Here is a 112401-nt window from a genome sequence, read left to right on the forward strand (position 1 = left end):
ACCACCTAAACAAAGGGCGAAAACTTTTCCCTTGGCTGGGCGGAGGGGCAGTTTCCTCTTAATGTAAGGCACCTCCCCTCCCTTCTTCCAGCTAAGGCATATGGCACATTCCAGGAGATGCTATCTGTTGAGGCTCTCGGGGTCCTGACGGAATCCTGTCGGCGTGCGTGAGCGCTTTTTGGTGCCTGACTCAGAAGGTGCTGCTGCGCCTTTAAAGGCCAACGCAGCCCATCCCATCGCTTGCCTTTAGGTGGCTGTTGCTGTCTCCATTGAGCGGAGCCTCTCGCTCCTTGCTCGCCACGGCGCCTGCGCTCCCAGGAAAAGAAATAAATAACCCAAAGCGGCTGAGCGGAGCTTCTCTCCTGCGTCTGGAGCCTCGCAGATCTTTTGTCTGAAGCCGAAAGAGCAGCGGCTGCTCTGCGGATCCTCTCCCTGCCAGCGAGCCAGAAGGAGCCTTGGGTGGACTTTCCCCTTCCTTTCCCAAGAAGGACCACAAGAGGGATTCAGCCGCCCTCTCGGAGGATTCCAAAAAAGGGGGCATCCCCGGCGCGCATCTGGGCAGCTGTTTGTACAAACAAGCAACAACAAAAACTGGTTGGAGGAGGAGGAGGAGGGGGGCAGAGAGCGGGGGAAAACAGCAGCGCTTAAGGTGGACTTGGTCTTAAGGTGGATTGCTTGGTCTTTTTTTAAGGTGGACTTTCTTTTAAGGTGGATTTGACGTCAAGGTTGGAGCGACTCTGTTTCGGATATGCGCGTCTTGCATCAGCCTGACTTTTAAGGTTGGGATGGTTGGGGATGGGTCGATGTTTGTAACAAGGCGGTCCAACGACAGGACGATCTCTTTATATTGTTAGGCTTATTCACGAGGTTATAATTTGAGGTCTCGGCTATTTTCTTTTATTTTTTAAAAAAACATTGTTAAATTCTCCCAATTTCCTGGCAAAAAAATGAGGAAAACTTGGTAGCCGGGACTCGAACGCTTTCCTCTCCCGTCCCTTCGTAACAATGAGTAAATCCCGGCTTTTTTTCAGAAACAGACAGTCGATGGCAGGAGAAGAGGTGGAAGTCCAGAGCCAAAAATTTAGTTGCCGAGAGTTGGACAGGAGAGAAGTGTTACTTTTTCAAGTTTCTAGCTCCTCTTGATTATTCTTGAAAGAGGGCGGGGGTGTCTTTTCAAGAGTTGCTATTATTAGTGTGTGCGATTTCCCCCCCCCCCCTTTAACAAAGAGGGATTTGGGAGGCCTTCGATTCCCCCCCCCTTTCCCCTCTTTTCAGCTATATATATTATTGTTATTATTACCAAGCTCCATCTTGCATTCACGCTGGAGAGTCACCCGAAAAAAGGCATGGAAACGATTGGGAAATTTGAGTTCAGCAGGAAAGATTTGATCGGGCATGGGGCTTTTGCCGTCGTTTTCAAAGGGAGACACAAAGAGGTAACTCGATCTTTTCTTTCTTCCCAAACTTATTTTTGATGGCTTTGTGTTGGGAGATGATGGCAGTTAATGGCGCTCTCTCTCTTTGGTGTTGTGCATTAAAATGTTTTATTTCTCTTTGTAATACGACCTGTACATTCCATTCCCTGCAATATTAGACTAAGCTCCCAATAGAGTTACTTTTGGAAGTGCATTGGATCTGGATCGCCTTGCCTTTGTAGTCCTGTTGGCTTCATTGGGTCCAGGCACTCTGTAATAATCAATAGGACTTTTGGGCAAGAGAATAAGGTCAGGATGAGGCCAATTCTAAACTAGTCTGCTGAGCAGGAAGACCTCTCTCCCCCCCCCCCTTGACTTCAAGGGATGCGCTTCCAAGAAAATGAGGCTGGAGATTTGTGTCATATTGTGTTTTGGGTTTTTGTTGTTGCAACTCTGCTGCAATGTTTGCTTTTCGAGGAAGCTGATCAGTTTAGGTTTGACGCAATTTATTCTCGGTGTGCCAAAAGAAATCGGAGACTTTGGATATGCAAAATGAAAACGGGCCTTATCTCGGTGGCTTGGCAACCCTGTCTATCTGAAGCAGCCACAAGCTAACAAACATATTGCGGTGCTAGAGGGACTATAAATACTCAGCGGTGTTGTTCTGCAGCCTTGTGTTTAAGCTACGCTAGCCTGGTAGTCACAGGCGACAAGAAACTGCTGAACAGGCTGATTCAGGAAGGCAGCCCATTCCTGTGCAGGCTTCAGAGGAGAACCTCATCTCTCCTCTGCTAGCCCGCAGCAAGCTTGGAAGACCTTTAGTAAGAATTCATTTACCTGGCTGTTGTACTGTCTTTGAGAACAAGAAGGTGAAAGTTCCTATAAAGCTGCAGTGGCTTCTCTAGGAGGGCTTTCCAAACTGTGGTCCATGGACCACCAGTGGCCCATGAGCTTCATTCATCTTGATTTTTTAATTGTATTTTTATTGCTGCTTTTATTTCTCATATTGTATTTTCATGTAAGAAATAAAAGAAGCAATGAACATACAACTAAAAATCATACAGCATCTGGCATAGCACATTACCATTGCCACAACAGGCAGAAAAATCATTCAGTAGTCTGCCAAGACGCTCAGCAATTTTCAAATAGTTGGGAGGGGGAGAGAAAGTTTGGGAGCCCCTGGTTTAAAGCAGGATTGTCTGGGTTCTTTATCCCTAAAGATTAGTCCCTGTCTCCAGCGTGTCCTTGCATTGTTTAAATATGTCTCCTTCGTCACTTAATGATTAAATGAAAGACGCAAACAATCAATTTTTTAAAAGCAGCATTCTTAAATCCGAGAAGGTCCTACAATCCATATATTTGCATTGCTTGAATTAAGAGGATAAGGGGAACATAAAGATCTATATGAAAGGTCCCCCGTCGTCGTCCCCCCCCCCCCCCAGCAAATGTGAATTCAATAGAGGGCAAGTCTGAACATGTGCTGTATGGTTTGGGATACTGAACCAGGACTTTCTAACTAACTTTCTTGTGTTTGGAAGCATTTAGATCCAATAGAGAAGTGTGTGTGTGTTTGAGTATGTTAAGATAAAATGCATTTTTCCCCATTTGAATTCTGCATCTACATCTTTATTAACTTTCAGAAACCTGAAGTGGAGGTAGCAATAAAATGCATTAACAAGAAAAACTTGGCAAAATCCCAAACTCTCTTGGGGAAGGAAATCAAAATACTCAAGGTAAAAAACAACAACAACCCACCCCATTTAATTTATTACATTGCTGACATTAACATTAACATGCTTCCCTGGGCTCCTGCTGGGAGGAAGGGCAGGATACAAATCTAATAACAAATAAATAAAATAAAATAAACATTTCAGTGTTTAGGGATTGTTTGTGATTTTATAAATGCTCATCTTTCTCTTTCCTTCTAGGAACTGAAGCATGAAAATATTGTTGCCTTGTATGATTTCCAGGTATTTACAACTATGTTGGAAGGATTGAATTGAGGGGATTGGGAGGGAGGAATTAGGATGTGCCTAGAGCTTTGGGTGATTTGGAGTCTTTGCAGATAGAAGAAAAGTCTGTCTGCTTTGTGAAAGCTATTTGAGCACAAGGCTCAGTCAGAGCCTTAACTGCTGGGCAGAAGGCTTCAATTATAGGCCACAGTCCCACAGATGTGGCCCTGCAGGTGCTTGCCATAAAACAAAGGAGGTGGATGAAAGTAGTTCTTTTTTAAAAAAAATGCTTATATTGAAATTGAGTGGACGGCGTCACTCCAACAGATTTTTTTTTTCAGCCAGATGGCATTTTGTTAGGCTGCTTGTTTTTCACCCTGTTCCCTTTGGCATGTGCTTAATTATATAGTATTTGGAATTTATATACAAGCAAAAGTTAGAAAGACTTGGTTGAGACTTAGCTTTTATACCCATCTTTTGGTCCATTTGACCTTGTATCTGTTAGTCTCCAATGTTCTATTTATATACATTTTAAGTTGACTTACTTTATGTGCGTTGCTTTTCGTGATTATTGTTTTCCTTTTGTGCTTTTCCCATATCAAGAAAACTTCCTTATTCTATAAAATGTCTAGGAATATTTGTCAGTTTCCCCCTGAAATTGCCTAGCCTCTCTGTCTGAGAATTCTCTGCTGTTCTAGAGAGGTTTTCCTGTGTGTTTATCTGAAAATAGCACAACAGCACAAGGTTGTGGCACACCAAGGTGAATCCTCCAGTGTGCACCCATGATTAAATCCTATTTTGAATGAGATCACTGTGCCAGTTTCCACCTTGGAGTCCTCTCCTTGTTTAGGATTGCCAGCCTTTTGTTTTGAGGAGAAGGAGTTGCTGCAAGGATCCTCTTGTTCTCCCTGTGGCTTGTCTGAGCTTTGCTATCCTGTCTGGTGTCATGTGGCCTCCAGATCTCCTTGTTTGTTGACATTTCTCCTGTGCTTTGGGATTGGCTGAGCCGGAGCTTTGCATCATCAGTGCAACTAAATCCCTGTGTATATTTGGCTGGTGCAGACTGTTTTGCAATGCTTTCTGGGAGATGTAGTCTCCAGTTCCCTGTCTTTTGTTTGCTTTTGGTTCATTGCTGCTTGGGCACAAGAACTCTTTTTCCCAGCTTGCCTCTGCTTTCTCAAAACTATGGGCTGGACGTTGCAGGGTAGGGGGAGGTTAATTTAGGTCAAATAACCAGGAAGCAAATAGGTTTTGCCCAAAGCCGATAAACTCGGGGGGGGGGATGTCATTCTTTTCTAATAATTGCCCTATGGAAATGTGGTGTGTAAGATTTACAGGAGGCCTTTTCTCCTGTAAAATCAAAGGATAAACATAACTATTCTTGTTCTTCTGAAAACCTTGCATTGCTTTGCTTTTTTTGATGTGGCAAGGGAATACTGTGTGTGCAGATCCCAGAGCCCAGTTCTTATTTATAAAGTCACAGATCAGCTACTTTTTCTTCTGCTTAGTGTTGATGAAATTTCTGTGCACGTGGCCACTGAGGGCAGCTCCAGCACTCTGCTATCGAAACCTTTCTTTCCCTCTCAGTCAATTTTTCTTGATGACGGTCAGTGACCAGCATAGAAAACATTCAGAAATAGCATAAAACATATTATCCAGATACATAAAATAGAATAAGACAGAACAAAATGGAATAAGATAGGATGCATTTTGTTAAAAACACAAACTCCAAAAAGGAATATTATAAGATAGCTACAATTAATTCTTGATGGATTTTACATGCTGCAGCACAGAATTTAGCTACGCTGAGAAAAGTAGCTGCATTTTGATCAGAGAAAAGTAGAGAGACATAAAATGCATCCAATCATCCTGGCTGTTTCAACAGGAGAGGTTCAATGTAAATGTTGTGTAAATCTAAATAATAACGACAATACAGAAGAATGCAAGTCATTGATAACGACCGCTCCAGAGTCATAGGGAGATTTGTTTTCAAAATAAGGGATTTTTCTTTCCCTCTGAAATGTTTCATTACAATGTTGGCAGGTAGCCCTGAAGAGAGAGAGATGTCTGCTTCAGATGTTAACTTTGAAAGAATAAGGCTGAAATCTAATATTTACACTTTGGAGTAAGTCCCCATGAGAATAATGCTACCACATGGATTATGCTGATTGTGTAGCGCAGGTGTGAGGAACCTTTTGTCCTCCAGATGTTGCTGAACAACAATTGCCATCATCCGTGGCCGTTGGCCTTGCTTGCCCGGGCTGACGGGCGTTGTAGTTCAGCAACATCTGGAGGGTCAAGGTTCCCCACACCTGGAGTAGATAGGAGCTCAGGAAGCTGCCTTATACAGTTCTAATTATCAGGTCCATCTAGCTCAGTAATGTCTACACTGGCTGGCAGCAGCTCTCCAGGGGTTTCAGGCAGGAGCCTCTCCCAGCTGGAGATGCCAGGTTTTATGAATTATGATTTGTCTACACCAGATATGGGATGCTACCAGATATGGGATGCTACCAGATATGGGATGCTGTCAGATCAGCTTCCAGGTGACAACCTGGCTGGTTCCTTGGTGCCTCCAGCATCTAATGCAAGCCTTGATTGAAGCTTACACTTTCCCCGAGTTACCAGACCTGTGTCTCTGGATTGGCTGGCAGATTGTTAGTATGTTCCTGACACATTGGTTCTTTCATACCGACAGCTAATCTCTGAATCAAGAAAATGAGCATGTCAGGGAGGATTCTAGCCAAGGTTTTTTCTCTCTCTCTCTGACACGCTAGTTTTCTAGATTTGGGGATATTTTTTATATCTAATTAGTATGAAGGAGCCTTCCATTATGGGAACTCATACCTGTTGTGGCACAGCCCAGACACACGTTTACATTGGCAGGAACTAGGCATAAGTCTGTTGCCTTGGTTCAAGGGCCTTAGAGATGGAGAGCAGCCACAGTATTTATATCCAATCCACCATAGCTAGTATTTTTCCATACTCGCTTTGCTGTTTTACTAGACTAACAAGGGCTACCTACCTTTCTTGTTGTGCATCTATGCACATGAAGGTCAAACCACACAGCACTTTTGCTCTGGTGTGGGTCTTCAACATCATGAGGTTCTTGTTTGTCAGTGACAGAGGACCTTTTGGGTAGCACTTAGTTTGATTCCTTGGGAGTCCCAGTTTAAGGGGCCTCACGTAGCAGGTCTAGTATTTGTGTCTCAGTGCAGTTTGGTAATTTAAGACTCGGGTCTTACTCCACACCCACTTACAAAGTGATGAGTATTACTTCAAAATGTGAGAAGCAACTTTACTGTGTGTTGTTCCTCACTGAGGGTAGTGGGGAATGTTTTTCATCTCGAGGGCTGGATTCTCTTAGGGGCAACTTTCAGCGAGTCCCATGCCAGTGGTAGGCAAGGCCAGAGACAAAAAGTATGTGGGACCAGAGGGAAAAATACATAAAACAATGGATGCAACTCTTAATATAAATTAGCACATGCAAAGTTTATGCAAATCTGTATCCTCCTTTGCCTTTTTTGGGGGGGACAATGTACAAGTGACTGTTCTATTGCTAAGCCAGCCCTGCTACAATTGGCCCCTTCTGGCACATTCTTGCTGAGTGGGACCCTGGGCTTCCGCCCCGCACATGGTGCTGCTGTTGTCACCTGCCCAACTTCTGCAGCAGGGTTGTGGCCCTCCAGATGTTGTTTGGGCCCCAACCCTCACCATCCCTAGCCAGTGTGGGCCAATGGTGGTGGGTGATGGGAGCTGTAGTCCCATCTGGAGGGTTGCAGGGTAGCCAAACCTGTTCTAGAGATTTGTGCGGCCAGAGGCACTGGCCAGCCATCTGCTGGGTAGGCTCTGGGTCAGATTTAGTGTAAGGCCACTCTCCTATAACTAGCTTGTAACCTGTGAGCACTCCCACAAGCCTACATCAGTTGTGTTTCAGCAGTCAATCAGGGGCTTGAGAAACATTATGTTGTTGTTGCTTGAGTAGGACTGCCAAAGGGGGTGGACATCATCACTTGGCTTCCTACAGCAACCTAGCTAGTTGCCTGCACGTAGCTTTGCAACGTGCGCCTTCACCAGAATTGCCTGATAACCAGTTGTGTAGTTGCAAATGGAGAAGTGCAGGGCCCATTCATGGTAGTCACACCGTGCCCCCTCACAACTACACCCCCTTTTCCATTTTCCCTTGTCTCCCTTGCTCTCTGTGTTGTCTGAGTCCACACCCCACTATAACGCATGTCCCTAGGAGCCAATGAGCATGGAAGGGGAAGCTGGGTTGAGAAGAGTCTTCTCAGTGGCTGACTAACTTCCTTTCATTCTGACTGGCTCCATTCAGCACAAAAAGACAAGGACTCTTCTCTGTGGTTAATATACCCCGTGTTCATGATGATTGGCTTGTACACCGGGGCCTGACTGGGACACTGCTCCCAAAAAAGTAAGGAGTCTTATGACCCACTGTGACCCCAGACAGCTATACTCCTGTTTATAGCTGCTGCCTGCAGTTCCCCCATGAGGACTAAACGATTTGAGGGAGTCCCAAAGCGAAATACCAGTTGTGAGGTTGTTATTCCTTTCCTCCAGCCAGATTTAACAGGGTGTGAAATGTGTCACTGGGTCGCATTCAGTATTATAAAGCATCTGTTTGGGGGTTGTCTGCATTACAAAATGTCAGTCAGTTAACGGTTATTGACGTCCTTGTTGCAGGGGATCCTGGGAACTCTTGTTCTATATCTAAGGGAGGTAGTGGAATTTATCCCTTTTGGATTTATGTATTTTATTTATAATAATTCTTACCTGCTCTTTACCATAAAGTCGCAGGATGGGTTATAACAACGGAATATATAATTGTAAAAGCGGATTAAACCATAACAGTGATAAAACAAGGAAAACCATTTCAAATGGAGTAGAACAACTGGTAGTTCCTGTGATGTGTTTGTCCTCCAGGTGTCTGCTTTTGGAACTTTTTTTGTTTTTCTTGTGTTTTTGTTGCTTTTTTATATTGGAATTTTGTGTGTGCGTTTAAAAAAAGACAACTGCAATCCTATGCATGTCTACTTGGAAATAAGTTTCATAACGTTCAGTGAGGTTTAATCCCACTTGTGGTGAGCCTTACTCTTGGGTGTGTGTAGGATTGCAGCCTTAACCTGTCTTATTTTGGACGTTACCCAGAGAACTGTTGTTGTTGGGCAAATGAGAAATAAAATTCCTAGTTACGCTACGGTCTGCAGAAGTTCATCTTGTGGTGATTTGTGGTGGCCTTCTTTGTGGTGGCCCCTAGCCTATGAACTAAGGCTCTCTAGTGAGAGATGGCAGGCATCTACTCTGGGGAGCTTCCAGCAGCTGTGAAAAACATACCTTAAATTTTCCCTGGCTTCTGATACCAGTGGAATGACTCCTTTGTTCTTATTGAATTCGTTTATCACATTTTGAATTGTTTTGTATTGAATGATTTTACACTGCCTTTGAAATATTACAAGAGGTGGTATATAAATAACTAGATTTGAGATTCTGAGCACCAGCGAACAGCTAAAATTCCCAGGATGTTTTGTGTGTGTGTGTTGGCCCTGTTATTTTAAATCAAACATGAAACAACTTTAAACCGTAGTTCAGGGATGTGAACCTTGTGCCCTGCCAGATGTTGCTGGACTGCAACTCCCCTGACAATTGGCCATGGTGTCTGGGGCTGATGGGAGTTGCAAGACCAACGTCTGGAGGGCCGCAGGTTCCCCATCACTGCCACTGGGGATGGTAGAAATACCCCTCCCCCACTTATCTCATGTTCTTGCATACAACCATTATAGTAATTCAGCTAGATTGGCAAAGCTCATACTTCCTGCTTCTTTATGTTCTTTTAAAGTGGCAAGCTCACTGTTTACCTTTTTCTCTGTTCAAATGCAAAACAAAAAGCCTTGCAAGCCTTATTGTTTTGCTGTCAAAGTTGCGTGACTTAAGGCCATACTCTCTTCTATTAATCCAGAGATCCTTTTTCAATATGGTCTGGTGGGGTTGTTTTTGAAAGAGTGATTGTGGCCTGAACTCTTCCATGTCCCCTCTGGAAAGCTGATGTCACCTTAAATGTACTTAAATGTATTCAAGGTGTTATAGATTATTCTTCTCTGCTGCAGCAGATGTAACAGAGTTATTGCTCGGAAGCTGTAAATATAGATCCATTTTTCTGGAGGGTTGCTGCTGTTACTCATTTTGCAGTTCCTTCTGTCTCTCCTCCTCTTTCCGGTGGCCAATGCTTTCTGTAACTCTCCCTGCCACACCACACACCCAAGGAAATGGTTGATGTAACCTCAGTGATTGCAGCCTGGGGTTTCATTCAGGCTTCAGGCTTGTTGGATCTATATTGTTCCTTTGCTAGAACCCCAGGATCTAGTCAAAGCCAGGAGATGTGGAGGATAAGGCTATCCATGACTGCTAGCCACAATAGCTGTGTTCTGCCTCCACTGTTGGAAGTAGTATGTCTCTGAATAGTAGTTGCTAGTGATCAGAAGTGGAGAGAGTGCTTGGGTCCTTCTTGGGGGCTTCCTAAAGGCATCTAGATGGCCAGTGTGAGAACAGGATGCTGGACTTGGAAGGGCATTTGGCCTGATCCAGCAGGGCTCATCTTACATTCAGGTGGTCCACAGCTCATCTGAGGATTTGTGGTTGAAGATGGGAGATGGCACATCCATTGCATTAAATATTCATATTGATTTTAATTTTATTTCAGTTGCTTTTATTTACTTCTTTGTACTTTATTGAATTGCAGTTTGAATTCTATGGCTTCTAAGAAGCAAACAATGCAATAAAGATACCATTTAAAAAAAATCATACAGCATCTAGGATAGCAAATTACAATTGCTACAACATAGGAAAAAATAATTTAAGTGGTCCGCCAAGACCCTTGGCAATTTTTAAGTGGTCCATGGGAGGGGTGTTGGGAACCACTGATCTATGGCAAATCAGTCAGATTCTCTCTCTAGGTTTTGATGTACCTTTTGCCCTCCTGTGCTGTAGACTGTATACAGTCACTACTTGTCTTGCATTTATTTTCTGAGAGGGTTTTTTTGGTGGTGGTGTTAAACAAAAAACCTAAGACCTGGCATAATGCTAGGTTAGTGAGGTAAGGACACTTTGGAAGAAGCGATGCCCAACTTGCCATCCTGTTGATAAGTTGCGATTTTATGCTGCAAGATGTCACTTCCTCCTTCATCCCTAGGAACCAATCAAAAAATGGTTTTGTGTTCATTCTTCTATTACGTGGTGCTTCCTCTCTGTCTTATATAAGCTAGAGATTTGATCAATCCTAGATCAGTATAATTTACCAGGGATGAGGGAGTTTATGGCCCTGTGTTGGACTGCAACTCTCATTAGCCTCAGCCAGAATGGCCAATTGCCAGAGATGATGGGAGTTAAAAACCTAAGAAGAGCCCTGCTAGATCAGGCCAGTGCTTCATCTAGTCAAGCATCCTGTTCTCACAGTGGCCAACCAGATGCCCATTATGAGAAGCCCGCAAGCAGGATCTGAGGGCGACAGCACTCTTCCCTCCTGCCATTTCCAGCAACTGATATTCAGAAGCGTGCTGCCTTTGAGCTGGAGTCCAGCAACATATGGAGGGCCACAGCTCCTCCCAGCTGTGGTCTGACTGGAAGTGGCTCTTGCTTCCAGAGGGGAGTCTTAGCTGGAGAAGTGAGGGATTGAACCTGGCACCTTTTGCATGCCAAGCGATAGCCACTCCCCAGTCCACCTGTCAACATTAATGGTTTATACAGCAGAACTAGACCTGCTGAGAAAGGTATGGCCACAGAGGCCTGGTCTTATGCAGACCCTTCATCAGTACCCTCCAGTTTATTGCCTATCCTGAATCTGGGCTGCTTTTCCCTGAGGTCCCATTTGTTTTATTGGAGCCAACCCTACCATTAGGTTGAATGAGGCAGCCAACCCTGGCAGTTGATATTAAGTGTCATTTATTTATTTATTTATTTAATTTTATTTATTTCATTTTTAAACCGCCCATAGCGAATAGCTCTCTTTCGACGAGCCTTTTAAGTGGAGAGCCTAGTCTGCGTCTGTGTTGGAATTGCTTTTTTAAGATGCTTTGAAAGCTTTTAAAAAATATATTTTTAAACACATTTTAATATATTTTAATGTCTGTTTTTTATAATGTTTTAAAGTGGTTTTAGTGTTTTTGCTTGCCACCCTGGGCTTCTGCTGGGAGGAAGGGCCGGATATAAATTTAATAATAATAATAATAATAAAAACATGTTAGTTTCTGCATGTTTAAAAAACTGCTAGGGAGGGGCAGAGGTGCTTTTGGAATTTTCTGCATTGGGTGTGAAATTACTTGATTGACTTTGGGTACTATGGATGCAATCTAACTGGGGGTTGGGGGGGAGAGGGGAAGGGGTGTCATTTGCTTTGACCAGCCCCATTCAGTATCGGCTGTCCAGGATGCCCATATTATGTATATAAATATAATTTAATACTTTGCAAACCTCTCTGCAAATGTACCCACCTGATCAGCAACAGCCAACTGTCCTTGCATGCCAAAGGCATTAATCCAGCTTTGTATGTATTTAAGCACTAGCTTAGTAGCCATAGGTGGCAAGGAATTGCATGTAGGTGAGTGTGTCCAGTGTAGAAACAAAGTAGGCTGCTGTAGAAAGGCAGTTACTGTCAGATTAGTAAATTGTGTGTGTGTGTGTGTGTTTAGAAGACTACATTGATCTGAACACCATCTTCACATGTTCATGATGATTGGTTGGGTCCTCATTTATAAAGACTCCTTAGAGCAGGGATGGGGAACCTGTGGCCTGCCAGATGTTATGCGATTCCAACTCCCATCATCCCTGGGCATTGGCCATACTGGTTGGGGCTGATGGGAGTTGTAGGCCAACATCATCTGGAGGGCCACAGGTTCCCCACTGCTGTTGTAGAGGGATGAATGACTTGGCAGAAGGAAGCTGTGTTTGATAGAAGAGAAGATTGTAAGAGTTTACAAAATCTAGACAGTGTTGAAACCAACATGGTATGAGCCAACTCACTGCCTACCGCAAATGAAAGCAAACATCTTTTCCGTTGCCAGAGATTGTTTCAGTCTTGAAATCAGAGAGCAATGTTATGGCAGATTTCAGAGGAGCTCTTCCAAGGGGTTGGATCCCTAATGTCCTGCCTGTTGCTGCACCACACACCGTAGGAACATAGGAAGCTGCCTTATACCGACTCAGAGCATTGGTGCATCTAGCTCAGTACTGTCTACACCAGGGCTGTGGAGTCTGCACGTCAAACCTTCGACTCCAACTCCTCTATTTTTCTACTGTCTGACTCCTTCATAAATGGCAAATGTATATTAATTTATTAATATTAATAAATTAAAATTAATATTAAAATATTGATTTTATTTTGAAGTCGGAGTCGGTACATTTCTACCGACTCCGACTCCACCCAAAATTGCTTCGGACTCCACAGCCCTGGTCTACACTGACTGGTGGCAGCTCTTTAGGTTTCAGACAGGTTTCTCTCCTAGATCTACTTGGAGATGCCAGGGATTGAGCCTGAGACCTTCTGCATGCAAAGCAGATGCTGTACTACTGAGCTGCAACCCCTTCTCCATCCTATAACTTCCCTATCTGCCTGGTTCCCTTACCTACAAGGCCCTCTTCCCATGAAGCTTTTCAGCTGTTGGCATTTGTATTGCCTAGCGCCCATGTCTCTCTCCCCTTTCCCCATCATAAGCATTTGTCTCTTCTCGTCCTTGAAGCCCTTTGATAGTTTCTCTCTCATCTTAAGTTGACCTTTCCCTTTCCTCACAGTAGCAGCTCTGCTTGTCAACATTCCGTAATTGACGCCTTCCCTGGTGATACTTCACTGGAGTATGCAAATAGTCCCATGACATCAGAGCTGGTCAGCAAATGACTCCAGGATGGCTTGCTGACAACTATCCATTTTTTAAAAAATCATCAAGATGTTTTCCTTGAGAAACATCTTTAATGCGGACAGAAAAAATAATCATAGGTAGCCTACTTGGTCTACTAGGGGGGGAAAAGTGAAAAAGCTACTGGAGGGTAATACCATTGTTAGGATCAACCAAAATATTGCAAGGTCATGAGCAATGTGAATGCTTATTATTCTACTGAGTATTCTACTGAGCCTTTTGGATTTTATGCCAGTAATATTTCAGAAAAACAGAAAACTCCCTTCTGTGGAGTCAGAATATTGCTCCATCTAGCTCAGTATTGTCGACACTGACTGGCAGCAGCTCTCCAGGATTCAGGCAGGGAGTCTCTCCCAGCTCTACTTCGAGATGCCGGGGACTGAACCTGGGAACTGCATGCAAAGCAGGTGCTCTGAGCAACAGCCTTTTCAAGCTGTGTTAAGGGTATAGGGCTTGAGAGCCAGCCTGCCTCCCGGCTTGTTTCCTCTTAACAGCCTTCATCATGAACTAGAATGGTCCTCCAAAAGCTTTGGGAACAAATGATGTCCCAATTGCTTTGTGGTTACATATTACTGAGTAGTGCTAATGGGGCCAGCATTGTGCAGAAGACCTAGTGAGATCGTCCCTGATGAGGGTGGAATTGGGTATTTTTAGAAATGATTTTTGAAGCTTGTTCTGAATAGGTTTGTGCTGCAAACTAGCATTAAGGATGGGGTGGAAAAGGAAAAAAATGGAAATGGACTGCCTTCAAGTCGATCCTGACTTATGGTGACCCTATGAACAGGGATTTCATGGTAAGCAGTATTCAGAGGGGGTTTACCATTGCCTCCCTCTGAGGCTCGTCCTCCCCAGCTGGCTAGGGCCTGCTCAGCTTGCCACAGCTGCACAAGCCAGCCCCTTCCTTGTCTACAACTGCCAGCTGGGGGGCAACTGGGCTCCTTGAGACTATGCAGCTTGCCCACGGCTGCACAGGTGGCAGGGCACGTAACCCCTGAGCCACTCCCTGTGGGGGTGATCTTTAGCTGGCCCTTGACACCCAGGAGACACGAGCAGGGATTTGAACTTGCTGACTGGACTCACAGCCAGGCTCTCCTCCCCACTGTGCTATACCAGCTACATGGGGTGGGAAAGAGACATGCCCTGTGGAGGTTTAAGGGAAGGGCTGCAGCTCAGTGGTAGAGCATTTGCTTTACATGCAGAAGGGTCCAGGCTTATGCCCTGATATCCCCAGCTTGTCTCTATGTTGTAGCTTGCGTAAGGTTTCTTTTGTGATGCCCCAGTTATGGGAAGGGCTGTAACTCCATAGCAGAGTATCCACTTTGTACGCACCTGGTTCCATCTCTGGCATCTCCAGGTAGAGCTGGGAGAGATCCCAGTCTGGATCCCTGGAGAGCCACAGAAAGTACTGCACTAGATCCTGAAAGAGTTCAGACTTGTGGTTTATGGAACTAGTCTGGAAAGCTCATACTGCTTTCTGCAAGGTGGTCGCGGTTTTGATAAACTCCTATGAGTAACTGGCTGCATTCACGTGCAACTCGTCAAACCATGGCTTAGTGCAAATGTCCTGGCTCTCAGAGAATAGAAATCGCAGTTGCTTTGCTCCGCCTTCGTCTTTGTAGTTCATTGCAGCACAGCAGCTTGGCCAAGGTTGACTTACTATCGTCCGAATCTGGGATTGTGGCTGAACTCTTGTCCTCCTTAACCATAATGTGTAGTCAGGTAGGACTGAGTTAGAAGGACCAAGGAGGAACAAAGTGGGTGCAAGTTCCTCTCTGGGAACTAGCATGTTCTGTGTGATCTTGATAATCCAGGTGTGGGGAATTTTTGGCGTCCCAGATGTTGCTGAACTACAACTCCCATCATCCCATGGCCATGCTTGTGGGGCTGGTGGGAGTTGTAGTACAGCAACATCTGAAAGGTCGAAGGTTCCCCACACAGGCAGTCTTTTGTATTTTTGCTTACCGTGACATAGGGATGAAGGAGGAAATTAAATTCAGTTTGCATTTAAGGGAAAGCCTACCTAATTCACACTTTCTGAAACAATGTGCAAATCTAAATATAACCGTCCTTTGAAATTTGCGTGTCTCTGAATTTTTCAATATAGTTCTCTAGTCAAATCAAGTCATATACACAAAAATGCATATATTGTGGTAAAGTGTGCATAGAAATGTACATGCTGATAAAAATAATACACAAAATGCATTATATTGGGAGGGGAATGCTTTGAAAAAATGTGTATTTTGAGAGATTTGCATTAAAATGTTAATGAATTTTAAAGTTAAGGACTTTAAAAACAACACAACACCCACAAACTGATGTGGAAGTGTGGAGAACTGAACTGAAGACAAGAAAAATGAGAAACTGAAATTGAAACGGGCAGATTCTCCCATCCCTATTTATGAACCAGGCCATGAAGTTTTATTTGATGCAATCTGTGGCCTAGTTTACACATGAGGTGGCAGAATGGATGTCACCACTGAAAACTGCGGGCAGGTACTTTTTAAAATGTTCCCGTCTGTAATAGCAGAGAACCTAGTAATAATATTAACAATAAAACAAATAACCACCCCCTAGCAAATCAGAGAAGATGGCTTGAGCCCAGCCTATACCCTGTGTGCTGGTTTTCTACTTGTGGGGAAGTGGTGGTTTGTGTTGTTACAGAGGAGAGCACTGTGCATGGATACACGTGTGCACACACACACACACAGTGTCAGGGTGCTTGAAGTGTCGGACTGGGAGTTGGGAGAGTCATTCCCTCACAAGGTTGTTGTAAGGATAAAATGTTGAGTGTGTGTGAGGGAGAAAAGCTGTGTATTGCCATTTTGAACTCTTTGGATGAAGCAAAGGGCTTAAGCGTAATTCATGAAATGAATGAATCCATTTTTTTATTAAAAAAAATAGCACCAGCTCGGCAGTCTGAAGTTGAACGTATAATTTTACCTCCTCCAATTTTGCTTTTTCTTTTTGAATATTTTAAAAAATATGTTGAAAACGCATGACAAAACCAGTTCCTTGAGCATTTGAATGCCTGCTAAAGTCTCCTTAAGTGAGCACATACTCGTAAATCTAAATTATCCTGTGAGGGCAACGTGTGGTGATGATTTGGAAGGGTGTGGCCATTTTGTCATTTTTTAAAAACGGGTGATGTTCTTACTCAGTGTTGGTGACTTGGCACCATTGCCCTCTTGGGCCTCATATTTCTCTGCTCATCACCTGTTTGCACATTGGAAGGCATGATGGAATGGGCTATTCACCATTCTCCAGCGTCCTCCTGGAACCGAGGGCAGCATTACTCAGAGCTCTTTGGAAGGTGACTTAATGGATATTTCCCAAGAGTAATTGGAGACTGGCATGTGGCTATGTGTGTGGTTTTTTTTAATGCAACGGTGAATCTCTAGTTACTCTCCTGGTGTTATTCACATGGCTGTTTTCTCAAGCTCTGTCAACAGCCCCATTATGAAAATATCTGTTTTTAGAAACTTATGACTGGCTTCTCGTCTCTCTGTGCCCAAAGCTGGTCTGCTTGGGTTTTTGAGGGATGAGATTTGCCCAAGGTATAAGGTTTCAGGCCTGGGGATTGACAAAGAAGAGGAAAAGAGAGGTAGGCTCAGCTTTGTAGAGAGGGCCATGAACTTATGTTCAGTCAGTCTCTCATATCTATGACCATATCCGCACCATTCACTTAAAGCACTGTGATACCATTTTATAAACAGCCATGGCTTTCCCCAAGGCATCCTGGGAACTGTAGTTTAAGTGTGCCCAGAGTTCTTAGACACCTATTCCCCCTCCCGAGCTACAGTTCCCAGAGTTCCTTGGGAAGAGGGATTGATTATTAAATCCTTCTGGGAATTCTAGCTCTGCTAAATCACAGGTGGGGATTATCTGGCCCTCCGGGCGTTGTTTGACTTCAGCTCCCATCACCTTCAGATAGCATGGCTAATGGTCTAGAACAGCCTTTCCCAACTAGTGGGCCACCAGATGTTGTTGGACCACAATTCCCATCTTTTCTGAGCATTGGCAATGCTGGCTGAGGCTGATGGGAGTTGTGGTCCAACAACATCTGGTGGGACACTAATTGGGAAAGGCTGGTCTAGAACAATAGTTCCCGAACATTTTCAGCTTCAGGTAGCGTGGCTAATGGTCTAGGACAGTGGTTTCCAAACATTTTTGCCCACAGACCACTTGAAAATTGCTGAAGATCTTGGCTGACCACTTAATGACTTTTTTTTGGCCCGGTGTAGCAATCATAATGCACTGTCCTAGAGGCTATATGATTTTTAATTGTATTTTTATTCCTTTTCATATGTTATAAGTTGTATTTTATTGTATTATAACTTGAATGCCATAGAATTATATAGAATCCCATGGAATTCAAATTGTCATACAGGAAACACAATATGTAAGAAGAGAGGCAATAAAAATACAATTAAAAATCAATATGGATGTTTAATGCGATGGATTGTGCTGCCTCCCATCTTCAACCACAAATCCACAGACACACCATGGCCCGCCTGAATGAAGTTTGTGGACTACTGGTGGTCCGCGGACCACAGTTCGGGAACCCCTGGTCTAGGATGATGGAAGCTTTAGTCCTATAACTTGCGGAGTGCCATGGGTTCCCCAGCCTTGCACTAAACTGTGGTTTAACCTGGGAGGAGGTGCAAACCTCAGTCTTAGGAGCTGAATTGCAGTTCTCCGGGTCTTTTTATTAGGCCCACGGGACTCTCCTTATACCAGTGGTTCCCAAACTTTTTTTCCCCACGGACCACTTGAAAATGACTGATGATTTTGGTGGACCACTTAATGATTCTTCTTCCTTTTTGTGGCAATTGTAATGCACTGTGCTAGATGCTGTATGGTTTTAAATTGTATTTTTTGTTGCTGCTTTTATTTCTTATGTTGTATTTTACTGTATTACAGTTTGAATGCTATGGAATGCAAATTATAAGAAAGAAAAGAAGCAATGAAAATACAATTAAAAACCAATATGAATATTTAATGCGGTGCCGAGGACCACCTGAATAATGCTTGCAGACCACTGGTGGGCCACGGGCCTACAGCTTGAGAACCCCTGCTCTAAGCTGTTCGTCCTCCCCAAGCCATGCTTCTTATTGGGCCTGTTTCATGAATGTTTTTGTCTGGCTGAGATGTGTCCTTGAACTGTGAATGCTGCTTGGTTGCTTGGATGGATATACCATAGATATATATGTAGTTCTGTGTGTATAGAAACGTCTTGTTTTTGCATGGCTAGAATGTAGCCTATGTACCGTCATATTCATTGGTCTGACCCCGCTGATCACTCGCATGTGGCCCCCTGGAAAGTTTCCCGCAAAGCACCATGGCCCTTGGACTGAAGAAAGGTTCCCCACTCCAGGTATTTTTCATTTTTCAAACGCAGGCTTTGATCAGGGAACTGGAAACAAAGCCCTATGAGGAGAGACTGAAAGAACTGGGCATGTTTAGCCTGGAGAAGAGAAGCCTGAGGGGAGATATGATAGCACTTTTCAAGTACTTTAAAGGGTGGCACAGAAAGGAGGGCCGGGATCTCTTCTCCATCGTCCCAGAGTGCAGGACACGGAATAATGGGCTCAAGTTGCAGGAAGCCAGATTTCGACTGAACATCAGGAAAAACTCCCTAACTGTTAGAGCCATACGACAATGGAACCAATGACCTAGAGAGGTAGTGGGCTTTCCGACACTGGAGGCCTTCAAGAGGCAGCTGGACAGGCATCTGTCGGGAATGCTTTGATTTGGATTCCTGCATTGAGCAGGGGGTTGGACTCGATGGCCTTGTAGGCCCCTTCCAACTCTACTATTCTATGATTCTATCTTTGCTTCTCATCTAGCTATCCCGATCTTGGCTAGATCCCTCTGTGAGGAGTGTGTCAGCTAGATTAGTGGGAATCTTTTGGACAACTCCATGCAAATAACTAGGTATTCTATAACTTGGAATATTGGGTTTTCTTCAGTATGGTGTATATCGGGGGTTCTCAAACTGTGGTCCGTGAGCCTCATTCAGGTGGTCCATAGTATGTCTGTGGATTTGTGGTTGAAGATGGGAAGTGGCTCATCCGTCGCATTAAAAACTTGATTATTGATTTTTAACTATATTTTATTGCTGCTTCTGTTTCTTATATCTTGCATCTTGCTGTATTGCAATGTGAATTCCAGTTATTATATTGCAGTTTGAATTCCAATTATTGTTGGATTACAATTTGAATTCCATTATAATACAATAAAATACAAGATAAGTAGTAAAAGCAATAAAAATATAATTAAAAAGCATACAGCATCTAGCACTACAATTGCTACAACAGGCAGAAAAATCATTTAACGGTCCATCAAGACCTTCAGCAATTTTCAAGTGGTCCATGAGGGGGAAAAAACCTGGTACGTGTGGTGCCCTTGTAACTTATTTCACTTGGTGTAAAACTGATCCATGGAATTCAGAATGTCTAGTGAGTCTAATGTGGGTCTTTCTGCACAGGCAAGGTCATTCCATCACCGTTCTAAAAATATTTTTCTTTCGTTGCCTCTCACAAGATTACTCTTGACCTTCCAGAATTTTGTAAAGAACCCTCCCCGCCCCATTTAGAATTTGCATTTTTGCGGAAGGTTAAATATTCCTGGGTTTTTTTGCATTCTATTAGAACGATTTATGATTTAAAAAATAGCTGCAGCCGTTTGTTTGTATTTCCCTGTGGTTCCCAAGCAAACACTCTTTGCAGAAGTGCTAGATGAAACCAAAGCGTGCGCACAAAGGCAAGCGCCTCTTACTTGGAACCGTTTCTGTTTCCCTAGATTGAGCAGCAGGCGAGTTAGTATTAGGACAGCAGGCAGAATTAGGTCATCAGACCTGGCAATCTACTAATCGACCAGATGCTGAATATCACTCACGCGTAGCTAGTGAGGGACACTGAATTTAAAGCCTCCAGGGATCTAATTAGCAACTCATCTTGTAAGTCCCAAGAAAGGAAAACCTTTGCAAATCCACATTGGTCTTTCTGTGTAAGGATGGGATGCTAATGTGATGGGGAAGGAGCCCTCACTGTTTAAGTTACAGGTGTTGAGGAGCAATGTCATAGATTTTTGTGAGAGGGAAAAAATATGGCCTAGGAAATTAATTGCTTTATGTGGTGGAAGGTTTATTTCCAACAAAACCTGTGTGTACAACACCTGCTTGCACAGCAAAACTTGTTGAGTGTGCTATAGGTTTTTATATCTGGTTTTCTTTGTTAAATAAAATCTTTATAAATAAAGGAAGCTGTCATGCCATTTTGGTCTATATCCGTCTAGCCCAGTATTGTTCGCTCTGACCACCAGCAGCTTTCCAAGGCTGCAGGCAAAGATCTGTTTTATTACCTACCTGAGACTCCCCCCTGCACCAATATGATTAATTGAATATGCTTCAGATGGTACTAGAAAGGCTTTCACAGGAGCCTGCACAATTAAGAACCCAGCATGGCATCCATCACCCACCATTTATGATATATACTTTATTTGGTTTATAGTATTAGGACAGGGGTAGTGTCAGGTCCTGGCCAGGGGAGTCCTCATCAGAGGAGTCTTCATCAGAGGAAGGCAAAGAGGATCTGGTCTTGGATCCAGCCCTGGCTCAGACTCCATCTAAGGGTGAGGGGCCAGGATCCTCTGCCGAGGCTCAGCATGACCTATTTGCACCCAGGGTATGTTTGGCCTCTGATACTGAGGCTAAACAGGCCCTGAGCCCAAGGAAGCGGCGTCGCCTCTGATGCCAGGTGGAGACCTGGTCCACCTGGAGCTGTGCCTGGCTACATGCCCAGACTCTTTGGAAATAAAGGTCTGGCTGTAGGTGATCAATGGGTGTGGTGTAAGCCCATGCATCACTGGAATTTTGATTTATTTTCCTTGGAGTCTTATTCAATGGTTAGCCCGGGGCCATTCTATAGCCTTGTACATAGGTGTGAAAACGCCATGGTCCCTGTTTGGCTTGCGTACATTTTAAAAATCCTTTTTGTGTGGGTGGATGAATGTCTGAACGAGCTGAAAGGAATCAGGATGGCAACAATCATGTTGTTATAGGGAGCCCAGACAGGAAATGTAGCTGTGTTGTTAAGGGAAAAGAAACAAGTTGGACCACTTTTTAAAATTGCAGTCATAGCTCAGCAGCAGAGCACCTGCTTTGCATGCAGGTTGGTTGTCATAGATTCAATCCCAAGCAAACGAACTAGGTAGCAAGCGATGGGAAAGAGCTCGGTCTAAGATCCTGGAGAGTCACTGACAATCGGAGGAGGCGGTACTGGACTAAAAGGGAAATAGTCTGTCCTGATAATAAAGCAGTTTCCTATGATCTCATAAGAGCCCTGCTGGATCTGGCCAAAGGTCCATCTAGTCAGGGATCCTGTTCTGTAGCAGCCAACGAGATGCTTGTGGGAAGCCTACAAGCAGGGACTAATGGCAAACAGGGCTCATCCCACCTGTGATTCCCAGGAAGTGGCATACAGGGGATGCATCCTGCCTCCCAACGGTGGAGGGGAAAGAACAGCCTCTGTCGCTAGTAGCCATGGATAGCCTTCTCCTCCATGTATGTGTCTAACCCTCTTTTAAAGCCATCCAAGTTGGTGGCCATTGCTGCCTCTTTGTGGGAGCGAATTCTATGGTTTAAATATGTACTGTGTGAAGAAATGCTTTTCTTTTGTCAGGTATGAATCTTCCAAGGTTCAATTTCAATGTATGTCCCCAAGTTCTAGTGTTATGGGAGAGGGAGGAATTTTTTTCTCTATCCATTTTCGCTGCACCTTGCATAATTTTATACACTTCTACATCTCCTGGGAAAGAAGTCTCACTTTGGCATTCATAATTTCATGTTTTGCTGCTGTCCATTGGGGATTTGTTTCTTATCAGAAATGACGACCGACTCTGTCCCTGGCGTGTAAAGCTTTGGAAATTATGAATAGTCGGCAAGGATTAGGAAATGAGCTTGTGTGCATCAGGCTTGTCATTAGGCCAGACTTGCAAGTGGCCATTCAGCTGCAGTAAGAATTGCCTCCAGACAAGTAGATGGAGACGCTTTTGCAACCAGGAAGAGAATTGTGTGCTTAGTTTTTAAGTTATTGCTGCTTATTTAGATATGTATAAACTGCACTTTCATATAAAATATCACAAAATGGTATACAGACTAAAAACAAAGTATTGCAATAAAAACATCAAACCTTTCAGTAACAGCTGGCTGCACAAAAGGCCTGTCTGAATAATATTGTTTTTAGAAGACATCTATTTTTAAAAAAGAGGACACTTTCCAAACCTCTACTGGCTAGGAGTTGCACTCGGCAGGGCCAGCTACACTAAAGGCTCAGCCCCCGGTAAAGACCAGCCGAACCTCAGGGGCATGTGGGACCACCACCAGTGCCCCATCAGAAGACTTCAGCAATCAAGGTTGACCATAAAGAACCAGGGGCTCTTTAAGGTACTTTGGGCTCAAGTTATTTATGGCTTTGTGAATTAACACAAAGACCTTGAAGACTGCCTGGTAGCAAATTGGTAACCAGTACAGCTCTCAGCTTGTTACCAGTGCCCTACTCCTGTGAACAGTCTGGCCGCTGCAAGTAGGTTATGAAAAATGTGTTTCAACTAAGGATCCTCTTGTAGCTCCATGGTTCAACAATCGATACTGGCTCTAGGTTCAATCCCTGGCATCTCCAGGTAGGGCTGGGAGTGGCTCCTTGCTTGAAACCCCGGTGAGCTGCTGTCAGTCAGTGTAGACAGTATTGAACTAGATGGACCAGGAGTCTGATTCGGTATAAGGCAGCTTCCTGTGCTCTCCTTCGCTGTGAAGTTAAAAACATTCCTGTTTACACAGGCATTTGAAGGCTGGAAGAGCCTGTTCTTGGCAGTCTTGAAATTATTAGTTGTGAGGGTGTGTGGCTGTTTTTATTGCTTGAGATACGTATTTATTTCAAATTGTATTGTTTTACTACGCGGTTGTTTGTTTGGGGGAAGGAGCTGCCGCTCAGAGACAGAGCATCTGCTTTGCATGTAGAAAGTCCCAAGTTCAATCCCCAGTGTTTCCAGGTTAGAGTTGGGAAGGACTCCAGAATTTCAGGTGGGAGAGCTGCTGTCAGTGTAGACAATACTGAGCTAGATGGACTGAAGGTCAATGTATGTATATGGTAGTTTCCTATGTTCCAAATCTGGGCTCCTTTGTGTGGAGGGGAGGGATAGATATTTAATAAAGACTCCAAGGGCTGGCTGATCTCTTTATCCCAGCTCAATCATGGAGATGATCTGGAGAAGTCCTGTCAGTTTCACCACCACCTCTAGTGCTACAGAAGGAGTCTGACATTTAGTGTTGCTGATTCCATGCTTTGAAATGCTCTTCCAGGTACTCTTGCTGGTAACTTTCAAAAGTTTCATGAAGACCTTTGGATCCTGACGGGCCTCTTCAGTTTAATTTTTTAAAGCTTATCCAGGCATTTTAATGATTATTTTGTACTGGTTTTATTTATATTTTGTGTTCTGTTGTGCATTGCCTTGATATTTCACGCGAGATGACGGTATATAAATACTATTATAAAATAAAGAAATATTGGTCTATTTGAAAACATGATAGTAGCTTTTATAGGACCATCCTGAAAGGTGGTGCCTGAATATCACCTTCCAACTTTAAAAAAAACAAAAACTATTTGAACAATGTGTCCAACCAAGTTGTCCTGATGTATTTTTTATTTGGAACGTGAGCCAGATTGTTCTCATCATATGCAGAAGTTCAACAAAGGCTGTCTTGAAATATCTTGTGGGGGGGGGATGTATCTCTAATTTAACAAAAGATCCCCCCCCCAATACACACAATATTCATTTTGGCCTAGTAACATTAACAGCTGTAAGAACTGCAAACTTTTAGCCTCAGGGTCTGGTTGGAACATATAACGGTGGGAAGAGGGGGTTGTGGGTTCCCATTTGAGTGCATGCTGACAAGCTGTTGATCTCCTATATAGTTGCAATTAATCCTCATCCCCAGTGCATGAAGCGGGGAGTTTTTGTAGGATTGTGTTGCTTGTCTGATTGTGTACTCTAGGTAGGCCAAACTTTGCTGATATTTTTCAGCAGCTACAGACCTTTTTAGAAGTTCACTTGTATCTTCATTATAAGCTTCAGTTTGCATCATATACCAGACTGATTGCCAAAGTTGCCCCCCAAAGGATCATGGGAACTGTGGCTTTGTGAGGGTGCTAACCATCCCTTGGTTATTGTTGCTTGTTTGTGTTTTGCAAAGTTCTCTCTCTTCCCGCAAAAAAGGCGGAAAAAAAGAACCAAGGTTCATGCAAAAAAGAGTAAGGTTCAGCACAGCTGTAGTAGTGATGGGTATCATATGAGCGATGTCAAAACATGCTTGTTATGTTTGTCTAGATACGTACAATCATCTCGTCAGAAACTGAGGAATCGGTGCTGTGCATTTACAGCAGAAACTGTGCACAGCACCGACTGGCTTAGAAACCAGTGACACCACTAACTGGCTTCTGTTGGAAGTGGGGCAAGAGCAACTCGTGTTTTGTTCTTTTGTTCATGTTCCAGAAGGGAGATAGAGCTAGGGTTCTCCAGATGGCTAGGCTTGGCTACCTTTACCTGTGATGCTTTGATTGACTTCCTTCCATCATTAGACTGATATGCTTAGGGAAGCTTATCTGCCGCTCCTCCTTTGGTTGTCTTTCCTCTCTTCTCTTCTTCGACTGTCCAAGAGAGAGGAGACAACTTTGTCTTTGCTTTTTCCCTCCTGAGTGTTGTGCCTCCAACTTAGTTAGTTAGAACGAGGTATGCTTTCCTATCTACTATGTATTTCTATAAATAAAGTAGCTTTTCTTATTTTACTAAGTCTTAAGTCTCAGTGATCTCAATACAGGGTAAAAGCCTGCTACTTAGGTAAATACACACACTGGCACACATGCAGCTCAGACCGTTGACAATCTCTGCTAATATCTATACAAATTTACACAACAGCTTCTTCCCTCCTCTCCAAAGCAGTTTTACAGTTTTAAATCATTTATTCTGCTTCTTTTTGGTTATGTTAAAATGGAAAAAGGCAGACCTCTCTCTTCCCTCCCTGCCCACCCCATGCTTGAGTCGTATTGGCTAAGGCAGGCTGCTGAATGTTTGTTTGATGTGCTAGCAATATGTTTACCAAATTTGTTGGAAAGGTTATGGGTGAGAAGGGTAAACAAAGATCCATTTGTCAGGGGGGGGGGAAAGAGTCCTGATCTGCATGTATGTTTTGGATACATCCCTGGCACTCTTCCCTTTGAAACACCAGCTCTGAGACTTGAGTTGGCTAGCAAACCATTTATTCAGGTGACTGCTTTATTAGCCTTTCTTTTTACCCCATGCCTCCAATGTTTGCTAGAAGAATAAGAGTAAATCTGTTCTAATTCTGTGCAGCTAACACTCTGGATCATTCATTTTCAATATGTAACTAAGATTTGTCTGACCCACCCATTGTTTTACACTTTAGCCCAGTGTAAGGTTCCCTCTCCACAGCCAAATTGATATGTGACTCCCCTCACTGGTGCTGCAGTGTTTGTCAACGTTCCATAACCCATCCTTCCCCCTCAGCACCTGGAATGCTTGTGGACAATCTATGACATTACAACAGCTTGGCTAGTGAAGGGTAGTGGGGTGATGGATAACAAGTAGCCATTCTTTCCCTTTCCATCCCCTGGTTCTTTTTATCTTTAATAGTCCATAAAAGAGCTGTATTAATCTTTATGGAGCATTCACTTCTCAGATATGACTTGGCTACATAAGGGAGGATATAAGAAGTCATAAAATGGACAGTATCCCATTCCCAGATCTGTGCCAGAATTTATTGAGTGCAAAGCAGTGGACTTCCTCATTTGCAGAGAACAGAGCTGCATGCTGTGATGGTGTGGCCTTTAGTCAGTTCCTATGGAATAGGGATGGAAGGATCTGTCAATTTTGGTTCTCCCTCTTTCTCATTCTTCCAATCTTAAATTCAATTGTCCACATTTCTCTGCAGGAATTTGTGATTTTTTTAAAAAAAAAAACCTCATGAAAATTCTTCAGCATTGTAGTCTGAATTTCTCCTAACACATTTTTATATGCGGTTTTGACTAATGTACTAATTTGTGCAAGCAGTTTTACCTACTGTATTGCATTTCTGCAAGTTATTTTTACTAATAACATCATGTTTATGCACTTTTTCCCTAACACATTTCTGTAAACATTATTTGGCTGGAGAACTAAATCGCAAAAATTTGAGAAATGTGGATTTTTGAAGAATGGCTGTGTTTTGATTCTCATATTCTTTTGGAAAATGCAAATTTAATAGATTCGGCATTGAATGTGAACTGAATCAAATTTCTCCCCCATCTCTAGAGTAGAACGTGATATTTAACAATAAGATTCAGAAGCTGCAGCTGGTGCAAAATGTGGCGGTGCGATCGTTCACAGGGGCAGGGTGTTGCCAACATGTTACCCCGCTGCTGAAAGAATTGCACTGGCTGCCCCTTAGCTACTGGGCCACGTTCAAGATTCTAGTTTTGGTGTACAAAGCCCTATGCAGCTTGGGACAGGATACCTGAAAGATTGTCTGCGCTCTGCAGCTGAGGGCCTCCTGCAGATACCATCTTATCAGGAGGTCCATTCCTCACAACATAGGAAGCAGATCTTTAGTGTTGTGCCAACCAGCCATTGGAATTCCCTCCCCTTAAATATTAGATAGGAACCATCTCTGTTATCTTTTCGATACCTACTGAAGACCTTCCTCTTTCAACAAGCCTTTTAAGTAGAGACCTTATCCCAGTCTGTGTCAGTGCTGGAACTGCTCTTGAAGATGTTTTAAAGTTATTTTTTAAATCTGTTTTTAAATCTGTTTTGTTTTAATATGTTGTTGAAGATACTTTATTTTAATACTTTTTCAACGATGTTCTGTTTTAATAGGTTTCAAAGTCTTTTGTTTCTAACATGTTTTAAAGTGCTTTCAGTGTTTTTGTTTGCTGCCTTGTGCTCCTTCTGGGAGGAAAGGCAGGATATAAGTTAAATAAATAAATGAGAAACACCATTCCTATTCCATGATTAAGGCAGCAACGTTCATAAACACTGAGTAGCCATATGCAGCTACCTACAGTTAGTTATGGCGCAGTGTGATGCATTTATGCTGAAATGCATTGAATAGTGAACGTCGCAGCTTCTTGCAGTTCTGTTATTTCGTTTATTTCCATATTTCTTTGTCTTAGCATTTTCTATCCTGTTTCTTCTGCCCAAATGCACCCAAAGTAGCTCTTTAAAAAAGTATAAATGAAACACAATAACAATCAACAAAAGAAATAATTGTAAGAAAACATGTACCTCACAAAAATCATGAGAGGGAACAAAGTTCAGTATGGGGTACATTATTTCTCTCCCCCCCCAACTACCCTGTGAAGTAGGTTAAGCTGAGAGATGGTGATTGGCACATTCTTATCTTCTGTAAGGATGGAGAACTGTGGCCCTCCAGATGATGTTGGTCTCCAAGTCCCATCATCTCTGACCGTTGGACATGCTGACTGGGGCTGATAAGAGATGGCATTTGGCAACATCTGGAGGGCCATGGTTTCTCCATCTCTGGCTAATACCACAGGGCCAGCCCTGTATATGATGGTCTTATTAAAATTCATGTTCGCAGGTTTTATTTTAAATCAATTGGTAAAGGTCCTTTTTATAGATACGTATTTATAAATTGTAACTGTATTCTCCTCCTGCCCCCTGCAAAAATCTGGAGGTTTTGAAATGCAAATGCCACATTTCTATGTTCTAGTCCCAATTATTTGGTCTCTCTCCAACCCCGCCCCTCATTTCTTTGGTCTCCAGTCCTCCATTTCCTTCCCTGGCGTACATGTTACTTTTACGGGAACCTAAAAGTTACGAATCCTCAGAGGGCTGCATTAACCTGGAAACAGCCAAGCCTTTTAATACTGTGCTTGAGCCCAGATCTTTGTTAAATGCATAGCTAATCGTACCCAAGAGGAATATGAATGGGGCCAAAATGGTTCAGGTCTATTGAAAGGAAAAGGCATGCAGACTTCAACAGCTTGGTAAACTCTTCATTAAATGTTTGGCACTACACTGTAGCCTAAGCCCTTGACAAATCAGATCCCCCTCCCTAAAAGTATCTATGCGAGGCAGGAGTCGCCATTTGGCACCCGTTGGGCATCTTGTATGGTTCCCAAGAAAGGTCTCTCTAAGTATCTCCTCAAAAATTGGCAATTTGCTCTTCCTGCTCGGTTGCACTGGCTCAGCCTCTCCTATGCTGAAGCAGTTATGGCCATGGCTCCAGAGCAGCCATTTTGTGATATGCTTTGCCCCCATGGCAGCCATTTTATGACTAGGGCCCATGGCGCGCACACATAAATAAATGTTGCCACTGGCCCAAAAATGTTGGCGACCCCTAATGTGAGGTATGCAATGGCAAATTTTATTTCCTTCACCTCTAAATAAGTATGATTCGGAAGTGCAGGAGGTCTAACATCGAAATGCAGAAAATGTAGCATTTTTGGTGGATGTCTCTTTCCCCCTTCCCCCTCTTCAGTTAAACAACACATATTTTGTTGACCGAATTCAAAGTAACTGTTTCTCTCCCACCCTACCCCTTTTTTCCCTTTTCTTTTTAGGAAATGGCCAACTCTGTGTACTTGGTTATGGAGGTGAGTAATTCTGAAATATTATCAAAGGATAACATTAGGATGTTGTTATGGTTACCTTTCCATGCTTAACCTTCAAGCAGCTCATTCAAGGTTCCCCCCCATGTTTCCTCACGACAACCCTGTGAGGTAGGTTCCGCTGAGAGATGGCAACTATCCTGGGATCCCATGGGAAGCTTCGTGGGTGAATGGGGATCTTGAACCCACCTCTCTTTCTTCCAGTAAAACACTCTAACTCAGGGATCAAGAACTTATGGCCCTCCAAATGTTTCTGGATTCGAACTCCCTAACTGAGGGTTAGTAAATGTTTAGTAAACGGCTGGTGAGAGTCAAGAGACATCTGGAGGACCACAGGTTCCCTATCCTTCTTCAAGGAACTGTTGACAGAATTTATTATGGCCCTTAATTTCTTGGGATATCCGGGATATCTTAAGGGCTGCCGGATCCTTTATATCCATGCCTTATCACTGAGATTCTCTGTCGATGGTCCCCCATGGCTCAGATAAACAGCACATAACAACTAGAAGCCATGCCTTCAGTGTCGTGGGTCCAAGCCTGTGGAGCTTCCTTCCAACTGACGGCTAGTAAATAATCCATATCTTTAAGTGTAAAACTGGGCCTCCAGTTTTAATCCAGAAAAAAGATTGTAAGGCTATTGCCTCTTAAGCGACTGTTTTTAAAAAGCTCCTTGAGAAGGGAAGAGTGGGCAGCCAACCTATTGCCTGAGTTACTGTCTTGATTTTCTCTGCTGTTGTTGGAGGCTTCTGCTATTTTGGTCTTGAGGGTCAATAAATGACCCGTGAACATCCTCTTAAAAGGAGGAAGGAAGAGGATCTGTTCATATTAGCTAGCCTGTGTTGATAAAATGGAACTCAGGAGAATGCCTTGGCAATCGAGGAGGCTTCTTGCTGTAGGTTTCTCTGCCATGTTGAGGGACTCCAGCCTTGCTATCTTGTCTTGCTCCAAAAAGCTCAGGATGGCATACACGGAGGCTATCCTGTTTATTACCTCACAGGGCTGTTGTGCAGATATCTCCATGCTGGAAAGATGATCACCTGTTGAACGTCTACCTGACCAGCTCTGTTAAAGGCATAGGAGCCTTTAAAAAGTGGTCAATGTAATTCCAGGATTTAAGCAGGAGCACCTTTTTAGACAAGTCAAAAGGTTTTCAGTGGGGAGCAATAGATTTTGTTTTTAAAAAGTGTTAAAAATAAGATTAATAAATAGGCCTTCCTTTTGTTCACTCGGGAGCACATTGATGTGGATGGGAGGTGGGCAGCAGGTAGTTCCACCCACCCCCATGTGTTCAGTGGATGAGGGAAGGGCACTTACAGAAAACCTTACAGCGAAGGTGGGGGACCTTTTAAAAAGCTCCTTGAGAAGTCTTGGCCATACTGCCTGGGGCTCATGGGAATTTGAGTCTAGCAACACCTGGAGAGTGCTGTTTGACTACCTCTAATGTGTCCTGCGTTTCAAGAACTAATACTCATAATTTGAACATGTGAAGAAGAAAAAGTATGCCATAGCCTATCTCCACCCCCTGTAAAATAAGATACTTTTTTTTTAGTTTTTAAATGGCTCAAGTCCTGTGATTCACCACTTAATCAAGCAGGGAGGAAATGACCAGCTATCTGTTTTAACACTTTATTTGCATTGGTGAAATGTAACTTTGCTCCCTTCTTAACCTGATGGGGAAAAACTTGCCTTGCTTACTGATTTCTCTTTTCTCTCCCCTCCTTCTCCTAGTACTGCAATGGTGGTGACCTGGCAGATTACTTGCACAGTAAGTATCATCATGGATCTCTTCTTTTTTACAAAACATAAATAGTGTGCTGAAATGTTTGCAACTCTAATATAGCGTCTTAGAATGTGTAACTTCCCACTTTTTTTGTTGTTGCAAAACTTGTGGTCTGCCTTTTGCTGGTGTCCCTGTTTTGGGGAAGCTTTGATCAGCTTACAGCTTCTCCAGAAGTCTCTGGCTGAGGGAATTCGGGAACGCTGTTATAACATTCCAGGATTGGCTCAGGCTTTGCTCCGCCCCTGGTAAGGAGGTGTGGCAAATCTGACCCCTCTTACTACTTTGCCCGTTGTATTGAGAAGGGCCATGCAACTGAGCTGACTCGAGCAGTAGGTTCAATACTGGCGACAATGCCCAGTGCACAGAACGCTCCAGAGGTATATTTTTGTGGCTTTCATTTGGAGGCCAATGTTGTTTGAAGTGCTTGGGCTGGACCAATTCTCATTGCAGGTAGCATTGTGCATGGCTTGTATAATGGTATGCTCCTATGTACATTTTTTAAAAAATAAGTAAACAAATCCCTGCACATAAAAAAAAAACTAGTGTGAGAAAGGGTTTCACCTTGCATGTTAGCTTTCTTAGTACAGGGATTTTATTTATTTTATTTCCTGGTGTGGAGGAGCAATTGAGTCAAGGGTCTGAATAACAATAGAAGTGCACAGGCCCAGCACCAGAGGTCAGCATCATTGGGCACCTGCTTACAGCCCTGGGGCTTGCAGGGGCCTGTTTCCAGATTTGTTCATCCCACCTTTAGGGGCCCAGCCTTGCAGTGCCAATGCCATGCGGGGAGAAGGGGTCGTGTCCAGGCATGTTTAACCTGATGGCCGCCCACTACAAATCAGAGCAGAGTGGAGTCCCTGCTCCCAGCCACTCACAGGGCAAACGTATCTCAGAGAGAGTGAATGACTGGTGGTGCAACATAGGAAGCTGCCTTAAATCGAGTCAGACCCTTGGTCCTAGCTCAGTATTGTCTACACTGACTGGCAGAGGCTTTCTAGGATTTCAGGCAAGGTTCTCTCCCAGCTCCACCTGGAGATGCCAGGGTTTCAAAAGGGGACCTTCTGTATGCAGAGCAAATGCTCTGCCAGTGAGCCGTGGCTCTCCCTTACAAGAGAAGGCCCCTTGCTGAGGTCCACCAAAGTGTAACACTGACCCTAAAAGGTCCTGAAGAACCAGAGTCTATTGGTTGTTTCCATTTTGAGGGTAATGACTGGTTTGCAATCTGCCACCCCTGAGCCGACCCCTTTGGAAATGACTTCCTCACTGATGATTTTCAGCATGTTTTCTCAAAAGCCTGAGCCCTTTTCAAAGCCTGATTTGATGAGGTATGTAATCTAGGTCAGTAATGACTGATTTTGTTTGGGCTACTTTTCTGGGAGTGGTTTTCTGTTTATAAGGCCGTAGCAATTAAGTTGATTTTTTAAAAGTTTGTTTGCTGATTTGGTTTGTTGTTTTTAAACACCACCAATGATTTGCCTAAGGCAAGGTTTGACAAGGCTCGTTGAATTGAAGTAATCAGGACGTGTTTGTCTGCTCAGCAAATGACATCTTGCCTTTTATCTCATGTTTTTAATCTTGAAAAAACTAAACTCAATTATAGTCAGTCTCTCTCTCTCTCTGATCCTACCAGTCCATTTTAGAGGGAGGAGATGGGGCTCTAGGGGTTTTCTTCCTCCTTGCAACAACAATTTCCCATTCTAACCCCCTTTTATTTTCTTAAAGAAGACCTATAGTTCTTGCTAAAAGTGACAGCAAGTTTAAATATACCCCACTGGTCTCCCATGCAGACACCAATCACATCCATACCTGCTGTATGTCCTGCTGTTGGGCCCTAAAATGCCACCCTGGGCTCCTACTGGGAGGAAGGGCAGGATATAAATTTAATACAGTAAATAAATTAAAATGTTGGAGGAATTCAAGAGGCTAGGCAGCCATTAGCCTGGGACACCATGCCTTTCCTACACAGGAACATAGGAAGCTGCCTTTTAGCAGTCAGATCATTGGCCCATCTAGCTCAGGAAGGATTGTCTAGATAGACTGACAGTGGCTCTCCAGGGTTACAGGCAGAAATCTCTCCCAACCCTACTTGGAGATGCTGGGGATTGAACCTGGGACCTTCTGCATGCCAAGCAGATGCTCTAACACTGAGCTACAACCCTTCCCCCTTTGTTGAACAGGGCAGTTGGTCTAGAACAGCCTTTCCCAACCGGTGTGCCTCCAGATGTTGTTGGACCACAACTCCCATCAGCCTCAGCCATTGGCAATGGTGGCTGAGGCTGATGGGAGTTGTGGTCCAACAACTTCTGGAGGCACACTGGTTGGGAAAGGCTGGTCTAGATTGTCTACAAGGCTCCCTTCAGGGCCCCATCTGCACTTTACATTTATTCCACTATCATTCCACTTTAAACAGTCATGGCTTCCCCCAAGGAATCCTGGGAACTGTAGCTTGTTATGGGTGCTGAGGGTTGTTAGGAGACTGCTCTTCCCCTCACAGAGTTCTCTGGGATTGATTGTTAAACCCCTCCATGAATTAGACTCTTATTGTCCTTTCTGATCTCCAACAGCTCTCAACATCTTTAAGAAGCTACAGTTCCCAGGATGCTTTTTTTTGGGGGGGGGGAGCCATGACTGTTTAAGGTGGTATCATAGTGCAGATGAGGCCCGCCTCTATGATATCAGGGATATTTTTCCTATGAAACACCTTAAAAAGAAAACGCAAGCCATCCTAGTTACTCCCAAAAGACAAATATACCCATCTCTAGTTGTTTTGGTTGCACTTCTCATCCCAGTAATTTTTCTTGTGGCAGTAAAATAATTTTTAGAAACAGATCTGCAAATGCTTGCAAAGTTTTAGATCTCCAAACAGGGTCCTGTATTTTTGGATTTTAAGCTGGCTGCTCTTCTGAATATGCAGTGAATTTAGAAGGTATGCATCTTCTCTCCGCCCCACTGCTGCCAAATTTCCTTCCTTTTCAGAAAACATCAGTCTTGCATGCTAATTTAAAAGATTAAAGCTGTCTCTTCATGTTTAATCATCTCGTTCTCAGAACAGGATTTGGCCAACGTTTAAACAAACAGCTTAATCTATCTTTAATCTAGGTTGTCCTTCTTGTTAATTTTGTGTGAAGTTAATTCATGGGAAAAGATGACCACCCCTGGTTCATCAGATGCTGGTCAAAATTATTTCATGCCGGACTGTTGGAACGGAAGAAATAAAAAGTTAAAATTCACATTTTCCTCCTGGTGCTAGTGTTTTAATGTTTGATGAATAGTTAGCTTCGATCTGAATGCAAAGTAAGCAGCGACCGCTTATTTGGCTTTTAGCAGATGGAATGCAGAACTTTGCATACCATGTGCTTTTTAAAATAATATTTTAAAAAAAAGAAAAACAGTGAATTCTGCTCCAAAGTATCTCAAACTCTGCAAAAAAAAAAAAATTCATAGAGGGGTTTAACAGCCAATCCCTCTTCCAGGGTACTCTGAGGAGACTAGAGCTCTGTGTGAGGAATAGGGATCTCCTAGCAACTCTCAGTACCCTTAACAAACTAAACTTTCCAGGATTCTTTGGCGGAAGCCTTGACTGTTTAAAGTGTCATGATACTGTTTTAAATATACAGAGCAGATGCGGCTTGAATATTTAAATCCAAAAGGCAGTGGCTAGATGCTGTATCAGGGATGCTGTAGTGGTGAATTTACTGCTTCAAGCAAGAAGTTAGGCTAGATGATCTCCAAGGTACCTTGCTACTCTATGATTCTATGATGTTCTCTCTAGTGTGTGCACATCTAAACACATGCTTGTGAACACTAAGCAACAGCCTGTGGACACCACCGCACGCTGTACCTGCTGATGTATAATTTTACCCTTGTGGCATATTGTAGGCCTTGCCTCTGAATATGTCTTTTAATCCATAAACCAAGTATTTTGGCCTTTTTGAAATTGGGACTATTGCAGAGTACATGACTACAGCAGAGATAAAGTGAGGGAGGGACTTTGGGCAGGAGCCCTTGGTATGAGAATTGGGGTCTTGCATACGCATTCCTATTTTCACCTGAGAAAGTTGGAGGAAAGGTAATTTCTTACTGCCACTCAGTAGTGCAGTTAGTTATTCTGTCCTGTTTTACCTTGCCACTCTGGCACACTTTTCACATCTAGTCCCACATTTTGTACTAAGAATGTTCAAATTCAGTGACCTGGATAACTTAACGCGAATTTGCCAACGTTATTCAGTTTTTGCTTGCCATGGGCAGGGGACAAAGAGTGCCTCCCTCTAACTGTTGGAATTCTTATTCACCTTCTTCTTTGGTTTCTGACCAGTGGAATTTCCATTGTATCTTTCGAGTTTATCTTCGCATCCATGAGGGCTAGAGGTTTACTTAAAAAGGGGGGGGATTGAAAGCTGTGGTTTTTAAGAAGTTTGCTGCTTTGTCCAGACTCCAGAACCATATTTCGTGTTTTCTGCACCCAGCCCTGAATATTGGTAGCAAAGGGCACATTGAAACCTCACCTCCTTCTGCATGATTTTTTTTAAAAAAGAAGTGACTAACAGAGGCATACTGAGTGGTTCTTACTTGCTTAGCCTGATGCACTTTTGACTGCCCTTTCATTTTCTTCATTAGAAGGTGGCTAGTCTTTAATGGAGTTGTGTTTCCCAGAGAAGAGGCCAGACAACCTAAATAACTCGTTCAGTCTTGAAAACTTTTTAACCTTTTTTTTGGCTGAATATAAAACGCCATTCTTAACTATAGAGACTTTTTAAAGATTAGCTAAACTAACATGCCTGGCATTTAAAACAAATGCTAATTATGTTCCCTGAGGCTGAGTGTGGTAAAATTAGGTGGTTAAAAAGGATGGTGTCGCTTTACAATACCAGCAGGAGATGGTCCTTTTTTTTTTTTTTAATGTTCCCGTATTTTAATGCCTGCAATTTGAAAGCTAGCAGATAAGGAATAATTTATGGCATGGTAGGAGCTCTTTTTATGGTAGAATATTCAGAGTCTGAAGTGGTACAGCCCCAAAGTCTACCTGCCCTCCTCCAGATCCTCCCTCTGAGGGAGGCTTGGAGGGTAGTGACAAGGGACAGGACCTTTTCAGTTGTGGCTCCCTGTCTGTGGAATGGGGTCACCAGCAAGGCCCACCTGGTGCCTTTGACATATTGTTGGTGCTTTTTGTCCCCAGACTTGTAATAGTCTAAGATGAAGTTGTTTTGTTGCTAGTGTAACACGTGTCTGTTACAGGGATTGTTTTTGTTCCATTTCTGAAGTATGTTTTTATGTTTGTTTTAAATGTGCTGTAAATTGCTTGGAGATCTTTGGGTAACAACAGTAATGACATCTTATTCTGTATAAAGAGTAGGATCAGCTGGGAGTAATAGGAACATTGGTACTTGCGTATAAGAAACAGATCATATATGCTCCTTGACTTAGGCCTCATCTGCACTATACATTTAAAGCAGTATTATACCACTTTAAACAGGCATGTCATTCCCAATCCTGGGAACTGTAACATGTTAAGGGTGCCGAGAGTTGTTAGGAGACCCCTGTTACCCTCACAGAGCTACAGTCCCCAGAGTTCCCTGGGAAGAAGTATTGACTTGTAAACCAATCTAGGAATTTTTTGCAGAGTTTGAAACACTGGAGCAGAATTAACAGTTCTCTGGGAAGAAGAATTGATTGTTAAACCACTTTGGGAGTTATAAGATCCTTTGGGGGAAGCCATGCCTATTAAAAGTGGTATAATACTGCTTTAAATGTATAGAGCCTTAGATGTGTCATTACAAGGCAGGAAGAATAGGAAGGGGATGGAAAATTCCAGGCCGCACTGAAACTCGCTAGTAGTTCTTCTCCTAGCTTCATAGCTTTCTGCCCATATTCTTTTATCTCCACCTGTTTTGAACTTTTTTATCTGAATCAGTGAGGACTAGACACTTTATTTTTTCAACAGCATCAGCGTAGTGCAGTGAAGGCCAGTATTTGGGGCAAGTGTGCTACGAGACAAGGTCCTCAGTTTCAGCACAGTGGATGGGTTTTGAATTGCTATGCCCCCAGCTAGGCTTCTGTTTACTTCGCTGCCCAGATTTTGAAGATGAGCTCAGCTGTCTCTTCACATGGCGGAAGAGGAGATGGGTTTACTTCTTGCCAAAAAGTAGTTATGGCGTTAGTCAGCATGCCTTGCCGTGGAATGTGCAGGCTGGCAAATCCTCGCAAGCAGCCCCGAGTGTTGGCATTGGCTCCTTTTGCCATCTCTAAACAGGTGAAGCATTGGTGGTGTGCTGCTGACTAAGGTAACTTTTAGATGATCTTGGCTCCCTCCCTTTTCCCCTTCTTTCTTTAAATTCTTTCTTTAAATTCTATATATAGTAGGGCCCCGCTTTATGGCGCTTCGCTTTACAGCGATTCGCTAATACAGCGGTCTCAATTAGACACAATTAGACTAAAGCCCCACTCATACGGCGCTTCTTCCGCTTTTACGGCAGTTTTCGGGCATCGCGCACCATTCTATTCAATGGGTTCCACTTTACAGCGGTTTTCGCTTTACAGCGGGGGTCCGGAACGTAACCCGCCGTATGTGTGGGGCCCTACTGTATAAACATTGTGAATTCCAAGCTGCGCATTAATCAGTGAGGGCTTGGTCATGTTTTTTTGAGCCAGTGGGAAGTCTTTGTGTGTGATATAAGCACAGCATTTAGTTACCACTGAAGTGGGATATCCATGCCGGGATTGTGCCCCTTGAAAACATAGTGACCCATCTAGCCTAGTGTTCCAGATACCTATGGGAAGCCGATAAGCAGGACTTGAGTGCAACACACTCTCTCCACTTGCAATTCCCAGCAATGGGCCTTTGGAGGCGTCCTGCCTCCGATAGTGGAGGTGGAACATAGCCCTAGTGGCCAGTAGCCATGATGAACCCTGTGGCCCTCCAGATGTTTATGGGACTCCAACTCCCAACAGCCCCTGCCAGCATGGCCAGTTTTCAGGGTTGATAGGAGTTTAGTCTAGCAACATCTGGAGGGCCACTGTTTCCTCCCATTCTAAATTATTGTACTGTGATACTGTGTGTGATGCTTATTTTTGACATTAGCGGGTTTTTGAGGGACTTGCCCCCCCCAAAAAGCTCCATGGGAATATTTTAAAAAGAAATAAAATCAAATCCTTTCAGGCGCGCATAGCCGGCAAGAGGGAACGAAACAGGGACATCAGGGTTTGGCCTACCATTAGGCTGAGTGAGGTGGCTCCCTCAGGGGTCGCACCTTGCCTGCTGTGAAAATAAGGCAAATAGTTGGCTAATTTGTTAGATTGTTTTTGACTATGTATAAGAAAGATTTGGATTTTCCACCTGAGGGGTCTCGTGTCAGAGGAAGCGACTGCTGTTTCCCCCTGCATTTTTTGTGTAAGTGCATGAGAGAGCCTGACCTCACTTAGCTGCACTGAGGTAAATGTGTCAAAAACATGACTTGTCCTCACACACCTGTGTGGTAACTCTTCAGGCATTTTGAAATAGGTCACGTCTCTCAACGCATGGCTAGGCCAGTCACATTCAGTTGCCTGAGGGTGTTGGAAAATTGAAGCCTGTTCACTTTTTGTCTATTGGCTTCAACTTGCGGCTTGTACATTACAGCTTCCGACCAACTGAAATGAGTTCATAGTTGATTCATCAACGGCATTTGGGCAATTTTAAATGTTAATTATAGAGGCAGTGTGGTGAGGTGGCAGGAGTGTTGGGTTATGACTAGGAGATCCGGTTCACATATGTGAAGCTTGGGCCAATCTCTTATCTCTCAGCTGAAGCTGCCTCGTAGGGTTGTTGTGGAGATAGAATGGGGGAAGTGGTATTTGCTGTCCTGAACTCAGAGGGGTGTGTATGTGTGTCAATCACATGAAAGCCTGTGTATGAGCACCTGCTCACACATAGGCTTAGTTGGTTGTCTTACTCATTATTTAATGATTTTATTAGATTTCTTCCCCAACCTTCCCCAAAAGGTCCTAGGGCAGGTTATTTTTAGGTTCAGATGGTCCATGTCAGCACGTGGATGTTTAGGGGCCAACAGCATGGCACCGCTCCATGCTAATCATGTGATGCAGACTTCATGCAATTCACATGTGAAGGGGACTTCAGTCCAAACTGGTTCTACCATGGGCGAGCCTTAGTGTTCAAACTAGATGTGGGGAACCTTTGGCCTCCAGATGTTGCTCAACTACAGCTCCCATCATCCTTAGCAAGCATGGCCACTAGCCAGGGATGATTGGAGTTATAGTTCAGAAGCATTGGTGAGCCAATGTGGTGTAGTGCTTAGAGTGTTGGACTGGGACCTGGGAGACCAGGGTTCAAATCCCTGCTCAGCCACGAAGCTCACAGGGTGACGCTGGGCCAGTCACTGTCTCTCAGCTTAACCTACCCCACAGGGTTGTTGTGAGGATAAAATCAGGAGTGAGAGAATCATGTTTGCACATCACCTTGAGCTTCTTGGAGAAAAGGTGGGATATAAATGTAATAATAAATAAAAACCTGGAAGGCCGAAAGTTCCCCATATCTGGCTTAAATAAATGCAGGATCAACCACTTCATTTGGTCCCACTCTGTAGGGAAGGTGTTAGGGAAGAATCACACAAATTTTCATTGTACAGATATGGTGCAATTTACGGGGAGTTGGAGTAGGCCTAGTGAAACCTGGGTTCAAATCCCTGCTTACCCATGAACCTCACTGGTGACATTTGGCCAGTCATCTCTCAGCCCAACTTACCGTACAGGATTATTGTGAAGATAAAATGACATAGCATACATCCTATCTTAAAAAATAAAAGTGTAATAAAACAGCAGTGGAGGTGGGGAGTAACATCCAAAGGGCTCTGTAGTTGCAAGAGACTGTCAGCCTTAATATTTTTTCTTTCACTGTGCCAGAACAAAAAAATAACAGCACACACACCCCTTCTAGAGTTGCATTGTTGTTTTGGAGGGCTTTGTTACTTTGTTGTAATGTAATGACTTTTGTAAATTGCCGAGAGGCGAGGGAAGGGATGTTTTAATTAGATAAATTGGACCCCACCCCCAATCCATGTTGACCGTCGCACCATATATGCATTCTGTTGTTATAGCACTAAACAATTATGGATGATCGCAATATTATCTCTTATGATAGATGGATATCAATTACTGTAATGACTGGTTTTGCAGCTAATCATCTCTCTCCCTTCTGCATTTTCCTCTCTCCAGGTATGAGGACCCTTAGTGAAGATACAATCCGACTCTTTCTCCAGCAAATTGCTGGTGCCATGAAGGTGTTACATAGTAAAGGGATAATCCACCGGGATCTGAAACCTCAAAATATTCTTCTTTCTTTCGCGGGTGGCAAAAAATCAAACCCCAATAACATTCGTATAAAGATCGGTAAGCCTGGGAGCTGTCCATTGATTTTTTTTAAGAAAGAATTAGGCTTTAAAAAAAGTTTATTTACTAAAAATGGTATCCATTGATTTTTAAATCAAGTTTGATTATGTTTGAAACATTTCTATGCAGTCCTTGTTGGTAAATATGAGGGCAGTTCACAGCAATACAAATACATTTGTCGTAAAAAATAACACATTAAAATACAAAAAAACCCCAGTTTGATGCATCCACCTTTTTAAGCATATTGATTTGGTTAAATGAGTTTGTGTATGTTAAAATAATCAATACTGGTTTTTATTTAGGGAACTTTGAAAGAAATGAGTCAGTTTGGACAATTGCATCTTGTGTATTATTGCATCTTATTTTTATTTTATAAAAATTATATGTTGCTTGATTGTAATAAAGCCTCAAAGTAGTTTACCAAAAGAATTAATAAACTGAGAAATGCCTAAGCTGTTTTCTTGCGGATGCAGTGCCTTACCTCCTCCTGCTTGGTGTGCTGTGTTCAAATATGAAGTCTTCCATTAACCATAGTTTCCTGTTACATCCAAAACAGGAAACCAATGGTTCCAGAATCTGAATAAGTCAGGCTATTTAACCCTAGTTCGAAACTTTTGTTAGATTCTGACTTGTTCCAAACCTGATAACCACAGTTTCCCAGTTTGGATGGAACAGGAAACTATGATTAACTGAAGACTTCTTTATTTAATTTTGCTTTGTGAGCCACCCAGAGAACCTATCTTATGGGGCAGTTATATAAGTGCAGCAAATAACAAATAAATTGCTTCTCCATATCTCGGCTTATTCATCAAAATATGGTTTGCCAATTGCACCCAGTGTGTGATAGCATACTATTTATTAAACAAGAGCCACATATGGCTTAGAAAAACCAAACACAAATGTTCACTTCAGCCTGAAGCCCATTAATTATATTTGGCTTCCACTGTTTAAACAACAGAAAGCTTCACTTGCTTGATCTATCTGGACTGTCACAGTGGAACTTTATGAGTGTTTACAAAGGAATCAAGTCCAACTGTATTCAGCTTGCTCCCTAGTAAGAGTTTTCTAGGATTGCAGCAGCTTCCTGTTTGAAAAATGTTGTAGGTTTTGAGGTGATACAGTAACTCTTGCCTGTGCTCAACAGTGACTGTTATGACGCATTCAAGTGCTCCTTTCTCGTCATCAAGCGATGAGCACATATGTGTATTTGTGAACTCTCCTCTATTTCTTTTTGGCTTGTTTTGCTTCTGTGTGTAGCTGATTTTGGATTTGCACGCTATCTGCAGAACAATATGATGGCAGCGACACTCTGTGGCTCCCCGATGTACATGGTAAGTACATTATGGTTATCTGCTTATTTTGTCCTCAGTAGAGCTATTCTTCTTTATCGCTGCAAAACCTGGGATGCTAAAACAATGATATAAAAGTAATAATCCATTCCATTCATAAAGCTTCCAGAATTGCAAGTAAGGCTGTCTGTTCCGATTGCATCCCCATCTCTTTTTCTGCTGTATGTGGTTGTCTGCTATTGGCCTAGCTTCCTCTCCGTCCTGTCATGTGGCTCTGAATGCCTGGAGGAAAAATATATTTTTCTATCAGCCACAATGATCAAGGGGCTGCAGCAACTCCCCTTTAAGGAAAGTAAGAAGGGTCTTAATAGAGGTGTATAAAAGTATGCATGGTGTGGGAAAAGTGGGGAGAGAAGTTTTTCTTTCTCTCTTGCAACATCAGAAACCAGCTTTACCTGAAGATGCTCGGAATCAAACAGAGGGTTTTGTGCATGTAAAGCGTGCCCTCTGCGCCTGAGCAGTCTGCCCTCCCCTCCACAGTCTGCTGGCTGGAGCTTGTTTACGTTGTACTGTAGAACTTAATGGGAGCCATTGAGAATCTAACCTGCTCTCCCCTGCATTGCCCTGCTCCTGCATTTGCATAGCACCGCTTAGAATTTCTTTGTCTTGCTTGAGTGTGATGGATCAATAAACATTGATCACTTATATATATGTTTATTGTATGAATTCTACACCCTCTGGGCAACAGCAATTATTTCGACGTGCCGTACAGCATCTAAAATTACCATGGCACTCTTAAAATAGCTTGGGGAGTGTGCATCGAAATTATTGATTTTGTGGCACACAGTTCTATGGAACTTTCCCCCACTCTCAGCCCCCTTGTTTCTGTATAGGGGATGTGTTCAGGGGGGCCTTGGCATGGTGCTGACAATGGGCCCTGACCCCTCCCCCCAAATCAGAGCAGGGCCTACTTCTTGCCACCCTCCACTGGGTCCCCAGACACTTTATTGGTGGACAGGTGCCAAAATGCAATGCCCCAACCCATAAATCTGATATCTTCCAGATGATATATCTATGGAATAAATATGTTTCATAAATCTATGGGCCGGGGTCTTACATTGGGTAACTTAAAACAGGGGGTGGCCACTGCAGATGGGAGCTGAACTTGGTTCCTGTTCAAAAGTGGCACTGCTGTCCACTGCTGAAAAGCATCTGGGGGGGCCAGTAGGGAGGGTGGTGAATGGTGGTGCAGCTGGGTCATGTCAGTGAGGGTTCAGAGCTTCTGGGGCCCTCAGCCAGTGCCTGACTGCTGTCTCTGGGCCTGAAGGCTATACTAGTTGAGTGTGGATCGATGTATTGATTTTAGAATCCTATTTGCAAAGGATGTATCTTCTCCCTAACTTACTATGGAAATAGATGTGATGTGGCTACAAACTAATCTTGATTGGTTGTCACTGTTACGTGTACATGTTCTGTTCTGTTGCTTTGGCCCATTATGGGCCAGAGTAAACTAATTCAGGGCTTAGTTTAGTGTGGGCGCAGCTCCAGGGCCTGAACTCCAAGATAAGGCTTGGCTCTGAAAATATGAATTGGGCTAGGACTGTGTTTAATTGCCTAGTCCTGGCTGTTTGTCATCATGGAACTCAAGGTGGCATGCACAGATCTCAGATGTCTGTTTGGGACTCTGCCCTGGCCCTTTAGGAAATTGCCCATGTCAGACTGAGGTGTTTCATAGGTTGCCTGATTTCCCTCAGGGTATTTTGTTTACTTTCTTCTCCCCCACACCCACAGTATTGAGAAATTTTAAAAGCTAAATTTTTCCCCTTTCTAACAGAAGTGGATGAAATTTGCAGGCCATAATGCTCCCTCCAGAACAGAGAGAGCCTACCACATTACAAGCAAACGGGTTTCTTCTTTTAAGTTGATTTTGGGTGGGAAGACTTAAAGGCAATTCGTTTTCTGTCTAAACGCATTCCTTCTGATTGCAAGCTAGACCTGCCCCCCCTTCCCCCACATCCTAGCATTTTCCTTGGATAAGCCTAGATCTAGTTTTGCTTCTTAGTAGATGTTTGTCTGCAGCATTTTTAAAAATGTCCGAATAGTCAAGACACCACAAAGTGCTTCAGAGGTCCCTGCTTCAACTGGTGCAGCCTTGTACAGTCCCACTTCTCGGGCAAGCTCCAGATCCCTCTTGAGGCACCCTGCTTTGCTTTGGGATTTGTCTTAATCTTAAACAGCAGTCCAGGGGAACTGCTGATAAAACCTCTTTCAATGGTTGCTTTGGCTTGAAAGCAATCTTGAGATGCCTGCCTTCTTGCCGCCTTCATTCCCAGAAGGTGTTCTGTTTTGAGAAAAAGAAACAGACATATAGCATCTCTTTGGTAATGCAGTCAAAGTGCTAGCTAGGAGATGACAATCTTCCTCCAGTTTTATCTCCTATTATATAATTCTGTTCTCTAATGGAAAGAGGAGGAAGGAGAGAGACTGTCTGATTTAAACTGGATGAAAAATGGAGAAAAAAATACATTTCTGTATGGCCCTGAGATTTGCTACCAAGGTTATAATGGAAAAGGCAGCTTATATATGGGTGTTCTACAATTCTGTCCCACTTGGAGAGACCGGAAGCCTACCGTAGGGCCTTCTGTCATGTTGCATAGTAGTGAATCTGGTCTTGTTACTGAAAGTGCACTTGACAGGGAGCCACATTCAACCCCAGCTTCCCAGTTAGCAGGGCATAGTTCACATGTTGATATTTGTTATTTGGCAACTGTAACATCAAATGGTGTTTTTCATGTGTGAATAGCCCATTGTGAATAGATTCTTCATGTAACCTCATATCTGATGTCACGGCCTAATCATTGCTTGGCTGTTTGGACCGTGCCCTGGCCTCAAACGCTCCCTGCTTCCTTTGCACACTTCCTGGCTGTCACAATAACCATATTTGATATCTGCATCTGAATTGAGCAATCAAACAGCGGTTTCCAATTCTGATTTGGTTTGCGGTGGGCATACCTTGCCTGATTTGGACATAATGACAAGCTGTGGTTTATGGGGATCTTGGAAGTGAGGCAGGGTAAAGGGGCCTACAAGGGGAAGAGACCGCATGACTCCAAAGAATGGCACCATATCATGGCTTGAGTGTGACACGTGAACCTGGCCCATGCTTTCTGATGAATCCAGTCCACACATCAAGCATGGAAATCATTAGGTGTTTAGCAATGAACGTGCCGATAGGCCAAATAATGTGCATGTGCATGGTGTGGGTGAATCCAGCCTCTTTGTGTACGATAAGCACATTTTCAAAACTTCCAAGTTGTCCCCATGTCGAGCAGCTAGAGACTTGTATCTATGTGAACAGAATGCTAACTTCCCCCCCCAACTATCCTATATATGCTTAGCTTGTTTATCTGTTGGTGTGATCCTTAGCCCTGGGGAGAGGTGAATTCTTGTCCCAGTTTACGCAGGCTTAAGGAGAGGTTCCTTAAGCCTGCTGTACTGTCAAGGCCTTATTTTCAAAAGATAGCCTTTGATGGCATCTAATTCTCTGTCTGCCTCTCTCTTTGTTGTTGTGGCTTGAGTTAGGTTGCCTACTGAGGGTTTGCTAAGATTGCAAAAACCAGCAGGGGGAGGAAGTCCTGGCAAAGGACCAGGCTTAGGTGTGGAGCAATTGCTGTTTTTGTGAAGTTAGCAAAACATGCAATAACAAGTTGTGTGCCTCTGGAGCAACCCAAATATAGAAAAATGACAAAGTCAGCTCTTGAACCCAAGTCCTGGTGACTCTGCCCCCCCCGCTCCTTAGACAGGCTGGTGGTTTTTAGTGTGTGTTGCACATGGATGAGGGCCAGTAAACTGACTCCGAACCTTAACAAGACGGAGGCACTGTGGGTTGGTGGTTCCTGAGTTTGGATAATTGGTCAGTTGCCTGCTTTGGTTGGGGTCGTACTCCCTCTGAATGAGCAGGTCCGTAGTTTGCGGGTGCTCCTGGATCCATCTGTGTTGCTAGATGCCCAGGTGACTTCAGTGGCTTGGAGTGCCTTTTATCAGCTTTGGCTGGTAAGACAGCTGCGGCTGTTTCTGGACTGGGATAGCTTGACCAAGGTTGTCCATCCACTGGGTACCTCCAGGTTGGATTGCTGTAAATGCACTCTATGTGGGGCTGCCCTTGAGGTTGGTCCAGAAGCTGCAGCTGGTGCAAAATGCAGTGGCACGACTGCTCACTGGGGCAGGGTATTGCCAACATGTTACCTCACTGCTGAAAGAATTGCACTGGCTGGCTATTAGCTACTGGGCTAAGTTCAAGGTTCTGATTTTGGTGTACAAAACCCTATACAGCTTAGGACCAGGATACCTGAAAGACCGCCTTACCCCTTATATACCCAGTCAATCACTATGCTGTGCAGGTGCAGGTGCACTATGCTGCATATCCTGCAGATACCATCTTATCAGGAGGTCTGTTCTGCACAACATAGGAAGTGGACCTTTATTGTAATGGCACCTACCCTTTGGAATTCCCTCCCTTAGACAGGCACCATCTCTGTTACCTTTTCGGTGCCTACTGAAGACCTTCTTTCAACAAGCCTTTTCAGTAGAGACCTTATCCTAGTTAGTGTCTATGTTGGAATTGCTTTTGAAGATCTTTTTTAACCTTTTTTTAAAAGATGTTTTTAAAGCTTTTCTGAAAAAAAATATATGTTTTTAAGGATGTTGTTTCTTTACTGTTTCTTTACAAACATATTTTAAAGTCTGTTTTTATGATGTTTTAGAGTGTTTTTAGTGCTTTTGTTCGCTGCCCTGGGCTCCTACTGGGAGGAAGGGCGGGATATAAATAAACATGGCCCTTAGAAAGGCTCATAATCTCCCCTTGTTCCTCTTGCCCCGCCTCCTCCTGCTTTCACTAGTAAGAGACCATAGCTCCATGGTATAGCTCCTGCTTCTCATGTAGAAGACCACAGGTTCAGTCCCTAATGTCTCCAGTTTTGTTTCTCAGGTAGGGACTCCTGTCTGAAACCCTGGAGAGTTCCTGCCAGTCAGAGCAGATGATAATGGGCTACGTTAGGTGGACACACAGTCTCTCTCACCTGGCTTATTGTGGGGATCAAATTGATGTGCACTTCCCGGAGCTTCTTGGAGGAAGGGTGGAATAAAAATGTAAGAAAATGAATTGAGTAAAATCTCCCCTCCCGCTGCTTGTGGCTTTTGCGCCCCACCTCTTCTCTCCCCCCCCCACCTTTCTCACAGCTGAGCTTCATTGCAGTTTGGTTAAAGGAGAAAAAGAGCATAGATAATCCATGGGAGGGGGAGAATATTTACTCCCCTCTCACTTCTGTGCCCCTTTTGTTCTAACTGTTGGGCCCCAATCCCCCTCCTTTTACATGTGCTTGGGACAAATCCAGGTTTAAGCAAACAGGTCTGTTGCCTTCATGTCTCAAGCAGGGAGCTGACTGCAGCTTTCCCACTGCCAAGGCCTGGGGCGATTGCTGGTCTGTGGGGACCCTTTTCGCCCATACCTGGAAGCCTTCCTAATATTTTGTGTTATAATTGGTTAGATACTTGGGGAGCTTGTGCTAGGCCGACATTCAGACAGCGAGGTATGGAGTCACCTCTCTAGGCTTGATTCTTTTGTTGACCTGGGTGGCAGCTGGTAAAGGTTGCTGCGTTTGTGTGTGTGCATGTATTAATTTTAGTTTTTAGGAGAGAGGTTTGCTTTATTCTGGTGATCCATTTGTGTGGATGCTGTAAAGCATGGGTAGCCAACCTGTGCCCCCTGCATGTTGTTAGACTGCAACTCTTAGCTCTAGTTAGCATGTCCAATGGTCAGGGATGATGGGAGTTGTAGTCAAGCAACATCTGGAAGGTGTCGTGTCGGCTGTTGCTGCAATTAAGGGTATAGAGAGCTATAGATGTGGCTACAAATATGTTTGTATAATATATATTTATACAGAAACATACATTCATGAAAAGGGGAATGATTCTCTTTTTCAGCAGGTCAAGAGGTAAGGTGTGAGTTCTTTTGAGGGCTTTTTTTGTGTTTGTGGCTTGTTGTTCATCTCATTAAGACAGAATGATACCTGAATTAAGCAGATTAGAGTTATGAAACGGCCTTCTCCATGCTTGCATTACGTCGTTTTAAGCTGGGAATGAAATGTGTAATCTCTTTTGTGGAATCCTGGCCTGTACTATTTATTGAAAAGGCCAATTGGAGAGGGAGACTCTGAAGGGGGCTCAGTTTCTTTCACAGTTGCCAAGAAAGAGGAACAGAGACACACACACAGTTCAGAAGCTGAGGTATAAAAACAAAATGTAATGTTCTCTTTCCCCTGCCGCAGGCCCCAGAAGTCATTATGTCCCAACACTATGATGCCAAAGCTGACCTATGGAGTATTGGCACCATCATTTACCAGTGTCTGACAGGAAAAGCGCCCTTCCAGGTGAGTTAACTTTGTGGGTAGTGACAACTTCATGGGCTCCTATTATGGTTCCTGAAGTGGCCACCTGCCTCTCCTTGGAGGTTGTTTTCACTAAATGAAAGAACTCCAGCCTCCATATTTGTACCACACAAGGAAAATGTTGAGTTTGGCCTTCAGAGGGCTCAAGCCATATGTTACAGATGTCACAAGCATTGGTGGAAGGTAACACTGCTTTTCTTCCGCTGCTGTGCTTGGAGAGAAATGTGTGTGCACTTGTGAAATAAATATGAGAAGATCGGTGGCAGGTGGGTGTTACTGCAAGTGTCCTCAAAATTTGCAGCTCTCTGGGCAGGCCAATGGCCTGAGGGGAAACTTCTGTTGTTGGGGATTAGCAATTATATGGGGCAGGTAATGGTACAGGGCTTCTTGCCAAGGTAGAAAGCGAGACCTCCCACAAGGACTGTTGTGGGGCACTCTTTTTTAGTAATTTTAAAACGGCTGTTACCTCACTAGCCAGTGTTCTGAGGGCACAATCTGTCTTCGTCCAGTTTTTGAAGAAACTCTTTTAAAAGCTTGCTTCTTTTCCATTTAAAATACTTTCACCTTTCCTTTTGATGGTGTAGTGGCTTGCATCAGCATTTAAAAATGCAAAACATAAACAGACCAACCCTAAAATGAACACCTGCTCCTCCTTTCCTCTCTGCCCCCAACTCCTCCTCCCTCAGATGTAGCAGGAGTGGAATAAAAAAGCAGGCAAAGAAAGCAGGGGAAAACATTCCAAACTACCTCCCACCAAAAGGTTGCATAAGCCAATGAGATTTGGTGCTACCACAGATAAGGCCTTTCTGTGGGTAGCCACCCACCTGTTGCCTTTGATGTGGGCAGATTCCTGCAAGAGGAGGCAGCCCTTCAGGTCACTTTGCTGTGGGCATTTGAGGGTTTTACAGGTCCACACAGCACCGCTTGGAAACCAACTAGAAGCATTGAGTAATGAATATCTTCTAAGTAGTTGAGTAATTTGTTCAGTGCACAGGGCCAGCCCTACCCTTGGGCAGAATGAGGCAGCTGCCTTAGGCAGCTAATTTTGAATGTCAAGAAAGAGCAACAAATTGTTAGTTTTTTAATAAACAAATAAATAATATTATTGCTGCCAGGGAAGGGGAGAGGCATTGTGGGTTTTCTGCCTCAGGTGCCAAAATAACTTCACTGTCTTTAGATACTAGGCACTCCGACTATGCCATTTGCTGTTCTAACTCATGTAGCAAAAGGTCTTGGGCTAGCCCAGGCAGTACAGCAATTGTTAGTACCTAACAATCTGGCCACTGTGTCCGGAACGAGAAATTTATTTATTTGTTAGATTTATATCCCGTCCCTCCAGTAGCAGCTCAGGGCAGCAATATTGGAATGCCTTTCAAGGGCAATGCTCGTTGCCCTAATCCAACTGTTAAACTTTACGCTGGCATTCTGTAGCTGACTGTACCAGCTTTCATCATTGGGTGGGATGGAGTTAACAGAAGTGTTGTCCCTTCTGCTGTGGGAGCCTAACAATGCAGACCCTTGCTTATGCTATGCCTACGCTATGCATCCGTATGCACTCACCTGCTCACCATTGGCGAGGACAGTTTTTTTGAACCTGGCAAGATCAATCTCAGAGAGTGAGAGAATTGCTGTGCTCTTGAGCACAGGAACTCTCCCTGACAGCGTCCTGAGCACTTGGAAAGCATCAAGACTACTTGCTAAGTTTCTGAGCCTCTCCACAAGAGGGGTGAGCTATTTCTCCCCCCACCTTCTAGTTTCCCTGCTTGGGAGGAGGGCGCAAAGACATCTTACTCCCCATCACTCTGGGCTTTTTAGCATGGCGTGATGATATGGGGGTGGGTGGGTAAGAACCACAGATTTTGGCTGGCTCCCAAAGGCAACTAAAATTGGTGGAGCTCTGCAAGTTGCAGGTTCAGCAGCAAACCAGTGATACCAACGGATACATTCTCATTCTCCCACCCCCCCACCCCCACACAACAACTTGCCTAGGAAGGATAAAACTGCTTTATAAGCTTGCTGGAGAACTTAGCAGGACAGTGGCTATATTCTAACAAGTAGTATGAATTTTAAAGCATCCTCCCCCTCTGAAGGATTTCCCCCAGTGCTGCTTTTTGTTGTCGACTAAGCTTGATCAGTGGTTGCAAACAAGACGTGGTTTTCCAGTCTCTTTCTCCATGTGTCCTTAATACCAGGTTTTACAAAGCCTCCTGGAGTGCACATCTTCCAGTGTGGTGGAAGTTTTGACAGTGCTGGCTCCTACTCTTGCTGTTTATTTTCCCCTGTGGATTGTTCTTTATATCTTGGTTGTGAAAGAGGTCACCTGGGGCAGGATGAGGGGGAGAGGAGGAAGTAGAATTTTGTGTAGAAGGGTTTCTTCAGATGTTTTTGTTCATTACGGAGTTAAATGAGGCGCAAGGGCCTGGAGCATTCTGGAGATAGCAGAAGTTCTTCAAAGGTCTTCCTATACATTAAAAAAAAAAACACTAGTACAGTGAGTTTTATGCAACTGTTGGAGACATTTTGACTTGTGTAACAGCAGTTCTCTTCCAGCCTTGGAAAAACCAACAGTGGAATTTTGTGTTTTCACTTATGGATCTTATCTAATAATAATTAGATGTCTGGAACTCTCTGTTCTCATTTTAATGATTTGAGAGAACCAGATTAACTGGGCTGATGTTTTGGAGGCCACCAGGTGTTGGCGCGCCTTCCAGCCAGCCGCACTCCTCCCACTATATGGATCAGGTGGTACCTGCTACCCCATGAATTCATCTTTTTGAGGTCTCTCCTTTCCTAGACCATTGGCTGCCTTCCCTCCCTCCCTTTTTTCCGTTCTAAGGTGAGATGTAAATCCAGGGGCTTCCTGGTTCATCCTCATAGCTCGCAGCAACTCTGTATGTGTAATCCTTTTTGAGCTCTTGGAAAAGTTCCATGTCTTTACTGTTGTTATTACAGGACCAGTTCTTCAACTCTCAAACCATTTTATGTTTATGCATTGCTGAGGTGATGATTCTTTTTTTTCTATTTTTTTTTTTGCCAAGGGGTTGAGAGTCCATCAGCTTGTGTAAACAGTCAGTGTCTGGAGATGTGCAAATGGAGGCAGAGTGCTGATTAGACAAAACAAAGACTAAGGAGGAGACCAAGGTGCAGAGATAGCTACCGTTGGGCAGCTCTAAATTCTACACAAAAGCACAGTGATGGTGAAGTAAAGAAAAAAGTTGCAAAGTGGATAGGTTTGCATATTCCCAAATTTGCTCAGTTTGCATAATGCCCTTTAGCTGTCAAGGGCTGGCATGGTTTTATTGTATTGCTTACTTTTTATGCAAAACATGCTTCCACAGAAATATTTTTTTAATAAAAAACTAACAGACGCTGCATTATATTGAGGAAAAGAGGGTATCTGGACTATATGTATTGTTCCAAAATAATACAGTAATATGTTTGAGAGCCTCTCTTAGTTGAAAAATGGAGTATAAACATGTTGGCTATAAACTTTTGCCTGTTTCTGTATAAAGTTATTTTGTCTGTTGCACCCTTCCTGTAATGCATCAGCTTTGACTTTGTTAAGTAAATATGTTCTGTTTCTCCTGTTTGGATCTTATCCAGGAGCTTGTCCATTTTGGCAATCTCTAGTAGTTTAATTAGCCACTCTTTGATTCTAGGAATAATTGCTGCTTTCCACTGTGGGGTCAGGACAATCTTGGCAGCTAGTAAAAGGTGTGAAAAGTAATCCATTAGCACACTGAAAATGGTTGTCTAAATAGTTCATCAAGAGAGTCAGTGGACTATGGTAGCAAAATAAAACTTCCAGGTTCAGATATGGTGCACCTTCCACTACCAGATGTTGGGGGACAAACCAATAGAGGGATTAATGTCTTTTGTGGAGTACTTTTAGGTCAGGCTTTCTAGAAGTACTGCTTAGCTGATATTTGTGTGAAATGGGAGGCTGCACTAGATGGACATATAACCCTCAGTCAGGACTTTTCTTAAATTCTTAGCATCGAATGAGAGTTTCTGCAAAAACCCTGTTCAGAACTCTTCCCACCCGACCTTAAGGATCTACATGGAAAGAAATTTAGCTTCTGCCCCCCCCCACACCCCCTGTAGTGGGATATAGATTCCTTGCTCTCAAATGGTTCTCCTTGCATATGAGCTGACAGGAGGCTTCCCATTGCCTTGTGGTAGTGTCTGGCAGGTGCAATGTGTGTGTACAAGGATCCAGTTATCAACAGGCAGGGGTGGGGGTGGCAGCAGCATGGCCTTTGCAAAAATATTGCCAGAGTGTGCCTGGCTTTTTGAAACCCTGTCGTGTAAGTTGGGAGGAGTGAGTTGCAGCTGTCTTTCTCTGTTCATGCATATCAAACCTGCCGGGAGTATTTTTCCATCTGAAAGGATGTGAGCTGAAGGTTGGTCTTTGTCTTTTCATAATCCCACCTTGAAGCCCAAATCTTTCATTTAAGTAGAATGAATGTGCACCTGCCTGTCTCTCTCCCCCTCCCCCCATCCCACCAAGGCCCAATCAGCTGTGACTTTAAGTACAGGATGCATTTGCACAAACAGTAACCAACAGTTGAATTAAAGTACCTCACTGCTTTTTTTTGCTTCAAGAGCGGAAAGTCCAAGAAGGCTATGTAGAAACGATTACGGTTGAGACTGCATACCATAGTGACCTGTTTGATCCCCCCCCATGTGTGTACCCTGCTCATGGAAGGCTCAGCATTAGATCCTCTTTAAAGTAAATTTGGTTTGTATGTCTCTCAGGCAGGGCTGGTATCAGCAGTTGGCATTGTCGGGCACCGGCCAAGGCCCACACCAGTTTAGGGTGCCCACTGCTGATCCATGGAGCCATTATGGTTCTCCTCTTTCTCCTTATCATCGCTGCCTGTTCTGTGCCCACTCCAAGGATGTGAAGAGGTTGGAGCAGCTTCCTCCAAGCGGAAGGGGCCATAGCTCAATGGAAGAGCATCTACTTTGCATGCGGAAGGTCCCAGGTTCAATCCCTAACATCTCTGTGTAAGGCTGAGAGAGACTTCCTGTCTGAAATCCTGGAGAGCTGCTGCTGGTCAGGGTAGACAATACTGAGCTAGATAGGCTAATCGGTATAAGGTAGTTCTGTTGTCTGCTTGTTTTGGGGTCTCCTTCTGGGCACTTTTACCAATTGAAAGCAGAGGGAGAAGGCAAGGAAATGGACAGTATTGAGAGAAGAAAGCAGGGCCCACTGAAGGTGTCTTGGCCAGTGGCTGCCCGAGACCTGGAGATGGCATTGCTTTTAGGGCTAGCACTCAATTGCCAGGATTGTCATGGATGGTGGGCTTCTTGCTATCTCCAAGCAACTGTTGCTAACCTCTGTGTTGTGAGTAGGAGCCATGGATCTTGCCACATGATGAAGGCTCCCGTGGCATGCTCTTTTCTGCTTGTGGCAAATGAGATGCACAACTCACTTGCTACAAGGAAGTGTCGAGCACAAACTTGAAGCAAACAGCGTTGCCCACCCTGTGGTTGGCACTGAAAATGACCTCCCTGTCTCACATTCTCTCTGTAATACATAGATTCAGTTACCCATGATACGGCATTACCGGGTTGGGTATTTCCCTGCCCTCTGTCAGCAGCCGCCAGTGATATGAAACGGTGGCAGCACAAGGCATGGCATGATGATGCCACATGGAATACGGAAGGGGTGCAGGTCAGTGGCAGAGCACTTGTCCAGGTTCAATTCCCTCCCCCCCCCCCCCCGGCATCTCTAGGTAGGGCTGCGGAAGAGTCCCTGCTGGAAAACTGAGAGAGTCACTGCCAGTCAGTGTTGACATCACTGAACTGGATGGACCAGTGGTTGGACTTGATAGAAGGCAGCTTCCTGCGTTCCGTGTTAATGGAAAGAAGGAAAAGAGCTATCCCATAGTCTGCTATGCTACAACACGTTAACTCTTTCTCCCTTGTTTTTGAAAGGGACGCACTTCCAGACTTGTGCTCCATAACACCAAAAGACAGCTTTGCTTCTTTCCCCTTTCAGCCTCCAAAAATAGTAATGATGAAATAGCCAGATGTTGACAGTTGGCCATTCATTTTCAGGAGCTTTTTGTGCTAACCATGTCTCCAAATTAAAACAACGGAAGCTACAATAGGAATGGGATTAATGGGATCTCTCATCCCCATGAACAGATCGGATAACGGATGCTGAGTTGTTAATTTGATTTCTCCACTCCCAGAAAAGCATACCGTCACAGGGCTTTTCAATAATGATGACAGAAATGGAAATTAGAATATTTGGGTAAATCAGTATACATGCAAACCATGTCTCTGTCTTACACGCAGACTCCTTGATGTAATTGATTTTGCAGTTATTTTTGACCAACGCTGGTATATTTGGAACAGACCATTGTGTGCGGGGGGCGGGGGAGGTGTTGCAAGTACTAGAGCACATACACAGAGGGAGTGAGAGAAGTGCGTTATGTGCCCCTAATGCTGGCCTTTCATTTTGAAATTTATTACATTTATATTCCTCCCTCCAAGGACCTCAGGAAAATGTACATAGGGTTATCTCATCTTATCATCTGAATAACCCTGTGAGGTAGGTTAGGTTAAGGCCTATGGCTTCACCTAGGGCTGGTACTTGAGTTTTATGGATGACTAGGGTTGTGAACTCTGGTATGCTCTATCAAAGTTCAGTGCATCACTCGGAATCCATTTGGATGATGCTACAAACCAGGGTCAGGAATTTTGCACTGCCTCAAATGTCTCTCTTCTGCCTCTCACTTGTATGTCTTCATTTGTTTCTTGGTTGCAGTAACTACTGTTTTGCAATGACCATGGCCACATTCAGACCAGACATTTATTCCATTTTTATTCCACTTTAAACTGTCATGGGTTCCCCCAAAGAATCCTGGGAAGTGTGGTTTATGAAAGGGTGCTGAGTGTTAGGAGACCCCTCTTCCCCTCACAGAGCTACAATTTCCAGAGTTCTGTGGGAAGAGGGATTGATTGTGAAACTACTCTGACAGTTACATTTTGCTCCTCATGCTTTTTTATGGCTTCCCAACCAGGACTAGCTCTGGACAATTCCTACCTGAGGCAATGAACAGTTCTCTTCCTCTTTTAAAAATACAAGTTTCTGAGTGTGCAAGTAATGCCTGATAGAGTCTGAAGTCTGATAGGGATCAAGCAGGACTTCCAGTGGCCAGTCCTTAGAGCTCTTTAAAACTTCCCCTCCCCCCGGTCCCCTCCATTATTTATTTATTATTTATTATTAAACTTATATACCGCCCGACTAGCAAGCAGCTCTCTGGGCGGTGAACATAAAAACATATACAATAAAATTACAGGATCTGATATAACAAATACATAAAAACCATCTAAAATGAAATTACAACATTTACTTAATTAACTTAAATTAAAATGCCTCAGAGAAGAGAAAGGTCTTAACTTGGCGCCGAAAGGATAATAGTGTCGGCGCCAAGCATACCTCCTCGGGGAGACTGGTCCACAATTTGGGGGCCACCACTGAGAAGGCCCTTGATCTTGTTACTCCCCTCCGGGCCTCCCTGTGGGTTGGGACCTGGAGGAGGGCCTTCGTAGTAGACCGTAGTGTACGAGCCGGTTCATATCGGGAGAGGCGTTCCAGCAGATATCGTGGTCCTGCACCGTATAAGGCTTTATAGGTTAGTACCAACACTTTGAATCTAGCCCGGAAGCATATTGGAAGCCAGTGCAGGCGGGCCAGAACAGGTGTTATATGCTCAGACCGTTTGGTTCTTGTTAGCAGTCTGGCCGCCGCATTTTGCACTAGCTGTAGCTTCTGAACCGTCTTCAGAGGTAGCCCTATGTAGAGCGCGTTACAGTAGTCCAAACGTGAGGTTACCAGAGCATGTACCACTGATGTAAGGTCCTCCTTACTCAGATAGGGACGTAGCTGGGCTACCAACCAAAGTTGGTAGAACGCATTCCGTGCCACCGAGGCTACATGAGCCTCAAGTGACAGGGAAGAGTCTAAAACGACTCCCAGACTACGAACCTGCTCCTTCAGGGGGAGTGTAACCCTGTCCAGGACAGGGTATGTATCCACCGTCTGACCAGAGAAACCATGCACCAGCAGCATCTCAGTCTTATCAGGATTGAGTCTCAGCTTGTTAGTTCTCATCCAGTCCATTGTCGCGTCCAGGCAATGGTTCAGCACATCGACCGCCTCACCTGAAGAAGATGAAAAGGAGAAGTAGAGCTGCGTGTCATCAGCGTACTGATGACAATGCACTCCAAAACTCCGGATGACCACACCCAACGGCTTCATATAGATGTTAAAAAGCATGGGAGACAAAACCGAACCCTGCGGGACCCCATATTGGAGAGCCCATGGTGTCGAACAATGTTCCCCAAGTATTATCTTCTGGAGACGGCCCGCCAAGTAGGAGCGGAACCACTGCCAAGCAGTGCCTCCAACACCCAACTCCGCAAGCCTCTCCAGAAGGATACCATGGTCGATGGTATCAAAAGCCGCTGAGAGATCAAGGAGGATCAACAGAGTTACACTCCCTCTGTCTCTCTTCCGACATAGGTCATCAAACAGGGTGACCAAGGCTGTCTCGGTGCCAAAACCGGGCCTGAAACCCAACTGAAATGGGTCTAGATAATCGGTTTCATCCAATAGCGCCTGGAGCTGGTCAGCAACCACTCGTTCCAAGATCTTGCCCAAGAATGGAACATTCGCCACTGGTCTATAGCTGTTAAAGTCCTCTGGGTCCAAGGAAGGTTTTTTCAGGAGTGGTCTCACCGCTGCTTCTTTCAGACAGCCAGGGACCACTCCCTCTCGCAAAGAGGCATTTATCACTTCCTTGGCCCAGCCAGCTGTTCCATCCTTGCTAGTTTTTATAAGCCAAGAGGGGCAAGGATCCAGTACCGAAGTGGTTGCACGTACCTGTCCAAGCACTTATCATTAGTGATACTAGCACATTCGATTTCCATTATTTATACGGGTCTCAGAATGCAGCTTTTCTTAGTGCAGAATTTGGCTCAGGAAAGCCCTAAGATGACCAAATTTGGAGGCATGCATTCTTTACAGCAGAGATGGGGAACATGTGGCCCTCCAGATATTCTTGGACTCCAGTTCCCATCATCAATGTTGCCGCCCAACAAGATCAGCCTCAAAAGACCTCCTCTCCATCCCACCAGTTAAATCAGCCAGACTGGTGACAACTAGGGAGAGGGCTTTTTCAATCATGGCACCCACTCTATGGAATTCCCTCCCAAATGACATCCGCCATGCCCCCTCCATAATGAGTTTTCGCCAGACCTTGAAAACCTGGCTCTTCAGGCAGACCTTTGCGGTGGGTTAGGTTTTAGTGTTACTGTTGGAATTTTAAGGTTTTAATGTGAATTGTATGGTTTATGTTGTGCGTCGCCCAGAGTGGCTGGAGAACCAGCCAGATGGGTGACTAATAAATTTAATAAATAAATAAAACCTCAGCTAGCATAGCCAATGGTCAAGGATGATGGGAGTTCTAGCCCAGCAGCAGCATCCTGTGGCAAGTAAGCATGTTCAGTCCTCACTGGGCAGTTTTTGGTGGTAGGGGGTTGCACTTTTTGTTTTCTATAAACCTCTGTAAACATCTGGGTTCCTCCAAGGCTGCTTCCTCCCCCCTCTCTTCTGTGTGGATGGTGCTGCTTTGGCTACATAAAGAGGATGAACGTGGGGCCGAACTGAGATCACTTGTGAGTTTATTGGACTCCAGATGGTTGCACAGACTTGTTGATCGCTCCTCTCCTTTTTTGCCCCTCTCTTCACAGGCAAGCAGCCCTCAAGACCTTCGGCTCTTCTATGAGAAAAACAAGATGCTAATGCCCAAGTAAGCATTCTTCCAGTGCTGCTATTCTCTGCTTTCTCCTCCCACCCCCCGCCACCCCCATCATCACCACCACCACTTGCTTGCTGCTTTCGTCTTTACACCTGTCCCCTCATGCTCCCAGCTTGGTGTGTTTGGAAATACCTTGGCAACCGGCCTCTCCGTTCCTTAGCCTGGAATGAGAGAGCCCAGAGGCTGGCAAGCCGAAACTTGGTTACCCCAGCTGACCCTGTCCAGGAGCATAAAAAAAATAAAATTCAAGCTGTTTCTTTCCCCCTTTTTTTTAAAAAGAGAGCGAGAGCTTTAATAGGCAAAACATTGCCAGCTGAGCTTGGCAAAACACTGCTGTTGTAGTCAAGTGTAATTTGCTCCTTAGATATTATTCCACCACCCACCCAACAAAAAGTAGTTATGATCTTTTTATTTATACAGTATTTATAAGTAATTTACAAGTAAGCATTATATTTAGTATTTATACAGCATTTTAAGACCATTATCAAGTGTAAAACCTGTATGGCTCTAGGCCAATATTATCACTACACTTGAAGACTGCTGAGGCTGAGAGGAGACAGACTTTGTTTTCGCTGGGAAATCCAGGGTAAAAATTGGGCTCGTCATTATAATTAAAGTAATTATTCCTATTCACTCATCATTTGCTTATTCATTATTCGATTATCATGCTTAAAATGTTCTGAGTGCTATACAGAGATTAAAGGATAAAACAGTCTATACTTTTTGTATTTCATTTCCCTCTGAACTCATTGCTTACAATCCCCTTCCCTCAACTTTGTGATTGTATACCTGTATATGTGATTGTATACCTGCAAATAACTTTCCATGAATCTCTAGCCCATGAAAGCTTATACCATAGTAAATGCGTTTGACTTTGGGGTCGCGTCTAGGTGCTGAATCCTTATCACTACACTATAGAATTTAAACCTTAAAACATTTCACATGTGTGTGGACATAACTAAATCTGTCTATACTTTATTTACTGGCCCAGTTTGCACATCACAGTAAACTATAGTTAGTAGCTTACAGTGAATGTGCCACTCTTGGCCACCTTGTTCCTCCTTGCTAATACACAGAAGAAACAAGCCACAATCTCCCACTTGGCATTATGGGGATCTTCACAAGACCCTGTATTGTCATTGTCTGCCACCATCCACCCATCCCGGCCTGACACTGACATCATCGTCCCTGGACAAGTGATGCTAAACTTTATGGAGGAAAGGGAGGCCTCAATCTCTAGGGATGCTATTTTTGTGGCCTTCCCTTGTCTCCTGTAGGATGATGTTTCAGCCTAAGATTTCATGAGCATTTGCTGACACAGGTGAATGCCATTCTGAAATGTGGAAGCCTTGGCTTTGAGCCAAAAGGGCTTGCTATTTTAATCTGATGGTGTGAAATAGCTCATGCTCCTTTAGAATTACCTTGCGTGGTTACCCATAAAGCTTTTCGGTTGGCATGTTTTTGTTTTTTGTTCTAAATAAAGTGGCTTGGCCTGGGGGTAAAAACACTGTTTGAAAGAGACTGAAAACATCAGTCCAACAGGGTGTGGGAGGACAGCTCTTTTTGTGGCCTTCCTGGGCGTGTCATGGACTCTCCCTGCTTTCTTTGTTGTGAAACAGGCATATGTTTTTTGAAGGAAGGGGGGGGGGCAGCGGTAGATAAACAAAACTATTTATGCAGTGAGAATAATTAAAATAGGGTGGTAAATAGGAGCTGCATCCTTATCACTGCATTGCAGAATTTGAAGCATATATTCTATTTCAGATGTGCAGGGACACAAATAAATTTCTCTACATTTTGGATTTACTGGTCCAGTAAATCAGTTTGGACCGCTTTGCATCTCCCTGTTAGTACACTGCTTAGCATTATGCGCAAACTGGACATCCTGGTTTGTTTAGCTCCAAAAAACCACAATCAGGAAATCAAGAGCTGTGGATTGTATTTTTTGGGGAACAAAACAAACCATGATCAGGTTTGAAACCATGAAACCAAGTTTAGGTGGATTGTGGTTAATTTCCTCTACGCACTAGTTGGGGAGGAGCAAAGTAGACAGTGAGTTCATGGTCAAGCATTGGCTGTGGATGATGATGATTTAGTTCATTTCTGAATTGCATAAAACAATGAAACCAATTCAGATCCCATACAGGTGCCAACTGGGCTAAAGATCTCCATTTAGAAAGCTTGTTGAAAGGGGAACATCTTTAGCAGGCAGCAAAAAAAGTTTACTAAGACATGCGAATGAGGTCACTGTACGCTTGAGCCAGGTTCGGGTGATAGTTTTTCAGTACATGGATAAGAGTCCTCTTGCTGTTGGGAATCGCAAGGGCTGCTATCAGTCCGTGTTTAAAAAAGTTAGTGGGACTGGAGAAAGCCATAGTGTCACATGCTTCATGCTCCCTTAGGAAGGAAAAAGAAGGCAGCACCACCGGTGTCTGCCCCCTTTCCCATTTGGTCTGTCCATTGTTGGCCATTATGGCTATCACTTTGTAGAGAATGTAACAACATAGGAAGCTGTCTTGCACCAATGTTGTCCATCTAGCCCAGGTGTGGGGAATCTTTGGCCCTCCAGGTGATGCTGAACTACAACTCTTGTCCTGTCATCCCTAGGCATTGGCAGGCTTCCTGGGGCTGTTGGGAGTTGTAGTTCATCACCATCTGGAGGGCCCCACTTGATCTAGCCCAGCCAGCCAGGGTGGGTGAAGGTCAGAGATGGTGGTAGTTAGTCCTACAGCCTATGGAGGGCCACAGATTCCCCCACCTCTCCCTTGCCACAACCCTCTAAGGGAGGCCAAGTGCTAATATCACCATATTATATATTGGTGGCTTGCCTACAGCTACCAAAGAACTTCAGCTGAAGACTTCCTGGCTTGGAACTCACGGTCTTAATATATTTATATTCTTGGAGTGGGCAGATCCATGGAGGGTAGGTTTACTAATTACTTTTTACGATGATTCCAGACATGAACCTCCATGTCCAGAGGGTGTATACTTCTGCCGTACAAAATGCTGGGAAGACATGTGGGAAGGCCATCCCCTTCATGCTTTGTTTATAAGGGGCCAGTCATATATCGACAACAAAGGATGAGTATCTAGTGATGCAAAAGGCCTTTTTGTCTGCCAGCCACAGTAAATCAGGGATGGGGAACCTGTGGTCCTCCAGATGTGGCTGGACTTCCATCACTCCCAGCCAGCACAGTTGGTAGTCAAGGATGATGGGAGATGTAGTCTAGCAACATCTGGAGAGCACCAGTTTCCTCATCCCTGAAGTTGGCCATACATTGTTAGGTGGAAAACTAGACCAGATTTACAGCACATATTTATTCCACTATTATTCCACTTTAAACAGTCATGGCTTCCCCCAAAGAATCCTGGGAAGTATAGTTTGTGAAAGGTGCTGAGAGTTGTTAGGAGATGTCCTATTCCCCCATAGGGCTACGGGTCCCTGGAAAGAGGGATTAACTGCTTAACGACTGTGAGAACTGTAGCTTTGTAAGGAGAATAGGAGTCTCCTAACAACTCTCAGCACCCTTCACAGACTATCCTTCCCAAGATTCTTTGGCAGGGGGGAGCCATGACTCTTCAAAGTGGAATAAATGTATGGTGTGGATGCGTCCATAATCTGATCTGCAGCTTCATTGTTCCTCGAATGATGGACTAGATGGAATTTTTTTTACCTGATCCTGGGAGGCCATTCTTAATCCCTGCGTTATACCAACAGTGGTGTTTTTTAAGCAGCTGTCTCTAAAGAGACCATGCAGTGTCTGTGAAGTGCCCCGCACTTCCTGCTCTGACGTTCCACATGTCTGCAGCACTGCCGCTCACGTGAACATCCCTGCCAGCTAAGCTGGAAAATTTCTCCTTTGCTCCACCCGCCTGGGTCAGGCATTGCTTGCAGCTGCTATTCCTTTATGGGTTCTAGGAACTGCCTGTAAGAGAGACTCATGGATTTCGTAGAAGACTGGTTCATGTTTCAAAAGGTGTCTGTGTTCATGACACCTCCTGTTTTTCCTCTGGACAATACAGCACTAAGGAGTGTCTGGTGATCTTCCACACTAGCCCCCAAGTGTTCGTTCTCTCTCTCTCTCCCCTCCTCCTCCTCCTCCTCCCCCCCCCCCCCAGGTTTTGGTGTGTTTTCCCAACTTCAGCATTCAGCTAAAAGTTGATTCAGAGAGAGAGGTTTGAAACTGCTACTCAAATATTAGCCCCTGGAGAACAGTTGTTTACTTTAACATTTCTGAGTAGCTTTCTACGGGAAGGGAAGGACAAGCCTGAAAGGGACCACACCATGCCAAACTAAGTGGTGTTAGTTTTAAGGGGCGGGGATATATATAGGGTGAATATGCCATTGCCTTACCTGACCTTTCCAAGCAAGCCTGGCAGGCAGCAGAGACCATGTTGTGTACACAGCAAATGCCAAGATGGCCTGGATTTGCCTGTGCAAAAAAATTTAAATGGCTCTGCCAGGTTTTTCCTTCCTCCCCCCCCCCTTTCTGAACATGTCCCTGCCTGGTATATATTATCAGGATGAAGAAAAAAAAACCCTCTCTTTGGCCGCTTATGCTGTTTCTGGGTTGCTGCTGCAAGTGTTGTCATGGGGAAAAAAAAAGGAAACAAGCACCTCCCTGAATTGAGCATGTTGAAGAGGTTAGGTGAAAACCTCATCCTTGAAAAGCCATTTTTCTATATGCAGGGACCATTTATGGTACATTGCAGGGCAGCCTAAGATAGGTTTGTATGTGAATTTGAAAATCCCTTGGGCAACCTCACTAGCTTAACATGGGGCACAATCTGCAGGTCAGCTCTCCTCGGCAGCTCACCTTCATTTATACAGGGTGTGTGCAGGAGAATTTCCCTTGTCAGAACAGCCAGTCTCTCATTCTGCCACCCTTAATATTGATATTTCTAGGCCATATTCCTTTATAAAGGCCTTCAAAGGGCTTTGCTTGATTAAAAGCCCAACATACGCCAGCTGTAATAGCTGTTTTCCTTGGCTTGCAGTAGGGCAGGAGTAGCCACTCTAGTGCCTCTTGATGTCGTTGGACTCCAACTCCCATTAGCCCTAGTCCACATGGCTAATACTCAGGGAAGATGGGAGTTGTAGTCCAGCAACAACTGGAGGGCATGCTGTACTATCCCTGTAAGTAGGGTCACCTCTGACTGGAGTTAAAATGGCATTTTCTCTCAAGTAGGTGATGAAGCAGCTTCTCTTCCACATAGCTAAACTATGGAGAGCATTGAGTTGAGATCCAGCCAACAAGTGTCATTGTTTGATCCATCCTTATAGCAGGTTAGGATGTAACAGCTAGGAGCTCAGTTTTTCTTGACCTCTTGGACCTTCTCCCTACAGAGATAGGAGAGCTAGCCACTTGCTCTTGAGCTTACAAAAGAGATTGTAAAACCTAATGTTTCCATCAGGTTCTTGGCTAATTTCTTTCTTGTTCCTTTGCTTTCCCCCCGCCCCCTTCTGTGGCTGCATTTTTATCATCATTGGTTGTGTGTTTTATGTCCATTTATGATAGTGTGCTGGATCTTGTAAACTGCTTTGAATCCCTAGGAGAAGTGGTTTAAAAGTAGTTGCTTTTAAAGACATGAATATTACGTGATGCTGACATTTCTCCACCTGCTTTTGTTTCTTAAGCATCCCAAGGGAGACGTCAACCCACTTGAGGCAGCTGCTGTTAGGACTTTTGCAACGGAATTACAAGGACCGCATGGACTTTGGTAAGGGATTTCTCCTTCTGGGTTTTTTTGTAATCTGGTCAGACCAGAGGCACACCTACTGTGGCTTTATTTGTTTGACCTTTTAGGGTAAGGGTGCGAAATCTCCCCCCACCCCATGTTGTTGGGCTCCAACTCCCATCGGTCCCAGCCAGCATGCAGGGAGTTGGGAGTCCAACATAGGCAGCCAGTGTGGCAAAGTGATTAGAGTGTCGGACTATCCCCTGGGAAAGCAGGGTTCAAATCCGAACTCAGCAATGAAGCTGACTGGGTGACTTTGAGCCAGTCACTGCCTCTCAGCCTAACCTACCTCACTGGGTAGTTGGGAGGATAAAATGGAGAGCAGGAACAACCATGTATGCTGCCTTGACATGTATTTCCTCCTTGGAGGGAAGGTGGGATATGAATGCAATAATAAATAAATAATTGGAATAAGCAAAAAATAAGTTTCCCTCATTTCTGCCCTAAAGAATAATCTCACGAGGCTTAAAATGAGGAGGAGAGCCTGACGTCAGCGCTCTGCATCCTTGTATAGGTGCTGGGGCCCAGCACCCCAGAAGGACCTACCACTGGTACCTGCCCTGGACCTTCCAGTCAGTCCCAGGTGGGGTGCTACCATTTTAATTTCACATAAAGCTACTGCTGGAGTGTTGTCCTGGGGCACTTGGAATTTTTAAATGACACCCCTATATTGCGGGATCTGGGACCCCCCCATTTAATTTTCCTGTGATGTCCCAGAAAAAGGATGTATTAAACACATTAACTTGGGGGCATTGTGGGATTTTTTTTTCAAATGATGGTTTGTCACATTTAGAGTTACCCATGAATTTGATGGCTAAAATATATTAGCTTTGGAAACCTTGAAATTAGCAACTGTGAGGGTATGCAATTGCTTCTAAATATTTTCAGATGCTCTAAATTACTGTTTTTCAACCTTGGGTCCCCAGATGTTATTAGACTACAATTCCCACCATCCTTAGCCATTGGCTAAGCTGGCTGTGCTTGATGGGAGTTGTAGTCTGACAACATCTGGCGATCCAAGTTTGAAGAACAGTGTTCTAAATACGTTGAAATGTTTTTGACAGGCTTTTAAATTGTTTTGAATATGCTTAATTTAATTTTTAATTGTATTGCTTTGGCTTCTTGATGTTTACTGCCCTGGGTTCCTCTTGGGAGGAAGGGCAGGACAGAAATTTTAATTAATAAATAAAAATAAATAACTGGTGTGCTGCTCTTTCCACAGCTTGGGGGTCAGCAGAGGGTACTTTGCTGAGGGTCTCTGCAAACTCTGAAGCCTGATCTAGGGGTGGAATTGTTGTCCCTTAGTTTGAGAATAAGGGAGAAGGGTTTGTTTTAGAGCAGGGGTAGCTAACCAACAGGCTGCATACACCCCCCGAGAGGTTATTCCTCCCAAGACCCCCCTCCCACAAATATGTCCATGGGTCCCCTACTGCAGTTCTCTGCTGCCAGAATGTTTGTGTGACACCCCATACACAAACAAATGTGTCCTTCAAAAAAGAGTACATTTTGGGCTGTGCTGACTTTCACATAGAAAATTTTGTGCAATATAGTAATAGGCTCCTTTTAAGTCCTATAACCTATAAATAAAATAGAATGCAAGTTTATATCATTTTTCACTTTGAAATATTTATAAAGAACAAGGGAGGGGAAGGTTTCTGTATCTACACCAAAGGAACTCATCTATATAGTATATTGTCTGAGCAGCTGTCTTGCTTGTAAATCCAAGGCTAGACAGTTGATATGCTTATGCTAGAGTCAGTTGAAAAGTAAATAATAAATATTGATGTTCCTTCTATTTACATCATCTCATAACAGTTAGAAAGGCTCAGAGAAAGGGTGAGTGTTATATGAGATGGTGTAAATAGAAGGAACATTTAAGATTTTTCAAGTTGTAATTTAATTGCAATTGTAATTTTTATTATTTACTTTATTTTTATTAACTTTTTAACTTACTCTACAATAAGGAGCCTATTATTATATTGCACGAAATTTTCTAATAGTGAACACTGAAGAAGATCTGATAGAGGTAGAAACGCGTATGGCCTTCTTGGTCTTTTGCTTCGTTGTTTTCAGTTTTGTGTTATAATTTTTTGGGGGGGAAGTTGGTAGATATGCGCACAAATAATTGTGGTTGTTACATAAACCTTTCATCTTCATATACTGTGATGTGATGAAAACATTTGCTTTTATTATGTTTTAATGGTGATAATTATTAATACATATGTGTATATTTAATACCTGAGTTAGCACATTACTTTGCCCATTTTTTTTTAATTTTCAACTTTGTAAAGGTTGGGTTTGGCTCCTTAGTTTGGTGGGAGTTGTAGCACAACAATATCTCTCTATCCCACCAGTTAAAACAGCTAGACTGGTGAGGACTAGAGAGAGGACTTTTTCTATTGTGGCTCCCACTCTGTGGAATTCCCTCCCAAACGATCTCCGTCATGCCCCCGCTATGATGAGCTTCTGCTGGGCCTTGAAGACCTGGCTCTTCAGACAGGCTTTTGGGGTGGGTTAGGTTTATGACCACTGTTGAGATTTTAATGTTTTAATGTATTTGTATGTTTTTATTCTGTACGTTGCCCAGAGTGGCTGGACAACCAGCCAGATGGGCGACTAATAAATCTAATAAATAAAAAAAAAAAAAATATCTAGAGATCCAAGGTTGGAGAAGGCCGATTTAAGCTCTAGTGTGATAGCCATAGGTAAGAAGGAGCTGCATGACGGCTAATGAGCAGATTGATGGAAGGTAAGACAGAGTTGCCCAGCACAGAATTGCAACAGACTGCTGCAGGAGGGACAGAGCTCTCTGTCCATCTCCTGCTAGCCTTTAGCAGGCTATTAACACTTTTGGCACTCTAGCAACTTCTGTGGACTTATAAGACTGTGCTGGTGCCTTCTGCAGACAGTCACCCTGATCCAGAGCTCTGCTTGCTCCGGTGTGCATGCAGGACACTCTAACATGTGCTGGCTTCCCCATTCATTGCAATGCCTCATGCCAGTATTGATGGTACTTTCTGCAGGTGCTCGCCCTGATGCAAACCCTGTGGGTGCTCCAAGGTGCATGCAGGGCTCCTAATGTGCATTAAGGATACCTAAAGTCATCTCTTGTACCTGCTCAGCTATTAAGATCAGCCTCTGAGACCTTGCTGTTTTGCCCTCCACCACTGGAAGTGAGGTTGTTGAAGCTCCCTGTTTATTGAGCTCCCCTCCCAGATGCAATTGCCTGGTGCCATCTTTTATTTTATTTTTGGTGGTAATTTTTTACCTGCTCGGGCCATTCAATATTAGTGCATTATTTTACTTTATGGTGGATTTTTAAAAGTTTTTTTTAGATATTTACTGTAATTCTGCCTATTGGTTTTATTTAAAATATTTATATCCAGTTTATGCATGAATATTTATATCCTGTTATATGAATGAAAGCATGCTTTCAGTGCAAATAGTAGGCTTGGGAACACTGATCAAGATCAGGACTACAGCAGGAGACAATGGCTTAAATACCCTCCTACGATTCTGTTAACAAAGTGCCTCTGGTCTCTGGTCTATACCTGCTAGTTTGACCCTTGCAGAAGATTGCCAGGACTAGTTTTAAATGCTGTCAAGCTAGACTTGGCAACTACCCAAAGGCCTTTTATGGGGGCCAAAAGGCAGAATACAAATCCTGCTACAAATGAATTAAATCAATACGCTACACTTTTTTTTGCATGCACAGTTCTGGCCACACTAAGAACTTTTCATGTAATTGAACCTGTAAGACAAATACATGGAGGATAGGGCTATCAGTGGCTTCTAACCACAATGGCTATGTTCTACTTCCACTCTTGGAGGCAGTATGCCTCTGAATGACAGTTGCTGGGAATCGCAAGTGGGCAGAGTGCGGCTGCACTCAGGTCCTGCTTTCAGGCTTTCCATAGGCATCTAGGATGCCAGACTAGATTGGACATTGGCTTGATCAGCAGGCTATCTTCTGTTCTTATTATCCAAGTTTATAAACCATTGAAATTTACCTTTTTGTTGTTTCTTTCCCCAGATGAATTTTTCCACCACCCTTTCTTGGATGCAAGTGCCTCTATGAAAAAATGTAAGTTCATTTCATTATTCCCTTTTTTTTTGGCATGTTTATACAGACATATACTGTAAATTTCGGCTTGCGCTGTGCAAGTTTAGATGCGTATTGCTGCTAGCTCTCTCAAGGCTCATTCAAGTGTGTGAAGGGGCAACAGATGTCACACAGGCTATCGTTACATTCTGCAGAGGACTGGCCTCTCTTGGGAAGTAAATTCCATATCTAAGTTTTGAATATTCAATGTAAAAATGTCATGTTTTCAAACTTTGATTAGTAGCTGGACAAGGTGTTGATAAGATCTCAGCTTTCTAAAGCGTAGAGGTAGCTTAACTTTTCTTGGGGGCGGGAGGGTACACTTCAAGACTCCATTGTGAGGGACAAAGATACAACTAAGTACTATTTCAATTACGATATCCAATGGGTCAGCGAAACTCAAGTGTCTTTAAGTCAGCACACTTCATCTCCTTCTACAGTGCTTAAAAAACTGACAGTTCTAATCATGTAACTGAAATATGCAAATCTATTTCCTTTTGGCTTTTTAAAAATTGTTTGATCGCTACATAGGAACCATGTTTTGGCTTTGAGATTGTCACGTTAATTCTTGGTGTGTTTTATGAGAAAGAGTCATGGTGACTTTATATGACCGCTTTAGATTTCATCTTCGTAATGGTGGCTTCTGCTTTTTGTTAACTTCCCTCACGTTTTTGCCTGAAGTAATGGACTGTAGAACACACCTATACAGAACAGAAATCTATTTGCTTGAGAGGTCCAAGGCAGTGGTTCCCAAACGACTTTTCCCCATGGGCCACTTGAATATTGCAGATAGCCTTGGAGGGCCACTTAATGATTTTTCTGCCTGTTGTAGCAATTATAATGCACTGTGCTAGATGCTGCATGATTTTTAATTGTATTTCAATTCCTTTTATTTCTTGTATTGTGTTTTATTGTATTACAATTTGCATTCCATAGAATTAAAAGCACAATACCATACAATACAATATAAGAAATAAAAGAAGCAATCAAAATACAGTTAAAAACCAGTATAAATATTAAATGCAGACATGCTGCAGACCATCTGAATGAAGCTTGCGGACCACTGGTGGTCCATGGACCACACTTTGGGAATCCCCGGTCTTAAGGGAGAAAGGATTTTGCCATTGTGGATGGAAGGTAGAACAGTTTCAGAGCTGAAAGTAAACAGAGGCTCTCTTGCATGTTGCGGATGCATATAAATGGCACCTGTAAGGTTACCTCTTGGGAGACAGGTAGTAAGTAAGAATTTCCCAAAGAATATGGGTTGTGGTTTGATGGTAGAAAATATGCTTTGCATGCAGAAGGCCCAGGTTTCGTTCCCCACATCTCCCATTGGTTAGGTCACCAGTTTGGGAGACCTTGGAAAGCCACTGTCACTCAAGAGGAGGCAATATTTGTCTAGCTCACTCTTGGACTGCAACTCTTGGCAATGGCCAGGCAGGTTGGAAATCATAGAGACTGTATTCCAAACATCTGGACAGTAACAGTTTGGGGAATGCTGGGCTTGATGAACCAGCAAGCTGACTCTGTGTATTGCATGGCTTCATATGTTGAATTCTAGAATTAAAATCAGGCTTAGGATATGTCGTGACATTATCAGTCTGCAACAGGCCACCTAGTTAGATTAGATCATGGTTGGAATGAGACATGATCTCAACACAGGTGTGGTCCTGAGATGGAAATATGTGGGTGAGGAGCATTTGCGAGATTGGCTCAATGGGGCTGCAGGTAGGGTGTTTTAACTCTTCTAATTCTCACCTAACAAATGCCACTCCACTGGGATGGGTTCACAAAATAGTGTTTTTGGGACCAGTGATGGTTGCAACTTGTGTGTGTGTGTGTGTGTATGTGACAGAGAGAGAGAGACTACACTGTCATGGATCAACTCTCTTACCAAGTCAGCCAGTTAGCAAACAGTGGAAGACACTTGAGGATGCAACAAAAAGACCATCATATGTTTTGCTTTAAACTTGGCGTAACCTGCCTTAAGGTGTCTAGCACTGAGGGCTGTAGGAAAACCTAGGCCTTGGGCCTCCATTGCTTTGAAGCAGGAGTTGATTTCATTCCCTAATCATAATTTTAAATAATACAACCCCCCTCCCTTAACTGTACTTAGGTGTCACACCTGCGGGTAGAAAAAAATTCTCCTGGTTTAGGGGCGCTTCCAAGCCCTCCTCCTCACTACCTTCAACTGCAGTGTCACCCTGGGGGGAAGGCCTTGAGAGGCATGGCCACCCTCGAAATCGGAAAGGATATTCCCGACTCAAGGGTGTCCACACACCAGCAGATCCTCGTGTTCCAACGGCTGTGCCCTGGTGGAGAATTGTTTCAACAAACTCTGAGCCTCTCGCCAACCAAGAAGGTTCATCTCAACCTTGGTCTGCTCCCCAGAGAGCCTGGCAGCCACCGCAAACTGTGCAGCCATCTGCTCCGGCGTTATGGACGCCAAGTCCCTCCCAGCAGGGTTCCCCTCGAAAGCAAGAAAGGATTTTCTTGACTTGGCCTCCATTCCCTTCGTTACCAGCCTCACAACCGCTGCACAGGGCAACCCCACCGAAACGGCAAAGCCAAAACAGGCAGAGAAGGGTTCCTATCTTCCGACCGCTATCTCCAATGTCGTCTAGCCCGCTGCTTCCAGCGTCGTCTCACCCGCTACCTTGGGACACTGGTCCTGTAAAACGACCCAGCCCAAAGTTGCACACCAGGTCACGTCACGGCTACAAGTGGGTGTGAATCAAGAGTTAAAGCTCATGAAGTCACAGCCCTCCAGTCAGAAAGGAAAAGATACCACACAATCAAATGAAGAAGAGACAATTGGGTTTTCATAATTGGGTGCTATGTATAATGTGTTGTCCAGTGGTCCATGCACTTCAGTCCTAAAAGTTGCTTATATAGGCCTCTGGCCCAGTCCATAAACAATGATAACATGGCAGTCAAGTGCGTAAGGGAGGGCAGCTCTTCATGAGAATCTGGTAGTATTTCCCCCTCACACACACTGTAGCACCTGGACATACCCTCCAAAGATTTGTGGTAGTATGTTGAAAGGCTCCAGATCCATGTGCAGAATGAGTGGTGAGTGGCTGCCATGTTGCTGTTTGTGTGAATCAAGACACTCAAGCGAAGAACCCATAAGCTGAAGGTATTTAGAGATCTGAGAGTTTCGGGAACCATTGTGAGAAAAGAGGCTGCCTTTTGGGCTTCAGATTCCTTGTTACCCATGAATCGAAAAAAACAATGATGGATGAGTGACGGGACCAACTTGTTTGTGGCTCTTGTCTTAGGCTGCTTTCACACTGCACTTTATTCCGTTATTCTGACATTTTCTTACCCAGTAATTTATTTGACCTTTCACACAATGTGAAAGCTAGTTCCGGAAATGCAGTGGAATAGAGAGGAAGTTTAGCGCTACGTTTCATGATAAATCATTCTAGAAGTAATTCATTTGCAAGCTTGGAAACAGGGCTGGCCCCAAGCATCCCGGGGCCCTTGGGCACCAGCCTGCCCCAGGCCCCAGCACACTCTTTCTGTGATTCGCAGCAGGATTGGTACCGCGGATTGCAGGGCGGGAGCTCGCAAGCCTCCCACCATTCCCTCGCTCTACTTACCTTTCTCTGTGCTGTTTTTTCGGCTCCGCACACTGCACGTGCACGGTTGCCATCAATCAAGATGGCGCCCGAGGTTTCCCTAAGGGGCTGACGCCTCTGCCGCCATCTTGGTTGATGGCATGCATGTGTGCTACACGCGCACATTGCTGCCATCAACCAAGATGGCGGCAGAGGCGTCAGCCCCGTAGGGAAACCTCGGGCGCCATCTTGATTGATGGCAACCCTGTGCTCACAGCCGTAAAAATAATAAATAATAATAATAATAAATTTAATTTTTGTGTCGCCTATCTGGCCAAAGCCACTCTAGGCGACGTACACATTAAAATTCAATAAAATACCATATAATACAAAATAGAATACAATGCAGTCAACACTAATACAGCAGTATAAAATCATTTAGGGCAATCAATGAATAATTATAAAGCAATCACAGAAAAATTAGCCCACCCCGGAAATCCCAAAGGCCTGTCCAAAGAGCCAAGTTTTTAAGGCTCGGCGAAATGTATCCAGGGAAGGGGCATGGCGAAGATCAAACGGGAGGGAGTTCCAGAGAGTGGGGGCCGCCACTGAAAATGCCCTCTCTCTAGTCCCCACCAACAAAAAACAGCAGAGATAAAGGTAGGTGAAGCGGGGGAATGGCGAGTGACTCAGGTGCTCCTGTCCTTTAGAGCCGGCCCTGCTTGGAAACATGGAAAATAGTGGGAGCCTTGTGCTAGCTGCAGCCGCTCACATGATAGGCATCCTGACATGCAATATGTTCCTGCTGTTTAGGCACACGCCATTTTTTTTGCCTGATGAACTTTTTACCTGTATTCTGGTGTCGGTGCGGGTACCAGCATTCCCTTCTTCCTTTTCCCCCACACTCCGTGTCTATGCAACTAAAAAAAAACAAATCAGATGCTAAAAGGAGAGGGGTTGCATGGCGACAGGATGACAACTTAGACCTCCTGCACAGTGGGGAACTGCAGTGCGCATGTGTATAGTGGGTGAGGGACAAAAACAAGACATTCATTTCAGCAGTGTGAAAGACATTTGTGCAGCATGCTGGATATATCAGCTGAAAAAGCCACGGTTCCTTAAAGCAACAGGTAGTGCCGTGGGAAAGGAATTTTAAGAATCGGGACAGAAGCGGTGCTCTTTTAATCCACTAACTAACCCAATAAACCCCATGTCTGAAAGCAGCCTGATTCGGATGGTTCTCTAAGCACTTGCTTATGAGCAAAAAGCTTTTTCCGACGGTATCTGCTTATTCTCCTGGTGGTGTTTCAGGAAGAGGCTGCAGCTCAGAGGTAGAGCACAATGCAGATCAAACTGGCTGTAGGTAGCAGTACTGGAACAGATCTCTATTTGAGATCTTGGAGAGATGATATCAGTTACGACAGACAGTATAGAGCGAAGTGAATCAATGTGTTTGGCATGAGGGAAAGTGTCACATTAATCATGGTACCTCCTGCTAAAATATGGCAACCAGTTCCAGCCTATATGCCAGGTGTGGGGAACTGTTGACCCTCCAGATATTGCTGAATTCCAACTCCCCGAGCAAGCATGGTCAACGGGCAGGGGTGATGGGAGTTGTAGTTCAGCAACATCTGGAGGGCCAAAAAACGTTCCCATTCCTGCTATGTATAGTACTACCTCTCCTTTAAAAAAAACAAAAAAATCTTCCTTGGCCTACCCAGTAATGAGACTGGGCATACTGCAGAATTTCTCTTCTAAGTACCACTGAGTCCTTTTGGATTCCTTCATCTTGTTATCTGGCAACTTGTTTTCTACATGTTATTTATATTTTATATATATGTCTGTAAGTTATTTATTTATTTATTTATTTATTTATATGCGTTGTTCCTATTTTTTTTCTATTTATGCATCTGTAAACCAAGATATCTGTATATCTAAATTATGCAAAATAAATATTTTTTTAAAGAAATATATACCTTGGGTAGCAATGTTTATATTTTGCCATAAAAGTTATGGAGTGAGCCCCCAGAATAATAACCATGTACTGATATTGCATTGCAACAATTAACTGTATGGTGGCATTGGATGACATCAAGGCAGTCGCACTTCCAGGGGTGAGGCCGAATTAAATAAATGTTAATGGACAAATTGTAAGAGTTTTCATCAGTTTATCAATTAATCTATCAAATTGTTGTTAATTAAATTTATATCCCACCCTTCCTTCCAAAAGGAGCCCAGAGGGTCAAACAAGTGATAACAATAAAAATATCTTAAAAAATGAAACATTTTAAAACAATTCCAGTACAGATGCAAATTTGCATATTGGCAGCAATAATTTCTAATCCACGATGCATATTTCCTTTGGGTTTAGAAGTGTTGTGGCAGGCATTGTCTTAGAGCAAATTACCCATGTAATCTTATCATTCCTGCCCGTTGGCTATGTTGGGTGGGACTGGTGGGCATTGGAGTCCAACAACATCTAGATGGCCACAAGTTCTCCATCTCTGTGTTAGAGGTATTCCCAGCTGTGTATCAGGAGTGCCTCTTGTATGATGATGTCTGCTACAAGATGGGAGATTGTGTGTTAAGGTGATGCTTGCCAGCTAGTTTTTATAAGCTCATATTCCCCACGCACATGTGCGTTTTCTCCCCCCCTCCCCCCAATGGTTGGCACCATATTAGTTGATTTAAAAGTTTTTGAATTGGTTACTGTGTTTGGTGAAATGGTGCAGCTCTCAAGATTCCCAGTATTTTGCATTCAACCTCTTTCAGTTTCTTAGCTGCAGATCTTTTTTATCTTCCTCTTTTTGCACAGTCTTGTACAACAGGCCTGGGGGACATGTGGGTCTCCTAGAAGTTCTTGTTGGACTCCATCTCCCATCAGCCCCAACCAGCATGTCATATGGTCAGGGACGATGGGTGTTGTAGTTCAGCAATATCTAGTGGGCACCATTTTGCCCATCCTTGTCCTGTAGTATAGGATGTCCTGCAGGACAAAGTGCTTGGCTGAATGTTTGACTTCCTTCCAGTTTCATGGTTGGAAAGTGTGTTTCTGCTTCCATATCAATAGCATAAAAAGTGGATTGGAACCAGTTTGGAACCGTTTTAAATCTGTGTGTTTTGCCCAGTTCAGCCCCTCTCGCCCCCAGCTATCACTCTGTAAATTCGCTAATGTAATTGTTGCACATGACACAGCCCTTTGCTGGGCAAGAACCACTAGCTCAGCCATTTATCTGCAGTGCTCTTCTAAAGAATATTTCCCCTTCAAAGAAGGCTGTGCTGCATTTTTAGAAAAAGGCTGTAGTAGAGAGAGCTGGGACATCATCTTTTCAGTGCTCCCAATTAAGAGCGGAGTTGGAAGCTCAGCAAGACTCTGCATGGAGAACAATTACATGGGTAATTTGGAGATCTGCGGGTGGAGACACCCAATTCAAGTTTAATATCACTTTCTGGCTCAAGGTGAAATAATCCAGTTGATGGAGCTTGTTCCTTTTAAAGGATGCCAGATATTCACTCAGAGACCGTCTCTATGCTTTTAAACGCTTTGAGGAACCAAGGCAGGAAGTAGCAGCTATGCTCTGATCCCTTGGCCCACCTTCTCCCCACACATGCTGTGGGTCAAAACAAGAATCCCTTTTGGCTCCTGTTCCAACTTCTCTCCACATTCTAGTTCCTTTGATCCACCAGACTCTGTCCCATTCTGACCAGTCTCCAGCTTTTCCTGCTTTTTGCTTTCTGCTTTGAGGTATTTTCCTCAGCCTGACAGGAGATTTTCCTTTGAGATTGTCTGCAGTGATGCGAAGTCGAATTCCCAGACTTGATTCTAGGGAAGGCTGGCAGTGGTTAAGTGGGTGTGAAAGTTCACACAGTTTGTGCTTGTAAATGCAGCTTCAGGGAGAATTGAGTTGTAATTATAGTGTGGTGCCCCATCCATATCTATAGATCCCTTGTCAATCATAATGAACCCTGTGTGGATGCTGTGTACCTTCGGTGTTGGCTGAGATACCAATGAACAATTGAAACAATTAGGCTGAATTGCCCTTAAGATTCAAATGGGAAGAACAAGATAAGCAGGGGGTTGGACTTGATGGCCTTATAGGTCCCTTCCAACTCTACTATTCTATGATTATTTTTTTTGCATTCATATGCTGCCACTGGTTCCGTGCTTCAGTTAGCATAGTGAATGAGTGATGTGCCTCCTCTCCTCCATCATGAACATGTGAGACAAGCAGTCATGGTGGAATCATGCAAGCATGATGTCTTCAATCGCTTGATTTTTTTTTCCATGAGTGTCGCGGAGAGGAGAAGCTCTCGCCACCATATAGGACAGGGGTGGGAAAGTTTTGGCCCTCCAGATGTTGCTGAACTACAACTCCCGTCAGCCTCAGCAAGTATGGCCAATGGGCAGGGATGATGGGAGGTGTAGTTCTACAACATCTGGAGGGCCAGTGGATTCTTACAACAGATATAGGAAGCTGTCCCTAATTGCTATTTTGGACCATCTAGCCTAGTATTGCCTGCGTGGACTGTCAGTGGCTCTCCAGGGTTTCGGGAGAAGGACTTTCCCATCAACTGGTACCCAATCCTTTAAAAAAAATTTTTTTTTAACTGGAGATGTCAGGGACTGAACTTGGGACCTTTTTGCATTTGTAGCATGTGCTCTATGTCTGAGCTATGGCCTTTCCCCTGTATTTACTTAATCAACTGGTACACTGGCTCAGTACATGAGCGAGGCCACTTACCTTGCTTTGCTCTCTTTGTCCCTTGCAGTGGTTCAGATGTGAATAAGTCCCGCCCACCAAAAAATATGCTTTTTGTTCTTAGATTATCCCAATGATTTTCCCCAAGCCAGTCCAGCATTTGAGCCTGGAGTGGTGCTTTGCTGCCAGAATTACTGAGTGCACCGAGCCAAAATATGGCTTCACGGGGCAGAGAGCAAGCACCTGGCTGTTCAAACATCAGCAACATGAATTCATTCTCCTGTAGACTCCAGGGATTATTGCTGTTATTAATTAAACATGTTTTTATTTTAATGAGAATATTTCTTTTCTGTGTGTAACCACCATCATTTTAGCCTACTGAAAATCAGCTGGAGAACTGTACATCATCTTGCTCTTTTTGAGTAACAGAAGCTATAGCCGGGCAATAATTTTCTGTCCATGTCGGATGGAAAAACAGCCAGATTTGGAGTGTGTCAGTTACGGCCTTGCACCTTTTGAAATTTCAGATTATTCCTCCACTTCAAAACAAATAGCAATGTTCTTAAATGTTTTTGCACCTGAGATGAAAAGTTAATCTCTCTCTCTCTCTCTGCGCTCTGGGGCTCAGTTTTCTGTATATTTCCCTCTTCCCTACCCACCCCCATACTATATTTATTTTGTTAAAAGCATTTAAATCCTTTCTTTCTTCCTCAATACAAGGCACTCAGGACAGCTCAGAACATAATAAAAATCTATCTTTGCCAACAAATCAATTTTAAAAATCCAGCTTAAAAACACAGGGGAAAAAACAGTAGATAAACTCTCCCAAATACTTGAAGAATCAGGTACAGTGCTGGAAATATGAGTGAAATGGCCAAGTATGGTTGACAGCCTACCTGAACAAAACAGTTTTCAGTTTTGCTTAGAATGATGTTGGGGAGAGAACCAAAGATAGCTCCTAGCACAGGGATGAGGACCTTGTGGCCCTCTAGATGTTGTTGGACTCCAACTCCCATCAGCCCCAGCAAGCATGGCCAATGGTTAAAGATGTTGGAAGTTTGAGTCTTAACAGCATACAGTGGTCCCCAGGTTCCCTCTCCCTGCTCTGTTTTAAAATGAAGTACATTGAGGGAAGGCTCCATCATGCCTACTTGACAATCTGAGATATTTATTATCATACTCTTTAGCTCCAAGCATTTTCAGTGGCTTCCAGTTTGAAAATCTCCAATAACATCCTTTTTTTTTTACAATAATTTTTATTCAAATTTTCATAAAACATACAAAACAAAATCATAAAACATTCAAAGACAAAAAACAAAACAAAACAAAAATGATTAAACCAAAAAAAAATGTTGACTTCCCATTTGTCGCAGATCAAATCAGTTATAGGTCTACAATATATAACAATCCTGTCTCTTAAATTATATTATAAAATCACTTTCCTCCAGTAGTTATCTTAATTAATCATCAAATCTCATAAACATTACTTTATTCTTTCCACAAAAAGTCAAAGAGAGGTTTCAATTCTTTAAGAAATATATCTATCCATTTTTCTCCAAATAAACATGTCGATTAATCCATCTCGTTAATAATAATAATCTTATTGTCATAACCATAGTCCAAATAAACATATCGATTAATCCATCTCATCAAAATCTGTTAGGTCCAATAATTTCAATAGCCATTATTCCATTATCCATATTAATTCCATCTTCCATCTTCAATAGTCCTGTTAAGTCCAGTAATTTCAGTGTCCAATCTTCCATTATCAGTATTCCATAATAATCTTGCTGTCATAGCCATAGTCATATAATAAGAGTCTGATGGGAATTTCCTCTATCCCAAATATTTTCTTGCCATCAATTCTGAATAAGTTGCTGAAATATTGTTGTAAAGTCATATCTCTGTTCTTCTTTTTTACAAAATGCACTGGCTCATCTCTTGAGAATTTTTCCATTGTCACATGGCTGCAGTTAATTCCATAGATTTTCTCTATATCAAGCTCCATCACGTCATTCCAGTCCAGAAGATTATCCAAGCCATTGATAACTTTATCTCTAATATCTTCATTAATTTCTTCAGAGATAACGTTAAATTCCAAACAGTAGATTTTATTTCTAATATCCATAAACTCCAGATCTTTTTCCAATTCCACATTTGTTCCAATCTCCAGGGCTTGTATCTTCCCTTTATTTTTTCTTTTCTCATCTCTGATCTCATTCTCCTCTCTCACAGGATCCCCTATTTCTTTAAGCTCCTGCGTCATTTTGCTCAGTTCAATTTTCAGCTCCTTACTGCCCTGTCACAGGGTTTGTTTTGTTATCTCAATCTCATCCATTATTTTCTGAAACATAATTACTTCCAGATTCTCAGCCACTTTCTTGATTGCCATTTTTAAAACCACGAAAACAAAACAAAAATAAAGAAGAACCACTTCTTATTTCAGCAACAATTGGGTTAATATTCCAGGCTTGATGACATCACAGTATAAACAGAGCAGCCTGCCTTATCTCTCTATGTTCAAGAATACAAAACAAATTTAGTTCCCAGCATCAAAACAGTTAGTGGCGTCATGAAGAAGCAGATTCGTCAAAATAAAATAGACCAAAAAGAGAATAGTCCCAGACAATATAATGTTCCTCGGAATAGAAATCCCTCTTCTGTTTATATCTTTAGAATGCACTTCCAGGACAGCTTTTTGCAATAGAAACAGAGATAAGCTGTTAATTTCGTGAATAACAGAGAAGAGTTATAGCTCACCCAGAAGTTCTTAAAGCTGATTCATTTGACAAATCTCTTTTTGCTGCAACAATTTAAACCAAGTAAAAAAAAGAATAGAAAGAAGGGTGCTTGCCTGTTAGTCCGTTTTCTCTTTGAAGAAAAGATAAATGTATCGCATTAATCAGATAGAGCTTGTTCGGAAGTCCGTCTGGCATTGCTGGCTGGACCTTTTCTCATAAATTAATGAAATCCAGTCCTCCCAACAAAAACAGGCTTTTGAGGTTGATCTCTACATTTCTCCCTGCCCGGGAGAAATTTCATCAGTCAAAAAAAAAAATGTTCTGACTGATTTATATCTGAATAAGCTTCTTTTGAGGCGGAAGCCCGTCTCAAAAGCAGGCACAAGCGAAGTCACCCTTCCCGGAAGTTATCTCCAATAACATCCTAAACATAATTCAAACAGCAACACCAGAACAGTTTCTGCATTAGGACAGAGAAACGACTCCAGGTTTTAAAAACATCTGGGTCAGAGCAAATTAAAAGAGCATCACCTGGTGCCGGAAGGATGTCAGAGTTGGCATGAGGCGAGCGTTCGTGCAATGAGCATCCATGCCTCTTGTGCAGTGCTACAACAGAAACAGCCCTGTCCTGTTAAAAAGACGTAGAGCAGCTTTAGCCAGCCTAATGCCCTCCAAATGTTGTTGGACTGCAACTCCTATCATCCCTGATCACTTGCCATGCTTGCTGGGGCTGATGGGAGTTGGAGATCCAACATCTGGAGGGCACCACATCGGCGGCTGCTAACATAGACCAGTGGCAATCGGAAGCAGGGAAATGGTGCCCCCTTTGGAATCTATGGCTGGATCAAATAAACAAGAGCTTAATGGGGGGGGGGTTGGGGGAAAAGAGCACCTGTCACAATCAATTGCACCGAATGTTGACTTGTTTTTCCTTTCTCCGTTCAATGACATCACCTGGCACCTGAGACAAATCTGTTGGCATGAGGAAGCCAAGAAAATCCTTCTAATCCTCCTATTGACAACCCTGAAAGCATGACCTTTTTTCTTTTCTTTTCTTTTCTTCCCTGCCCCTCCCCCTTTCCTTAGCTGCTTCGGTGCCAATGCCTTCTTATCCAAGCTCTGGCTCTGGGAGTTCGTCCAGCAGCTCTTCCACGTCCCATTTAGCATCTCCTCCTGTAAGTACAATGTACATTTGTTGGATGTGTGGGTGTGTGTTGTTTTTTCTCCTCCCAAAGTTTATCATTGGGTCATTCTGGTGGCTGCTGACTCCTTCCGTTCTTGAGGTGCACCCAGGCCACCCGTTGACTGCATAGCACGGTACTTTCAAGGGGGAGACACATATGGAGTGACACGGTGGACGTGGTAGATCTGACATCATAATAAGGCTGAATGAATCTGATCAAAGGCCCATCTAGTCTCGCATCCTGCTTCTTAAAGCAGCTAACCAGATGCCAGTGGTAGCTCAGTGGCAGAGCTTCTGTCTTGCATGTAGAAGGTCTGAGGTTCAGTCCCTAGCATCTCCAGTTAGGGCTCCCTGCTTGAGACCTTGGAGAGCTGCTGCCAGTCAGTGTACATAATACCGAGCTAGATGGACCAATGATCTGACTCGGTGTAAGGCAGTTCCCTTTGTTTCCTTGGAAGCCCACAAGCAGGGCACGAGTCTAATAGCAGACTCCCCACTTGTGATTCCCAGCACCTGCCTCTGATCCTGGCTGGGGCTGATGGGAGCTGGAGTCCCACCGCTTGCATAGCTCTGTCTCTGTCAGTAATCTTCTGAGCCAACAGCTTTACTCCCAAGGTTACTCAAAACAGACATAGCTTTCCTAGTTAAGGGCTCTGAACAGTTCGCCCTTCCTCTCAAGAGTACAACAGCTGGCTACCTTTGGGTTACCTTGTCACCTCTTGTGAGATAAGCTAGAAGTAAATCCAATCATTTCTTCCCTCATAGGAAGCTACTTTATATTGAGTCAGACCATTGGTTGCTTGGTATTGCCTACACTGACTGGGCGGGTCTCCAGGATCTCAAGACAGCATTCTCTCCCAACCCTACCTAGAGAAGCTAGGGATTGAACCTGGGACCTCTTCTGTGCAAAGCAGATGCGCTACCACTGAGCTACGGTCCTTCTGACCAGGTTGAATCCCCCGGGTGGACTGTGCGGACCCTACCTGTTTACCTCTTAATGGTTTTGCTCTCCTTCAAAATTCTTTTCAAATATCCCTTACATTTGACCTCTTGAATGTGGGAGGGAAAACAAACCGACTGAGTCTGTGCGCACACAGTTCATCTAAAGCACCTCCCGCCAAAAAAGAATCCTGGGAACTGTAGTTTAATAGTCCTGGGAATTGTAGCTTTGTGAGGGGTAAGCTGCTGTTCTCAAGATTCTTTTTTGGGGTGGGGGATGTGCTTTAAATGTATGCTGTGTATGCAGCCTGAACGCACGTTTGGTGGTGATTCTATGGCAACTCAGAATTGCCAATCCCATAACCAGGTCCTCTACGAGCTAATAATGGGATAAAGGTCGCTCCATACTGGGGGACCTTCTGTATAAAAAGGCCATCCCCATTTCCCGTTGGGTGTACCATTCTCAGGAAGTCACTGGTTCTCAGATCACTGAAATGGCCTTGTTTTGTCTTGGAGCCTTTAAAGAACTCCCTTGAAAAGAGCAGCTGTTTTGTAGGCCTACTGGCAGCTCTAGTGTCCTGGCAAAATCTCCGTTTTCTGGGGAAAGCTTTTATAACTGTATGATGTGGAGGGGTCTGCAGAATGCAGAACGAGTTGCTTCAAAGGTTGCATCTTTCCTCCTGTTTCTCCTTTCCTCTCCCCCTCTCTGAGCAGTCCCTCGGAGAGATGCCGCAACTTCAGGAGAAGGCTTTAGCCTCTCCTACCCAGGGCTCTCCAGCCTTTCTTCATGGGTCGAAGGAATCGGCTGGCAGCAGCAGCAAGAATTCCTCCTCTGACACAGATGACTTCGTTATGGTGCCAGCCCACTTTTCAAGTAAGCAATGGTTTCTTTCAAAGAAGTGGGGCGTGGTGGGGTGTCTATGTACGTTTGAGGGTTGGGGAGAGAAATGGTGATCTCCCTTGCTCTGTTGGTTGCCAGTTTGTTTCTGGGCCCAATTAAAGGTGATTGCATTAGTTGTCACATCTCCATGGACCTACAGAGAAAATGTGCCTTTTTAAGCTTGTGCATGCCCATGCCATTCATGTAAAGATGGTAACCTCAACCTGAAATTAATCTTTTTCTTAACTTCTTGACACACAGGTGATATTGCTGTGGAAGCTGCAGGAGGAAAACCCATCCAGGACAGCCTGATGTGTAGCGGGTAAGCAAAAAGGACCTTTAAAATATTAATTTCTATCCTGAACTGAATCAAGCCATTTGGCCCGCCTAGCCCATCTGTTTCAGGAACGGGAGCATGTGGCCCTCCAGACATTGTTGCACTACAACTTCCATCTTTCTTGGCCATGCTTGTGAGCATCTACTCTTGTTCACTTTAATCTGATTTAGTCCAGACCCTGGTTAAGGAACAGATGCGTCCATGTGGAGCTGGAGCAATAGAATCAGTTGATTTTTTTTTGTCTGTACTGCAACCTGTTCAGCAAGCGTAGAGGGAAGTTAATTCTCCCTCTACTGACAGCTTTTCTGGGAAAATCTCCTGCAAACTTGGCACTGATTTGCTTAAGGTATGGGCCCTCTTGTGTCACTGAGAGGGTCATCAGTTGTTTTTTCTGATCTCAGTACAGATCAGGAAGAAATATTACTGGCTTCTTGAGAGAAAACAAAGTATAACTATTTTTACTTGTTTTTAACTGCTGTGATGTATCTTATGTCTCTATGCTGAATGTTCTTGGTCTGTGACCGTAGTAAACCACTTGACTTGATGTTGACCATGCTAGCCGGGACTGATGGGAGTTTGGAGCCCTGGCAACATCTGGAGTGCCGTATGGCCCCTATCCGTGGTCTAGTCTGACCTGGCAGCAGTGCTCCCTAGTGGTGCTTCACTTGCTGGTTTCTGCAGATTATGCTCTCTTAAAGGGGAAAGAGCAGGCCAGGCCTTTTTTTCTGATAAGTTCGTAATCCAATTTCTGTTTATAAAGCATGTGCTCTACCACTGATCCTATGGTCCTTCACTAAAAAGTCTCTGGATCCATTCAGGAACCTCCATGGAGGTTCAGGAAAAGCCACAGGGCAAGCTCCGTATGGTGGATGTAGCTGATTCATTTCCTGTTATGAAAACTTTGCAAAGAAATCACTTTTTCCAAATAATAAATGCACTGTCCAATGAGAAGCTTGTACTTTTAAGAACCTAAGAAGAGCTTGCTGGTTCGTGGCAATGGCTTATCTAGTCCAATGTTCTGTTCCCACAGTGGCCAATCAGATGCCTATAGGAAGTCCACAGGCACGATGTGAGTTAGCACACATTGATGCTCCCCAGCAACTGGTATTCAGCGACATAGTGCACGACTAGCAGCCATGCTCCACGAATTCGTCTAATCCCCTTTTTAAAGCTGTCCAAATTGGCAGCATCTCATTGTGGGCTTGGCAGGGTTTCTTTGAAGTAGCGGCATCTCCCTCTACTACAAATAATGTTGTTTCCTTTTTGCTTTTTCTCAGGAGTTCCCTGGTAACTTCAGTGGGCTTGGAAAGCCAGGGAAGAACCCCATCCCCTTCACCTCCACACAGCAGCTCTCCTAGCCCATCAGGGTAAGAGGAAAGCTGGGTGGGATTGTTGGCACTCATCATTTCCCTGAAAAAGAGAAATGTGTGCAACTCTGTGGCTGTGTACACACCATACATGTAAACCACATGACTCTCCCTAAAGAAGCCGGGAACTGCAGTTTACTCCTCACGGAGCTACGATTCCCAGCACTTCAACATATTATTATTATTACATCTGCATCCCGCCCTTCCTCCTAAAGGGAGCCCAGGGTGGCAAACAAATGAGAAATTTATTTTTGTAAGCCGCCCTGAGTGCCCTATTATAGGGTAGAAGGGTGGGATAGAAATATTTTAAAATAAAAACAAATAAAACCAAAGCACTACTGTGTGTTCCTTGACAGAAACTGGCTGAGCTTGCTGCTGCTGCTTCTGGGAGGAAGGCGCAGAACAGAGAGAGGGTTTTGAAGAAAAGTGGGTTGGAAAGCCAAACCTAGCAGATGTCATAGCCATTTTTTTTCTGGGTGTGGGGAATTAATGCATTTCGATTTGAGGGGCGGAGTTGCTTTAGAAGGGAGTTTTAAAAATTGCCAATCCCAATGTGCCACTTTCCACCTCTTGCCTACGAAAATCCCTTTGTCAGCCCTACCACAGCCCCCCATTGCCAACTTTGCTTCTCCCTCTCTAGGCATGAGCAACTGTCCTGTATGGTTACTGCTTGTTCTTCAGGTGGTGGTGATGGTGGTGGCGGCTAGATCTACTACCCGCCCTTCACCAGAAGGTCCCAGGGTGGGTCCCAGCAATATAAAATGCAGCATTAAAAACACTTTAAAACAGATTACAATTGCAACTAGAGTTGGTCACACATATGTGTGTGTGTGTGTGTGTGTGAAAGGATAAAGAGGTGTGTCTTCAGCATATAATGAAAGCTGTACAATGAAGGTGCCAGGCGCACCTCTGTGGGAAGGTATTTATACAACCAGGTCTAGCATCCAGGTTGGCTGGTAAGACAGCTGCAGCGTTTTCTGGACCAGGAATGCATGACCACTGTTGTCCATGCACTGGGAACCTCCAGATTGGATTCCTGTAATGCACTCTATGTGAGGTTGCCCTTGAGGTTGATCCAGAAGCTGCAGCTGGTGCAAAATGCAGTGGCACGACTGCTCACTGGGGCAGGGTATTGCCAACATGTTACCCTGCTGTTGAAAGAATTGCACGGGCTACCCATTAGCTACTGGGCTAAGTTTAACATTCTGGTTTTGGTGTACAAAGCCCTACACAGCTTGGGACCAGAATTCCTGAAAGACCTGAAGTTGATCACTGTGCTCTGCAGATGAGGGCCTCCTGCAGATACCATCTTATCAGGAAGGCCGTTCCATACAACATAGGAGGCAGACCTTTAGTGTAGTGGCACCTACACTTTGGAATTCCCTCCCCTTAAATATTAGACAGGCCCCATCTCTGTTATCTTTTCAGCACCTACTGAAGACCTTGCTCTTTCAATAAGCCTTTTAAGTAGAGACCTTATCTCAATCTGTGTTGGAATTACTTTTTTAGATGTTTTTAAAGCTTTTTTTAAAAGATGTTTCATTTTAATAAGTTTTAAAGTCTTTTGTTTTTAAGATGTTTTAGTGGGTTTTTTTGCTGCCCTGGGCTCCTACTAGGAGGATGGTGGGATATAAATTTAATAAATATTTTGGGGCATTTGCCAAGGCCCACAGCCCTGCAAGGGTCCCACTTCTGAGCCTCCTGGCCCTTTTGCTGCTCTTTCTTCTTGCTGTCTTTGCTCGTTCTTCGGCCCTCTCTGAGCATGCAAGTGGTGATGCAGCATTCTCCATGCGTGTGTGTGCTATGGGCTGATTGGGCCAAGAGGGTCTCCCCTGACCTGACGATTCCTGTGATACAGTTCTCCACAGCTTATAGGCCTCTGCCACCCATTTCCCACCCTTTATGACGGGATCAGGAAGTAACAGTCCCTTAACAGTCCTTTGTGTCCTGCAGTAGGCCTGGCCACTTTTCATCAAGCAGCAAATATGGACCGTCGGTGCCCATCCCAGTCCCCACGCAGATCCACAACTACTGGCGGATTGAGCAGAACCTTCAGTCTCCTAATCAATACACTTCGCCACGGTAAGTAGTAACACTGTGACAGTGCCAAGTTGTTTGGGAGGCCATGTTCCTGTCTTGCCACCAATGTTATTTGGTGTGTTTGATCCAGCATCAATCAAAGTTGGCATCCCTGAAGGTTGTGCACACATAGGGTGCAATCTATATAGTACATCTGGTGCACTGCATTGAAATAAACAAGAAGCAGCAGGCCTCGAGTGGTGCACTTGCACATATCTGATGGTATGTGGTTAACCTGTCTCCCAACATCCTTTCTCTGAGCCTGTCTGAAGGCTCATGATCTCACTGGGATTTTAAAAAAAACAGCCTTGCTCTGAAATGGTTTACACTCGGATTAGGGCCTTGGAACCTCTCCTGTAAATTCCTCATCTGTGGGATTCGTTTTTTGATGGTATATCAAAAAACGACTTTTGGGGAAAATGATTCTAAGCATGCTCTCAACACCTTTCTCTCTGGTGCTCTAGGGAAAGCTCTTAGGTTGGTGTGCGACAGGGTCAGAGCCTTTTCAGTCGTTGCCCCTTATCTCTGGAATTCCATCCCTCCCCTCAGAAATGTGTATGGCTCCCTCTTTGTTGGATTTCAGGAAAGCCTTGAAGACCTTTTTTTTTTTTACGCCTGCCTGCATTTTATGGTGGCTGTGTCTTTTAAGAACTGTTTGTATTTGCTGCTGGTAATCTTAATGTTGTTTGCTATTTTATTGTTTTAAAACATCAGAAACAATATTACAGTGTACTGGCATGTTGCATCCTGTGTTGGGAGCATCAATACTCTGAAAAGCTAAAAATTCACAAAATAATAAAGAGTATTTTGATGGGCTTCTCACTGAAGTTGAGGAGATTTGGACAGCTAGCAGTCCACTCTTATAAATGACTCTGTTCCTTCTCTGTTGCTGTTACTTGTGCTTAGAACTTCATCCCTGAGCACCTGTGTGATTCCATTCTTCCTTCAAACCTGTTACTTGCACTATCAATATGCATAACTCATCACAGTGTAACAATAAACAGTCCAGTTGCTGAGGAACTTACAATGTGAAATTTGATATAGAGAAGGCGAGAGGGACTGGAGAGTGAAAGGAGAAGAATTTCAGTTATTTTCTTCCATGAAGCTTTTAACTTGATCCCTTAGACGTAACCCTCAAGCAAAATGAACCTTATAGCGCAATCCTCCCAGGTAAGGCTGCATAGGATTGCAGCCTTAAGTATTCCCATGTACCTTTGTTCCCATCCATCCTCTCCCATTGCTGCCCTCTCTCTTTTGGTACTTAAACTCCTCTTCCTCTGTTATCCTCATATCGGAGACAAACCACTGGTCCATCTAACTCGGTATTGGCTATAGCAGTGGAGGCTGTTCTGTTGGGGCAAATGGGGCATGCCCCCACTTGCTTGCTTTCTTACTTGCAACCAGTCAGGGTGTGGCTCTGCCTGTCATTGGCTCTGGCTCCACCTACTGCTGGTCTCCGTGCCATCTGTTCTACCACTCTCAATGGGCACCAGCCAACATCGGGCTACAAACTGACTGACTAACGAATAGTGGCTTTCTAGGATTTTTTAGATAGGGATCTTTTCCAGCCCTACCTAGTAATGCTAGACATTGAATTTAGGGACCTCCTGCATGCAGAACCTAGGCTCCACCACTGAGCTGCCCACGCTTTCAAAATGTAGGTGATCCTTGTGGCAGGGACCACACACAGACACACACGCGCTATGTGTGTGTGTGTGTGTGTTACTCTTTCAAAGTACCGTGTATCTAAGTGGTTCTTTATCCATAACAAGATTATCTGTAGCGATGTCAACTAATAAATCGATCTCACGACAGAGCAAGAACCATTGAGCTAAGTAGGACCATGCAATCCTAGTGCATGCTTATTCAGAACCCCTTGTTGGTTGATTTAATAGCCAATTTTAATTACTTGGATTTGCATATGAATGCAACACTATTTCTGAAGGGGAAACAAAGCAAATTTTCTTGGGTTTTTTGAGATGATGCCTATGTGTGTTGCAGTAGGAGCCTACCTAGGAGAGGCTTTGCTTCCTTTGTGTCCGTTATGGGTGGGGCTTTGGGTGAGAGAGAGGAAGGGCTAGGAGGGAGAGAGGCATGAATACCTGTTTTCAGATTATGTTTGGCACTTACTCTTTTTTTTACATTTGTATATTGGGAAAATGTTACTTACAATACACACAGACACACACGGTTTCCTGGTGAGGTACTCAAAAGACATTCCATTTATTTAATTCTCAGCCAGGCAGGCGGCATGGGGATCATCTGGCTCCACAGATGTAATTAGACTCCAGCTTCCATCAGCCCTAGCCAGCATGGCCAACAGTCAGGGATGATGGGAGTTGGTGCCCTCCAGATGTTTTAAATCTATGTTCCCCAACCCTGATCTAAATGACTGGCTCGGCCTTGCAGTTAAGCACTTGCCGGCTGGCAAATGCCTAGCACAGAAAAGCAGAGGCGCTTCTGCTCTGTTCTTCTTTTGCCAGCCCCCAGTAGTCAAGAAAACATTTTGTAGGTTGGTAACTTTTGTGTGAGCTCATTTGCAAGGCTGGCTTACCTGTCCAACCATTGCAGCTCTAATTGTTGCACACAGTCAGCCATGCGCCTTTCTTTTCATGTATGTGTTTGTTTACGTTTGCTCATGTGCTTAGTCAGGCATTTCCAGCGGTGCGTCTTAGGCCACTTTGCCATAATGGCATGATAACAGTTGCTGCATGAGCAATCTGTGCTGCTGGTGTCGAGCTCCAGCTTCAGAGCCAGTCAAGTTGCACCGGATGTCTGGCCCCGGGCTCTGTGATGGATTCCTTCCACCCCAGGTGGGTGGATCTTCCTTCTTTATGAAGCTGCCTGGCTTTCTCGCGCTTGTTGATCTTGCAGCAGCGCTCTAGGATTTCAAGCTGCTCCTCCTCCATGGCTGTTCCAAACGAAGAACAAGCCAAGAAAGATCCATGCAAGAAGTACATCTTTAAAAGAGCTTTTAGACCCAGAGTGGAGTTGAATCATTTTGGGGGCAAATACCCATTTATAATCAGAAGCAGGGGAGAAAGCCCTCCAGAATCCAGTCTGTCAGAAAGGTGAGTTTCTTTTTAGCCTTTTCCTGCTGTGTGCCTGCTGTAGCTCTGAGCTACCAGAAAGCTGAAGAAACCTACTGGTACCTCTGTCAGCACTCAGCCTTGCACTGCTGCAGGGAGAGGAGTCAAAGCCAGGAATGAGGCGCGTGCTAGGTTGGGGAAGGCAGCCCTGGAGCCTAAGGAGACACCACAGTCCAAGGAACCCTCTGACCTGGGGGCTTACCCTATGGGGCAACTCAGCAGAAATCCAGGGTTCCCCTGATGGCTCCTGAAGCTGATGCAAGTGGTACTAAGAACCATTTTTTTATCATCAACATTCTTGTTTAAAACTTTATTTCTAGGATTTATGCCACACACCTTCCATACCCAATTGGCATTAAAGTTGTGAAATGAGATCCATGTGGCTTGTTACATGTGGCACAGCCATGGCTGAATCATCACCATGTCACCCCTGCTTTCCTGGGCTATAAATGAAGAATGATCTGGCGAATGTGCATTTTTTCTCTTCCCTGTGAACTGTCATCTTTAAAATGTGCAGTACCTGTCACTGATTATGTAAAGCAAGAGCATTGGATGGTATTCAGTGCTACTCAGAGTAAACCCACTGAAGTTAATGGACATGGGTAACTTAAGGTTATTAATTTCACTGGGTCTACTCTGAGTAGGACTTTATTTATTTATTTATTTTATTACATTTATATAACGCCCCATAGCCAAAGCCCTCTGGGCGGTTTACAGGAATTAAAAACACTGAACATTAAAAACAAATATACAATTTTAAAAACCATACAGAGTTTAAAGCCATGAAGCACAGATAAAACAAGTAAAAGACCTGGGGTCAGAGCTCAGCGCATGCTGTTAGAATGCCTGAGAGAAAAGGAAAGTCTTGATCTGGCACCGAAAAGATAACAATGTTGGCTCCAGGCAAACTTCATCAGGGAGATCATTCCATAATCTGGGGACCACCACTGAAAAGACCCTCTCCCTTGTTGCCATCCTCCAAGCTTTCCTTGGAGTAGACACCCGGAGGAGGGCCTTGGATGTTGACCGTAGCGTACGGGTGGTTTCGTGTCAGGAGAGGCATTTTGTCAGGTATTGTGGTCCCAAGCCGTGTAAGGCTTTATAGGTTAAAACCAGCACCTTGAATCGGGCTCGGAAACATATAGGCAGCCAATGCAAGTGGGCCAGAATCAGTTTTATATGTTTGAACCGTCTGGTCCCTGTTACCAATCTGGCCACTGCATTTTGCACAAGCTGCAGTTTCCAAACTGTCTTCAAAGACAGCCCCACGTAGAGTGTGTTGCATTAATCTAATTTGGAGGTTACCGGAGCTTGGTTCTTTGGACAGGCCTTTGGGATCTCCGGGGTGGGCTAATTTTTCTGTGATTGTTTATTGTTTCTGTGAAAATTGTTTACTGATTGCCCTATAGAGTTTTATGCCTGCATTAGTGTTGACTGCATTTTATTTTATTCTGTAATTATATTGTATTTTATTGAATTTTAATATGTATGTCGCCTAGAGTGGCTTCGGCCAGATAGGTGACACAAAAATTAAATTATTATTATTATTAAGTGACAGAGATGGTTCTAGGAGTACCCCCAAACTATGAACCTGCTCCCTCAGAGGGAGTGCAATTCCATCTAGAACAGGTTGGACATCCACCATCTGGTCAGAAGAACCACCCACTAGCAGCATCTCAGTCTTGTCTGGATTGAGCCTCAGTTTATTAGCCCTCATCCAGTCCATTGTTGCAGCCAGGCACCAGTTCAGCACATTGACAGCCTCACCTGAAGAAGATGAAAAGAAATAGAGCTGCGTGTCATCAGCGTACTGATGGCAGCGCACTCCGGATGACTGCACCCAACGGTTTCATGTAGATGTTGAATAGCATGGGGAACAGAACTGACCCCTGTGGAACTCCATACTGGAGAATCCATGGGGCCGAACAGTGCTCTCCAAGTACCACCTTCTGGAATCGACCCGCCAAGTAGGAGTGGAACCACTGCCATGAAGTATCTCCCACTCCCAACTCAGCCAGTCTTCCCAGAAGAATACCATGGTCGATGGTATCGAAAGCCGCTGAAAGATCAAAGAGAATCGACGGAGTCATACTCCCCCTGTCCCTCTCCTGACAAAGGTTGAATACAACCCATAGAACCGCTTCTTTCCTGTCTAGTGTGTTGGGATTTCACTCTCTTGCACTAGGCAGGGGTAATCATTCCCTCTGTGTTCAAGGTTTTGTAATCAAAACAGCACCACTTGCAGCACCACTTATCCCAAGGTTTGCAGACGTTACAATAAATCTTAAGATGTAGGTAAGGTGGAGGTACTTCATGCCCTCACATATATTTCTATCCTACAAGCCATCTATGTTGGGAGTTAGTTCCTGTGTGAAGTGTTCACATTCAGTTTGATACTGGAAAGAGGAGCCCTTGGCATCAACACTGCTTCCATTCCAGTTGGCCTCCCCTATGTGTCCCTATGATTCTAGAGTACTTAACTCCACTCATGTTTTCTGGGTAGCTTCCTTCACTGCTTCCATTTCACTTTCTGAGCTCTGGGTACTTGATTTCTCTTTAGAAGTGGTGGTCACCAGTCAGGCCCTAGGGCTTCCATCCATTGCAATTTTGCCAGCTGACAGGCTCTTAATAGTCCCCGCTGGTGCAGGAATGCTGCTATCCAACTGACTGAGGCCAAGTTGCCAGTGTAGGTGGGTGTAGACATGACACGTCAGTCTGAGCCTGAATCAGCAAATGGACCTCAATGTGCTAGCTGCATTTGGACACCAGCCTTTCTGAAGTTTCTTGGCCGTGGTCTACTGTCTCAGTTCAATAACGGAAGCTGCCAGCAGCGTGATGTCTTTCTGCTCTGAGAATCTTTCAGTTCTGTACTTTCCCTGCAATTGTGTTCTTACTGCGGCTGTTAAAGTGTGAAGAATCTGGAAAACAACTGAGGATCATGCTGTCCCAAGAAGGATCTGGAGCTCAAGCTTTCAAGCAATATAAATAAATAATAGAGGATACCTGTTACGAAGGGGGTTTCTGCTGGCCACTCTCCCTGGTATCCTCTTCCAGGACCTCAGCTCAGAGGGGAAGGTTGCTGTTGCCACAAACCCACTCTGGAAATTCCACTTTGGTGTTCCACATCAACTTTATGAAGGCTATTTCATGCCAAGTAGCCGTGAAGTCTTGTTTCACAGAAGTCTCAATATTTCAGTGACAGATCCAGAAATAAATGACTAAGGTGGCTCACCATGGCATTACTTGTGTCTGCCTCTCCCCCATTCCTTTTAAGCCTCCCCCTTGCGCCTCTATCAGTGGTAGTTCTGCTTTGTACTGTGTTGCATTGATTGGGTGTCAGACCCTCTTTTCACATGAACTTGCCAATGTATTGATACAATTACAATGTGTAGGGAAAAGCCTGTAACTCAGTGGTACGACATATACTTCGCATGCAAAAGGTCTCAGGTTCAGTCCCTGACATCTCCAAGTAGAGGTGAGAGAGACCCCTGTTAGGAGAGCTGTTTCCAGTCAATGTGGATGATAGTGTGTTAGATGGACCATTGGTCTGATTCTGTATAAGGCACCCTAAGTTTGTGTACCTGTTGCTTTTCTTAAAGTCTGCTGCACGCTGTCTTGGAATAACAGATAATTATTTCCCGTAGGTCTGGAACAGTCAGAAGATCGAGCAGCAGCAGCCCGCTTGGTTTCATAAAGGCCAGCCCTTCTCCTCCTTTCGCTGGTGGAGAGCACGGAGCTGTTCCAACCTCCAGAAGATTTTCCTTTGGTGGCGCTAAGCCTTACACACCATCCCCACAAGGTAAATGACCAAGTTGGTTATTGCAGATCCCAGAGAGACCTATTGAATAGTCAGAGCCATCCAACCGTTCACCTGGGAGCCTGGAAAGCTCAGTGTGTTTGGTTTCTCTTGGATCTGCCCAATCAGCATTCTCCAGGAAGGCAGATGCAACCTTATCAGAGCAGTGACTCTCATTTAGAAGCATCCTCGCTCTATTTGGTCCAGAACTACCTGTTCCTCTCCATGTTGAGAGGAACTATTTGAAAACAACAATGGTTTAAGGGAATGGGGCTGCCAGTGAGTGGAAACACACATGCTTTGTTAATGTATTATTAATTATTATTATTATCCCACCCTTCCTCCCAGTAGGAGTCCAGGGCGGCAAACAAAAACACTAAAAACACTCTAAAACATCTTTAAAAATAGTCTTTAAAATATATTAAAACAAAATATTTTTAAAAACATCTTTTTAAAAAAAAACTTTTAAAACATCTTCAAAAGCAATTCCAGCACAGACGCAGACTGAGATAAGGTCTCTACTTAAAAGGCTTGTTGAAAGAGGAAGGTCTTCTGTAGGCGCTGAAAAGATAACAGAGATGGTGCCTGTCTAATATTTAAGAGGAGGCAATTCCAAAGGGTAGGTGCCACAACACTAAACGTCCACTTTCTGTGTTGTGCAGAATGGGCCTCCTGATAAGATGGTATCTGCAGGAGGCCCTCACCTGTAGAGTGCAGTGGTTGATTGGGTATATAATCCCTCAAGGTTCAATCCTTGGCATCTCTAGTTAAAAGGATCTTGTGAGCAGGGCTAGGAAAAGGAAGACTTCTTTCTGTCAGAACATACTAGCTGAGCTATTTTATTTATATATTCCAAGGATGGGCAGCCTGTACTCTCCAGATGTTGCTGGGCTCTGATTCCCATCATCCCTGAACATTAGCCATACTGATGGGGGCTGATGGAGTCTAACAACATCTGGAGGGCTACAGGCTCTTATCCTTGATTTATACATTTTCTGGTTGCTCAAAAATGGTTTACTGTGAATTATGAAGAGATGCAAATAACAGAAAACACACAAAATCCCAGAATCAACCTAAACTGCCATAGAAAGACTTGACAGCTGAAGCCTAGCCTAAAGAAATGGATCTTTTGAAAAGACATCAAGGAGGCTTCTGTCCTAACCTCTACGATTGCAAGAGGTACCAAATGGCCTGACTCGGTGTGACAGTTTTATATATTCTTGGGATATCTCACAATCTTAATGGAGCCTAGGAACGTTGGACTAACTGTATCTTGTCGAGATTTATTGTTTTCTATACTGTATAGGTTTTCAGCATTTTTTAAAATCAGATTGGGATACAGATTTTGCTATAATGAAATCTATTTGCATACGAACATGCAATTTATTGTCTTGTCTTGTTTCAAGTTGGAACAATTCCAGAGCAGCCTGATCAGACTGTTACTCCTTCTCCTCCCTTTGGAACAGAGATGAGAAGCCGGGTGCCCATTCCTGGTAGGTCATGGTTGGGATTATCATGAGGTTTTGTTTCTTCCCTCACATTCTTTCTTATATATGGGTGCCCATGCTTTCCCCCTCTTTCCCTCCTTCTAGGTGCCTCAGTCCCTGACCCTTCCCCACGAGGGATGGGCTCACGTCTCCACAGCGCTCCCAATCTGTCAGATTTGCATTCCTGCCGGCGGAAGATTACCAAGCAGTACTCTGATCCTCTAGTCGCCCATTTCAGCCACGCCACGGCTGGCCAGCCTGCACAGGCGCAGGTCCTGCAGCCTTGCCGCCCGCTGAGGTCTTCGCCAAAGTTTTCTGAATTTATGCAGAGGAGTCCCTTGCCAACTATAATGGGCTCCCCGACAAAGGTATTGGTCCCCCTCCCGCTCGAGGGATCTCATTTGTGGTCTTGTAAAGTTGTAATCTGGGACAGGGGTTTCCAAACTGTGTTCCAAAGGCCACTCATTCAGGTGGGTCACAGTGTGCCTATGAAGAACAGCAGGCGCCATGGCTATGAAGGGCGGGAGCGGTGTGTTAAATATTCATATTGACTTTTAATGGCGTTTTATTGCTGCTTCTGCTCTTCCTCTTCTTCCTCTTCTTCTTATTATCCCACCCTTCCTCCCAAACAAGCCTATTGTATATTGTATTTTATGATTCATTGTTGACTTTTGTACTGCATTCTTTGGAATTCAAGTTGTAATACAATGAAATCCAGCATCAGAAAGAAAAGAAGCAATGAAAATAAATGATACAGCATCTAGCACAGCCCATTTCAATTGCTACAGCAATTAGCGAGGAACCCTCCGCGGTCTTAGGGGCATGCTACGTGCTTATGATTAAATGTGTGATTGCATTTCATCCTTGAGGAATGCATTTTTTTGTTAATATCTGCCGAGATAAGCTGTGGCATCAACAACAGCACTCTTACCCTGAACATTAGGAATAGAAGGAATGATTTCTGGCAAACCACCTCTTTCCCTCATCCCTGCTTTTTTTATTTTTAAATAGGCAATGTCACCCTTTGAATTCACTAAAACCCCAAGCTCCCAGAACCTGCTCGCCCTTCTGGCCCACCAGGGTGTCATGATAGCCCCAACGAGGAACAAGACTCTGCCAGACTTGAAGGAGATGGGCCACTTCCACTGCCAGCAGGCAGGCCTAGGCTTGAGGCCTACGGATGAAGTCAAGGGCAGGTACAAAGCTGTACAAAAAGGGCGTTCAGAATGCACATGGCCTGCTCTGCTGTACAATGATGAGGTGCAAGGGATGCCGATTCACTGCCTTTCATACATTCACGGAACTTTTCATTTCACATCACGTGATCTTCAAAACACCTCAGTTTCCACACATTAGTGATTCCACAGGCTGAATGTGGCTGCTGGTGTGGCTGCCATCTGTCCTGCTAGCAAGGGGGCCTCCTGTGGTCCTCTGCTGCCACTGTCTCGAAAATAGTTGGGGCGAAAGGTCTTGTGATCCTTGCTTGGGGTGAGGGCGGAGCAGGAGAAGAAAAAAAAGGCTTTCCTAACCTATTACAGTAATGAGAAAGAAGCACTTGCAGGGTTGTTAAGTGTGTCTCGCTTCACCTCTGTGTGGGGTGCCAGCTATGCATACTGGGGCTTTCTTTCTGGTCCACCGTAACCAGTTTCCCAGGCTTCAGGACGAGCATCCTTGCTCACTCACCTCCTTTCCCCACTCTTTCTTTGCCCTCCTTCCTCGGCCTCTCCCTCCTTTTGCCCTCAGCTTCTGTATAGGCAGCTCTCCAAGCTGTGCATATATCGCATTCTGTTCCCAGCCTCCCCACACAAGAGTAGGACCGTCTCCCCCAAGTGGGCCTTTGATTCCCAGCAGACTGTATTCACTGCTTCTTTCTGGGGAGTTCTTTGGCTCCCTGGGCCAGCAGCTCGATGCTCTCCTCATCGTAGGTTGGGTGTAGCAAAGGCACATCGGAAGCTGCTTTATTCCAAGCAAGACCCTTAGCTCATCCAGCTCAGTATTGTCTACACCAGGTGTGGGGAGCCTTTTGGCCCTTCTGATATTGCCAAACTACAATTCCTATCTCCCCTGGCCCTTGGCCATACTTGCTGGTGCTGATAGAATTGTAGTTCGGCAACATCTGGAGGGCTAAAGGCTCCCCACACCTGGTTGACACTGACCAGCAGTGGCTGTCCAGGTTTCAAACGGAGGACACTCCCAGCCCTGTGTGGAGATGTGAAGGACTGTAGGTGGACCTTCTGCAGATGCCACTGAGTTACTGCTCTGCCACCTCCATTGCCAGGCTCTTGTTCCTTCCATGATTCCCCACCCACCTCCTTCACTCTCTTCTCCTTACATGCATCCTATTCCTGTGCCCCTGGGCCTTTATGCAGTAACCATCCCCCCTTGAGCTCCCACAACTGCCTCTCCTCTGCCCTCATGTCAAATAGGGGCCCAGGAAGTGACAGGACGAAGGGGCAAGACTCTTAAGGCTCCTTTGGTCACATCATAAATAATCCTGGAAACAGTCCTCTCCTGGAAGTCAGGTAGGGGTCAGGGAGTGTGTCTTGGCTCACTCCTCAGCTGCTGGCCTCTATCCCAGCAAGCGTGATTTGTGGCTGGGTTAGATTGGGGGGAGGACCACAGCTTTTAGTGATGGAGCACCTTGTGTGCGGAAGACCCCAGGTTGACTCCTTAGGCCAGCCTTTCCCAACTAGTGTGCCTCCAGATGTTGTTGGACCACAACTCCCATCAGCCTCAGCCAGCATTGCCAATGGTCAGGAAAGATGGGAGTTGTGGTCCAACAACATCTGGAGGCACACTGGTTGGGAAAGGCTGCCTTAGGCTCTCCCGCTGAAAGGATCTTGCAGCAAGTGAGGGGAAAGACCCTCTGCCTCCATCCCAGAGAGCGGCTGCTGATCGTAGTGGGCGGCTCTGGACCAGATGGACAAAAGAGTCTGACCTGGTATAAGGAAGCTCTCCCCTTGCACCTAAGGACAAGCAGCACAGGCTTAGGTCCTGACGGGCACTTCAGATGCAGCAAGCCGATGTTGGTTGTAATCCAGCAAGTATTGTCCCAGGCAGGGGCACGTTTGAACCCATGGGACCCTAAGCAGGCGCACTGCTTTAATTGTCTTAAAAGTGACCCCCACGTGCCTCCTCCCCCACCCCCCAATTTATCATAGTTGGCCAAGATTGCTAGAGAGATGCCACACTCATACTTGGGGTAGTCTTTAACGTGACTGCTGGAAGATCCACACAGATAGCCAGAAACGAATGGAATGGCTCTGTAATTGCTGTCATCCTCTTCCTCCTCCTGTTTCCTCTGATGACATCCTGGATTGGACAACATGGCAGACTTGGTCTGGCGCCAAATCTGATCCAGTGTGATAATCATGCTCCTAATCCATGATGCTGTTCCTTGGTATTTATCTTGTCTCTAGATCCTCAGGTGACTAAGAAACAAACAAAAACCTTCTCTTCCTCCCCCTCCCCCCCGCCAAGCCATGCAAAGTAAACAAACATCCATTGGTTAACTTTGCATCACTTTTCGCTTCCAGTTGTACATAGTGGTCAGGGGGGCATATTTTAAAAGCCAGGAGATATAAGTGACAAAGAAAACCAGAGAGGAGGAAAGTCTGATTCAATGGGAGGAGAATGGGGCAGTTTCAGGAGAAGCTGGGGGTTGCATTAAAGGAGGCTGAGTCCGCAGGTCACCCGCCTGTGCTCTAAGAGACTTTCTTTTAATTAATATAGAGCAGCCTGGTACCGTCAAGATGTTTTGGACTACAACTCCCATCAGACCCTGTGCTGGCTTGGGCTGATGTTGGTTGTGATCCAAAACGTCTGGAGGGCCACCAGGTTAGAGAATGGTGATAACGTAGTCTGCAAGGTGACCACTTTTATTGAACCATGTAGCCTTTTAAAAGGCTGCAAGTGGGTTTTTGAACACGGTGTTCTTCATCCTGCTATTGTTGTTAAGAGCAAAACTTCAAGAGACAACGTTCTGATTTCAGTCTGAAGGTCCGTCCCTCTTAGCCGCCTTTTCCAACCTATGGGAAAGAGATTGTGTGATCTCATTGCTGCAACACGCAGGGTTCTGCTTTTAATGCATCTTTTCCCTTTGTGCTGGGCTTCCCAGCATGTTCTGTCAACAGAGTCCTTCACAGGGGTAGCAGGTGCACATGGCCACAGGCTGAATGCTCTCTTGGAATTACAAAACCTGTTCTACATTGATATTGATCACTTATTAGTATACATATTATCCTGAAAGTGGTTTAAAAGGCAGTTTAACCCTTGTGTGTAATGATTGCATAGAGTTGTGTGCATCTGGGAGCCTGCTGTGGACTTGGACCCGACCTGGATCCAGACCCCTCAGCTTGTGTGTTTCCTTCTGTCTGCTGTAAAGGGAGCCCCAGTCTTCTGCATCCAAGCTATGGTGGCTCTAGCCAAATGGAGGCTGGATTTAGCAGTGAAAATGCAAAAGCCAGGTTTTAATTTGTGATGTTGAATTTTGGTTCACCTTACGCCATTTAGCACTGCATATGCCATGTGCGTGGAAGGGCGATGGAGATACAGTAGAATATGACTTGCGGGATGGTTGTGTGCGCCATCTGGATCTTTTCAGGGTGGGGTCAAGCTGTCCTGCCTCAGTATCTCCCATCCTGGAATATTCTGCTGTTGCTCTTTGCCCGTGTGGAGTTTTTTGCACCTTGCAGGTGCAGTGGGATGCTCATGAGTTTATAACCCAGATCTTCTGCCGGGGAGGACTCCAGCCTGTCTGTCCGTCTGTCTGCATACATGCACGTGAAATGGCATTTTCCCTATATGGCAGATCTGAGGCAGCCCTTGCAAATCTACTTGCTTTTGGGGGTTGAGGCACAGCTTCCATTCCAAGCTCAAAATCGAGCTCTTCCCAGCTGGCAGGCGTTTCAAAGGCCCCACAGATCTGCCTGCTAAGGAGGCCTCCATTTCAAGTGAGAGGCTGTAGCCGTCTCAGCTTGCAGACTTGATGTTCCATAGAGACCCCCTCAAGAAAATGTATTCCTCTTTGAAGACCACAATGCGCCACCTGCCCTTTGCAAGCAGAAATCCACAAAGTCTGTGTGTCTTCCTCAAAGACACTTCTTGTTGTCTTCTCATTTCCCTCTTTTCTTCAGGTCGCTTAGCACCGGCCGCCTCACTGATCTACTTCTCAAAGCTGCTTTTGGGGAAGCCGGCAGCAATGACAGCTTGAACAATGAGAGGCCCATGGAAATCACAGGTACTGGGAGATGGGAAGCACTGAGATTCTGTTCTGTTTTGCTCCTTCTTATTTATTTACTACAGTTGAATCCTGCCTTTCCTTCAAGGAGCTCAAGGCGGTATACGTAGTTCCCTTATCCTCATGACAACCCTGTGGGGTAGGTTAGGCTGATCAGACTGAAGGCCGCTCAGTGAGCTTCATGGCTGAGTGGGGATGTGACCCCTGGAATCTCAGGTCATAGTCCAGCACTCTTAACCACTCTGCCACATTGACTGCCTTCTGTGTCTATCTTTTATGACTCTCATACAGACTGCTGTACAACATCTTGTTGATCTTAACTCATGCCGCTTGGTGTATTGTCATTCTTTCTCCACAGCACCTTCTACTGTGTATGGAGGAAACCTACACTCTGGGGCCAGGGATGGTGGCTCTGCAAGCCCCTCCCCAGTGGTCTTTACTGTTGGATCCCCTCCCAGTGGGATGACACCACCCCAGACCACCAGGACCAGAATGTTTTCAGGTAGTGAATGGTCCTTGCCTTCTTGATACTGTTATCTGGAAGGGAGTTGGATTTGTCTTCTTATTCTCTCTCTCTCACTCACTCACTCACACATGCACTCATGCACACACACACTACCTAAACCTGGTGGGCTTGCTGCTTGTAACACCCTGTTACACCAGAACTCTTGAGCCACTGACTCTGTAGACTCTGGCCTTTTTTGCAGTGGTGACTTTTGAGATATAAGAAAGCTTGGGCGATTTGGCTCCATCCAAAGCTCCACTGGGTCCTGGGCATGCACTGGAGCGCTGGCATACATGTGGAGGCTATTTATTGCAGGAAGAGCTCCATACATGCATCCCCACCAAATGAAGACGCTCCCGCTCACATGGAACGCTGTTCACATTGCTGACATTCACATTGTCATTGGGACGATCAGTTCTATAAAACAAGGCTGTTTGTACTTTGTTGAAGGGATTAATAAAGATAGCTGAGGATTAAAATATAATTTAATGGGAATGAAATCTGTGTTCAGCAAGTTTAATAAATAATCAAAAAGGGGTAAGAATTGATTTCCCCCCCTTCCCTTTGCCCTGAGGCTTCATGTCTAGGTAACTTTTTTCTGTTTTTATTTCAACCTTTTTAGTGGGGTCTTCTAGCTCCCTGAGTTCCGGAGGATCTTTCAGTGGACGGCACTTAATCATGGGGGCTGCTGGGGATTTGCTCGAAGCCCCGTCGGGTGTCAGGTACACTTTGGCTGATCCCGTCACTGCCAACCTGGAAGGAGCAGTTACCTTTGAAGCACCTGAGCTACCAGAGGAGACGCTCATGGAAGTGAGTCGCATGCCGCCCACTGACCCCGCGAACCGAGATGAAAAATAAATAAGGCCAGCTTCATTGATACCTTGCAGTCTTGTGTATATTCCACACATTTCTGGGCTTGTCTGGCATGGACACTGGATGTCTGGCATGGCATTTTTATTATTAGCTTCCCAGGTTTTACTGAAAGCAAATTTCTAGTCCTTAAGACGATTGGAGATAAAAGAACAAAGATGTCAGCTGTGTTGAGTTTCTGCAGCTCTAGGTTGGGGCTTGAGTGCGTAGCTCTTCCTCTTCCCCTGCTGTACCGTAGCAGCCACCAGTCATATCCCTGTTTGCTACCTGCACGCAATCATTAAGAGTGGGAACAATTGCTTGAAAAGTTTAGATGCTGTATTCTGTAGCTGTGCAGTGTACCCACTGCCATGTGCATTTCCAGTGTCCCTGATCTTAGTGAATATTTATCATCTTTGCTCTCTAAAGAGGTCTTGTTCAGTCTTCACAATAACCCTGTGAGGTAGGTTAGCCTAGGAGAGGGCTAGTGAACCTTTGGTTCTCCAGATGTTGCTGGACTACAACTCCCATCATCCCTAACCATTTACCATGGTGGCTGGGGCTGATGGGAGTTGTTGTCCAACAACATGTGGAGGGCCAAAGGTTCCGCAGCCTTGGAGTAGGAAAATGGTTTGCCTGAGGCCACTTAAAAGAGCTCTGTGGCTGAGTGGGGATTTGAAGCCAGATCTCCACGGTTCTAGACCAGCATCTGATCTGCTATAACTACGGGGTTAATTAAGACATTATTTTATCTCTGCCAGTTTGTTTTTGTTTGTTTGATCATCGCAGCTATTTTTAGTCATGATTTTTTTTTTATGGATTGGGTTTTGCTTTCAGGGGCTGCTTGCAGCCGAGAATTGCAGCTTAGAAATGTTAAAACTTTAAAAAAGGTGTAGTGGTAGTGAGTTCCAGTGGTCAACTAGACACCACATTTGGGAAGAATGCTTGCTATATTTTTGTTAAAACCTACAGTGTGTTAATTATCCTTGAGCACTTTGTATTTCTGGTTCCTTCCATTCATTTTTGTGATATATACGGCTGCCATTTGCCTCACAGCTGCCTTCTTTTCTAAGCAAGAGAGGCCTTTTTGACTTCTGTACTAATAGAAGGCGCTCCCAACCCCCTGGCCAATTTGGTTGCTATGGACAATGAAGGGAAGACAGCATCACATTGTAGCTTGTGTTCCCATGAATGGAGTGGAGGTTTGTTTTTTTTAATGGATTTGAGAAGGCTCTCATCTAAGCCAGGAGCTCCCCGAGAAATAAAGCCTGCCTCAGGTTTCCATCTGTATACAGGAGAAGACGTTATCTTTACAGGAATCCTGTGAAAGGAGGGTAGAATTTAAAGGTCTGTGAACAGTAAAAGTAGAGACCATGACAGATAATAAATAGCAAGTGAAATATTGGGCTGATGATGTCAGAATGTTCTCCATCAGTCGTGGAAGCTTTGATTACACCTGATATTTGGATCATGTCAGTGCTTCCTGAAGGAGACTGAACTTCAGGCTCCTTGAAACGTAGTGGCCGGTTCCCACAGCGACCAGGGCATTGTGTTCTTGCCAGATCTCTTAACTGTGGTTAAGAAGAAGCCATTGGTGACTGGCCGCTTTGAGGATCAAACTGGAGAGCGGGTGAGGCCCAGGTTACCCTACAATCTTCTTCCCACCCCACCCCAGATGGACTGTTTTCCATTTGGGTATGCCCAAGAAGCCTCTCTGAAGATGGGCTGTCAATGTCGTTTAAATAATTACTTTTGGATGATGCTCCTGAAGCTTAGCCAATTAACAGATCAGTTTTAAATTTAAATAAATCTGCATATTGTCAATGCCCTCACTAGAGGTGCTGTAGTTTGAGAAACTAAAGGAAGCATAAGCTAATAACTTAGTAAAGAAGAGGGCCCATCCTAGTGGTAACCGTGGCTTGCAACCATGGTACGTAGGTTAAGAGAACCTCCTGGATTAGAGGTAGTCTATCCCTGTGTAGCAGTTACTAAGGGACCAATAGCAAGGGAGGACTATTGTTTCCAGGCACTCCTTGTGGGATTTATGAAAGCTTTTGGTGGGGCACTGTGTAGAACAGAATGCTGAATAGATGGAGTTTTTATTGTAATCCAGCAAGAGTTGCACTGGATCAGCTTCCATCTAGTTCAGTCGGTGGAATCTAGCAGTTTCCTGTTTTGAAGTAGGGGTGGGCAACCTGTGGCTCTCAGCCTAATTTCAGACCTCTGGCAAGAGCAATCTGTCCCTTCGCTGGCAGGAAGAGGGAGAGAGAGAGGGCGTGGCACAGAGAAAGAAGTGACCCCACCCACTGCTGCCATGTTTCCCCCGAAGGATCGCCCCCAAAGGAACGCAGCCCTCAGCATAAAAAAGGTTGCCCATCCCTAGCTTAAAGGTCACAGTCTAGGACTAGATATTGATCTTTGAGTTTTGAATGAACCCACTGCACTTTGATCACTGTGTTCTAGAGCTGACCTGCTAATGAGTTCCTGTGTCCCTTTTGTCTCTCTGGTTACAGCAAGAGCACACGGACATCCTTCGCAGCTTGCGGTTCACTCTGGCCTTTGTCCACTACGTTATGGAGATTGCAGCCATCAAAGGGAGCGCCAGCGAGATGAGTAGTTCGGTGGCTGCTGAGTACCAACTCCAGGAGAGTGTCGTGGCTGACCAGATCAGCCTACTCAGCAAAGAATGGAGGTAAAGGACCAGATTTGGGGAGGCCCCCAAGAGATTCTGATGGCCTGACTTGGTCTTCAAGCAGCTTCACGTGCTTGTTCTGCAGCTATGGGTATGGCAGGTCCATTAATTTGCTTGCGCTTCCTTTGCAGCTATGCAGAACAACTGGTGCTGTACCTGAAGGTAGCAGAGTTGCTGTCCTCCGGTCTGCAGATGGCCATAGACCAGATCCGGGCAGGCAAGCTGTGCCTCTCCTCCACCGTCAAGCAAAGTAAGAGCTCTTATTCAAATGCGGAGAGAGGGAAGGGAATTCTTCAGCCCACTTGGTCCTTATGATTTCAGCATGGCATGCATCCTGATCCACTGTTTCAGTCTGGGATGCTAGGAGAATTGCCCCGTTTTTTCAACTTAGCAAGGAGCAATTCTTGCTCCGAAAGGTAAACCTTGCATCCAGCGATGGCATTGGTCCAGGCCACTTCCAACTTTTGAGGTCCCAAGCCAAAACAAAAATTTAAAAATTACAAAATAAGGCACCCCCACCCTCCAAATTAGAGTGAGGGATTTGTTTATATAATACAGTCATCACAGTCTAATCTTGTACCATCAGAACCAATATATTTTTGTTAATATTGATAAACATTTTACAAAATATTATGACAAAATCTGTATCAGTTAGCAAAAAAAAAAGAGTTTTACCAAATCACATCTCTTATGTTGCTGACTACCAGTTGCTGGAAGCTGCAGGAGGGGAGAGTTCTCTTGTGTTTAGGTCCTGTTTGTGGACTTCCCGTGGACATCTCATTGGCCACTATGAGAACAGGATGCTGGACGAGATAGACCAGTGGTCGGATCCAGCAGGGCTGCTCTTATGTTCTGAAGTTGCTTACATTTGCAGCTCTACAGTGAGAGCAGGTGTTGCATTTTGGTCCAACGTGCACAAAAGCAGTTGCACATAAGAACAAGTGACAACACTTATCAAATGTCAAAAAATTAGCAATTGACTAATCTGGGATGCCCTTTGAGTTTGAGGCTCAGGCCAAATGGCTCTCGTGCTCTCTCTCTCTCTCTCTCTCGTGCTCTCTCTCGTGCTCTCTTTCGCTCTCTCCCCCCCACCTCCTCCTGTCCCTGCCAATTGGCCCTAGTTGTGTCAATCATAGATGCAGGTTCATGCTCCCTGAAGATTTGGGGCCTTTTTTTATGTCATGAATGGTTTAGGTGGATAAGATGAAAAGCAAGAAGGTATACAGCACTAATCCTCTAGCATTTCCTTCACTCCCCCTCACCCCCCAAAAAAAGCCAGGTGAGAGGTAACACATTTTTCAGAAGCTTGGAGGAGCCATGGGTCTTCAGAGACCTATTTCCACCATGAAGTGCTTGTTCATCTGGAGCCTTTGGTCCCCCAGATGCTGCTGGACTAGAACTCCCATAGTCTCTGACCATTGGCCATGCGGCCTGGGGCTAGTGGGAGTTGGGAGCCCAACAACATTTAGAAGGCCACAGGTTCCCCATCCCTGCTATAGGCAAGCCTAGAGATTGCGAGGGGGGAGGGGTTAAAAGGAGCATATCTACACCAGACTTGAATTCATTCAGTGCTAGTACTTCAGTCTCCTGTAGTCTGTGAGGGCTCCTAATAGAAGGGACTCCTAATAGAGAAGTTTCTGTATCTTTGCTAAACTACAGATCCCAGCGTTGTTTGGGAGAAAGCTGTGCCAACAAGCATGTATTTACAGTCTGTACTGTTGAGCTCTTCCAAACAAAAAGGGAAGACGGGTCTGCCCCTGCCATCTCGACCAGCTCTGCTCTTCTCACCTACGTTTTAAAAGCCGTTTTATTTATTTATTTATTAAATTTATTAGTCGCACATCTGGCTGGCTGTCCAGCCACTCTGGGCGACATACAAAATAAAAACATACAAATACATTAAAAATCTCAACAGTAATAATAAAACCTAACCCACCCCAAAAGCCTGCCTGAAGAGCCAATGGAGTTCCCCAATGGAGACATGAATCCTAATGGTTGTCCCACTCCTTCGAGCCAAGGAAGTGACATCAGGGTCCAGGGTGTACACAGGAAGCATCTGCATGCAAGAGAGATGCTCTACCATTGAGCTACGCCCCTTCCCCTAATCTAGAATTTCTAAGCCATATTGCTTTCAGTAGCTGGGTAAGGGAAATACTGAGCGACATTTCAGGGGTCCAGTTTGTGTGGTAGCCTGTTTAGAAAGGCCTGGTTGCCCCTATCTGCCCTCCACAAATGATCTTGCGGGGCGGAGTATAGGTCGGCATGATTTACGTGCAGAAGATCTCGGGTTCAGTCTCCAGCTGGGAGGGACCATAGCTCAGAGGTGGAGAGCACATGCCTTGCATGCCAAAGGCCTTGGGTTCATTCCCAGGTATCCCAGATTAAAAGGATCTGATAGCAAATGGTGAGAGAGGCCTTCACCAGAGACCCCGAAGAGGTGCTCCCAGTTCAGCAGATAGATATTTGGATAGATAGACCAATCTGATCTGAAGCTTGCAGTGCTCCAACTCTCTTCCCCCCCCCCTTTCCTCCTTCCATTACATCCCAGGGTGAAATGAAAATTGAGTTAGCCCAGCATGCGGGATCAGCCTGTCCTGTCCATACTTGTTTTTATCTCTCTCTCAAATTAGGACTCTGCTCTTTGCTTTGTGTTCTGCTGGCTCTAAAATCTGAATGCTGCTACGGGCCTCCACACGCATTCTGACTGCTGGTTCTGGAAAACACGTCGCCTGTTCTGAATATTTCAGCACTTAGCTATGTGCGAGGGCTTAGCGATAATTGATGTGGGTGCAACTTAATAATTACATGTTGTGCCTCTGCTGTTAAATAATATGCAGTCACCCGGCAGGCTGAATCATTCATTTCTTGGCACGAGTTGTTTGGAGAGTACTAGAGGAAAACAGCGTCCAGAGAAGAAAAGAATGTTTACACAATCATTGTATTACAGCGCCATCTATGCACAAGATGGTGGGTACCCATCAAAGTTGTGGGAACCCAAAGTTTGCAGAAGTACTAGAAGTCTTGGGGGGGGGGGAACTTTCATGAGGAACCCCAAATCAACCAACAAGGACTGGGCATGCAAAAGATTCTGGGCCATGGAATCAATCAGTCAATCAATCAATTTATTTCAGTCATAGACCAGATACAGAAAATACAAAAAAAATAAAAACAGATAAAATGTATTACAATTTAAAATTAGTACAACCAATCAAGATTTTAACAAGGATTTGACCTGTACTTTTCTACAAGAAATAGAAGCCGCAATATATTTGGCGACTTTATATGTAACTTGTGGGGAGTAATCTCCCAATAAATAATCAACATAAAAGGATTCTGGTCTACCTGGGAAGGAAATTAAAATAGGGGAAATTAGCTGTTGCCTTAAATCACGATAAAAAGGGCATCTCAATAAAACGTGCACGTTGGATTCAATTTCCCCTTCGCCACAGGGGCAAATTCTTTGACTGTATGGGACCTGGGCATGGAATGCTGACTGGCTGTTGGGGGTGGAAGGGTTGTATCCAGTGTTTGTCCTACTCAGAGTAAACCCATTGAAATTGATGAACCTGAGCGTTAAGTTCATAAATTCCAGTGGGTCTGCTCTAAGTAGGACTAACATGTAAACACTGAGAGACTGTGGATGAGGAATGGCCGGAACTGGAAGCCCTCCTATGATTTTATATCACCTGCTCCTCTTTCTCTTGTTTCCTAGTTGTGAGGAAGCTCAATGACCTGTATAAATCCAGTGTGTCCTCTTGTCATTGCCTGAACATGAGGTTGCAAAGATGGTTCTTGGATAAGCAGAAGCTCATGGATCGCATCAACAGCATCACAGCTGAAAAGCTCATCTTCAGCCACGCTGTGCACATGGTAGGAAAGATGCTTGTTGTGGTTGCTGGGTTGTATATGTGTTTTTGTATTTTGGTGTTTGAGGGTCTGTGGTGGCCTTTGCTGAGCTCTAGAAATGGACACACACACACATATATATATACCCTAGCACCATTTCCCCTGTCCTTTGCATAGGTCTGGCTTCAGGATATGAACAAGAAATCCCCCTTCCCTAATTTGCATTAGCAGCAAGGGATTGATGGAATGTGCAAACAGAAAGAGGACCCCCCCCCCAGTTCTCTGGGAATGCACTCTTTTGCACAGAGCATGACCTTCTGGTGGGAAGAAGGCCATAGCTCAGTAGTAAACGCAGAAGATCAATCCTGGGCCACCCCAGGGATGCAAGGGTCTCCAGACTAGCAAGCAAAGTAGATCTAGTGCTGGACTAGATGGACCCGACAGACTGACTTGCTATAAGGCAGCAGCTTCAGATGGTCACATCTGGTCTTCAGGGTTGTCTTCAGGGCTTTGCACTCTCTTCAAAGTCTTCTGCAAACCACAGAATCCTCTTTGCATCGAGTGCCCAGAACAGGTGGAAACAGTACTCGTAGGAAAGACCTCCCTGGGCGCTCTGAGTGAAGCAAGATTGCTAGTTTTCATGGCTCAGTGGATCCTTTACTGGCCTCTGGGCTTTCGCAGGGGCCTTTCCACCCTGATCCCTCTGGTAGTCTTTGGCATACTTCCTTCTGCTTTACTAGACTCCAGTTATGAACGTTCTGTCTCTTTTCCTGGGGGCCAAAGTGAAAAGCAAGCTTCCTCTGACCCCCAGTATCATCAGTCTCCTGCTTTCTGCCTAAATCTTTTGAAGATGCCCTCTTTCTCTTTGGCAAAAGCAATTAATATCAGCGTAGGTGACTTATTCGTGGTTTGAAATAGTCAGGTGATGCTGCCTGTGACAGGGATGGGTCAGTGTGAAGGGGTTTTCCTCTAGGAGTGCAAGAAAAGGCAGAAGAATCAGCCAGCTCCTTCTGCTTGTCCAGGCTGCTGGTGAACTGGAGATGGAATTCCAAAGCAGATAGAATGTGTGTGCTCAGCCCCACCCATCCTCGCATTAAGAAGGCCTTGTGAAAATGTGTGCCTGAGCAGTTTTGCATTTGGGTGTGTGTGTGTATCTTTGCCTGTGTGTGAATCCAGTCCATTGAGGTAGATTGTAAGCAACACTTGCTAGCAGAATAACCATTGGAGGCATCCCCTCTCCAGGTTCAGGCAGCAGCGCTGGATGAGATGTTCCATCACAGAGAGGATTGTGCCCAACGATACCACAAAGCGTTGCTGCTCATGGAGGGACTCTTGAACATCATCACCGAGCAAGGTGACATCGAGAACATTAATAAATGTAAGGATTCACCACATACTTGAGAGAGAGATGTGACCGTACATTGCACAATGTAGCTGTACCATCAGTATTATTTTTTGTGGGGTGTCTTCCTGATGCACATGGGTAAAACACCACAGAAAGTGTGTTGATGCAGTCATGTGTACAGTGTTAAAACACTGCAAAAACACTGTAAAAAAGCAATGTGCACAGGTCCATCGGTTGCAGAAGCTTGGGAGTGGGGAGACTCATATGAGCTAAAGAAATAAAAGCCAAAGCAAACTGAGTTCCAGGTTAATTTTTGAAATTCTCCTAGATTTAAATGAGAATTCAGGGGGAGTTGGTGGATCATAGGCAGAGCAGATTTGAAGGGGAGAGCGGATCTGCAGTTCCATAATCTGAGGCAAATCGGAGTTCAGGGTGGTATAACGCAGGACAGTTTTACAAGTTTGTAACACATGCACCGTGCAATCCTACACTTGTCTACTCAGAAGTAAGTCCTACTGAGCTTTACCAAAGAATATATTTTGCTTATTGTTTGTATATAAAAAAATTCCCATCAGTACTAAGATCCCCACCACCACTCCTCTTTCTGTGCAGCTGGGAAGGGGAATGAAGCAGGATTCAGTTTGTTTTCACAATTCCTGGCTCTGATGTCGAGTATGAACCAGGAGTTTGTGGTTTAAAATACACTTGTTTTGCAATCAACTCAAGTGTATTTTAAACCACAAACTCCTGGTTCATAGGAGTTGATTGCAAAACAAGCCATATCATGGGTAAGAATCTGGCCTATTCAACAAACTAGAGTTTACTTTGAAACCACAATTCCTGGTTTGTATGTAATGTCAAGCCAGGAATTGGGAGAAGTGAAACTGAATCCTGCTTTATACCTCCTCCTGGCCATGTAGGAAAAGGAGGGGAGAGTGCCTGAGTCAAAGGCTTTGCTAGGGCTCACAGGGGCTCCTGTACATAATGCTTAAACCAGCCTTCCCCAACCTGGTGCCCTCCCAGTGTTATTGTATTCCCAACTCCCATCAGCCCCAACCATTGCAGCCAGTGTTTAGGGATGAGGGGAGTAGGAATCCAACAACATTTGGAGGGCACCAGATTGAGAAGGTTGTGCTAAATAGTGGTTTAGTGTTACGTGCAAACCAGTCCGTGTTACATGTTGGTGTTGCTGGGGTCAGGAGGATTGACAAATGACTCTTTCCCTGCCCCCTTTCTCTTTTTCAGGTAAAATGTGCATTGAACGCAGGCTATCGGCTCTCCTATCCGGGATCTGTGCGTGATGAAAAAGCCTGTTGCCCTTAGCTCTGCAGGTTATCACTTTCGGTCTCTAAACACATGCTGCTGAGATGGGTGAGCCCTATTTGAGCGAGCCCCTTGGCGACAATTTTTTTCAGATGTGATGTCCCTGTTTTGGCACGATTCAAGGAGAACTTGCCCAACACAACACCCCCCAGCTTGGACATCGGCTCTCTCCGCCTCTCTTTTTCAGGGACAGCAGCAAGAATTGTTACGATATTTTTGTCTGAATACAAAGTAGGGGGAAAGGTGGCGACAGATACAGAAGGCTTGTTCCACCCACCCCACTCACCATTTGGTGGAAGAGAGCTGGAGAAATACATTTTGAAAAGGATCAAACGTCCTTCATGCTTTGATTGCAGAGGACAGAGCTGTCGCTGAGCTGGCCTTGTCCTGAGTGTTGGGGATGCTCTAGCACCATGGTCCACTGCTGGCAGTGGATGCATCAAACGCTTCTGCCATGGAATGAAGAAGTTTCTCCAGAAGGGGACACCGTTATTTAGAAAGAATGTCAATTTTACAGTCTAGGCCAGTTATGTCCTCACCCCCCATCTGCTGATAGCCAATCACTTGGGAGCGTTCTAGGGCACTGCAATTTGTCTGCTTTTATGACGCTCTCCCTTCTTGCTGCATGGGAAGAACAACAGCGATCACATGGCGGTGAAAGCCCCAAGCTCACCTTGCTTGAGAAACATTGGCTCTTTAGTCTTCTACAGCAGTGCTGGAAATCTTGAGTTCAGAGTACCTCACCTGCATGACAGACAGAAGCAGGAGGGTCGGGTGGGAGGGAAGCCGTTCGTCATTTACTGTTGGATATGGACAGAGCTAAAGATAACTTTTTATATAGATAGAGCTATATCTAAATACAGACTGGAGCAACAAAACGTGACTCTAAACTATATTGCATCGGTCTCAAATAGCCAAAATGTTTTTCGTCACCCAAAAGGGAGTTGTTAAGTAGATGCATGGTTAAACCCTTCTCCTCCCATCAACACGTGTCCAGCTTGAGAAACCATCTGTGCTGCTTTTGGCTATTGGCCAGATAAGTGATCCATCCTCCCAGAGGGACAGGAGACAATAAAAGCAACACACACACACACACTCACTAGCTTTGTGAATCAAAGGAGCACTTTACGGACATTATGAACTTGAACTATGGACGCTTGGTATCCTGCAGTGATCCAAAACTGTCATAACTTCTAGGAATGCTGTTCTCCTGCCTTCCCCACCCACCTCCCATTGGCTCATACATTGTTTGTTGTTTTTAAAAAAATTGCACTACAAGTGTGTATGTATATGTGTGTGTGTGTATATATATATATTAATATATATTACCAAGTTAGTATATATTAATATGTATACGATATAATGTATAGTGTAATTGTGTTTTATCTGTACTGTATTTTATGCTTGTGGGGAGAAAAAGAAATGAACAATCACGCAGTCTGTGTTCTCTTTATGACAAGCAGTGATAGGTTGAAAATGTTCAGTACCAATAATAGTTTGCTTTACTTGTTTTTTTCTAAACGGATGCGCCGTTCGAAGGTCCACACTTTCTGAAAACTCGAGGGAAAGATCTTGATGTTGTGTGTGTTTCATTTTTTTCACCGTTTGTGTTTTTTATAAAACGAACAACTTTTATTAGCTCTTCCACTTTTTCAGAATTCTCCCCAACCACCACCACAGCCCCCCAATTTAAGGCAACTACATAGCCAAAAAAGAGAAGGCAGCCTGTGTGTGTGTGTGTGTGTTTCTGTATGGTTGTGTGTTTTCTGTGTATTTGGGCTGAGGATATTGTGCCTGCAAGCAAATGCCTGTCGGACAGACCTGTGGGATGCCTTTTTGTGGTGATGCCTCCTCCCCTCCCCTGTGCGCATGTTTTTTATAGAATTGACCCATTTTACAGCAGTATTTTGTCTGTGCTAGGCTAGAAAGCATCCTTGGCAAATGAAACTAGGATTTTCATGTTTTGTTCCTTTTTGTTTTTAGAAGGCTGGGTCAAATATATTTATTTGCACATGGTTGGTTTGCTTATTACGTGTGTGTGTATTTTTCCCCCCTTTAAAAATATGCAAGGAACAGCCTCATTGACTTTTGAAACCAGTTTCATAGCTCCTCGCAATAGGTGTTGTCAGGGGGATTCTTTAAAAAAAAAAAAAAAAACCCACCATATCTTCATGTGCATAGCCAGCACATTTTGATGGGATCCATGGCTTGCACCAGCTCTTCATCATCACCTCTCTATATTCTGCTTCTATAGCAATTCTGTCGTGCCTAGTGCAAATAAAAGATTCTCGGGCCTTTTGAACTGCTACCATTTTCATAAAGCACTGTCAGTCGTAGTTGTCGGCTTTGAGTCAGTGGGAAATGCCGGCATGGGTTTGCTGTAGCACATTATTAACTGAAGGGCTGCTACACTGGTAAGCTGTTTTGATATTTGGTTGCTGAATTGGATTGATGGTCCGTTATGATGTTGCTCTCTGCCTTTGGTTTCTATCGACAAGCTTTTCTGTAGCTTGACAATTCACATCTGCCCCAGATGCACTATACCAGCCTTTCCCAACCAGTGTGCCTCCAGATGTTGTTGGACCACAACTCCCATCAGCCTCAGCCAGCATTGCCAATGGCTGAGGCTGATGGGAGTTGTGGTCCAACAACATTTGGAGCCACACCGTTTGGGAAAGGCTGCACTATGCATTTAAAGCTCTGTGATACTACTTTAAACACTCATGGCTTCCCCCAAACAATCCTGTGAGATGAAGTTTGTTAAGGGTGCCGAGAGTTGTTAGGAGACCCTTTATTCCCTTCACAGAGCTACAATTCCCAGAGTTCCCTGGGAAGAGGGATTGATTGCTAATCCACTCTGGGAACTGGAGCTCTGTGATGGGTCTCTTTTAACAG

At 44.4% G+C, this 112401-nt stretch overlaps 1 protein-coding gene across 5 annotated transcripts; it reads left to right on the forward strand.

Moving 5' to 3' along the window:
• The first annotated feature begins 230 nt into the window (after positions 1 to 230).
• On the forward strand, positions 231 to 112105 carry ULK1 (unc-51 like autophagy activating kinase 1). Of its 5 annotated transcripts, XM_061602274.1 has the most exons (29): positions 231 to 779; positions 1305 to 1436; positions 3056 to 3148; positions 3344 to 3385; positions 28923 to 28955; positions 30699 to 30735; positions 39958 to 40131; positions 41389 to 41462; positions 47747 to 47848; positions 57638 to 57696; positions 63344 to 63426; positions 67478 to 67528; positions 79637 to 79725; positions 81387 to 81546; positions 81814 to 81874; positions 83167 to 83256; positions 85210 to 85338; positions 92069 to 92223; positions 93627 to 93713; positions 93813 to 94075; positions 94719 to 94903; positions 98843 to 98946; positions 99305 to 99448; positions 100074 to 100261; positions 102814 to 102992; positions 103124 to 103242; positions 106705 to 106862; positions 108081 to 108216; positions 109429 to 112105. In XM_061602274.1, exons 2-29 carry the CDS (start codon positions 1347 to 1349, stop codon positions 109482 to 109484), a joined length of 3141 nt encoding a protein of 1046 aa, XP_061458258.1. In that variant the 5' UTR covers positions 231 to 779; positions 1305 to 1346; the 3' UTR covers positions 109485 to 112105. The 5 variants fall into 5 exon arrangements, with proteins under 5 accessions (XP_061458258.1, XP_061458257.1, XP_061458259.1 ...); XM_061602273.1 differs by having other exon boundaries at positions 231 to 1436; XM_061602275.1 differs by having other exon boundaries at positions 231 to 1436; positions 85213 to 85338.
• The last annotated feature ends 296 nt before the right edge of the window (positions 112106 to 112401 follow it).

Source organism: Rhineura floridana, chromosome 19, assembly GCF_030035675.1.
Source record: "Rhineura floridana isolate rRhiFlo1 chromosome 19, rRhiFlo1.hap2, whole genome shotgun sequence".
Taxonomy (NCBI): Eukaryota; Metazoa; Chordata; class Lepidosauria; order Squamata; family Rhineuridae; genus Rhineura; species Rhineura floridana.

Coding starts and splice junctions, on each gene's coding strand:
- ULK1 (XM_061602273.1), top strand. CDS start 1,347: ATGGAAACGATTGGGAAATTTGAGTTCAGCAGGAAAGATTTGATCGGG. Junction 3,386..28,922: donor TTGCCTTGTATGATTTCCAG/GTATTTACAACT, acceptor TTTTCTTTTTAG/GAAATGGCCAACTCTGTGTA. Junction 79,726..81,386: donor CCCATTTAGCATCTCCTCCT/GTAAGTACAATG, acceptor CTCTCTGAGCAG/TCCCTCGGAGAGATGCCGCA.